Source organism: Trifolium pratense, linkage group LG3, assembly GCF_020283565.1.
Source record: "Trifolium pratense cultivar HEN17-A07 linkage group LG3, ARS_RC_1.1, whole genome shotgun sequence".
Lineage (NCBI taxonomy): Eukaryota > Viridiplantae > Streptophyta > Magnoliopsida > Fabales > Fabaceae > Trifolium > Trifolium pratense.
The window spans coordinates 49,226,704-49,366,886 of NC_060061.1; the positions used below are offsets into that span (position 1 = coordinate 49,226,704).

A 140,183-nucleotide genomic window follows, 5' to 3' on the forward strand; every position below is an offset into this window, starting at 1 on the left:
TTTTTTATTCTAGTCAAATTATTGGCAAACAAAAAGGAATTATGTCGAAATACAAAGATTAGGGATGGACTTGGGCAGGGGCAAACAGGGGCTTGGGCCCCTCCCTCCCTCTTGTTCATTGCCTTACAATACTAATAGTATATGTGTAGTCATATTGAATAAATAGTGTTTAAGTTCATGCTAAATAGTATTTTTATGGCAATGATTAAGGAAATAAAAATGGAATGCACTACTTTTAAAATTATACTATCAATTTTTTGAAGGAAATTTTTTTTGTCAGACTTCACTTAATCATCTTTCTACTGAATTCACTTATAAAAAAAAAAAAAAATCTTTCTACTGAATTCAGACTTTACTTATTTAACATTTAATATTACATTTTTCGGCCCCCCGTCTCATCAATTTCATGTCCCTAAAAGATGACACAAGTAACACAGTGTATTGGCAAATAAAAATTAGTTAGACCCGACGAGCCAACCCCACTACTTGGTCATGTCGAAATCCTCCGTCCATTTGGGTCTGCTCCTGATGCGTTTGGCTTTTCCCATCGGCTCCTCATTGTTTGTTCGATCATCAGGATCCATGACAACCTTTCTCCCTTTGGTCTCAAGTTGAGATGAAAGTGTGATTCGATGTTCCTTTGGCATGATGGTGTTGAATAACAAAATTAAATTTGTATGCCCTTTAAGCAACTCCTTCATTCTTTTTGTTCAGGAACCTCTAGCCTTGAAATCTCATTATGATTTTCCTTCTTATCTTTAAAAGTAACTTGTATTGCCTTAAGAAACGCCAATGCATATGGATCGTAGCGAACAACTCTACAAGAAGATTTGTTGTTTCGTCGGGGGATCTTCATCTTTGTTCAGATTAAGAGTGTGAACCCTAATAACTAATTCACAGTTGAAAGAGGAATTAAGAAGAAGACAATGGTTGAAAGAGTATATGTCTCCACTCCACCAATTGAACAATCTCCCTATGCAGCAAGCAATAACAAGGGAGGGTTTGTATATATTTATACATACCTCTTGGTTGAAAGTTGAAACAACACAATAATATCTATTGCGGCGTGTGATTATTTGTATGAATTTTATTTTAAAATCAAATCATTTTCGTTTGACAAGAAAATCAAATTTTATGCATTAAATATTATAACTTGAGTTATCAAATCTTATTTATCAAGTTTTTTTTTTGGTCAAGATCTTATCTATCAAGCTACCTATTGATATACTTATCTACTAATAATATAATTTCTTTTTGCTGGATAACAACTAACAAATATTGTACCAAAAAAAAAAACTAACAAATATTTTGTCAAAAAAAAAACTAACAAATATATTAAAAGTAATATTTGTTCTCATCAATTTTAATAATATTTTAAATTTTCTACCCTTAGATATAATTTTAACTCTAAAGATATGAAAATAACATATAACAACGTTATAAAAAGTAATACGCACTATGGCTAACAAAAGAAGTAATACGCATAAAAATAGGAATAAAAAACAGTAAAAAACATGCAAAAATAAAAATAAGAAGAATAGCATAAAAATTAGAACAAAATGATAAAAGATACGGAACTCATTCTAACTTTCAACAACTTTTTCTTTCCTATAAAATTGGATAAATATTTTTCATTTATTTTAAAAATAGGCTTAATTGCATATTTAATCTTTATGTTTATTTTATGTTTTAATTTAGTCTCTTACGTTTAAGAATCATGGAGCATTTGATGTATGAGAAAATCATCTTTAAAGGAGTTCTAGCCAATTTATCTACTTTTTTGAATCAAATTATTTTCATCTTGGTTTATAGGTTGAATTGGATGTAATCCTTTAAATTACTTCTATTAACATCTAAGGTGTATTCTTGAATGGTAAGAATTGAATAAACATTGTATTTGTTATGAATAATAAGCCTTAGTGGATGTTCATCCTTATCTGTTCGTTGTCCTATAATTCTCACTAGTAAAGTGGACCTTAATTGTCTTTGGTCTTTCACTTCCTTCTATGTATCCTATAAATAGGACTCTTGTTATGATGTAAATACATACATATGATGAAGAGAATAATAGAAAGCTTTTCTATCTCTACTCTCTATATCTATTACTATAATATATTAAAATCGATTATCACATCCTTATTATTTTTAACTACATTGCAAGTTTTATATCCTTCATTGTAATTTCACTAATATATATATATATATATATATATATATATATATATAAAAGATAAATTAAAAAAATACCAAAAAATATAGAAAAAAAAAATATATATATATATATATATATATATAAAAGATAAATTAAAAAAATACCAAAAAATATAGAAAAAATAAGATGAGTAGAAAACACATTGTATTCTTGAATTTATAAAGGTGTTTTGGAAGTATCTATTTTTACTTTTGAACTTTAATTCCTTAATATAATGGTGCTATTGTCAGTTTCGGAAACTTTTGGAAGAAAGTCTGTTATTATTATTCTCATCACTTTTTTGTCGTTTTGCTCCCTCAAAAATCAACCCTCCCTGGGCTTTCCATTCAGGAATACGATTCTCCAAGGAAGATACACGCATTTACATCATTCCAAAACCTTTCATAAAGCACTCTTATAGTACATCACTGATCACGTTATTTTTTTCTACTGCAGAAAATTAATCAAAATGGAAATATCCTCTAATTCATATGAATTCTCCTATGTTTTTTTTTGGTAATGGTGAACACTATGTTACATAAGAGTTTTGTTGGATACATATCTATTATTCAATCATTTACAGTATGTTATTTTTTATATTTAATTATTTTTTTATAATTTTAAATTTTAAAATAATTTGGTGAATAAATGTAGTTTTCAAAAAGATTAATTTTTACCAATCGTTAGTTGGTTCAGTGGTGATTGGTGTTGAACTTGGTAGGAAGGACCGCGGTTCGATCCCTACAACTACGATCGGGAGAGGGCTGAAATCACTTGATGCCAGAACTGACCCCCGAACCAGATTCAACTGGTGGTGAAAGCCAACAAAAGGATTGGTTTTTAAAACTATATCGATAGACCTAATTCTACTTCTTCCTTCTTTTTCAATTGAAAAAAACCGTTATAAGTTAAATGTTGAATTTGGATGTCAATTTATATTTGAATAATTTTTTAAGTGTTCTTTAATCTTTAAAAAATTTCAATTTTGTCCATAAATTATAGCGCAGCCAGTAGAAATGTTAAAATATAATTACTAGGCTGTGCGTTATGATTGGAGTTCAAACATCGGTCTAATACTTTGTGTGCGTAAGTTTCTTAAAACAAAAATCCTATTTTTAACTCAAGCAATTAGATGAGATGACGCGAGTCACTTCTAGCATAATCAATGTCCTGTGTTCGATCCCTGACTTGGGCATGCAACAATATGTAAAAACTCTTAAGGAAAGTTCTGGCATAACCAAAATTCTACGTTCGGTCCTTGACTTAGGCATGCGGCAATGTTGAAACTCTTAAGGAGAATTTGCCGCTAGTATATATGAGTCCCACAAGTTCCTATCACAAATTGGGTATTATTTTCACACTATAATGTTTATTTTTTCATTAATGAAAAACTTATCTACAAATTAATGTTTTACGTGTAATAGTAACTTTCCACCGTAACCAACTTAGATTATCATAATTACATGCATAGAATTTAGACACAGTATTTATTTTGTTAAGTAAGAACAATTTAAAAGGATAAAATGATGATAAAACACTAATTTTACATTTGTGGGCAATAAACAACCAACAAAGTTATCTTTTATCACACGTTTCTTTCACTCCAAAAACATCAATATTTTTAGTCTTTTTCTCTCTTCTTTTTTTCCACTTATTAACATTCCACTCTCACAATTACCACCATTTTTCTCATCACTTTCACATATCTTTATTCATCTTCAATTTTTCACTTCAATCCTTACCTTTTCTCTCTCACTTTATAGATTCTTCTCAATTCAATTTTTTTGTGAAAAAATTTAGTCTTTTAATAACCCTTTAAGGTTTTAAGCTTATAGAGGTGTTTTATTTTTTTTTTTGTTGATATTTCAAAACTAGAGTGACGTCCCTTTTGATTTTTCTCTATAAAGATTGAAATTTTAATGGAAAATGTTTCAGTTATGTGTAAGGAAGAGGATCAAATGGATTTGCCACCAGGGTTTAGGTTTCATCCAACTGATGAAGAGCTTATTAGCCATTATCTTCTAAGAAAAGTAACTGACACAAACTTTTCTGCTAAGGCCATTGGAGAGGTTGATTTAAACAAATCTGAACCTTGGGATTTGCCATGTAAGTTATTTTAAATTTAATTTATATGCACCGACGGTGTAAATCAGTTAATTATAATTGTTCGATCACTAAAAAAAACATACAAAATGATGGTTTTTCTGATAGGTTGATGATGGTAGTATAAAAAGTTTTACGCTGACAGTGAATCAAAATTATTTTCTTTTATATTAATTTTGGGATTTTGTGAGCATGTTTTGATTAATTTGGTTGTAGGGAAAGCAAAAATGGGTGAGAAAGAATGGTATTTTTTTTGTGTGAGAGATAGAAAGTATCCAACTGGTTTAAGGACTAATAGAGCAACTGAAGCTGGATATTGGAAAGCAACAGGAAAAGATAAGGAAATTTATAGAGGAAAATCTCTTGTTGGAATGAAGAAAACTCTTGTTTTCTATAAAGGAAGAGCACCTAAAGGAGAGAAAACTAATTGGGTGATGCATGAATATAGACTTGATGGTAAATTGTCTATTCATAATCTCCCTAAAACTGCAAAGGTAAATTCTCTATTACAAAAGTGTATACATTTTTTCTTCCTAAATAAAGGTATGCGATCGTAAACAAATGCATTTGAGGTCGCAAGTTTCTCCAATATTAGTGATCACGATACGATTCTTACTATGACTACTATAAAACATTCGTCGTGAAGTTTTATTCATTGATAGTCTCTATAGCATAGACACCTTCGATCGAAGGTGTTTCTGGTCTCTGACCTCTATAGCATAGACACATTCAATCAAAGGTGTTTCTGGTATCTGACATGTGTCTGTGTCTAAAACCAACACAACACTGCCACAAGTGATTACATTTAATTTATTTATTAGTTCAAATTATCATTAGTGTGTCGACATGCAGGGTCAGTGTCGTGTCTGTGTCAGTGCTTCATTGTTACTAATTGGTTTTGGTCTTTTGTAGCAGAATGAGTGGGTGATTTGCAGGGTATATCAGAAGAGTTTATCAAGCAAAAAGACATGTTTTTCTGGTGGGATAATGAGGTTAAACTCTTTTGGAAATGAACTTGGTTCTTCTATTCTTCCACCACTCACAGAATCCTCACCTTATTCCATTGACAAAATCAAATCACCTTACGTGTCCTGCTTCTCCAATCCAATTGAAAGAAACCAAGTTGGAATCTTTAATACCTTTAGCAACAACCCTTTTGAGGTTCATTCAAATCATTCAATTAATCTTCCAAAAAACACACTTTCTATTGGTTCGTTTTACTCTAATCAAGAGGTTCAAACCACACCAAATTTGCCATTATCTGGTTCTGTTTATAACAATGGATCAAACTTTGAGAATCAGCAGCACCTACCTGTTTCAACTGCACCAATAGATATATCTACCTTGTGGAATTATTAATCTCAAATCAACTAGAATTTGGAAGAAAAAAGACAAAATTTTCAGCTGTAAAAGTTGAGGCAAAAGAGGAGTTACATCATCATATATAATTTATTAGTGTTCTATGTGTTTGTTATGTTATTTTTGTTTGTCTCTATGGAATTTAACCAAAAGATGCATTGAATAATAGTGAAGCGTACAGGTATCTTCTGCGCATAACTGCAAAGACTAATCTCTCAAGCCTTTTTGCTTTATTATATTTTGTACTATAAGAATTATGATTATGGTGTTGTAATATATTGTTTGTTTACATGAGAATTATTATTGAATACTATAAGTTTGGATTTCATAAGAATGTGACATGGTTGATTATATTTTTGTGGATTCTGTTGACAACTATATAGAGAGTGACATTTTATATATTCTGGTAATATATGAATTGCATATTAAAGTATTTGATTGTGGGGTCTGAATGAATGAATGAATCAATCAATCAAGTACGGTAAGCATTGAAAATCTAACAAAATTTTCTCTCTCCCTTCTTTTGTACTATAACATATGTGTGTGTACTGTCATTCTTTGACAGAGACCAAAACTAACTTATCTTCCTCTTACTTGGGTAAGACAGTATCTTCATGTACGCGTGATATGGATATGGTAAGACAGCACTTCTATGTTTGTTTCATTGTCCAACACATAAATCCAAATGATTTTAACAAATCAATCATCTTTGTAAATTAAAAAGTGTTTATAGCATTTCGTTTATAACTATATATATTGGGTACAAATAGGAATATCAATCTTCTATTTGGATTGGAATTTCACAATGTTCTCGTATTTATATCTTTGAAATTTCACAATTGTGTTGAAATGTAATTCAAAGATGTTGATTAGTTAATGCTTTACTTGGTGATCAAGTAATATGTTATTTTTTTTTTCTTTTTAAAACTTGGTATCCGGCCCTAGGACCGACTAATCTAAGGGGACCAATCCCACCACCCACTTGCGGGGGGTTCATTTAAAGCCAGAGTTTTTTTTTTGCTCTGTATGGACTTAACCCACCGAAATTGCCATAAGGAGGAATCGAACCTAAGATCTTGATAGGAGCATACTCCAAGGACCCAAGTCAACACCACTAGACCAACCCCAAGTGGGCCAAGTGAGTTGTAATATGTTTGTTAAGATTGGTTATGGGGCCTTACCTGTTGATCAAGTAACATTACTAACCGTTATGGTTATGATAATTGGGACTTAGTTTGTTGATCCATAAGCCCAATATGAGTATAGATATTTGGGGAATTGCTCTTCAACCCTCCTCCCCCCGGGTGTTAAAACCCGGGTGGCACCTTACCGGGAGATAAAATTCGGTAGGCTATAAAATGCACACTCTCAATTACTTATTTAAACACCTATCAAATTATATCTCACAGTAGGCCTGAAACCACTATTTTTTTTTGCTATTGTTGTTTGGAGATCAATTTTCAAGTTTCAAAATCCATTGCTGCAGCTCATTGATTAAAGATCTAGTTCATTGGGGAATCTTGTAAATAACTTTGTTGGCAAGCTTCCAAATATTGACAACTCATCCAATATTGCAATAGATGGCACAAACAAATGAAAGTTATTTTTGGATTCCAAATGTTAAAGAAGTGGTACAAACTGGTGTAGAACCTCTCTCAAATGATGCAATAAATAGATGCACAAAGGGCAGCTCATAAAGAATTAAAGATTTGAAAGTCATATTCTTTATCCATCACTGTGTTGATTAATTGTTATGTCATGAGAGGCAGCCTAATGAATCATTCATATTTGATTAGTTGTACACTATATCTTTACCCAAAACTTTATCCACACTCAACGGGACACGCCGCCTGACCACCTTTGTCAGGAAGATTTTCGATACAAGAAGCCGGTTGAACCCTTAATCAAACCATCAACTATTTTGCAAATCTAAAGTATTGGGTTCCATGAGAACTATCAATACCAAAAGGATAAATGAGCAAAGGATGATGATCCAAAAAACCAATCCTTGCAAGAACTTTAAAAACTGCATGAGGAAAAGCCAAATGCCAATTATCATTCGCCAGTGTTTAAATTTTTTAATTCTATGTTGCATGTCAGATGGCTTATGTGAAGGTGATTCAATGAAGAAATGAGATCCCCAAACCAAATATATTGTACATTTGAGATGAATGAGATTGAACGTTATATAACCCAACTCTTGTTTTTCCCTGTTTAAACAAACATATCAAGAATTTAAGTCCCTATTTCATGCCTAACAAGATTACTTTACAATCAAGTCATGAATGAAAGTGTCTTGTCTCATACTATTCTATTTACGATTGAGGTGTCAACATTATTGAAATGTCAATCTTATCATATGTTTTTGCACCCTAGTTTTGTTTAAAAAGAAAAAACTAGAACCACAATAAAACAATTGAAACGAGAATCCATTTTTTATTAACAAATATCACATGTTAAAAAAGAAGATACTACTGTTAAAATTAGATTGTCACCTCATCTGATTAAAAAATGGCCGGTGAACAATAACTTCAAAAAGATCAAGCAAAACATTCAAGTTGATTGAGTTAAAAAGATTTTGTCCAATTTGAACATAAAGCTGCATAAATGGCAAAAGAAAACAAGTGGTACGTTGAATAAAATTGTCAGCGAGTATTGAAGAAAAAAAATTATATAAAGCAATACAATGATTGATGGAATACAAATTACAACCAACCTAACGAAAATTACCTCAACCGAAGAGATGATATCAGATTGGGCCCGAGTAAGTCACAACAAAATTTCTGTTGGGTATGAGCTAAATTACTCTCCCAACATGCCTTAACAGAGTAGGTGGTGATTTTTCTATCAAAATCTCCTCAAATATCTTCGATATGTTATTTGCATCATCCTCTGACAAATTTCCACGGACAAGTCCCTCGATGAATATTTGAGTTCTCGCTTTATATCCACATCCTCACCACCATTCCACACAAGTTTTAATAGCAATTGAAGCCTAGAAGCATGTAAACACCTGAAAAAAATGAAGTTACTTGGCCCAGAAGCAAGAAAAGTGGAAAAAAACATAAAAAAATGGCAAAAACGTAATAAACAGCGCAACCATCGTACCCACTATGAATATCAACGTGGCGCGATGAGAAGACGGATAAAATTGAAAAAAATCTGCTGAAATCTTTACCATCGTGGCACGATGACGACTTGAAAAGCACGCAGAAAATCTGAGGAAATCTTCCATCGCACCACGATAGGATCCATCGTGGCCACGATGAGGCAAAATTACACGCCATCGTGGCCACGATGGTTGCGATGGATGCGCAGAAAAAGTCCAAACCCAACTGAAAAACTATAAATAGAGCTCTTCTCCTTCACAATTAGTCATTCATAAATATTGAGAACAATTCAATATTCACAAGAGAGTTAGGAGAACTCTAAGGAGGAGGCAAGGAGGGCTCAGGTGCTCCGAGGGCATAAGGGTAATCTTTATGCTTACTTTTCTTTATTGTTTTGTTATGGTGTTTAGTAACTAAACCCCATCAGGGTTAGGTCAAGTAGATAAACTCCTCTATGAATGCTTGAGACATGGTATTTTCCAAAGTCTATATATAGATTGCTATTCATTTATTATCCGTTAGTATTTTGTATTTATCGTTTTATACACTAAGCATATATGATAGGCCACATATGTTGTTAGTAACTAAGGTCGAAGTGGATATCGTGACACATCTAAGACTTCGGAAACAAAGGGATACTATAACCTACCCAAATGAGACCAATAAATTCAGTATCTGCGGTTCGGTTTGAGATTAAGAATTGTAGATAGTTAAATTCTGTACTGATATTAAGGAACCAGTTACGCTAGAGAACTTGTTAAATTAGGAACCTCTAAAGGTAAGGATGCCCTCTAAAGGCTGAACTCGTTAAGGTAAGGACAAATAACGAAGACTAAACCTAGTTTAACTTAGTTACCCTAAGCAGATTACAATAGAAGCAAGGGTAGTCTACTAGCCCTGCTTTAATAGAAATTAATCTCCAGATGATAGGTCGATAGTAAGCAGATATAGCGTCAGTTACCAAGCAGGACTAGGGGAGGAATTCGAAAAGTACTTAACCACTTGCTCTCATCTGAAACACAACTCTTTATTACAACTGCTCTTACTTTAACTACCATATATTATTACTTGTCAAAACCATTCTTCAATCAAACAAAGCGAATACAAAGCCTTTTACTTTAAATTACTTTCAAAAGCATAAATTCCTCAATAAAGCTGATAACCTTGGCACAATCCCTGTGGAGACAATAACTTACTACTTTATTACTTGATAGCGATTCTGTACACTTGCAGAACCTCCGTCAACCGACAAAAAAACAACTATTAAAACTTCAAAAAAAAAATTAAAAAAATAAATAATAAATAAAAAATAAAAAATCATCCAATAAACAACTACTACTATTATTTTGCCAAATCGTGTCAAGAAAGCGAGATGAAGTTGGATGACGTGGCGGTAAACAAAATTATTTTTAAAAAACTAATTTAAAGACCCGTGCATTCTATTACTTTTATTTGATATCTAAATTTGTCATTATATTAAGGTAGAAAATTCATTTAGAATTAAATATTTAAAAAATTATTATATAATATTGTTAAAATATAAGTGGAATTATTGTGTTTTTTCTTGTAAATTTATTTATTCATTTTTTTATGTTTTCGTGATAAATAATGGTCCTGTGTATATTTTTAATAAAAATTATAAATTTTATTAGAAATATTTAGGGTAATTTAATAATTTTGATACTACTTAACTTTATTTAGTGGTTAATATTGTTTATGTTTCTTTTTTTTTCTGATGAAAAATATTGTTTATGTTTTTTTTATAAAGTATTGTTTTTTATTAATTATTTCTATATTCTTATTTTTATGCGGTGTATTCTTATTTTTTCTATCTTTAATCTATAATTTTTTTTATTGACTAAACTTTTTATAATGTTTTTATTGTGGTTTTTCCTATTTTTATGCGTATAGATTGTTCTATTTTGTTCCTATTTTTAATCATATCATCTTTTTTTTTTATATTTATCTTATATTTTTTCTGTATATTTGTTTTTTTGTATTTATTTTATATTCTTTCTATATATTTTTTTTTACTTAATAGATTAGATTAGTATAATAGATTAAGTAATAGAAGAAACGGAAAACCTGATTGATATATATAATATATAATGGTTGACAAAACAACTTTGAACTCTCATAAAAAAAAAAAACAACTTTGAACTCTCCGAGGAATTTGAGGTTGCTCTTAAAACACACTACTACTATCTACTACTAGTACTTACGATGATTGCTCCTAAGATATAGCCACTAAGTAACATAATACTAAATCCATCCAAACACGATCCCTTTCATCTGAATCACCACCGCTGTTTCCGTTACAATGTCTAGGGTTCCTTCTTCTTCTACTCTTCCATCATCTTCAATGGCTTCCATCATCAAAGCCTATTCACTTCCTTTTATTCTCTTCTCCGCAGCCATGTTCTATCAGCTCTTTATTATTCCCAATGCTTTCCCTCCTTCTCATTATGACGGTTATTATTCCCTTTCTATTTTTCTTTTTCTTTTTTTGTTGAATGGTTTTGTTTTGTTATTTTTTTGAATTCTATGTTTTGATGATTTCAGTTCTGCAAATTGAGAGATATAGTTCTATTGATAAGGTCAAGGAAGCTTATGTCAATCTTCAAACTAAATGGTAATTTAATTTGTCTGTTTGAATTTGGTTAATGAATAATGGTTTTATTGTTTTTTGCATTTGACAATTACTTAGGGTCTGTTTGGATTGACTTATTTGAACTTATTTAGTGACATAAGTTTTGTGAAACTGTTTGGAAGAACTTATGAAAACAGCTTATGACAATTTTCATAAGTTCTCCAATATAGCTTATGAAAACAGATCATAGCATATATAAAAAAATTATCTTTATTTTATTTTTTGCTATAAAAATAGCTTGTGTAAGCTTATACATAAGCGCATATCATGATAAGACTAGTTTCATGATCTTTCAGGAATTCGGATGCGGAAGCATTTGACGTTCATGAGTTTTTAAAGGTTAGCATCATTTTTGAGCTATCTGGTCTATAATTTGAAGTGGGATTGTTAAATATGGTGCAAACACTATGATCAGGATAACTCTAATCAGTTTTAACTTCAACTTTGTCTGATCCTTGTTATGTTTTTGTGTTGCCTTTCTGATTTAATTTATTTTCTAATGACCAGTTTGATTTATGTGGAATAAAATTGTATTTTATTGCTCAAAGACTAGAATCTGTTGATTATTTATCATTGTAGAAAGACAGCTTTTGAAGTATATATCAATGATGTCATTATAGTTCTTAGGCATTGATTCTGCAATAGTCAGAAACCTACAGTTACAGTCTTGACTTTTTGAACTGTTCTACATTAGAAAAGTTGGTGAATCTAGCCCCTAGTATGAAATACTATATGAGAAGCGATATGAGAAGAGAAGTGAAGTTCCTTGTTTATGTAGGAGAGGTTCAAATTTAAAGTTGAAATAATGCCTTTGCTAGTGAATCTAGCCCCTAGTATGAAACAGTCTATTTACAAAACCCATTAATTTCAGCAAGATGAAACGAATGGTAGTATTTAAGTATATGCAAGTGAGAATAAAGGAGTGATCTCAAACTTTTATAATTGTGATTGATTACACTGAAGAAGTACAACATCAAAATGTGTATGTTTATGTGAGATTGTGTCTGTGTGTGTAAATATGTTTTACAGACCAGGTATTTATAACAGTCCTAACAACTTCACTACCTGTTATAAAAGTATCTAGGCTACTGTACGTCTATTGGATAACCTACTTTGATAGGTCCTTGCTGGAAAATGATGGTGTGAATCTGTTTGAAAGCAAATACGGTTCAGGTCAATGAAGTGCAATAATTGGACATCTTATCGTAACTTGAATTTGTCTGTTAAAATAATAATAAAAAAAAATCAAGTCCACTCTGGGGGGTTGTGAAGGTGGAACCCTACAATGCAATGTAACTCCTTTGCAAATGAATTGATGAAACTGTTTAGGATATAACCCAGAATATCTTCTAGTACACATTGAATTGGACTTGTATTTTATTTGTAATTTAGTATTATTGTCTCTTTCCTACCATATGTTCATGTACTACAATATGGTTTCATATGTTGTGTATATTCTTTATTTGGAAGCTGTCCATTATGACACAAGTGTTGTCGATTTACTATGGTTTTTTGTACTTATTTTGCTCTGAAAGCTTACAGATTCGATATGCCTATGAATTGCTGACAAATCCTTTATGGAAAAGAGACTATGACTTATTTGGAATTGATGAACAACTTGTGAGTACTTTCTTTTGCATTCTTTAAAACTCATGTCTGTTTTATATGACTTGTTCCAAGAGTGTGTCTCTTGTCCTTGATATATTGTGGTCTCCATTATTTCTTCATCTAAATGATATGTTTTTTTTTTATGCTAGCATATCATTGAGAGTGCCAACAAGCGTTATGCAGGGAATAATATTTCAGAACTGGACTTCCCTTTACTACATGCCCCTTCCTCTGGTTAGTCAAGCCATTCCTCATAAATGACAGGAATTGTTTGTTGAATACTTTGTAGGATTTATGACATGGAAATATTTTCAATAATGTATGCATCGTTTCTTACATCTCAGAGTCTATTGATCATTCTGATAAAGTCATTACTGCTAGTGATTTCAAGTCTATACTTCCAGATGTAAAGCCATGGCTAATTCAGGTACGTAAAATGTAGAATATACTGGTATATTGTAAGTAATAATCTCCATTTGTGAAATTGAGTTGATTGTCTTCAAATTCGGGTTAGGCCTAACTATACTCCAAAAGCTAGATCATGTGGGTTAGGGCTTCCCACCACTTATAACCACTATTTTTGTCATAGCTAGCTCAATAGGCTCTGGTAATATCCATAGGATTTAGACCGAGTTTAACTCAATCCCAAATGCTAGCTCATGGGGACAAGGCTTGCCCACCATCTATAACCAATATGATATAAATTTGTACTAGTGATTCTTGTTCAGTTTTTAGGTATGTTTTTGGGATAAGAAAAGAAGCTAAATGTTCAGTATAAAATATATTGTTTTCGTGAACATATAAGCTAATATATGTTATGTGCTGTTGTTTCCCGAATGCAGCATTTTATCATTTTAGAAGCATGCGTAACTGGTGTAAGATCTTAAGAACATGTTCAACCTGCTGAATAGTTATTCATTTAAGGGATATTAGAGTTGTTATTTTGCATATCACTTTATTCTAAGGACTATAACAGGGATGCCTTATTTTAATAGAGTTAAAAAGTTTTTTAATGAAAATTACAGTCTTACCTTCATAGAGGCATTTCCACCGCATGGGATCCACTGTAATCCTACTTAGTCAATGGCTAAAGGTCTCACTAATGCACAAGGGGGTTTTAATGGCTTTGAGGCAAGAGGCACCAAAATGTGAATGCCTCGTTGAAGAAAGTTGTGAACGTTAACAAAAGAAGATTAGAATAGTGAACTATCAATTAATATGCATCAATTTTCTTTCTACATAACATAACTACTCAAGTATAACCTTAACGTAAATATTGAGATGTTCAATTTACTAAATATCTTACTGCCCTGACTATTAGTCAAAAGCAGTCTGACATTGTGACTTTTTACTCTTTTAGCATCTCGGTTTGCAAGTTAGATGCATGAGGCTTTGTATAATTGTATTCCTTATGCTTATTTATAAGGAATTCCTAAAATGCAAGAGGCGTGTGCCTCAATTTTGTAGCTGTGCCTCAACTAGCATTAGAGGTGCTGAACCCTTCTAGTGCAGTACCTTTTCACCTGGGGAAACCTTTTAACCCCTTTTAATACACTGCTTCAAATTTGGAAAATGGGGAAAGGCAGATCAAGTTTCCACCGAGTGCATTTGATTTTTTGCAATGTCAATGTTCTTTCAGTAAAAGAAATGTCAAAATATCTGAGAATGTTACTCTGTTGGCTATTGATTTGTTTTTTTTACATTTGTAATCTGGAAGACATCGTCAAGTTCACTTTTCGGTGTCGTGCTGTCCTTCAAAAGATGGATTTGTTTGGCCTTTCTGGAAAAGGCTCTTTATCACCATTCTTGCCTGATTCTATATATAGTCTTTTAACTATTTTGTATTTATTTTTTAAATGTTTCTGAGTAAACATACATGTATGTATCAGCTGTATTCATCGGGGAGCAATCGTTGTGCTGAGTTCTCGAAGTCCTGGAATAAAATAGGTAGGCCATTTGATCACAAACTTCTGGTTGGGTACTATGTTTTTTCTTGTGCAATGTAGTTTCCTTATTGTGAACATTGCATTTATGAATGAATGCACTAATATATAGTTTGTAACATAGACTCAATCTAAATGACATCCAAACACTTTGTCATATCAGTCATCACACCAGTTTAAGGATAAGATAATTCTGATTGATTTCCTTGCTTCTAGGTTCTTTATTGGATTCATTTGCAAATACTGGTATGGTGGAACTTGGTGAGAAGGAGGTCTCTATTTACTTTGCTGATAAAAGATCAACAGGAAAACCCTTTTTCAGAAATGGTATGTGCTCAGTAAAGTTTTTTGTTTTCTGCCTTTTGTCAAAACATCCATTGCCCAGGTTTAAATAGTTGTTTTGTTTTGCACTCCTGTGATATTTGTAAATACACATTCTAGTATGAAGGCCCAGACCGAACATAAGAAGCAGTTTCATTTGCAGAACTTACGGTTCTAAATTCGTTGTAAAGATTGTTTCATTTTGCATAAATCAGACTAGTTGCAGACGTGCTGTTAATTCTGACAATGTTAGGATCTGTATATGCCATTGTTGTATGTATGTATTAGTAATGGTAATAGAAATGATTCTTAAGTGGGTGGGGCCATGTGCCCCAGACCCACCAATATGAGTCCATCGATGGTACTCAAATATATGTTCATCTGAACATTATTGCTGGATATACATTATTTGATGTGGCGAAGTTTTTGAAATTTCTGAGTTATTGTACCTCGATTTACAAATACATGTTTTCACCTATTAAAATTATTTATCCAGGAATTCCATCTCTTTTTGCCATTCCTGCTGGATGTCATACTGCAAAATGTTTTAGAAGGTGAGTTTTATAATAAGGCAATGGTTTGATTTGAGGACAGGCAATTGCAGTTTTGAAAAATCATTTTTAACTTAACTCACTAAGGGTTATTCACATTTAACATTGGTTATATAGTTACCATAACTATATGGTGTACATAGGGTACTAGCATTAGTCATATACTACAGCATGGAATCACCATACATGATTTATGTGTTAGGTTTGATGGTGAGCTTACTATTGACAAGGTTACAAATTGGTTTGCAACAACTGTATTGGCTTTACCTCAAATTAACTACTACACAAAGGAGTCACTGGTAATTTTTCTAAACTCTAAAATACCATGCTCTTTTCTATAATTATACGTGGCAATGGTCTCTTTTATCTATACCATTCCTTGTACAAGTGAACACATGCATTCTGCAGTGTTCACGGGTAGCAGTTAATATATAGTATAATACTCAATACAAAAAACAAAATGTAGAGAAAACAAGCAGAATGTTTTGTTTTATACACCTTACCAAATTGTTTAGCTCTTTATTTAACTATAGCAGAATGTTCTTTTTGTTGACTGAAGGACGCTGTCACTTGGCACCGAATTTTGTTTTACTTAATTATTATACAAAAATAGCCTTTGGATCATAAGATCTCTACAAAATTATGATTATAAGCTTTTCTTGGTATCAACAAGATTCAGGTTTCTCATTGTAAACATTTTTGAAAGATTTTTATGGCCTTTCCTGTCTTTCATACAACATACGATCTAGTGTCTGTTCTAAGGGTTGAACAGAATCTTCATGTCGGATCTCCTTTGTAGACTGCATAATGTACAGATATTATATAATGTACACAATCTGCTTGATTGCCTGTTTAAATTTCCATAGTTACTGATTGAAATGTTTCTGGAACTCAAAATTTCAGGTGCCAAGTTTTTTTGGAAAGAGCAGTCATCATAAGGTACAATTACTTTTCTCTTTTGTTATTTCTGTAAATTGATTTCTGTATTAGCCTAATTTCATTCCCCCTGCTAGGTATCTCCTTATTTATTCTCCTTGTTAGCATATTTGTTGATGTGAAGTTCCAACATCTTAATTAAGTTAGGATGCAAATTCTTTTTGGGTAGTTGCATTTTCGTAGTTTTCTTGTCATCTTTCGCCAAGGTGATTAGATGGTCTATATAACAAGGGGATTCACCTTAACCCATTAATAGTTTCCATATCTTTTATTTATTGTCATAATTTGTTTCCTTATTTGGTTAGAGTTATGAGTCCGGGATTAGTATAAATAAGGGTTGGTGCTCGGTCTTTTGTATATCATCCTCCTCCTCATAATATTTAACCACAGTATTAATTCAGTTTTTATTCTCTTCTGGTCTTCCTTGTTTAAAACTCTATAACGTAATCAACCAAAAAAAAAAACTCTATAATGTCTACAAACAACAAATAAGCTTTTTACCACTAGGCGAGTTAGTTTAACTGTGGAATTCTTATAGATGAATAGGTAGGTGGTCTATGTCGTGCTTATATATCATTAGTCATTACTATAATTTGTTGCTGGTATTTTTTTGTTGATTATAAAAAAAAATTGTGAAAGGCTCATGATGTCGTAATCTTGTTTTTATGCTGTATGGTTCAGCACATATTTGAATTTACCTGTTTTAATTAGGGGTTGAATTTTTGTGAATCGTGGCTTATAGGTGAAAGTGATACTTTTCTCAAAATCTGGGGAACGTGCTTCTCCTTTTATACGACAAGTAGCAAAAGACTATTGGGCTTATGCTTCATTTGCATTAATTCTCTGGCGCGAAGAGGAATCATCCTATTGGTTGGATGCGTAAGTGAAATTTTTAACTAAACCTAAACTGGAGGACATTTTTCTGTGTTACTTTTCCCGTATAGAAGATGGTGCTGTGAATATTTTAAATATTCACCAGCTTGTCAATTCACAATTTTATATATTATTTTATTGAACTTGTTTTGTTTCAATTTCTTCAATGTCAGATTTGAGGTGGAATCTGCACCTGCTATAGTATTTCTTAAAGGCCCAGGTGTTAAACCTGTTGTGCGCCATGGTACATTGCTTCTTAGCCATTCTACCAGAGATCCAACTGAATACACTTTGGTCTTCTTTTAATTGACTACTTGTGCATTGTGTTGCAGGTCCAGTTAACAATTCATTGTTTTTGAGTATGATGGAAAATAATAAAGAGCAAGGTAAATACAAATATATATAGTTTAAATTGCCCGTTTTAAAATAAAAATGTTGTTTAGGACATTGGGTTGGGAGGTGATGCAACCACAAATTCTTTAAATGGTATATTGGAATAAAGAGAGTTGGAAAAGGATGGAAAATTAACTAAGGGAGTAGGGAAAAAGGCGGATTGGGTAGCTAAACTTGTTTGAGCTAAGGGTTAAAGGAGTTGAAAAGGTTAACGATTGGGTTCAAACACTGGTGAAAGAGGGAAATCTTAAAGTTGATCTAACATAATAAATCTTAAAGTTGACAGCCTATGCCTAGAATATATGGAATCAGCTTTCTGTTTTATTGTAATAAACCAAAGATTTTTGGAGAATATTGTACTCCATTCCTGCGTCGAAAGTACATTCTAAAACTGTAGGCTGCAAAAATTTTGGTATCCAGTTAAACTAAGGAAACAATGGAGTACAGTAATGGACTCCATACAACCTGTTGGACGTGGTATCAAACTAATAATCAATTAGTTTTAAGTCTTTGATGTCATTATCAAATTCTAGTTTAACTCATCTGTTTTCCTGAACTCATCTGATCAATATTAGATCCACGATCTTATACTATCGTCCTTTTAATTTTGTGAAGTAGTATTTCATGGTATAATTTTATTTAATGGAAAATGTTAGTTATTTTGTTAATGAGGGGAGTTAAACCCATAACCTCCTCATCATCACTCCAACCCCTATGTCCCAACCTGCCTCCCCAGCCACTGTATCACTCCTAATATTTCATTGTTTAATGTCTCCAAGTGATTATCATTGTGACTTTTATTCGTGCGTTAGGCTATAATTCAGTAGATTGTGGGTTGAACTTATTTTGATCCGTAATTAATCTGCCTAATTTTTGTCTCCTCCCTTTTTGTGTTTACAGAACTACCACAGCTAAGGAGTGTGACATCAATGGAGCTAGGCTGTGATCCCCGTGGTTATTCTCGTGCTGGATATGATACAATTATTTGGTATTGTGCTATTGCAGTGGGAAGGCTAAGTATGGAATTGAACGGAATGCGTGAAGTATGTATTTTGTATTGTTTTAAACATAACTTGCATGATATATTTTCCACGAATTAGGTGCTAATTCATTATTTTCATTATGACCTATCTTTGCTTGGTTTCGTTGCAAATATCAAATCTGTGGGCTCCTGATTCAGTTTTTGTTGGTCAAAATGTCACAGGATTTTGAAACTATTTCATGTTAATCATCCTTTTTGTTATCAGTTATTATTTTTCATAATAGATGCACAATTTTATGAAATTGGTTATTATTTTTTATACACAGTTTTTTCATAGTTAATTTTCAGTCGTTATACCTTGTAGAGATGCAGTGCAAGGCAAAATTAGAAATGAAAACATTAGAGAGAAAGTTTGGGTAACACCTATTCTGAAAAGATGGTAGAATTTTGCATTAGGTAGTTTAGGCATGTGGCGTTGTTTGATCCATGTATCTAACCCTACATAGTCGGATTGTCCTTGGTTGTTGTTGTCATTAGAAATGATTTATGATAGGACTTTATAGTGTCATTTGGCCGATGTACTTAACTCCAGCTAGTAAGAAAAGACTTCTGTTGTTGTTTATACTCTGTAAGAGTATATATTGTCTTATATTAAACAAGCATGTATTTTTTTCAGATTTGTCAGATGTTGTAATGTAGGCCCATAGACTATTTGCAGGGTTCAGGACACATTGTCTAAGCAAAGTGAGGTAGATGCATCATCTGAAAATCAACCCTTGGCTCCAGTTGTGGATGCATTTAAAAGAAAGCGTTTGACATTTGCTTGGCTTGACGGTGAAAAGCAGAAGGTAATTCTTTTCTTTCATTGTTTTGATATATACTTAATTTTTCTTTTTGTCATAACGCGTTACACAGAGTTGATACTAAACTTTAGTGAATGAATTTAATATGTATTCAGAATATGTTTTTACTGATGCCAATCCAATATTATTTGACAATGACCCGTGATAATGATGGAAACTTTATTCTAAATCTGATGTCAATTTCCAATCTCCCCGGTGATGGTTGTCTATAACAATTAACACATCAGTTTGAATTTGTCACTTGATTTTACTTCTAAACTGTTTTATTAGAATATGATTTTATCACAATACAATGCTCAGTGTTAGATTGTCCTCTTTAACCAGACTTTTTAGGATGATATACTTGTGAATTGTAAAATGTATCATTTCTGTGCTATTGTACATTAGATGGTTTTGCTGATTAGCCTATAGATCCTTGCTGGAATGGTATTAGTATTACCCTTCATAGCCTAGAGGCATTTGAAAATAAAATCTTTCTCACATTACAATTGAGAACTTACACATGTTTTATAGCAGAGAAAACACCAAATTAGTAAAAATTATCTTCAGCATCAAACTCTAACTCAATGTGCATATTGCTGGATTTTACTCTTGATGTCCTTTGAAAAAAATAAAACTTTCTTGTCCGTGTGTTCTTCACTCCATATAGTTTAATATTTTTATTTTTGCGAAATTTAGAATGTATTTACAGAGCATCGGGTTAAATTCTTGGATGCTCGTTTTCTGTCTTTCAATTTTTTTATTTGAAACTATTGCATTTAAATGACGGTTTTTAAATGTAAATGGAAAAATGTGGTTTTTTACACTTTTACTTGTGGTAGTAAATGAATATGGAAGGCCTAATTCCTATAACCTTATTTCATTCTTTGAGTGAGGGCTAACTAAAATTGTTTTGGTGTGTGTGAAATAAAAATATATTTCTAGCCATGGCTATTAACAGAACTTATTATTCAGGACTATTGTCAATTTTACCTTGGTGAGGGGGCAAGCGAAGGCACTTGTGGACAACGGAAGGGTATGAATGATATTCCTCGGTTGCTTGTTATTCGTTACCTAAGGAATAGTAGTGCTGTTGACGCAAGGACACAGGAACTTTCAAAGTTCAAATCATTACTGGTCCAAGATATAATTGATGATTCCGATCAGGCAGGCCAATTTGTAGCTGGGTACAAGGGCGCAGCTGATGTTTCAGAGGTTTGCCATTTTACAGTTAAATTTTCACATAGAGAAATGGTGCTTCTAAATGGTCTCTCATTCTCGGCATTGCTACATGAGTAATGCACAATTCTCTTGCAATATTTTTAAATTTTATTTTTTTTAACCAGATAACCCAGTGGCTTGCAAATATAATAAAAGATGGTGACTCCAGAGATTTGCCTTTCTTTGTAAGTATTTTTAACTTCGTAAGTTTTGTTTTGCTACTAACTGCCAACTAAGCCTTGTTAGAATATTTGTAAATATTATATGATATCCTGATATTATTGTATGAGTATTTTCATTTATTTCGTAGGATTTTTTTTTAATCTTATTCAATCTTTGATTATCTGATAAAATTAGTTTCTATATTTCTTAGTTATTATTATGATTTGTTTTTCAATTTATTTAATTAGGATTTTGAGTCTTGTATCAGTCATACTATACCTTAACTTAGTGTTTAGTCTTTGTCAAATTATTATCAATCATACTATACCATAATTTTGTGTCAAATCATACTATAGTCATAGCTAGGGTCCACATTCAATGTTAAAATCAGTAATCTAGGTTACTCCTCTATCTCCTTAGAGCAAGTATATGTCTCATGATTTCCAATATTACATTTTATAATGCGCAAGTTGATGCTTTAAATTAAGAAATAGTGGTTTGATCAAATAACTTCTGTATAGTTTTCTTATTATGCAACGCCTTGTTCTCTTTGCAGACACTACGAACTCCTAAGCTTGTTCCAGATGACACGGAACCTATTTGGTCTAAAACTGCACAACAGATTCCATTAAAAAATATTTTGCAGCAGATTCTTGGCGTTGTTGGTGGACTTTCTGTGTACCTTGATGATCCAAGAATCGGTCCTTTTCTGCTTTTGGCAGCCTTAATTTCTCTGGGCACCGTATGTCTGAGAAGAAGCCAACAAGTTAATCTATCCGAGTCAAAACAACCAACTCAACCTAGTTCCACGGTAAAGTTTTGTTTCAATATGGTTGTCTTGTCTTTCATATATTCATAATGAGGAAATAAATAATTGTATATTTTCACTGACAGGAGCCGCCCTCCCATGATGAAAGAAAACCGAAACCAAATGAGCGGGTCCGGAGACGGTCCGGTAAAAATGCGCCCCCTTCCATGACAGATTCAGAACCACCGAATGCTTACCAGATGCCACTTTCAGACTCTGAATCTGATTAGTTTCTTTTCGGTTTCTACATACAGGAAATTAGTTTTCATGACATACATAATGTTACATAGTCTGAAGTTCAATGAAACTCTAGCATTTTGTTCTTGATTTGTAGGCATATTTATATGATACAAAGATTGAAATTTGAAAGTATGTTAACAAGTGATTAGAAGATTGAAACTTTGTTTTAATTTGTGTATAAAAATTATGAGATGGAGTTTGACTGTTCCAAACTTAGTTATTTGATTCTAACCAAAATTATGTAAAAAGTTTGCCGTAAATTCACTCAAAGTATCATGCTATAGTTTAAGTACTTGATTGATCCACTCAAACAAAAGAGGAATATGTTGTATATAGTACCCTCCAACAATGGTGCCTCAATGGTGCTGCTTGTGTGATCGTACTAATGAAACAATTTTTCTCAGATTCAATGGCTGTGAATGGACCAAAACAGTGCTAGGAGATCAGTGACTTTATTTCATAAGATTTTCTTTTGTTGCCCTACCTATTTCTATTTCTCGTAAGTCCTACGCGTAACCATTTTTACTTTTTCGCTATTAAGTAGCGAACGTAAAAAAAAAAAATGAAATTTTGATTATACTATCTGCTACTTATAAGTAGCAGATGTTATAAGAAAATTGATAGAATGTCTTTGGGGGTATTTGCTACTTAAATAGTGAACAAGGATATTTTGATAAATTCAAAGGAATACATATGGCATCTAAAACAAAATAATTTTGAAGAGGGAGTCCAAAGGCAATAAAACTTTCCATTAATATATTAAATAATTTTTAATATAAGAAAATTACATTAAAAGATATTGAACTTTTGAGAAAATAACCTAAGTAAAAACAAAAGTAAAAACAAAAACTTACATATCATGACATAATTGTTTTAATATAAACCGTGCATAACAAAAGTTTGAAATCTGAACAAATGTACTTTAGTCAAAACAAAAGTAAAAACAAAAACTTACGTATCATGATATAGTTGTTTTAATATAAACCGTGCATAACAAATACCATCAAAATTTGTTGGAATACTTTATTTTATATATATAATAAAAAAATTAAATGAATTGAGCTTTGAAACTCATCATTGTTGGAACAAATATCAATATTCAAAGAGCGTTTAAAAGTATTTCACACAGATATAGCAAAAAACTCACGTTCTTATAAAATGTAAGTCAACTTCTTATTAACGGAACAAATTCTCATTGAATCGTAGGAATACATTAACAAAGAAATTATTTGCACTTGTTGATAAGAGAAATGGGCACCCCTATTTTCTTGGACTCCATAACGAAAGCACACTCCATCTTCTTGTAGAACTTGTTTGTCACTAACCTCCCCATAACATGAGCCTTTGACCTCACTACCACACTCAATTGCAAGGGTACCGGTTTGGCCGGTAGCCCACTTCTTTTGTCTGAGGTCATTATGTTTGATCCTACTCCGTACAGTGGAATTTGTTTTGCTTTCACCATTCCCTTAATAGATCTTTTACTATTTTTTGATTGATAAAACGTAGGTATCTGCAAAAATATTATAATGTATATTGAAAACAAAAACAGCACAATACAATAAGTATGTTCTTTTACATTAAAAATTATCAAAAATTGACCAAATGTTAGTTGGTTCAGTGGTGATTGGCGTTGAACTTGGTAGGGAGGACTACGGTTCGATCCCCGCAACTGCATTTGGGAGGGGACTGAAACCACTTAATGTCAGAACTCGCTCCGAATTCTAGACTACTAAGACTTCCTTCTCCTAGGAACCAGAAGGTGAAAGCCAAAAAAAAAAATTATCAAAATTGTCTAAAATATTTTCTCCTATTTTTAAGGATGTGTAATTAAAAGCACAATAGCTACGGTGTACCAAAGTGTGATCTTTATAATAGTGGCTCATATTAGAATTTTCATTCTTCCTATATGAAATTGCAACATTTCTAATTTAGTCCCTTAGTAAACTGTGTGAACTTATAAAATACAACATTTCTAAAAATACAATTTTCACTTGTGTGAACTTATAAAATAGCATAAAACCTAATTTATATTGCATAAACTCAAAAATAAACTAATCCAAACAGAACCTTAACACTAATATACATATATAGTGAACATATTATGAAAGATTTATTTAGACTTACATTTCCAGTGGCTAGTGGAAATTCATAGTAATGGAGATCCAATGGAGTTGATGTAACATGGACCCCAAAAAATGTTCCAGTATTTCTAAAATTGAGTTTCACAGAGGAATTAATGGACAATGTGGTAGTCAAAAATCCTCTTGCATCAACACCGTTTGCTTGAACATAAAATTCATTGAATCTTATACTCTGCAAAAATTAACACAAAAAAATTATAAGAAATAAAAATTAGAATCTAAAATTAAGAACAAGGTTTAAAATTGTGGTAGTGAATGCATCACAATCTACTCACAAATTTGAAATCGTTATACTTATATTATGTGTTACATTTATTCGTTAATTCTTTTTTCCTTAAAAAACAGTAATTCCGAAAGGATAGTTAAATATTGAGTGCTAGCAATTCACATCAACACAATTTTAATACCGGTAGATAAAACCCTAAACCTCGAATCCTAAAATTTAAATAGCAATACAGCATCACATAACACGAGTCGAAAAAAGTAGCATCGCAATATTAAACGTTACATCTAAATCATAATCAATATATATTTCAAACTAAAAGAGAGAAATAGTTGAATACCTTAAGAACAACGATAGGTTTTTGATGACAACTTACAATCCAGAGAATGAGTGAGAACATAGAGAATAGAACGACAAATCCAACAACAAAAGCAAAGAAATAAGTGCAATTAGAGTATCCACGATTATGTGAATCATGATCATCGTGACCATAAAGAAAGCCTTTTTCTTCATTGTCAAGAAACTCATTCTTTGAAGGACGTCGAGAATGTCCTTGACGAAGGTTGTTCAATGATCGAAGGTTGTTCAATGATTCAAAGAATCGCGAGAAGGAAGAAGGACGAGCCGCCCTAAAAGAGTCGGAATGATCAGAATGAGGAGGAGAAGCTAATGGGCTTTGAAGTGGGTTTAAATCCTTTGTTTTTTTCTCATTGTCATCCGAGGAGGAGGAAGATCGTGATGGAGTACAAACTATGTAGAATGCGCTTGGACGAGGACTTTGACGATCCAATTCAGCCTCCGATAAAGTACTATTGTTTAGGTTGATTTCATTGAAGTTTGTTTCAGATTGTACTATAATGTGGTTAGAGTTTTCACGTCTCATTGTTGATTGAAGTTTGAGATTTTAGTGTATGATTTAGAAAATTGAGAAAAGTAGTAAACAAAGAAAAAGATTATTACTTGAATCTCTAAATAGCTTTTTTATCGGTATATTTATTTTGTTTCCTTTTATCCAATATTTTGAACTACCTAGACATTCTCATCCAGCCTAAATAAATACTATTATGAAGATTTCGAAAGAATATTTTGTTTCCTTTTATGCTGCTTTTTAATATTAAAGGAAAGGATGCACTAATTCTGCTACTTTTTTTTATGTTAATAATTGATTTCAAGAATTTCTCTTATGTTAATTTTTTATTTTTTGAAAGAATTTCTCTTGATTTCATTTCATTGATATTAATTTTGGAATGATGTCACAATTTTTTTAAAAAAAAATCAATAGAATTTTATCAAAAAAGAAAATTCAATAGAAACTAAAAACAAAAATTTGTTAATAAGTTTTGGAGACAACGCGATTCTTGGACACGTTCTTCAAAGTTCAAATTATCACAAATGTTTTGAGCAAAATTAATTAAAATTGATAAATTTACGGTGCCAACTATTACAAAACAAATCTTCAATAAAAATCACAAAATCCAATTGTCTTTTTTATCGTAATAAATGTACTTTCGCACTAATCCGGTAATCCCCATTGCACAAACAATAATCAATCATCACTAATCCCAAAAAAAAAAATCAATCATCACTAACCTTCTTCGAGCTATCCTGACCAAAGTTTTTTCTACCAAATGATATGCATTAATGAGAGTCAAAAAGATTTTATGTACAATAATATATGAGTTTCTTTGTACTATTGTGCCAAAAAAAAACTTATTATTTATACTACTAGAGCAAAAGTTTGTCTAACATGTGCAATACTACACATGTTAAAGTAATATTGTAAAAAAAAAAAGTAATCAAAAGTAGTAATTTTTTAAAAAAACAACAATTATTTATTAAAAAATTATACATTTAGTATAAAATGCACAAATTCTGATACAAACTTACTATTTTAAACTATTTATCGTATGCAAATTCGCACATGATAGAAAACCCCTTAGAGCAAAACTCTTTGAAACCTTCGATTTTTTGAGAGGGTGGAGAAGAGTTGCATTGCTCCGCATAACAAAACTCTTGATTTTGATGAAATCTTTTTAGAGCAAAACTTTAATGTGTTTTTTTGACAAAGATATGAAACAAAAACCGAAAAAAATGAGATTTTTTTTACATGGCTAAGGAAAAAAAAGGCAAATAATAAAAGAAAAGGACTATTCTCTAAAAAAAAATTAGCTCCAACCGTGTCACTTCTTCAAAGATTAAAAATGTTTTTCGGAGGAGAAGCGTGAATAGACAAATTAGCATATGAGAAAACTCCAAATTTTGCGAAGAAATTTACACATTGATTTCATTCTTTAAGGTTGTGACAAAGAGGAACATTGTTGTGAGTAAGCAACTCCTTTATATCTTGGATCAACACAACGTGACATGATACTTGATATTGGGACCTGTGATGAGGTTGATACAATGTAAAGAGTTTGAGTAGCAAACAAGCTATTCGATTTTCATGTCTATAGCGAATGAGAGGCCTTGGTGGATAGAATAAAGATCAACAAGCATAATATCATACGACCCTTGAATTAAGCCATAGAAGCCTGAGTGATAGAAGCCGAAATCGTTTCTAAAGATTCCCTTAAATCCAGATCAAATAAGAAAATCAAGACAACTTCCGTCAACATTAAGCTTGATAAAAAAAATACTTGATGTTAAAAAATATTAATGCGAAAAAATGAATATATACTTTTGGCGCAAATAAATAAATAACTATAACTATAACTATAAAAAAATTAAAAATGTGACTTATTTATGAGTTGCTCAACTATGCACCAATATAATGAGTTGTGTAAAAATGATGTGATACAGTGGAGCTCACTGTATCTGAGATAAACTATCAAAAGTGAGTAAGATAAATTATGCTCATTGTAGGTAAATATAGCTTTCAAAAGTATAATATTTTTTGGTAAATTAAGTACAATTTTTTTGTTGTTAAACTATAGGATATCTTCTGTAGGTAACGGTATAGATTAATTCTTCAAGATAATTAAATTCATTTATAAAATTGACCTCTTTTCATAAATATTTTTTCATATGCATCAGTCAGAGATCAAAATCTCGAAGAGAGTGTTTTTTCAAATAGCTTTTGAAAGTATAATTTCATCGAGGAACATTTTAATACAAAATATAAAGTAGGTGTGTTAGCATAAGTAGGGGTTTGAATAACAGCACCTCTAAGAAAATGCAATGTTTCCAACTGGGCCCAATGGATCTATTGCTAACAGACAAAAACGTAAGATTCCACAAAAAAAAAAAAAGACAACAACGTAAGTAAATCCGAAAGAAACAAATAGAATATGATTCTGAGTCTCAACTGTTGTGACTGAGTTGCGTAATTGTGCTTTCTGGATTTCTAAAGTCTGCAACTTTTCTATTGATTTGTGCTTTAAAGGTAAAAAAGCATAGATTTTTACTATTTTTTTTTGTTCCAATTCATCATTTTCCATTGATTTTTATTTTTTTTATTTGTTTTTTGGGGTTTTTCAGCAACACTCTGTTGTAAAAATTTACCTGTTCCTGAAACCCTATTTGAATTTCAATCTATAGGTTCATATTATTGCTCTTTATTTGATTGATTAGTTGGTTTATACTTATGGGTTGTGATTGCATTTTCTTTTTCATTTTTACTTTGAATACTATTATTAGTTTTTTTTTAACCTTATTGTCTTGTATAGATTAATGATAGTAATTGGTTTTGTCTTAGTTGGTTAGCAATTACTATGATAATGTTCTTGTGTTGTGTTGTGTTTCTTCTGTTTGTTTTAATTTTGCTTCTATGTAGTCAATAGCGGCCCATATAGCGATGTAGTGTAGCCTAGCTGTCCCTAGGCACTACGGGGGACATCATTGGATTGTGATTTTGAGTAGCGGCTGTAGCACTGCCAATAGTGATCATATTGCGGCCAATTAGTGGCTGCTATGGCAAAATCCTTGCAAAATTTGCTTTTAAAAATATGGGTTCAATATGTTATTTCAGTCCTTATAAAATCATGAGCTTTGAAGTTTAGTCTCTGTCCTAAAGGGACTAAAGCGCCCATTGTTTGTAAAATGTTTTCAAAATATAGATTAAAATCGAGTAAAATTTATGTAGACTAAACTTGAAATGGGTGTGATATTGTAGGTACTTAAAACCTATTTCACCCTTAAATTATTGTAAGCAACTAACTAACTTTTCACTTAGTGGTGCCTATGACTGCATTTTCATTATACAAAAGTCTATGAGGCCTTAGTTAAACACCTTGACTGAAATTGAGTTGTGAAACTTACTGATTTCGCATTCTCCAAAAGCGTAACTTGTGTGCAACTCAGTATGTGTACGAAAGGTTGATAGAAATTGCTTGTCATTCACTAGTCATTCATTTTGGAACTCATGAATCAATTTCCGTCAATGAGTCCATGAACTTGTTTTGTTGAGTTATGATCTCTATGAATATCGGAAGGTCAATGTCTTGTTATAGGGATCAAAATGGAACGAGGATGAGAGCAAAAACTAACCAACTGATTCTAACAGCAATTTACAATGAACAAGAAACTAACTCTAGCAAAAGCTTAACAGAAACTGATCCTAAAACAATCCCCCTTAACATGATGTGTGATACGATAGTTCTCCACCTTGGCACAGAAGATTATGAAAGTGTAGTTTGTAATTATGTCAGAAATCTTTAATATCTGTTTTCCATAACTTCTATCGTGTGACTTTAGTAATCTAATAATTGTTGTTGATTTGTTGGGTTGAAATCATGAAGAGTTGTTGGAACGATGGGAAAAGACGCTTCCAAGGGAGGAGGGAAGGGTAAAGGAAAGCAGGCTGCAAGTGGAAGTGACGAGAATGCTTCCAAGGGAAAAGGAAAAGCTGGGAAAGCTGCAGATGGGCTCGGTACTTGCACCTATGTCAAAGGTAGACAATTTTCCCCATTCACAAGCATCTTAGGACCCGTTTGTTTTCCCATGTTTTCTGTTTTCATTTTCACTTCAACTAATAAACATTAAGAGCATATATATATATATATATATATATATATATATATATATATATATATATATATATATATATATATATATATATATATATCCAAGATTTTCGTCACCATTTCCTTTTACAATTTTCGAAAATAAATTGAAATTTTGAAAAATGTCCAAACATTTTTTTCATTGTTTCTGAAAAATGCATTCTTGAACATGTGTTTTACAGAATGAAAACTAATTTTATTTTCAGAAAGTAAAGGGACCTTTTTAAGTTTTAACCATATATGATTAGTTTCCATCATTGTTTTTCTTTTAGAATTACATTCATTTATGGCTTTTTACTTTGCACAGCAAGACATATCTTATGTGAGAAACAAGGTAAGATTAATGAAGCCTACAAGAAGCTGCAGGATGGTTGGCTTAGCAATGGAGATAAGGTCCCTCCAGCAGAGTTTGCGAAGGTATTTTTTCTTCTTTTCGAGATTATACACAAGGATAAAACTTAGGTATAGTGCTATATATAAAGTGGACTGAGAAACTTACTTTGTGTTAAATGCCATAGTTATTTTATCCCCCTCCCCTCAAAAATGGATTCAATGCAGTTGATACTTCCAGCAGTCGTGAATTCAGCTGTTGGATGAAGATTAGACGACTAAGATTTTGAATTTTGTATTGAATCTGGTCTTCATCCATTGACTGACATTTACTGACTGTGGGAATTCCTAGTCCCCCCTCCCCCAAAGAAAAAGTATGTCAATTGCTTATGACTTATGAGCAATATTATTTCACCGATTTCACAGGTAGCCCAAGAGTATTCTGAATGTCCATCAGGAAAGAAGGGTGGAGACCTTGGATGGTTTCCACGAGGAAAGATGGCTGGCCCATTTCAGGAAGTTGCCTTCAACACACCTGTTGGAGTTACTAGTGCTCCTTTCAAATCAACGTATTGATCTTGCACCCTTCAAATCGTTATATATGCATTCTTGATCTCATGTTTCTACTTGTGTTCTACTTCTATCTCTTCTCTCCTTATCTAGGCTTTTTCGATTGATTTATTTGAGCTTATTTATGATACAAACACTTGTGAAACTGCTAGAAGAGCTTACATAAACAACTTACAACATGTCCATAAGCTATTTTCAGCTTGTTTTCTTAAATTTTCCAGGATAGTTTATAAAAACAGCTTATACCTTATATAGAAACAATTTGACTATTTTATCTTGTCATAGAAATAGCTTATACATAAACACTATATAATTAGTTCTCTATCCAAATAGGACCCCATTAACGTTCGGTTTGATGATAATGCAGGCATGGCTACCATATTATCTTATCTGAAGGAAGAAAGAACTGATTCCTGAATAAGAACAAAGCTGAGTTTCAATGGCATTAGAGCACTTAAGTGTTGTATGGTTAAATGATCAGATGTTGCTTTCTTTCATTATGTGACTGTGGTTGATAATATAAACCAACACTTTACCATGTCTATACTGATCTTGCTTTCTGATACTTGGATAATTGACAGCATAATATATGAGAATGTGGATGGTTTTTAATTGCATTTGTTGTGACCAATGTAGTCAGGGTCTCGCACCAGAGCGTAGGATCTGACGATCTTGCCTGCTCATGCAGGCCAAACAAGTCATGTGTGACTTGTGACGTTTATTATTTGCTTTGGTCCTGTTGAATAATAATCCACGTAGCTAGATCTTTTTATAATTTTGTTCTACCTAAAATGAGTGAATTTTTATTTTGATCCCTCTAAATCTTTTTCTTTGGATTTCATTCCAACAAAACTTGAAATTATAAATTTTGGTTTCTAATTGTATCACACTTGTGGCATTACTTGAAATTATGTCTAATGGAAGATAACAAAATGGTAGCCTAAATATGTGGTGTATGTCATCTTGAGACCTAACAGGAATTCTATTGAGCTGAATTAACTATCTGAATTCAACGTCTGAAATTGTTTATAATTGATTTTATTAGTGTGTAATCTAAACTGTCCGATTATAAAACAGCGTAGAATTGTGTACTAAAAAAAATACTAACAAATTCACCACTAACATTTTTGTCCATATTTTTGTCTATTTTTCATTTTCAGTGTCTTAATAGTCTTGAAATAAAAATTCTATATTATCCACTATAGAATTCAAGCAATAAAAAAAAAATCTTGAAATAAAATTTCTATTATCCACTATAGAATTCAAACAAAAAGCTGAGACTTCTTTCTACCTCAACTCCACCAATCGAACAATAGGTAACTCCCAACATGGGCAACAGCAGTATCAAAACAGTTTGAAACAAAGCTAACTCCATATATAAATTGTGATTGCAATGATATCTTATGGTTTCTGTAGAGAAGAGAACTATATAAATTTGAAATAAAAAATAACTAATGTTATCATACAACAAAACAACTATTGGTATTCAATTCATGACTAAAATAACTAGCTAACCCTAATTGTCTACAAGCTTAAGACCCCAACTCATATCCTCACAATGTCTTACATGCGGAACAAGTGCACCTGTATCAGTTCCTCTCTTTGCCTTACAATCATAGAAGGGAGGAGCATGAAAACAAGGCTCCATCGACGTCACACGACGACAAGAAGGATCAGGCGCTGTTTCATTCTCTGGTTTGTATAGTATCCAAGGTTTCAGACCTCCGAGCCCCTGCGCCACGTAGCCGAAAGTAGACCACGAGCTAGTTACCAACACATCGGTTAAACTCAGTAGATACATTTCTGCCCAAGCTTTTTGGTTGTGTATTTGCTTCTCAGTTTGTTGATGTCCCTCATGGCTTGGTTGCGAAACACTGATAACTTCTCCTGTCACCGTTGGATATTCCCAATACATGTCTCTTATTTTTTCAAAATAACCAGAATTTAAGGATGTCATTAGCACCGCTTTCGACTTCGAATTTCCTAATGAACTGATAATATCATGCTTCTTGTCAACATTAGGCAAGATATTCTCCTTCATAGTACAAGCTAAGATTTGATCTAGTACATATTGAAATGGACCGGTTCTCGTATCGAAGACCCTAATCTGGATGCCGACTCTTTCATCAGCATTAGCTAAATAAGCTTGATAGTATCTAGTAACAAATCCCCATACATTGTTTGTAGGGTGAAACAAATACCTGCCTAAGAAATGGAAAACTTTTTCCTTGTTTGGAAAGAGATTACCGAGCTCCTGATCAAAAGACGGCATCAAGAATAGTGATGGAATAAAGTAATTATCTGTTTTCATCATTAACCAAGGTACTTTCTGCAGAAACTTTTGTTCTTCATCGCAGAAGAAAAGCTTATCCTCGTCATCATAATCATGCACCAAATGAAGGTAGACAGAAGAAGGCACTTTTGAATTTGTGACTGCTTTATTTTTCAGCATTTTTCCATGACAGTGATCAGATTTCTGATTGAAACTATGAAATTGACCGGTTAGAGGGAAATCAGGAGGGAGAAACCAGGAAACATCTGGAATCGGTTCACAAAAGAGATCGACCATATCAACTCCAGGATCAACCAAAAGAACACGGTTTGTGAGGAGCGCATAAAGAAATGCAGAAGCTAAGGTCAATATCCTGTTCCCTAAACCACTAAATGAAATCCAAACTACGTATTTACAATCTAGGGACTCACTTAAATGACCAGAACCAAGATCTTTCACCGTCTTATTGTAGGATTCTGTATATGGTCCGCATTTTTTGTGGAGAGCTTCATATTTTCGTAATCTAGAAATGAGGTAAGGAGATGGATTTCCTGATAGGCCTTTAACTGAATGATACCTGCTGAGACAGGATTTATCGTCAAATCCAGCTGCTAGAAGTCCACCAAGTAGTTTATCTTTTATGAACTCACCAGAATCAGAAGCATCACTGCTCAAACCTAAGAACCAAAAAATACGAAATTCCATCATTATAAGACCAGAAATATACAAATTACGTAAAGAGCTTATTTACACAAGTGCCAAAAATGCTTGCAAGGAAGAGAACCAAATGCCAAAATTGAAATCCTCATGAAAAGCCTAAACTAGCCATTTGTTCTGTGAGTTTTAGCTTTTACCTAATGTTAAATCTTCTTTGTAATATCCAATAGTTTATGCAATGCAGATATATTATATATACTCAATCATACATAATTCCTCCCCATGTATATTTTCTTAAGAAGAATTTTATTAGTGTCATTTTCAAAATGAAGGTTCCATTAACTATTTTTTCTCAATTACTGCTCAAGCGAAGCAATACATCACATGGGCGAGCTAGGCAGAATGTCTGTTCTTGTTGCACTTGCACTAGAGAAATGAAATATCAAAGGTATAACAAAAGAAGACTAATCATTTCATCAACAACAACAAAATTGACTTATTACCTAGTTCAATGTAAGGTGACCAAGTGGTTGGACTCAAACAGTTAATGAGTTTATCGAATAAATCAGAAAAACCCGAGTTCAATCCCTCATTAACTATCAATGACTAGACTACCGGTTACCGGAGCAAATTTCAGCGCATTACATTTCCATAAATCTACACATAGATCCAAAAGTATACTTCCAGAAAGCATAATTTGTGAACTTCTGGACAGCACAAAAGTGGTGTTTTCTTCCAAATGTATTAATCTAAATTGATTTTGAGCTTGTTAAAATTTTCTTCCTTTACTCATCTCTAACTCTAGATTACCAAAAATTTTGTCAAAAAAAAAAAAAAAACTCTAGATTACCAAATTTGATGGAGGGATAAATGATTTTTTTTTTTGGTATAGTTTCCGTGGGGAATGGGCCCGGTAATCTAGAGTTCGGCTACAGGTAAGTAAATCCCGGCTAAGAATTGTTCTCACTAGAAATCGAACTCGGGTTCTCCCAGACGATCCATTTTATAAAGAGTTCATTAATCACCTGAGCTCAATGTATTTGTTTTAAACGCATTTAAGACAAATAAAAGTGTGAATCAAATTGAAAGATACGTTATGTTAATTTTATTTTATTTTTGGTCATAGATACGTTATGTTAATTAAAACCAATCAATCACAAATCCAAAAAGAAAGAGAAAAAACAGCAATCAGAACATGTAACCAAAAAACAACATCCTAATCAAACAAATCAAATAATCATACGATCTAACCTTAATGAACTATTATATACCAAAAATTCAAAGGTGCATTATGATAATAAAGACCAAATCAGAAGAAAAACAAACCTTGTTGTTGAGTTTGTTTGAGATTGAGAGTAGTAGTAGCAGTAGTTGTTGATGGAGAAGATGGAAGAATGAAGGAGAGAGAGCAGAGAAAGAGAGTGATAACAAAGAGAGAAGCGAAGAAACGAGTTGAAGTGAAAAGAGAACATTTTCTATTGGAAATTGAGGAAGAACGAGTGTGAGAATCAGAAAGAACTTCATCATGGTCATCATGATTCTTAGTATGGAACCTCTTCATGTTTGTTGTTGGATTAAGTGATTCTTGCATTTGATGATGATAATTCAACCAACCAAACACGGTCTTAGTGTTGCAGCAGCTGCATCACTGAATGAATCTGATTATGATTATGTTTTTAGATTTTTTAGAACATTTTGGGATTCATTGAATTTAGTTAGATCCGTGGAACAGCACACAGAGTCATAGTAAGAAAATATAAAAGGAAAAAATTTAGAATTTAATTTATATGAGTAAAGTTATTTTAGACATGCGTGTAATAATATATCGATACCATGTATGATAATTAAAAATACATGATGTGTCATATATTAAATGATGTGACAACTCGTCATTGAATATATGTTTAAAAAATCTTTACACTGACGGTGCACAACAATTAAACTAAAAAATTTAAGAATTTTACTTTTTTTTTTTATTTTTGTTTGACTAAGAACATTATCGTTATTAAAGCTGCATTTAATAAATAAAGGACCCAGTTCAAATAAGTTGTGTATTATGTTTGATTGTAAAATTGTTTTTTTGGGATGGAGCAAATTAAGGGTGGTTTGATTGAGCGGAAATAAAGAGGTAAGAAAAAAAAAAGGAAATCGATGAATGAATTTGTACTACTAATATGCATTTGAAAATATTAAATGTGAATATTTGTCAAAAACAATTATTGAATGGATTAAATTAATTTGATTAAAAAAGAGTTTAAAGACTACGCCATGTTAATGTAAATTAATTTTACACTGACAAATGACAACCAATAAGAATGAAAGTGGGGTTTAGTAGGGTGATGTGGCGGAAAACATGGTTGATATTGATTGACAGTATAAAATTATTTTACACTGTCAGTGCATATTCTTTTTTCTCTTAAAAAAACGGATTTAATTAATGTTAATCCCTAAAAGGAAACAACATATTAATTATTTAAACAAATTTGACTCATTTCCTCTTAAAAAGATATTTTAACTAAATTGCCCTAATAAAGTATTTTAACTAAATATGTACCCTTAGTAAAAAAAAAAACTAAATATGTACCAAAAAAAAGTATTTTAACTAAATTGTCCTAATAAAGTATTGATGTTTTGATTAGTATTATTATTATTATTATAAATATAAAGTTAAAATATTATTATAAAGTTAAAATATTGACTAGCGAGTATGAAAATAATATAATTTAATGGTACAATTTGGAAACAAATAACCAATATTATATTTTAAAAAAACGAAAGAAACGAGTTCCCGTGAGCTTAACTCAATTGGTAGGGACATCACATTTTTATTGGCAAGTAGTTTATTAGTCAAAATTTCACTTTTTAAGGTGGATAAGTGAAATATCAGATATTTTACAATGTTCGGTTGGTGGAAACATTGTAATAGCTAGGTGAGATTCAAACTCGAGATTCTCGATTATTTATCTTAAAGGATAAAATTTTGCCACTAAATTACTTAAAATAAAAAAGAATTTGGTTTGTGTAATGCACTTTATATTACGGTATATTTTTTAAAATTTAAGACAAGAGATTAATAAACACCACAATCCAAGATAAACCTATATTTTCTGATAGATTTTATGAAACTTGTCAAGTCCACCCGTTTAACTCGCTATTTTTTGTGGATTGAATTGAAGTTTTGAACTCGAATAAGTGATGATGTAATGACCCGTGAGTTTTATAAAGTATAGCAATATTTTATTTATTTTTTCTTAGTGATTATATTATGGCAAGTTCAAAAAATAGTTGTGTTGAACTAAAAATATGATCAAGTTGTGCAAATTACATATATTATATTAATTAATGCATTATTGTTTATTTTTCTAGTTTCATTATATTTTGTAGTATTATTCTTTGCAATATATTTTTGTAATAATATCATAGTAAAAAGATATGAATAAAAAAATGTTTTATAACTGATGTATAAGAAGTTGAAGTTCCAAACCAATGAATAGGTGAATAGAGAATAATGATTATGATATGTCAAAAGAAATGTGCATCTACCTCTATTGAACTTGAGATTCATTTACAAGTTTTTGGTATCCAAGATTCTTTGCCAAAGCTCAAACATCCACAGCATGAAATTCAAAGAAAATATAGCACAAGACTGAATAAATCTATCACTAAGCGTGTGTTTGGTTCTGCGGCGGAGAGAATTGATTTTGGCAGAATTGATTCTGTAAAATTGATTCTGGCCAAAATTGATTTTAAGCTTAAGTGGTTTATGTTTGGATATATTCATGAAAAAGTGAGTTGAACAAAAAATTTGAGTGTAAAAATCAATTCTAGAATCAGAAGCTACGATTTCTAACTTCAAGTAGAATCAATTCTGGAGGCAGAATCAATTCTACTTTTGAGAAACCAAACAAGTCAGAATCAATTCTACACGTCCAGAATCAATTCTGAATGCTCCAGAATTGAAACCAAACATACACTAAGTTCAGATGATTAATATCATGAAGTATAAACCTTTAAAGTAAATAAAATAACAAAAATCACTAGCCCCTTATATTGCCTACAATGCAAAAGCAATTATGACATATCTAGTCATCCATAGGAAACATTCAATATTGAGCTTATTCTATGAGTAAATAATTAATCAAAACATCTTCATTTTCTGCCAATTTTTACCCCCCTTAGTATAAAACATCAACAAAAATTGGAAATTCTTCTTTAAACTGAGTGCAAGGAGATTGAACTTTACTGGTTTACATTTGAAAAAGGTTACAACTTACAACTGATTTTTGAGACATAAGTTGGTACAACTTTTGTTGATGGAATCTTTTAGTTGGTTTCTAGTCTGGTTTTGTTTACAAATAACGATGCGATTGGACAGAACGGGTTGAAAGGGAGAAAAGAAAAAACAAATACTCAAGGTCATGGGAAATAACCATAACCTTTCATACTTCTGATAAAACACAACATCATATATCTGTAGTTAAAGGAAGATTATCATTTTAAGTTAAAAATTGACTAACCACACTTCCCACCTCAATTAAGCTGTAGCCACGAGCTTTTGGTTGTTTAATCTGATTCCTACAAATAATCTTTTTGTTCCACATGTCTTTATCTGCATAAATATTCAACATAGCAACACAGTCACCAACATAGCCAGGGTCTAAGTTGAGCAATTTATGCTGAACTTCTGTAGCTAGCTCTAAATCCGCATGTAGGCTAGAGTAATATGGAACAATCAATTCTGCTTTAAACTGAAAGCTAGCTAACTGAATTTCATCGATTTACAGTTAAAGAAGGTAACAACTGAACTTTGAGAAATAATATGGTACCACTTTTGTTGTTGGAATTCCTTTGAATTGGTTTCTATTCTGATTTTGTTTACAACTAAAGATGGGATGGACAAGAAAAGAAAAACCAAACTAAACAGCTTTTCTGAATTTCCATGTACATATAAACAGCCCTTTTAGGCTACAAGGACAATGGAAGTAACCACATAAATTCTCACACTTTTCATCAAATGTTGAAGAACATCATATATCTGTGATTCAAGGAAGATTATTATTTGAAGTTACAAATTGACTAACCACACTTCCCACCTCAACTGAACTGAAGCCAGGAGGTCTTGATTTTGTAATTTGATTCCTAACAATAAACTTTTTATTCCACATGTCTTTATCTGCATAAATATTCGACATAGCAACACTATCACCAACATAGCCAGGGTCCAAGTTGAGAAGCTTACGTCGAACTTCTGTACCTAGCTCTAAATCGCCATGGAGGCTGCACGCCCCCAGCAAGGTTCGCCATATTACTGCATTCGGAGGCACCGTCATCTCCATAATGAAGTTATAGGCATCTCTCAGATTCCCGTTTCTACATAAGAGATCCACCATGCAGCCAAAGTGAGGCTCTCTAGGTTGTATGCCATACTCTTCTGTCATACTTCTGAAATGGCATTTCCCTTCCTCAACCAACCCCGCATGGCTGCAAGCCATTAAAACTCCAATGAACGTTACATCATTCGGTGATACAATAAAGTTAGAGGAACTCGAATTTTTCTTGTCCCTCCCTGTGTTCATTTGCGAGAAAAGTTGTAGAGCTTCATGTGCTTGTCCATGTAGTGCATGCCCTACAATCATAGAAGTCCAAGTTGTGACATCTTTGTTTCTTGTACTATCAAACAACTTCCTTGCATTTACAATATCACCACATTTAGCATACATATTTATGAGAGCATTATTGAAACACAGATCTATCTTCATCCCTTGTTTACGCCGAACAAAATCATGAATCCATTCACCCATTTCAAGTCCCCCAGTATCAGCACAAGCCGATAGAGCAACCGTCACAACGACTTGATCAGGTTCCACATTGTTCATAAGCATCAATCTAAACAATTCCAAACCTTCGTTTGGTCTATGATTTTCAACATAAGCAGAAATCAAAGATGTCCAACATATAATATTCTTTTCAGGTATTCCCTCAAACACTTGGTGTGCATCAAATAAGTTTCCCCCTTCAGCATATACTTTCAAAAGGGATGTTTGGAGTTGAATTATGGATTCATATCCAAATTTTATGATAAGGGCATGCATTTGTTTTCCATGGATAAAAGAATGTTTCTTATTGATGCAGGCTTTAAGAGCATACAAGAAAGAAAAGCTATCAATGGAGTTGAAAGTTGATGTTTTTTTTCTTAATAAGGTTCTAAAGAGTAGAAGCACTTTGGTGTGATTGTTGCATTCAAGGTAATTCTTAAGGATTTGGTTTGGTTTTGGTTGTTTAAGGTTGTTATTGTGAAACTGAGCTTTGCTATGACACAATGATATTGGGACATAAACAAATTTGTTCTCACTTCTTTGAAACAAATTGTTGAACCATTTCAAATGTGTCATGAATGTCATAATTCAAAGTTCAGCAATGTTATTATGTCGTTGGTTAAATAACAAGTTAATACAACTAACATGGCTTAGGATTATTGGCAATCTAAACCAAAGTATTTCATTAACATTGAGTGGAATCAGAACCTATAATGGAGCATAATTTAATTTTATATATGGAAAAAGTTCCAACTCTTTTTTGTTGTTCTAAAATAAATTTCAAAAGATTGAAGTTGAACTAATCAAATGCGGTGTAACTTATAAACTTGTTGAGATAAAAATTAAAAATAAAGATTTTGGGAGAGCCCATGTAGAGTTACTTTCATGATTTTTTTGCTGTAAAAAGTGATAGTTAGTACATAGGAGAGATTACTAGTTATAAATTCGGCTACAATTTCAAAATTAGTTATTTCTCAAACAACTTATTTAGTACAATGAATAACTTATTCGAAATGCAAGAAAGTATAGTGCAATGAATAACTTATTCCCTTTTCTGTTTTTAGTTTTCAGTTAGGATAGTTATTAGTTTTCTTTGGCCTTTCTCATATATATATATATTTGTTAGTTTGCATAAAAAAATAATAATTATTGGTTAGCTTCTGTTTCAAGAGCTAGAACAATTCATTCTGAAATTTTTAGATTCATCTATGAGGAATTTCAGTTACATGCTCTCTGCAAAATTCATATGAAAATTCAACTAGAAGTTCCTAAAGTAACATAGGAGGCCCCTATCCATTGGACGTAGGACTGTTGTGCTACCGAAAATGACACAACTCATATTAGAGCTATCAACAGAGGTCCAATTCAAATGTGTGATTTTTGCCCTACATGCTCATAGTCTCATACCACAAGTAATGTCAGACAGTTGCAGTCTTGCAGACATCAACTTCCTTCATGGCTCATAGTCTCATACAACAAGCTGGTTGTTTATACAAATCATCGGAAATTATTCCCATGAGAGATCACTTCGAGTTTACTTAAGTATGGGTTTAGTTCAAAGAAAACTGAGATGGTGTTCCTCGTATACTCTTGTCGGAATATGTCAGCTCCCCAGTGTCCTCGCTTTTCAAGTTGATGACAATGAAGCCTAAAAAATCCAATGCCAGTATAATCTTCCCATGTCTCAAGCTGAAAAAGAAGGAAACTAAACCACCTTCAATGATTAATAAGCCTGTGTATGATTGTTTTGTAGTGATGCTATGTGCATGACCATGGATTTATAAAACAAACTGTCCATGACTGCAATTGTGGCCCAAGTCGTGGATCGACGTTAAAGTATTTGATGTCTCTGCGACTGCAACTGTGGCCCCATCAACCATGTAGGAGACGGCAATGTTCTTCAATATATCCAAAAAATGCAATGTGGCCGTGATTTAAATCTTGGCATGATCAGGACAGGTTTTTGTTTTTTAATGTCACTAAATGCTCAATTACCAATTATCAATGGCTTGTTAAAAATTCCATTGCGATATATCATGCACCAGTAGCATTCGCAATGCACCAGTAGCATTCGCGATTTAATCAACTTGTCATTGTATTCTAACTCAAGCAGCATACCTAGTAAAGGGGTTCAAATTTGCATCCATTGCAAGGAATCAGAACATGCACCTTCATGATTCATGATACTGAATGTCATATTCCATTAAATGTTCAAAACACATTTGAGCTGGTTTAGGATCTCCATTCTCTTTATAGCCCCTAGACAATACACGATATATAGAACTATTTCTCATAACACCCATCTTCAGCATGTCTGCATGCAACATCATTACATCAATAATGTGCTTGGATCGAAAATGTGCCTCCAACATGATAACATAAAGCCCCATGTCTGGTTTGAAACCACTACCTCTCATTTCTGCAAAAAACTTAGTGGCCTTAAATACGTGCCCATATTTACATAAACCTTGAATTAAAGCGGCATACATAACATCATTACGAGAACACAACCCACTATGATCCATTTTACTTCCAAGGCAACCAACTCCAGTTTTCTCCAAGAAAAGTTTGATTGCACGGTAAGTCCTTCCATCTTTCAAAAGGCCATCAATCAAACAAGTAACTGTCAATGCATTCGGCGTTAGTCCCGCATCCAGCATCTCCTTATGCAGTTCAAAAGCCTCTTTGTTGTTTCCAACCTTGCAATGGCCATCGATTAAAGCTGTGTAAGTCACCACATCAGGCACAAGACCTTTGATAACCATTTCTGTATATAACCCCATAGCAGCTTTTATGTTCCCTTTCTTGCAAAACCCATCAATCAATGTAGAAAAAGTGATCACATTGGGTTCTATCTTCCTTTCAGTCAATTGTGAACACACCTCGATAGCCTTCTCCATATCACCCATTTTGCAGTATCCATCAATAACCACATTGCAAGTCACAACATTAGCAAAAACCCCTGCTTTTCCCATCTCCTCCATCAAATCCTTAGCTTCCTCAAACCTACCAAAGTCACATAAACCCTTAACAAGAATACTGCATGTAAAAACATCACCGGAAACTCCATTCCGTTCCATTTCAACTCGCAATCGCATTGCTTCAACCAAATCCCCCGCCTTACAATAACCATCAATCAAACAATTATAAACATATGAATTAGGAAATACACCAAATTTATCCATATAAACAAAGCAATTTCGTGCAGCCTTCAAATCACCCACCTTACACAAAACATCAACCAAATTCGCAAATGTCACAACATCAGGATGCAAACCATTCCATAGCAAATCACTATATAATTCAAAAACACGTCTAACATTACCCATTTTGCAATACCCATCAATGAGAGTAACATAAGTATACAAATTCGGATCAACCCCATTTTCCCTCATCAATTTAAAAACCCTCTCAGCTTCTACCATTTCACCCTCATTACAATAAACACGAATAAGAATAGTGTAAACCACCACATTAGCTTCAATTCTTCTTTGCAACATTTCATCAAACACCTTCCGGGCATTACTAAAATCACCCTGATTACAACAACAGTTCAATAAAATTCCATATGTGATTACAGTAGGCGAAAACCCGCGTGACACCATGTTATTATAGACCTCCCACATGGAATCAAACCTTGAATTTCTTACTAACGAATGAAGAAGCGCATTGCAGGCGCGTAATGTAGGTAAAATAGGGTTTAGGTTATTGAAAACCCAAATGGCTTCATCCATGAGTGATAGTTGACAGAGTGCGAGAATGAGAACTTCGAATGCGTGGGGCGTGGTAGTGAGGTTGGAATTGAGCGCGTGGAAGAGGGAAAAACATGTGTTGTTTGGTTTGTTTGAGTTTTGGATGTATTGTTTTGTGAGTGATGTAGCTTTTTTGATGTTGTTGTTGTTGTTTGTTAGGATTTGGAGAATGGTGATTGTGTTTGTGTTTTTGAAAGAGTTTGAAGAGAAAGAATGCGATGAGAAAGTGGAAGTGATGGGAATGTTTTTGCGACGGAGGAGTTTCAACATTGCGATGAAGAAAGAGTGTTGTGTTGTGGCTATCTGATGAATGATGATGATAGAGGAACTCATGAGCGTGGAAATTTAGATTTAAAATTAGCTACATAAATAAAATTATAGGTTTTAAGAAAGAAAAAAAAAAAAGACTACATGTCAATTTCTTATTTGGGGATTATTTTTCATTAGTTGTTGAACAAATTATCCGTACTTGTTTAAGGTAGTTTATTGCCTCACTTTTTTATATTAACTCTGGGTGGAACAATCATTCCAATATTATGAAACGGTAGGGAACAAAATAAAGTTGTGTATAGCTTTACTCAGTTGATAAATATATATTACATTATATATATCGCAGTTCGAACCTCGATCATTTGCAGGGGTCGGGATTCGAGCTTCAGTCATCTCAATTATTTAAAATTTTTAGCCACTAAATCACTTGATAAAAAAATAACAAAAAAGTTGTGTATGGGATAGCGGTGATCTCTTGAGTATCAACACCATATTGTTGGCAGAAACTTGGATTTGCCGAATTGCTGTCAGTCACCCGATTTATATTAATGAATGTATTTATTATTGTTTGGAACTGACCAAAAGTCCAATAGCAGTTTACATTGGTCATACCAAGACATAGCACTTCATAATATCACACCTACAACGTATAAATTATCCCTTCACTGATTTACTCCTTATGTTGCACTATTCATTCCACATTCCACTCACATATCGGAACTCATGAAACAGTTATTTATTTCATTGTTCACATTCATCTTGAATGTGTACACATTTCGTCCATTTGATACACTCTCATCTTAATAAGTTATTGACTTTAGATGCCCTTAAAAATAAAGTTATTGACTTTAGTGTCACGTAACACCATTTTCCCTTGGACTTGAGCTCAAAACTCATCATCTTGAACAGTTATTAATTTGATATTTCTTTCTCAAGTAAAGTAATGGGATATTTTGGAGGTATACCCTACACACAGTTGTGAATGAGAGATGCACTTGCTTGCTTTGCTTGAGTAAATAAAGATCTACAACTGACGTGTCCTCTCCTCTATCTCAACCCAACTATCCCCCAACTTCCCTTTTTTTTTTTATTGCACTTTTTCCTTCTCTTTTCCACGTCCCTTCTTCCACTATCCTACTCCCTCCCTATTCACACAGCGCATTTTAGTTACTCACCACCATTTCCAAGATCATCCAAACACACCCGTTTCATCTTTGTCAGTTTATTTCTTCTGACAACGTTGTCAATCATTCTGGTTTTGTCGGATTTAGATAGTTACTTGAGCAACTTGGCCAATCATGGGTTTTGAATTTTATGGCTTATAAAGCTATAATCAATGGTTTTGCATAGTGGGGTTGTGGAAAAATTATTAAATTTTTAATCTTTTTGTGTGGAAGTTTTAGTCTTTTGCTGTTTTAGAAGGTAAAGGGTTTTTTTGTTTTGTTTGTTATAGTGTTTTGTAGAGAGGTTTTTTATTTTAGGTATGGAGAGAGAGGGATTTGATTTGAATAGAGGAACAAGTGGTGGGAATAATGGTAAGATTGGTGACGATTTTGTTGATAGAAGTAAAGTAAGGATTTTGCTTTGTGATACCGATTCAAATAGCTCTCAAGAGGTTTTTACACTTCTGTTAAGATGCTGTTATCAGGGTATGTATGTATGTATGTATGAATCAATCAATCAACTCAATTTTATTTTACTTTTAAAATTTATTTATGCCCTTTTTCATTTGGCCTATTTATGTTGATCATGTAGTTTGTAAGTGTCATCTTTTGAAGTTGAAAACAAAAGAAATGTTTTATTGTTTTGCTTTTGCTCATGTGTGTCAAATGATTCTATTTGAATTTGTAAGCTTTGTTTGTATGTTGGACAGTTTTAGGAAAAAGTTTGTGACCGTTGTGTTGTGACATCAAGGTTTTTGATGTCTATTCGGCCTCAATGAGATTATGGCTATATGAAGGATTGTGATGAGAAAGTGATTTGAAACCTCGATGGCCACTGTATGAAAGGATAGTTTTATAGTCAGTAAAATTTCATTCTTTAATTCTAGTATTAGGTTTGAATTGGTGATTGACATTATTATTTTCTGCTTTCACTTTTGACGTTCATTTGTTGAATATGTAACGTCTAGACTCTAGATATCTAGATATATATAAACAATCTAGGTTCTCATCAGTTGGTTTTAGTTTTGAAGTCTAAACATTGTTGATAAATGTCTGCTAGCGTTATGGCATGTTGGATTTTATGCCAGCCGCCATAGACCGCAACACAACACCTATTATACCCGTCACCGTAGGCCACTTTGCCATATTTATGTGATGTATTTTTGGCCGGCAGCCATAATCTTCCATCCACCATTGATAGCACTAGGTCTAAGATTTTTAAAAAAAATCATAGTATGAATGAACATATGGAGAAGTTTTTTCTTAGGGTGTGAGTGTGAAGAGGTTGGCTTGTATAATTTAAAGTTTATGCAATTTATGTTTATGATTATTTCTAAAACTGTTGATTTTTCATGCATGACAGTTATTTCAGTGAAATCAGCAAGACAAGTAATTGATGCACTGAATGCAGAGGGGGAACATATAGATCTCATACTAGCTGAAGTCGGTCTTCCGAAGAAGAAGGGTATGAAGATGTTGAAGTACATAGCACGGGACAAAGAATTGCGCAGAATTCCTGTGATAAGTAAGATTTGGTTATTTACTTTGGTCTGACAAACCAATAAAACTCTTGAATTTAAGCTAATTATGTTCTGCACCTCATCAATGTTTTGAATATCTTGTTTTGATAAGTGATGTCCGCGCAAGATGAGGTATCCGTTGTTGTTAAGTGCTTGAGACTTGGAGCAGCGGACTATCTAGTAAAGCCTTTACGCACAAACGAACTATTAAATTTGTGGACGCACATGTGGAGAAGGAGGCGCATGGTTTGTATTGTCCAACTTCATATCTATGGATATTCACAATTTTGTGGTTCATTTATCCTATTAATAATTTTCCACCAACTTACTGTAAAATTTGGGCAATATAAAATGGATGCCAAAGACTAACTTATGTGGATTTACACCTTTTTGTTGTGTTGTCAGATTTCACGATCACAACCATTGTATTTAGAAGATTGCACGTGTGCTTTCCATTTCCATTTTTATTTTCGCTTCTTGTTTTTACTTTTAATTAAAGAAATGTTACCTTGTTTTCACTTTGTTTTTCCAGAGTTTTGGATTGTTCTCACTGTTTCCTCTATAAATCTTTGAAAACAGGAAAGTGAGTTGTTACTTTTGTAAATAATAGTAAAACAAATTCAAAAAATGAAACTGAACATGCCTGCAGATTGTCAAAATTTAAACCTTATTGAAAGCTCTTGTTTTACAAGTATAGGATATATATTACACATACTTTTATATGTACATAAACAAGTAAAATACTATATGTTAGCATATTTATTATGCTTCTGTTGAGAAGCTGTTATCAGATTTCTGGATTTCTGATCGGGCCAGGCGAGTCAGTTTGCATTATGTTTTCTTTAACATATCACAACAGTTTGGCTAATCTTGTATGGAAAAATGGAGTCATGGGATATGGTTAACATGTTGTGGGAGCCATGTTGCAAATCGAATCAAAATCAGGCTAACTCATGTGCTACAGTGTAGAGTTGAAACCAAAAACTATTAGCTAAGCTATCAAATAAAAAATTGTTCAAGAGCGTATTAAATTCATGTTTATTAAAATCAAACTGACATCATTCATATTTAGGAGTTTTATTTTGCATTCAATTATGTTACACACTTTTGTCACATGGTAAGAGTTGGATTTTTGAAAGAGATAATCATCCTTCGACTTGCCAGGAAATTTTCTTATGGACTTTATAGGGATCAGCGATACAATATGTATGAAATGTAGAATGTTATAGTGGCCTCTCAACCATAGTCTAGCTTGATTATGCTCTTTACATGTCGACACACACAACACTGTTTTCTGGATTTTCCATTTTCAAATTGAAATAGTTTATATGTTTATGATGCAGCTTGGACTTTCAGAGAAGAACATGTTAAATTATGACTTTGATCTGGTAGCATCAGAGCCTAGTGATGCCAATACAAATAGTACCACTTTGTTCTCTGATGACACTGATGATAGGTCCAAAAGAAACACTATTCCAGAGACAGAAATATCAGTCCAACAAGAGCAAGAGGTGAGCGCTAAAGGATTTAAATAATGCAAAAATTTAATCAAACATTTTTATCTCGATAAACCTTGAAATAGATTAATCTATGCTCAGGCGATTTTTTAAATTCAGCTTTGAAGTCACTTTGCAACTCATTCAATGTAAATGAGATATTATCGAGTATTCGAGTCTGGTGTTGCTATAGAGATTGAATTGTAAGCTATAGAAATTGAATTGTAAGCCCGAAAAATTATTTATACAATAAATTGTTGATTACTGAGTGTATATAAAAGAACAGATGTAACTATTCAGATTGAAGGCCTAAATACCCTTAAATTAATTTTAAGCTGCACGGCCATGAAGTTTATGAAGTAATACTTTGAAAAGAATTATAGCATCATAAATTGAAGATATAAAAAGTCATAGCATTAATTACGAAAAAAGAAGAAGGTTCAAAATTACTAGTATCATTGAGTTACATGTGAATGAGTGTAGGAAAGTGGCACTGTGTCCCTGCACAGATCCAGAGGTAATCCAATCGTGTAGAAACTAGAAATAGATATAAGTTTTTTGCATGTATAAATGGGTGCTGATGTCGAATTACTCCAATGGTATTTAAGTTATTATGAGCAGATATTGTGTTAGGAGTTAGAATAGGGAGAATATTCTAGGAATTTCGTTAGTTCGTCAGTTATTTGTTTAGTTAGAGATGTATTTGTATAAATAGGGAAATTATGGAGTTAGAGATTCTTATTTGTTTAGGTATCATTTTGAATATTGTAAACATTGTGAATAGAGTAGTGACTCTATTGTGAGATTATCTCCTATTCATTCTTATTTTATTAATTCAATTGTTCTTTCTATTTCATTCAATTCTTGGGTTCATAACATATTGTTATATAGCTGCTTGAAACTTCAAGTCAGGGAAGCTGTCGTATGTAGCTATTTCATGTATATAATTTACCTTTACAGTCTACTATTGCAAATGCTGTTGCTGTCGAGGTACCTCCAGATGACCATGCATCAGAATGTCAGCCGGATGTCCATGGAATATATGATCAGCGAAAAGGTCTGTTTCTCTTCTCCATTCGTCTCTTGCATTAGCTTTGAAGTTATATTGTGTAACGGCCAACTAGTTATTCAAAAATAATGTTAGAATAACCCATTCTGGCTATTGAGTTCCATAAAATGACACAAATAATGATCAAATTTGGTTTTCTCGTCTTTCTTCACCTTCTTTTAGCCAATATTCATTTGTAAGTGTGTATTTGTTGATTATTGCAGTCAAGTGCAGAAGAACATGAACTAATAGATAAATTGGAGAATAAGTCAGACTTCACTAACCAAGTAGTTAACTAGTTACAGTAGTTACAAGTAGTTAAAGGAGTTTCTATATGCTATAAACCAATGTACAATAGTTACAGTGCTCCCTCCTTTGTATATAAATACTTGATGTACCTATCATTTTAATCAATAAATTACTCCTCCATGGAGTTAGTTACAATCCAAAGTTTATTACGATTCCGTTGCTCATTTTCCTTCATTTTCTTGCATTTTCCATCACTTTCTTAGTGATTTCCTCACCTTTTTCATCAATTTCTTACGATTTGCTTGATTCTTCGTCTTCTCAACCATGCCTCCTCGTGTTGCACCGATCAACAGCTCCGCCAGTTTCTTTCCAAGCCAACAACCACTCATTTCACTGCTGCTATTCGTGTTCTTAAGTACCTAAAGAACATCCCCGGTCGTGGTTTATTTTTTCCATTCCACCCTCAACATTCTAGGATTCTCTGATGCCGATTGGGCAGGCTGTGTCGATACAAGGCGAGCTGTTTCAGGCCAAATCCCTCATCACTTGGAGAACTAAGAAATAATTAACTGTGTCTAGGTCTTCATCAGAGGCTGAATACTGTGCCTTAGCTGCTGCGACTTGTGAATTGCAATGGCTCCTATATTTGATCAAATATTTACAGGTTCAATGCGTCAAACTCCCGGTCATTTATTGTGATAACCAAAGTGCATTGCACATAGCAGCTAATCCTGTTTTTCATGAGCGCACTAAGCACTCGGAGATTGACTGCCATCTAGTGCGAGAGAACTTACAAGCAGGTGTGATGAAACTGCTTCCAGTCACTTCTCAGAATCAAGTTGCTGATTTTTTTTACCAAACCTCTGTTACCTCAGCCTTTCCATCTTCTTATGTCCAAGATGAACCTGATCAATATCTATCAGCCTCCATCTTGTGGGGGGATATTGCAGTCAAGTGCAGAAGAACATGAACTAATAGATAAATTGGAGAATATGTTAGACTCACTAACAAAATAGCTAACTAGTTACAGTAGTTACAAGTAGTTAAAGGAGTTTCTATATGCTATAAGCCAATGTACAATAGTTACAGTGCTCCCTCCTTTGTATATAAATACTTGATGTACCTAGCAGTTTAATCAATAATGAGAATTATCACTTCATTTTCTGTTCTTTCCTTATATTGTTCATGTAACTGGGTTACTTCTGATAACTTGCCTTTTATATCCATAGTTTCTAATCTGAATTGGCTTTGATATAGAAAATAGAGTGGATTTTTGAGTTCCCAAGGCTGAAAAAAAATATATATTACTTGCATGAATATGCTGTTCCTATTTTATTGTTTTCTCTCTGATGATTCTGTAATTTTGCAGCACACTTTTCATCTGGTCCAAAGAAGAGTGAACTAAGGATTGGGGTTGGGGAGTCATCAGCCTTCTTCACATATGTTAAATCATCAATGCTTAAGGGAAACCTTGAAGGGATTGTTCATGTTGATAACAATGCTCGCGAACATTTGAGGATGGAAGTTATGCATCAAGCATGTGCTCAACAAGGGGTTAGTAGTGACCTTGAAATACGTGAAAATGAAGACATGTGTGAAAGTCAATCGCAAGAAGACTTGCCTAGTAGCAATAGTATACCTGATTCTTTATCTATTGAGAGATCTTGTACTCCACCTGCATCCATGGAAGCTTCACGGCGAAACTGTTACAATGAAGAAAATTTGCATCACAACAATCTGATGCATCCAAGTAATGAGACTCGTTCTGAGCTTGAAATATCTGGCATGGCTGCACAACATGCATATCCATATTATATGCCAGGAGTTGTTAATCATGTTATGATGCCTTCATCGGCACAAATGTATCAAAAGAATGTCCAGGACTTGCAGAATCATGCTGCTACATCCATGATTGCCCACTACAATCATGTTCCACAAGTCGATCCTCATGGCACTGGTATGATGTTCCACCCGTATTACCCATCAAACATGTGCTTACAACCTGGTCAGATTCCTTCAGGTCATTCATGGCCATCCTTCGGAGGCTCAAGTTCATCCGAATCAAAATTAAGTAAAGTTGATAGGAGAGAGGCAGCGTTGATCAAATTCAGACAGAAAAGGAAAGAGCGCTGCTTTGATAAGAAAATTAGGTATGTTAATCGAAAACAACTTGCTGAAAGACGGCCTCGAGTGAGGGGACAGTTTGTCAGAAAGTTGAATGGTGCTAATGTGGATCTTAATGGAGAGCCTCCTTCCATTGAATATGATCAAGATGGTGAAGAAGATGACCTATGACCTGGGAGCTTGAGATTCATCTCACGTGGATGCGTGAATATCTCAAATTGCTATGTCGTTCGAATGATGAAGGGCCAATCAACTCCTATTTGATGCCTCAGCATTAATTGGTCATCACTTGCTTTCATATGTGAAGGGATGCAGATCCGGTGTGCACCATCGTCAGTTACAGTCGGGTCATTTTTTGAATATCACGTGCTCAAATGATCAGTCTGACTAGGATATCTTTTGGAAGGTATACCTCGGTATACCTCCTGCCGGCTATGCTTATGTTCAATGCAGTTGGAAGTATCATACCATGTTTTTTTTTTTTTTTGAACTGATAATAGCAAACTGCTTTCATATTGTATTGTCACGACACCTTAAAATTGTCTTGGGGAATGAATTATCTTTCTAAAGTTCTACTTTCAATCAAAATTTTACACGAGTAACACTGTTTTGCAATCAAATTTCTTTCTTCTGGGTTTGTATAGTAACAGTTCGATTCAGTACAAAGTTCAGAACCGATTCACGGAACCATTTATCCGGTTCGTGAGAAAGCATAACAATTCGGTTATGTTCTTTTAAACTGTTTTTGTGGTTCGGTTCAGTTTTCTAACATAACTGAACCACGAACAGTAATCAACCATGTGTACCTTGGGAATTTTATTGGCATCACATATATACTCTATTCGACCTCTTAATCATCGATAGTTTTGATCGATTGTAAATAATATATGACTGTTGCTGATATTAAATATTGAATTTAAAATTATAAGCGTGTATCTTCAACGAAGCTCCTTAACATTTCAGTATTCTCATAGACGTGCTCATGGAGAAGAATTTCAAAAAAATTGTCATTGTTGGTTAAATCTCTTTCCAAGTCTTTTATTATATGTGAAAATAAGCATCAATTAGAACATAAAGTGTTCAAACTTGAAATAGAAAGAGAATCAAAGGGAAAGCAAGGTTAACAATAAAATTAAAAAAAATAATCCACACAAGCATGTCATTTATCTTATACGGACTATTCTTGTTGGTATATAAAAGAACTAATTTCCAATAAAAACTTTAGACAAGAGACTATAAAACATCATATTGAAGCCAAAGACCTTTAGCTGATCATCCATAAAAAGTATACTTCACACATTGTCATTTTAGCCTACTAATGAGTCATGACTCAGTTTATGTGATGTATTAGTCCTTTGTTACTTGGATTATTATCCGCCAATACGATGATCTATTATTGTTGTGAGTCATTTTATGTGTTTTTTAGTCTAGTGATGTATTTAGGACTTCATGTATTTTCTATGAAAGAAAGTTAGTTCTAGTGACAACTGGAGCTAAGACAGACCACTGAGCCACAATGAAAAAGCCCTCATAGCTCGATATTGATAATTAGAGTCAAGACATCAGTTCTTCGTACAACCAAGAATGACGGTTAGTCGGAGGCATGGTCAAAGTGTCCACGTATGTGAGGAAAGAAGGACGCGCTGCTTAGTAGAGATAAGACAACTGGCAATTTCCATGAGCAGTACTATACTAAGATAGTATTGGCTAATTGAGAGAATATGCTTGATTATATTGGGTTGTACTTATTCAATTAAAGGACAAGGACGGTGCTGACGGAAGTCATACACCACAAGACAAGCTTGCTCATGAACACCTTATCCGCCGTTTTACACTTAACGTTATAGACATACACCACAAGACAAGCTTACTCACAGAAGTCATACCCGCACTTATCACTCACATTAAACGGAGTTAAATGATCATGATTCCAACTACTTTCCACAACTTGTTATCAAACCTTTTTAATCAATTTTCTTTACAGTTGTTGAAACTCTAAAATGATATTTGGTTTTGCTCATAAGCTAAACACTAATTGTATGATGAATGAAATGATGTTCCCTTAGACAATCCATGTGGGAAAGATACTTTTTTTTTTTTTGGTACATGAAGAGGGCAAAAGCCCAAAAGAAAAAGTAATTAAGGAACTAAACACACATTCCTAGGCATGCAAGCCCAGGAAAAATCATCAAATAGGATACTCTGAAGCTCTCTAGGAGGATTCTCCAAAGATATTACATCAAAAAAACTATATGCTAAACTATGATTAGCTAGCCAATCAGCGCTTATGTTGCCTTCTCGCCACGTATGCTTAAACTGGATGTGCCAATCTAAGTTTATGAGCTCCTGGATTCTACGGATCAATATGGGGGTGGCCCCATTAAGATTGCATCTCCGCGGCGGGTCTGTGTAGCAGCCACATGCCCACGTAGACAAACAAACAATACACCGCTAAGTTAGATCATGACTTTATTAACCGTCTATCTTTGTTGCTTTAAAATCTGCCTCATGTTTTTGTTTTAATCTATTTACAGATATGTCTTAGATAGGCCCAGAGATCCGGCAAAGTGGAGTGGAATTGCCGATGTTGTGTCAACACTATCTATTCCAGTTATAGCAAATGGTGATGTCTTTGAGTATGACGATTTCCAACGCATTAAATCTGCTACAGGTATCTGATTTTTTTTCTCTTCAAGATTTTAGCAATTTTCAGTTATTTATTAAATTGTAGAGACTATTCCATGAAACAAACTTGTCTGAGTATTTTTTTAACATAAATTTCAGAAGTATGAGTTGTCTTTTCCTTACTTCATGTTCTGTTGCAACCTAATATCTGTCCTTGTTAATGAGTTCTTCAATGAAGGTGGGTTCGGAAGCAAAACCCCAAGATCAGGAGTTGTTTATACCATATGAGAATTGAGCTTTTGAAAATTATTTGATAATCTGGATTACAAGCTTGAATCATGATATATGAGCTAAGCCAAAAATATGCTAATCGGGAACTAAGGAAATACAATATACTCTAATAGTTATATATTTTATTTTCCTAATAATTGAAGACACCATTCTATCCTTAGAGAAATCTGCATATTTACAACAATATATGTGCTTATTTTTCATCATGATAGTGACTGGAAACTCACTTTTCATAATCTTTTTTACTTAAACCCATCCCAGGTACATAATCTTTTTTACTTAAACCCATCCCAGGTAATACGCACAGAAGCTTCATTTTGTAGTTGATTTTTTCTTGGACGACTCATGAGAACTATCTTGTAACCTAGTGTTCTCAAATAACGCAATAGGCATTTGTTAATCTTGTCCTCAGAAAATAGGGCCACATAACTGCCGGGACTTGCTCTGGTTTCAACTAGATTTTGCACATCAACCCAAAGTTCCTCAAATACTTCTTCATCTGAAACCATGTCTTTTATCATATTAACCAACATGGTTTTTTGTACCCTCTTTATCATCACTCTTATTGCCCATGACATTAAAATTTGGCATAACGTACATCTTTCATCATTCCATTTCACTTTCAGGCGCCAAAATATTATATCCTTTAAGATTTCATAATCAGCCTCATTGTTCCCCTTTGGAGTTGGGTTGTAGTTAAAACATTCACTCCACTTGTCTAAAAATCTCTTGCAGTACTTAGGGTTTGAATAAACCTCAATCGGAGGCAAGTCTTCCCAAACTTTGATAACATTTTTGTCTTCCAATTTTGCTTTTAACACTTGCTTCATCTTTTCAAGTGTTACATCTTTGTCCAGCCCTAAATTTTCAAAATCCCACCAGATGCCTCCAAGGTGTGACATTTCCTTTCCACCATATTTAGAGCTTAACATGCTTGAAATATAAATCAATATTTCAATGTCATAGGGAATCATCTTCCTGTCATTGATATGAAGTTCTATAGCTGCTGCCCTTAAAAAAATTGCAGTCATATCCTCAAACAGCCAATCTACTTTGTAACGAATCCTTTTGTTAAAAGTATATGCGTGTCTGATCTCTTCTTTTCGCTCTTCAATAGGAGAAGAGATAACACCTATACATTACAAAAACTATCAGTTTATGTCACATGATGTTAACCAAAGTAAACATGTTTCAATACTTACTAATTTTTGTTGTCTGTTTTTCTTCTTCTTCAATTACTTTGCTACCCTCTTTCTTTTCCCTTGGGTGGAAATTCACTACCAAATACAATCAAAATAAGTTAATATGTATCGTAAATAATAAATAAATAAACATTGATTTGGTAGTGCTCACTTTTGTGACGAAGACATTTTATTCCGTAAGGTTCAATTGTAGCTTCATTAATCGAAGCCTGAAACAAATTTGTTTACAATTATTATTTACATTTGAAATAAAGTGATACAATTTTTTTTTTTTGCTGATAGAGAGCTAACTTACCATGATTTTCTTACTAAGCTCGCTGATATTTCCTTCTACCTTCATTGAATCTGAATGACAGTCTGCTACTTCAGTTTCAAGATTTTTTCTTGAAATGTCGATCAATTTTGCTACGACATCGCTCACATTGTACGATGACTTCTTGGCATCAAAGACCTGTTTAGGACAACATTATTAAAAAGCTGAAAGACACGATGACGATAAAGCAAAGCTGCAGGTTTATTACAGAATTGACCTCTATTGGGGTAGACAACAATCATAATATAATGTTAATACTATTATATAATATGAATTTTAAGGACATGATTTTACACTGACATTCAATAATAGTCAACTACTATGCATTTAAGTACATTGACAAAGTGGTGAGTTTTTATTTTTTGTCAGTGTAAAGTATATTTACACAGACGGTGCATATAGTAGGCGGCCTGACAGTTCAATCTATATCCGCTGCCTAATGGGATCTTTCCCAAGAAAGGGTTTAGATCTAAACATATTATAGATCAATTCTGTAATAATATGATTATGTAATAAACCTTCAGGTGGGTGCTTCCAACCAATGAAAATTGTGTCCTTTTTTCGCTGCCCTCTAATAATATGATTATGCTTGAAACTATCAATATCTCTAACCATCGTGAGGATCACATGAATATGATTTGATGGTCGTTGAAAGTTTTCATCGAAAATTGAAAAAGACAAAGAAATAAATAGGACAATACACAATTTTTGGTTGTATTATTTGTCCATGAAGTTTATCCGAATTTATTACGAAGAAAGCTAAGAAAATAACTTTCGAGGTTCATTGAATAAAGTATTTGACCATAAAATTGATGTATTTGTTGTTAAAAATTGAAAAGAAAATCAAAATGGATAAAAAAGAATAAATACAAATTAAAAACGAATCCAATTAACCATATTCAATTGTATGAAGCGATTATAACATAAAGTGTACAAGGAGAGCTTCTAAACCACTTTGCAGTCTTATAATCTTATAAACAGACTTGATAACATTTGAAAAAACCATAATAACCTTGTTGATTGTTTTGCTCTTTCAACTACTCTAACGGAAATGAGTCTAATGCAAATTGTTTTTCATACAATGATATTGGACTTAAAGTTAAAGTATACTGACGACAAAAATTAATGTTAAACTTCAATTTTTTACAAAATAATATTTAAACTAAAGAATATGTGCATACTTCGAGTAATAAAATGTGATTAAACTTGAAATAATATTTAAACAATAAAGTTGATAATAAGTTAGTTTGACTTGTTTCAATAAAGTTGTTGTTATGCACACACCGCGTGCGGTGGAATTTGAGTATGCGAAACGAACAGGAGAGCGGATTGTATTATCCCCTCAAGATGTTTACCAAAATTTGGTAAAATGTCAAAAGGAAGATGACAATGGGAGATCGCTTACAAATGCATTTGCCTGGATGAAATACGGCGGTTGTGTTAGCGAGAAGTCATGTCCTTATAGACAAACATGACAACCTCTGGACGACTCGCCCTGCACGAAGTAAGATATTTTATTTTATAATTTTATTTCATTTTTGACAAATGTTTTACAAAATAATATTTAAACTAAAGAATATGTGCATACTTCGAGTAATAAAATGTGATTAAACTTGAAATAATATTTAAACAATGTTGAAATTATGTGCATACACTAAGAAATTTTAACAAAAGGCCCTGACGGAGTAAAAAAATAGGTAGGAACTCATAAATCATAATTAAATTAAATGACACTGGCGTCAGCTGACACTTTTTGAAATAGCAAGTGCTATCGGGACTCCACTGTCGTTAGATGAATCGACAAAAAAGCGCACTTTTGGGCATTACGCTCGAATTCTGGTTGACATCGATCTCTCGATGCGAATGTTTGATGAAATCACTGTTCAAAGGGATGGCTATGATTTTCATTTGGGGGTGGTTTACGAGAGGTTGCCGGATTTTTGCACCCATTGCAATATTCTAGGGCATGACATCACTGCTTGCAAATGGTTGCACCCTGACAAAGAAAGAGATCACAGCAAACAGATCATCAAGGTGAAGAAGGAAGCAGCGCAGGTGCTGCAATATGTTGCTAAGCCACAACCTAAACCCCAGCAGAAGAATGGTTCTACAACATTGCCACAAATGGATGCGCCCCAGCATCGGGAAAGCTTACCAGTCCCGGTTGCAAGCGCCAAACCGCGAACACATACGCAGGAAAACGCAACTAAAGACAACATTCCAGTTATGTACACCGAAGCAAAGGGAGAAAAAGCGACGAGTACCAGTTACAGCATGCCTTTGCAAGGCGTGACAGATGAAATTGTCCAAGGCAAGTTGCCAGTGACGGGTCCAATTTTAGAAGAGGTAGTAGTACAGTCACTAGATGTGGTCCGAAATAACAATAGTGGAGAGGAGGAGGTAATCTTTGTTCCGGAAACTCAACTCACAAGAGTAGTTGCGGATGACGATTTTGATGATGTCGTGCAAAAAGATTTACATGCCGCAAAGAAGCTATGGGCAGATATGGTTGAGATGGAACAACCTTTCACGCCCGTTGTCTCTAAGAGTAAATTGAAGAAAGAGAGACAGAAACTGAGAAGCGCCTGACAGCTGTATAACACCCGTTCGAGGGGTGCACCTTCTCACAGGTCTTTATGAAGATTCTTTTCTGGAATCTTCGCGGATTTGGTAATCCGGAAACTAGAATAGCTTTGAAAAACTATTATGTTTCTCATAATCCGGACATTATATTCTTAGCTGAACCCATGATTGAGTTTGTGAAGGTACCAGCTTGGTGTTGAAAGGAACTGAAAATGGATCAATATTGTGTGAAAACTACAGAACGAAACATTCCAAATTTATGGGGGCTGTGGAGAAAGGATGTTGCTTTTGTGCCCTTCTTTATTTCGGTACAGTGCATGGTTTTTGAATATTCTTATAACAATGTGAAAGGTTATGTGGCAGATATTTAGGCGCATACATCCTACCTTGTACGTCTTCAGCTGTGGGCAGATCTCACCATGCTCCAGTCACAATATAGAGGTCCCTGGTTGTTTGTTGGAGATTTTAACGCGGTTCTTGGGGCACATGAAAAACGGGGTAAGAGGCTTCCTCCTAAACTCTCCTGCAAAGACTTTCTTTTGTGGACTAATGCAAATCACCTTTTGTATCTCAACACTATTGGTGTACACTTTACTTGGGCGAACGGAAGAGCCGGTAATGAATTTGTGACTTTACAGTTGGACCATAGTATCTGTAATCAAGCGTGGCAGTCAGGATCACCATCCCTTGCTGGTCAGTCAGGATTTTTCCAGCACCAAGCATGCAGCGCCTTTTCGCTTTTACAAAGCTTGGGTTTCGCATGAAGACTGTGCTCGGGTCGTCAAAGAGGTTTGGGCGAAACCTGTTCATGGCTCTCTGATGCTTTGCTTACAAGCCAAACTGAAGAGACTTAAGGCGGCACTCAAGGAATGGAATTTAGCGGTGTTTGGAAATGTTGATCACAATGTTAATTCTGCCATAGAAGTCAATCGAGTGCAGGTGCTGATAGATGAGAACGGGGTAACTGATGAACTGCAAAAGCGCGAATTCGAGGCACAATTGTTACTGTCCAAGGTGCTAATGGAGCAGGATAATTTTTGGCGCGAAAAAGCTCGCGTTAATAATTTTTCTTTTGGTGATTGCAATACCGCTTATTTTCACAGGTTAGCCAAAATCAGAACAGCTTCTAAACCGATTGCTTTCCTCCAGCATGACTATGGTATTATTACTATGGAAGATGAATTGGAAAGCCATATTGTCAATTATTTCAAGACCATTTTTTGTGAAACTAATAATTGTATAGCAAACTCTATGGTCCAAGACTGTATTCCATCTTTAGTGTCTCCGGAAGATAATGTTTCTTTGACCACTCTCCCATCTGAGTTGGATATAAAAACAGCAGTGTTCGACATGAATGGAGACGGCGCGCTGAAAATTATAACAAAGATTTTGGCTGGCAGACTTTCGTTGATAGCAACTAAGATAATCTCTCCACAACGTGGTTTTATTCCTGAGAGACACATCTCCGACTGTGTGATCATTACTTCAGAAGCGATCAATGTCCTATCCAAGAAGAGTTATGCAGGAAATATTGCTCTCAAAATTGACATCAGAAAAGCCTTCGATACGCTGGACTGGAATTTTCTATTATCTGTCCTCAAGCATTTTGGCTTCTGCGCTACCTTTTGTGCTTGGATAGAGGAGATTCTGCTTTCCGCTAGACTGTCTGTACTTGTGAATGGTAAGCTAGCCGGTTTCTTTAACTGTACGAGGGGTGTCAGACAGGGGGATCCACTGTCACCTCTACTCTTTTGCATTGCTGAAGAAGTGCTGAGTCGAAGCATCTCTAACGCTTTACTCAATGGAGAGCTCAGTCTGATGACGCATTGCCGTAATACGCCAATTCCCTTTCATGTTCTTTATGCAGACGACATTATGGTATTTTGCAAAGGTTCAAAGAAAAATATCCGCTGCCTGATGCGTATATTTCATGCTTATGGACAAATCTCCGGTCAAGTAATCAACACGCAGAAGAGTAAATTCTACTCCGGTGCTATTTCTAATTCACGATTATTGATGCTCACAAATTTACTCGGGTTCTGCGTAGGAAGCATTCCTTTCAATTACCTCGGGTGCCCGATTTTTGTTGGAAATCCAAAGGTTATTCATTTCAAAGCTTGCCTCATGGAAGGGTGCGCTGCTGTCAATTATGGGGAGAGTCCAATTGGTTAGAGCCATTATTCATGGGATGCTGATATATTCCTTTCACATTTATGCCTGGCCACAAATGCTTTTGAAAAAGATAGATAGATGGATCCGTAACTTTATTTGGAGCGGCGATATCAATACGAAAAAAGTTTGTACCGTAGCTTGGAGTAAAGTATGCAGACCGTTTGCTGAAGGAGGGCTGAATATTCGCTCGCTTCGTCGCATTAATGATTCTTTGATGCTTCATTTGTGTTGGAAATTTCTCTCTTGCAATGATCAATGGGCGGTTATGTGTCGAGCACGATTTTTAAAATGGGGCCAGCCATTGAATACCTTCTTGAAGTCTTCGGTTTGGCATGGTATCAAGCGGCATGTGACATCAGTCAAGAATAATTCACGGGGACTCATTGGCACTGGTAACGACATTGCATTTTGGTTGGACACTTGGCTCCATACTCCATGGGCTGAACTGTTCCATTTTCCCCCATCGTCCTATTACTTATTCAACGCAAAGGCGTCGTCTTTTATTGAAAACGGAACATGGAATATACCAGAAAGCATTATGCAGCAGGATGCTTCGATTAGAGCACTCATAGACCAAGTAATTTTGCCCCGTCGAGAACTTGAGGACCGACTGGTATGGTGTCCCTCCGAGGATGGCTCTTTGAGTGCCAAGCAAGCCTATGATTTTTTATATGCGGCGCAACAACCAGAGGAGTGGACAGATTGGGTTTGGCACATGTTTGTTCCTCCATCAACATCATTTATTGCTTGGAGATGTTTTCAAAATAAAATGCCAACTGACGAAAATCTCATGAAACAAGGTTGCATCGTGGTTTCCGCTTGTGACCTTTGCCTCACTCACTTTGAATCAACCTCACATTTGTTCCTCTCATGTACTTTTGCAACACGCCTTTGGAGTTGGCTGGGTTCCTTATTGAGAACTGTGTTCAATGCTACTAGTTTCTTCACAATATTTGAGAGCTTTGAACCAACTTGGAGTGCATCACTTACTAAGATTGCAACTGCTGCTGTGCTGCATGTTTTACACTAGATTTGGTTGGCTCGAAATGGTATTAGATTCAACAATGCAAAGATCACAACACATGCGGCAAAGATGAAGGTTTTGTTGTCAATTAAATTGAGCGCGACATTGATGACGGAGCTGCCATCTGCGGCAGAACAGCAGCTGCTGCACAGTCTGTCTGTCACGATCAGACCTGTTACACGCGCCATAACAGAGGTTTTGGTGCTTTGGAAAACCCCGATCATTGGCTGGTTGAAAGCTAACACGGACGGGTCAGTTACAAGCGTTTCCGCGGTAAGTGGGGGGCTGTTTCGGGATTATATGGCGAATTTCCGCGGTGGTTTTGCGCAGAAAATTACCGGACTATCCGTACTCCATGCTGAGCTCATGGCTTTAATTCTTGCTATGGAGAGTGGCATTATCTATGGTTGGAGAGTGACTCATTGACGGCTCTGCATGCTTTTGACGATGTGAATGTGGTTCCTTGGGACTTGCGGAACCGGTGGATGAATTGTCTAGACTTGGGGCTTACTTTAAAGCAGTTTCATATTTATAGAGAGGGAAACGAGTATGCAGATAAATTGGCAAACTCTGGTCATGTCTTATTTTCCACTTTTTTAATCTAATGAGATATAGATAGAGGAAAGGGAGGAATATGAATGCCAACATAGTTGGGATGTCTATCCCTACCTCCATATCTAGACACTCTTAATTTATCAACAAAAATAAATAAAAATTTGAAGGGGTTAATGGTTGAGTTATTATATCCTCTAGATTGAGAATTCACTTTTGAAGGGTGAAATCCTAAATATTGATTGGCAACAAACTATTGTTCCATTGTTTAATTTGCCAACTTTTTTTTTGGCATACTGGCGATTTTTCTGCTGTTTTTTTGTTTTTTTGCATATGCTAGATCAAAGTATCATAAAATTAATTGAACAATGAAGCATAAACAGAACGTTCTCATTTGCTTGAATGAATAATTTTACATGTAATAAGAGAAACATGTGAGAACTATTTCCCACGTAACTCTTGAAACAGCCACATTGATGGGCAGCATACACTTGAGTCTGATACAACTATATAACAAAGATAGCAGGCTAACGTGTCAACTTAAAATATAGAATTAGTATGATTGCAAAGACCAGAGCTGCCATCAAGGAGCCAACAATCCATTTGTTCCTGTTCATCCTTTTCGACATTGCTGCCAAAATCTTCTTGCTCTTGCTAATGTTATCATCCACTCCATGGAGCTGGATGAGAAGAAGAAAGAAAAAGAAAAAAAATCAGCTTTTAGGGAAAATCAGATAAGCCCTGAAATCTGATTGATTCAGCGCAGGAAAAACCATTTTAAATAGCGAAGTTCCTTATATAAGAATATCTATTAATTGAGCTGGAGTATCAATTGCTAAATCATTTGGCCAGAGGCAGATACAGTACAAAGTGGAAATCTAAGTGGTAGTACTTACCGATTTATGAGCATGGAGTAGAGATTGGCGTTGTTGATGCAAATCTTGGAGGATAGAGGCACCGATCTCCTCTGTCTCCAGCAATGTTTTTCTGCTGTTTGTTATCTTATCAGTGGATTGGTTTAATCTCTCAGTAGACATCAAAAGTCTTCCCTTTTGATCATTTGATACCTGTTCAAGCACCCATAAGTAGCAATGAGAATGCATAATAAATGAAGAGAGGCTAAAATGTTGCTGTGAGTGAGAAGCATAGTATTGAGATACACAAGTGAAAATGACACTTAAAAAGGAACGGAGGGAGTAGTATATTAGTTATGTTGGTATTTTTATCCTTCACCAGAATTTGAACCCCAATGTTTTAATACCTTCAACTCTTTTAACCCTTAGGTCAAACTAGTTGAGCTATCCAACCCCCCACTACGAAAAAAGGTCTTTACCAAAATACAAATTTATGAGTATCCTGATCTCAGAGATTTACAGGGAAAGAATAAAATTGACACTTATTAATATAAACTCGGTTCAAAAAGAATAAAATTGACACTTATTAATATCTAAGGAAGGATTGTACCAAAAAAAATATCTAAGGAAGGATGGATAAAAGATATACCGCCAATGAGTCAACCCTTCCTAACTCCAACAACTCATCTCGAGCAGTGACGCTGACATTAGCTGATTTGATTCTTTTAACTTCACTTTTCAAATTATTCAAATCAGATTTATATTCTCTTAATTTGGCAAGAAGAGTTGCCTTCATACTTGGCTGCAAGCTCCTAGCTTCAAGGTCCATTTTCCGAATCTGAAAGTTTTAAATTGAGAATTATTAGAGTCAAACATCAGGGGGAGGAGGATGAGAGAGGTTTAACTGTACCAACGTATCAGCATCCTCTAATCCACCATTTATTTCAGAAAGTTTCTGCTTCTTCTGTTCTACAACACAAAATGGAAACTGGCAAATCATTAAGAGGAAAAATATAATTCTTTGGGTGTGTGGGGGAGGGGAACAATAGAAACTGGCATCCTTAACAAATTAGCTTAAGCCTAGACAACAGAAACAAATGAATATTAATAAATTGTAACAAGGAAATGCTCTTCAGCTAGCACTTCACCCAAAACAAGCTTTAGATGTATGTTCATGTTTCACATGACATATTTTTAATTGCATCAGCTGAGACTAGGAAAACATAAATTTTAAGATCATATAAAATATCATGTCCACCAATTGCAATATGCAAAACACCAACTTCAAAAGTATAGCATTTAGCATTCTAGAGCAAAGTAGTGAGTGACCATAGAAGATAAAAGTTTCACGCTGCCCTGCCTTCCCAAGTCTGAGATCTCAATCAAGCAAGTTCAGGCACATGATTTTAGCAAAGAAGGCTCATTACACGTAAAAGAAAATCAACACTCATAAAGAACAATTGAGGATACACTTCAATGCCACAGCAACATCGTTAGGAACTTAAACCGATCAAAATTACAACTACGCTTTCTATAAGAACATTCAACTAATCGATTTTGCAATAGAAGTTGACTCTACGCAACTTAGCAAACTAACTGTCAATAGAAACTGAATAAAAAGCTAAGTACTTATCTAGTACCGGCAGGGAAGGATTAGAGTGTAGTATTGACTTTGGATATGAGCAAGATTAACTACAAGAAACAACATTCTTTGCACCGTAGTAATTTAATTAATGTCTATGTCTATCCATACCACCGAATCATTCAAGTCCTCACTACCACTTGCTTGGAGCAAACAAATTGGCAGGCCAATTATATAAACGAGGAAAGATGTGAGGTGAGTATTCTGTCCCTTTTTCTGACAAAAAAACAACAACGGAAGTTGGACGGAACTAACAGTAGGGGTAGTTTGTGTTTAATAAGAGAATAGAGGGGGTGTATGTTACATTTACATAGAGCTTAAGGGAGGTGAGTGTATTGTCACCTTATTTTAATACAGTGTCTTATCCAAATATTTGAAAACATGAAATGTGACAAATATTGTAACTAAAAATATATCTTCTAGACAGGCCTAAATTCACAATTCAACATGGTTATCAGTATATTACGAAACATGTGAGTCCTATCTAGATTAGATACAAAACCAAATCAAATCATTATGAATCTCTAGTGTGTATCTATTTTAAACACGAATCTCATCTTGAGTCTTGATACATTATCATGAATTCCGATTCATATGCAATTCATTTTAAAGAATCACTACCTAAATTTAGCGTAGCTAATCAATTTTTCTGTCATTTTATAAAGCCAAACAATTTTCTTTTGTCATTTAATTTATGACACAAATCTTGAATTAGGTTGAGGTTATTAGATGATATACTAGCTTATAATTTTTCTATTTCACTTACTTGTATTGAATATTGATAATAAGATTCTATTCACGATTCGGAAAGTAGATTTCCGATTCATTACTTGAATCTCGATTTCATTACCAAACATTTAAATATCTTGTCAATCTTATTTACATTTGATCATTAGCTTTACAATGCAAAACTACATTTTTTTTTCTTCTTTTCTCCTAGTCTTTTTTACAATCACAATAACCTCGAAAAAGAGAGTCCGTTACCTCCATCAAGAGCAGAAGCTGCAGTGCACTGGTGCGAAAGATTCGCCGATAGCTCACAGTAATGACGCTCGTATCCATCAAATACCTCACTCATCGTTCCCGATTTCTCTACACCCACCTTTCCAATTCAAAATTCAACAAATCAAATTCAATTCAATACCAGAACGAATAATCTCAATTGCTTACATATCAATCATTAATTTCATCCCAAACAAACAAAAAGGAACAAGCAAATTAAATAATTGAAGAAATTGAAGAATCATAGAAAATTACGATTAAAGTGAAAATTTTAAGCAGAAAAAGAAGAAGGTTTATGCGTATTGATGAAGACTGTTAAGAGCTGATAAGGGAAAATTATACCGTAAATTGATCGGAGGGATCGCCGGAGATTGATCGGAGGAGAGATGGTGGTGAGAACCCAAACGGAGGTCGCTCATATGTTTTTAGGAAAGGAACGAAATTCGGTTGGATTTCAACAAACTTGGCGGTAATTTACGTATGTGCCATCCAATTATTGGGTATAATATATTTCTGTTTTTTGTTTTGTAGTAGAGAGAGGGATTGGGTGTACATTTCTAACCTTCACCTTAGTCAAAAATAAATAAATAAATAAATAAATTTCTAACATTTACCAATAAAGTTTTTTATTTATTTTAACACTCAAGTTCGTGCAGCAAGAGTTTGGTAATTGAGAATTTCACCGTAAAGTAAATAAAATATATTCAAAAAATATTTTTATTAGAAATTGGAGAGTTAATATTTTCTGATCAAATTTTATTTTATTTATTTTGTCTAATTCTAAATTAATAGGTCTTTTTCTAAAAATATGAGAGTTAATATAAAAAATAGGATTTAAAGTATATGTATTATGTAAAGTCAGTGTGAAACAGTTAATATATTCACCAATTTGCCACATCACCTCACTCTTGTATGGTTATTTTAAAACTACTTATATGACATTGAAGAATGGTGATTTCTTATTGGATGTCAGTGTAAAACTATTTTACATTGATGAAGTATGTCCATTAAACTCAAAATAAAAGTGATATTTTCTTATTTTACATCAACTCAAATTTAGGATAAAAAGTTTAATTAGAAAGAAAATATTAAATTTTAAAACTAACTTATCGTATCCTATCTGCTAACGAATATTGAATTTGTCTTTTATTGTGACCATCAAACAAGTTCTAAGAATCTGTTTTTTTTTATAACATGTTCCGTTGATTAAAAATTCACCTTTTAAAATAAACAAATATGAAATTACATATTTGAACCCTGACTCATTTATATTTAGTTGACCATAAATCGATACTCAAAATCTCATCTTATATATCGACAATAAATTGATCCAAGTGGTAGAAATCTTCTCCTTAAACATGTTATCAGATATTCGATTTCTATCTCACGTATGTGAAGAAAAAAAAATTAATTGAAAAGAGAGAACCTAATTTACGTACCTCACAAACTACATCCTACAACAGCAGTAGAAACTTCTTACAAATATCCTCATTAAAAAAAAAAATAACACACACACATCTCAAATTAATAAAGTAGGATTTAGCTTTGACCAAAAATAGAGAAAAACCAAAAGCAATAGTAGTTAGTTTTTGGTTTGGAGCTGTGTAGTTATTGGTTTTGTTCTTACCAGCCGGCGGCACAAGGAAACAAAACACACACGCACAAAAAAAGAAAAAAAAAATGAATACTACTAGAAAGTCGGTGTTTGTACAAATGTGTTCGTAATTTACCTGATCCATCCATCATCACTTTTCTCTTCTCTTTTCTTTTGTTTACACACACACACACACACACACACACACACACACATGCTCCTTTCTCTCAATTCATATCATCATCATCAACCCTAAATCAAACCTTTAACACCACCACCACAACATAAAAACACAACACACATACACATATTCTTACACACAAACAAAAAACAAAGAAAACAAACATAGTGTTTTTAAAATGGGGCAAGAAAACAACTTAGCACAAAAGAGAACAACAAGCACAGGAGGATTACCAACAACAACAATAACATCATCATCAAGAAACCGAACACTGCCACGTGGACGTCAGATCCAGAAAACATTCAACAACATAAAGATCACAATTCTCTGCGGTTTCGTAACTATTCTCGTCCTACGTGGCACTATCGGTGTCAATCTCGGTTCATCTCAAAACGACGCCGTTAATCAGAACGTAATCGAAGAAACTAACCGTATTCTCGCTGAGATCCGATCCGATTCCGATCCCAGTGATCGGAATCAAACCGAAACGTTTCTTAGTTTGAATGAAACTTATGCGCTTGGTCCTAAGATCCGTAATTGGGATACGGAGAGAAAAAAATGGTTAACTGATAATCCTGAATATCCTAATTTTGTTAGGGGAAAACCTAGAATTTTGCTTCTTACTGGTTCTCCTCCTAAACCGTGTGATAATCCTATTGGTGATCATTATCTTTTGAAATCTATCAAGAATAAGATTGATTATTGCAGGTTAGTTTGTTTTCTATCTGCTTTCAATTTTTATTTTTTTTAACAATGGAATTGAAATTTTCAATTTTTTTTTTATTTCGTTTATCTGTCTATTGTAAGTTTTTGCTTGAATTGAATGTATCGATGTATTCAGCAAGGTTTTAAATAGTAGTGGCGTTAAGGATTTTGAGATTTCGGCTGTTACTATGTTGCATCGCGAATTGTGATCGTTGCGGTGTGAATTAATCACAAAATGGCACAAATCTTATTAGAATTATTGTAACTATCATATATGAAAACAATAACTTAAATTAGAGATAGATTTGAAGTTATAAGCTGGGGAAAAGCTATTTATGTTCAGATTTGTACTAAAAGGAGATAGATTTAGGCTGTTACTGCCGCAGGCCGATACTGTTTCGTTGCGGCCTTTATCTAAGTAACAGACTGTTTTTTAAAAATTTGGTATTCAGTTATGTTTTACAGAAATAGTGTGTGTTTAGCTTCTATTATTTCATTTGGTTTTTGCTTTAGAAACAGGTGAATTTGGTTAATATTAAATACAAATGTTTGGTTGCTGTGAGATAAATTAGAATTTTCCTTTGAATCTTGTTTTTTTTAAAGACAAATGTTAGTAGATTAGTTTAGTGGTTATGTTAGTTTTCAGGATTTGGATCCTAGACCTCATGATTAAAACTCCTTCAGGATGTGCGGTCCCTAAGCTTGCAAATCGAGTTGCCTGTTTGCCTGGTAAAATAGCTTATGCGTTAGCTTGAAAAAATAACACTAAGTTTTACATGCTTTTAGATTAAAACATAAAGTAAATTACTTCACTTAAAACTCGATCAGTTTTGTAGATCAAGCTCCGTCAAGATTGAGTTTACAAATGCTCACTCAAACTTTGATTTAACTTTTTGTTTAGTGCAGTTAAATCCTACTACTTTTTCATCTTATGCTTTCATCTGTTATTTTAATCTGTACTACTAAGAGCAGTTTGTATGCATCTATGGAAAATGAAATAATTATGAATTTTTTAATTAAAAGCTCTTCATTTAAGTTAAATAGCTTTCAGAAGCTCTTGTTAAATTTCTCCATAAATAGCTCTTAGTTTACAGAAACTTTGCCTGAAATGAAGAAACTTATATGTTTTTATTTTTGTGGTTGATTTGAACTGATATTGGAACGTATCTTCATTAACTATATAATAAAGCTTGTGTATTATATTCTGATCTGTCATATGCTATTGCAGATTGCATGGAATTGAAATTGTGTACAACATGGCTCACTTGGACATGGAGCTTGCAGGTTACTGGGCCAAACTGCCCATGATTCGGAGGCTCATGTTATCACACCCTGAGGTGGAATGGATTTGGTGGATGGACAGTGACGCATTCTTCACTGACATGGTGTTTGAGCTTCCCATGAGTAAATATAATGATTATAATCTGGTTCTTCATGGGTATCCTGATTTGTTGTTCGAGCAGAATTCTTGGATTGCAGTGAACACAGGGAGCTTTTTGTTTCACAATTGCCAGTGGTCCTTGGATTTACTCGATGCTTGGGCCCCTATGGGACCCAAAGGCCCGATTCGGGAGGAGGCTGGGAAGATTTTGACAGCAAATCTCAAAGGAAGGCCGGCGTTCGAGGCTGATGATCAGTCGGCGTTGATATATCTATTGTTGTCTAAGAAGGACAAATGGATGGAAAAGGTGTTTCTTGAGAATTCTTTTTATTTGCACGGTTATTGGGCTGGGTTGGTTGATCGGTACGAAGAGATGATGGAGAAGTATCATCCAGGATTAGGGGATGAGAGGTGGCCTTTTGTGACACATTTTGTGGGGTGTAAGCCTTGTGGGAGTTATGGAGATTATCCAGTGGAAAGATGCCTTAGTAGCATGGAGAGGGCTTTCAATTTTGCAGATAATCAAGTGCTTAAGCTCTACGGCTTTAGGCACCGTGGATTGTTAAGCCCTAAAATCAAGCGGATCAGGAATGAGACGGTAACTCCTTTGGAGTTTGTAGACCAGTTTGATATACGAAGGCAACATACAAGCAGCGTGGAATCAAGAAATTAGAGCAAGGTTTCAAATTGCAATTGCAATTTTTGATATTATGATTGTTAATTGCAGTCAATACAGCCTCAATTGCTGTCACGACACTAGAGAAACATTGATATTTGATTACAACTGAAACATTCATGATGCGGGGGTTATAGAATGTAATTTAAAACCACGAGGAAAGTAACATGTTTGGGATGGTGATGCTATAGGCAATAATTATAAGTGAGATATGATATGGAGACGGTGGACATGTAACTTTTTCTTTTTTGTTATGTTGTCTTGGTAAGTTAAATCAGAACGTCGTATAGGATAAAATTCTTTCATACAAGTCATTATTTTTCTGTGTCGTGCATGTTTGAGTAGTCGGTAATTTTTTTATCGATCTACTGTATACTGAGCATATTTGTTGTGTTTTTTCGCTTCTCTTCTTGGGCATGGATTTATTCCATGTCCTGTTAAATTCAGGACTTTTTGTAACATAAGTGACCACTAGTTCTGTTTCTGCTCTTACCAGCAGTAGCACAATTGAAATGTTACTGTTTCACTTAATGTTTCACGATAGAAGGCTAAGAAAAGTAGAAAACAAATGTATTTTTCAACTTGGTTAATGTGATTGTGAGGTAGCTTATAGTTTAGCTATTTGGAAGTTAATTCTTTCAATAGTCATTGCTTTAATGATTGGGTGCTTGCTATGTGATGGATATTCATTTAATGTACTATTTCCTCTAATATATACTCTAAGTAGAATTTGACTCAAATATTAGGAAAAATGATATAGGTTTGTTGAACTAAATTATAAGGAAAGGATAGCACACACAGACACAACAGTGTAAAAGGTCACTTATGACGAGGGTGTAAAATATGGACGGGTGAGATCTAATATTGCGTGAAAAGCTTACAGCAGGGAATCTACATCTATAAAATATCAGTATTAAATTTATAATTTTTTTTGGTTTCTTCAAGATCTAATGGTTTTGTTTTGTGGTTTATGGTATGTTTTGTCTAATGTGAATGTGATGCTATAAGTAATTACTTTGGATTGGTTTTACTTTTGTGTGTTAGATTAGAGTTGTGGAAGTAGAGAGTTCAATTTGGTACTTTGTTGTTGCTAGCTAATTTTTGCTGATATTATGCTATTGGCCATTTTACAGCTTACAGCATTCATGTTTAGAATATTTTTGCTGATGATATTTTTCTTAATGTAATTTTTTATAATCAACAGTGACTTTTATAGTTACCTAACTATTACACAGATATGAACATTTTCAAAATATCAAAAGCAAATATATATATATATACGTGCATGGCACAAAGACTTGCACTAGTTTTAAACACAAATGTGACATGAACAAAAATATTATTATATATTGTAATTTGTAACCGACACCATAGGTTCATTAGTTAGTCAAACCATCCATCTATTTCAGATACTCCTCCAGTCACAAATATAAGTAAAAGTGTATTTTTTAGATTAATTGAATTAATGATGTATCTCGACTCTAATACAAACCAAGTACATCTGTTATTCAATGAATTTAAAAAATGCATTTTTTGTTATATTTATGGTCCAAGAGAGTATATCTTTTCTCTGTCTCTATTTGTATCTAAGGTGGGCAGTTCCAGCAAGTGGCAGGCAGACAACCAGCTCAAAAATCGATGGCGGTTGTTTGAGCCGTGAATTTCTAAAAATGATGACAAACGAGTAAAACTTAAATGTGTCTAGAATTTGGAAAAATATACGGTTCACTTGCCAAGAGTACAAATTTATAGGGTGTAAAATTTGGAAGACACAATTCGTTATTTAAAATGCGAACTAAGTAAACTTGTTTGACAAGATTCACAGGAGAGAGCAAATAAGAAATTTCAAACAATAATTTGACAATGTTACTTCAAAGTTTAAATTTTCTTAATTTAATTAAAAATGTAATAAATATATCAATAAAATCTCTTCAATTTTTTAAATTTTATAAGCATTTAGTATCAAAGTAAGAAATTTACTTTGATTTGATGCATTTTATTTTTTACTCTCCAAAACAATCACTTATGTAAGCTCTATCTCCCATTTTCAACTACAAACTGTTGCTATATATACATCATTTACATTTTAAACATGTCAAAATTACATATATTCACAAAAGTTAGTAATTGTTGTGGAGGAAATAATTTTCTATTCAGGTTCATTAGTCTTCTTATTGCTCTCATACCTCATCCATTGTATCCTTTCATGATGCATAGGAAACAACCACATTTTAATCGTGGAGCATGAAAAGTACGGTATAAGCGAAGAAACCGCCACGAATAATGTGACAATCCAAAAGGAAGGAGATGGAGCAAGAGTCTCAACAAAGACTTTGTAAGCATTTGTTGAAAAGCTTGAAGGCAATGATCCATAAACAAACATGAAGAAATGCCAAAGAGCAATAGAACCCCAAATAGCAATATGTTGTATCAAGGTGAAGTATTGCACGGCAAGCGCCATTTGTAGGTTTACAACCCAAACAACGCAAGTATACATAGTTGCTCCTAGCATGTCTTTTCCGGCGGTTTTTCCATTCTCGTCGAAGGCTTTAAGGCCTATCGCTTTTGTGCAGAAGAAGAAAATTGTTATGGCACTGATGAATCCGTTGAGCATCCAGCTTAGAATTCGGCGCCAGCTAAATAGGACATTTTGTACGCCTTCTTGGTATAAGATAGGAAACTGCAACATTAAATGGAAATAACATGGAATCATTGTCACTCACCGCTCATACGAGGAAATAAAACGAGTGTATTTTACTTTGTAAGTGTTTGGCTTTTGGTTGTGAGTTCTTTCTTCTCTTTCATAAACCAGAATACTATTTTATATCAGAACAGTGAAAATTTCAGTTTCTCAAATTATTGCACATGTGGTAACATTCAATTATTTCATTTTCTCAAATTATTACTAGTGTTGACGTGTCAGTGTCGTTTCTGGTATCTCTGTATGTGCCGGTGCTTCATAGATGACAATATATTAGACGGTGAAAAGTAAGCTTACCTTCTGGCAGTACCTGGCAGATACATCTTGGTCAAAGACCCCAAGTGCAATGACAGGAAGTGAAGAAAACATGACACTATAGAAAGATAAAAACCAGTCGTTGTATGCAGGCTGTCCAGAGAACGACGCATACACTTCATATAAGAATATAGTGAAACCAAATGTAATGTTCTTGTAGAAAAAGAAACATATCTGCCACAAGAATAAACATGATATTAGATAAACTTTCAGGACCTCAACTTGTTTGGATAAATAGATTATTTAAGCACTTATCATAAAAGTACGTATGTGAAAGCTATTTCCATACAAAAGTCAAACTATTTTCATGTAAAGTATAAGTTGTTTTCATAAACTATTCTTGAGAGCTTATGAAAATAAGCTTTAAAACAACTTATGAACATGTCATAAACTGTTTTTATAAACTCTCCTAAATAGTCTCATACTTATATCTGTAGATAAATTCAAATAAGTCAATCCAAATAGGCTCAAATCTATTCAATATTAAGATTCAGTTTGAATGGTCTTACCATTGAGGACATCCTCCGGTAACACCAATGTCCGTGCACAAGAAGCAGTCTTTCCAAATACCGGAATTGCGCAATTGCAATATCGCTAGACATGACAGCCTAGGGAGGAGAGAGGATATAAAACAAAAGGATTTTTAATAAAACAGGATATTATAAATAAATTAAAAAAAAGTTTTTAATAAAACAGGATATGGAAATGAAATTCAGTAATAGAAAAGTACCTGCATTCCTTCAACGCCACTAATTCCAACACCTACATCAGCCTCTTGAATCATTCCTACATCATTAGCTCCATCACCAATAGCTAATGTTGTTTTACCAGTTCCTTCTTTGACCAGTCTAGTAACCTTTATGAGAAGTACCAATAAACATTTATTTAAAAAGCTAACCAGAACCATTATCATTACTAGCACCGTCACAAACGTGACCGTATGTCCGCTTTTCTTAATCTATCATTAGTAATTTATAAAAAAAATAATGGCAGTTACACAATTTTATGCGGTTATTTAGAAAAATTCAGTTATTTAATTGATTAAAAAAATTGTAAATTAATTAAATAATTTAAGTAAAGGGTAAAATCGAAAGAAAAAAGCTACACCAAAAGTTTGATATCCTCTAATAATAATAATAGTAATAACACTGACAAATTGTCATGTAGAGGGGAGAAACAAAGAAAAAGTGGCTTAAACATACCAGTGCCTTCTGCTTTGGGGATGAGCGACAGCAGATAACAGATGCACAGCGAGTTGCAAGCTCTAAAAATTTGTTCTTTATATCATCCTCCAGAGCATAAACTAGTGATTTTCCATCAATTATCAGAGCAAATGCTTGCTGAGAGGTCCCTTTAGATGCAGAAAGCAGTTTAGAACCTTCAGATATCTGTTGATATACACTTTCCCTTGATACCTAGAACATGAATCCACAGAAGAATATTAGCATTCCAAAGTCCAATTCATATGTCCTTCCCACAAAAATCCAAGTCACTTTATCACTCCGCTTTATTCAGAAAACTGGAATATAGGAATCCATGAAATATATGCTAACATTATCAGCATTGTAAAGCAATTCAAACTAATGTCACCTCCATGTAAGATCTTATGCAGGTATTGAAGAGAATCATTATGTTAACATCTTCACTAAAATGAGTGTTGCTAGTCACAGAAGATAGTGGTTTGTTCGGAGTCATCTATCCTACAGTTTCTATAATCTTGCTATAACCATTATTTGACAACACTTTGTACTAATCGCATATTACGGAACAATAACAGTATGTTAAAATTCTATTGCGCTATAGCGCCACTATAGCCGCCATTTTGACAACACTAACTGAAAAGACAAAGGTACTCAACGTGCAATTTATTATACCTTGATGATAGCCATCTTGTCTTCATGCTTCTCCAATGCTTGAATTTCTGGAATCTCCAAATGAATTATAATCTGTTTCATTCCTTGTCGAAGCAAGCGACAAGAGAAACTGCATTCGTATATTTATGTCAAACATCTTGAAAAGTAGTTCTCATGACAAAGCCAATGTAAAGAAAAATGCATAATTGAAGTATAATATTATACCCAATGTTGATGGCAGTTTCCATTTTATCCCCAGTCAAAACCCATATCTTAATTCTAGCTTGCGCAAGCTTTTCAATACACTCAGGAACCTAGCAAAATAATATAGTTAGGCATAATTTCGAGTCCTAATTCAACCGATAAATCTTCATAAATGAAACTTTTTTTTCTTACCCCATCTTGGAGCTTGTCTTCAACAGCAGTGGCACCGAGAAGGACTAGATTCCTCTCAATCTTATCTGATAGTTCTTCAATCAGTGATTCACGATCTACAGTGACTGAATTTTTCACTTCCATAAATTTATTGTCAAACTCGTTATATTCTTCTTCATCAAGTTCACGATAGGCTAGTATCAGGGTTCTTAGACCTGCATCAGCATATTCACCCACATGTTCCATAGTTTTCTCCTGAAATTCTCTTCCATTCAGCGCAAGCCTTTCAAACATGACACTGCATGAAAGTTATGAATCAAGGTAAGTTTAATAGGTTAAATGGAAAGGTAAAACTCAAAACTACTGAAAAGCTACAAAGCTACATGATAGTTAGTCGCAAACCTGTCAGCGCCTTTGCAGAGTAGTAAAATTCTCCCTTCTTCATCTTTAACTATCACCGACATTCGCTTCCTTGAACTATTGAATTCTAAAACATGGAGAATCTTGTATGTCCTGCAAAATGAAATTAGTTACTGCATATATGATTCGTTCAATATTACTTGACATGAATAAGATAAATTTAAATGCATAGTGGCTATAAACAATAACTATATTAATGTATTTTTTAAATAATCGCAGAAGTGAACAGACAAAATAATTGGCAAAAGAGAAAAAACAAAAATTCACCTTTCAACTTCATTGCCAGAAACAGGGTCCAACTCTCTCATTGATAAACTATTCTGACTCCTTTTATAGAATGTGAAACCAACTTCTCTTGCAGCAATCACAAATGCTGCTTCATCGGGAGATTCAGCTTCATACGTGACTCTTCCGGTATCGTCATCCACTTCTGGTATGGCAGTATGACAAACAGCCAATAATCGGAAAAACTTCTGTATAACATCTGCGCGAGGCTCATTAACCCAATTTCCGTTCATTATCCTTTCATCTATAAAGTTAAAACCTTTGATTGGTTCTTTACGATCATGAGATTCACTGGAATCAACTGTCCGTTCCAACCTATTAACATGTTCATGAATCATAGGTGAACTATTACTTATACTGCCAATGGCTTGTTCAACCTCTGTAACAACACGGCCATAAGCTACCCCAGCAACAGAACATTTGATGAACTCCATCGAGTTGCAAGTCAAAGTTCCAGTTTTATCAGAAAGGATCGTGTCAATTTGGCCGAGTTCTTCATTCAAGTTTGAAGTACGTGCAAGAGCTGGTTTGTCCAGTTCTTCATAGTACATATTGATATCTTGATTAATGAAGATGCTTTGAAGGATTTTGACCAATTCAATCGAGAAATACAAGGAGATGGGAATGAAAAAGTTATATAGCATTAAAGCCGTCAAGAAATGATATACAGAAGCTGCGACAACTCTTTTAGGATCAAAGAAAATAGTGGAATCATCTGGTCTCAGATACCATCTTTTCATAAATCCGTTGTGCAAGTCGCGTTTGGTTACGATTCCAAAGATAATAGATCCAACGAAAGCAATTAAAAACAGCACACCAAATAAGAAGTAGATAATCTTATCCATCTTCTTCTCGATTTTGCTTCTTTTGGAAGGAGGGTCAGTACTGTTTTGAATAACCTTCGTGTCGTGGCCGGTAAAAATGACAGCTCCAAATACGTAGTCTGTATTACGAAGTTTTGAGTCTCTGAGAAGAAGCTGCTGAGGAGAAAGTGGATATTTTTGCCCTTCAAATTCCATGCTCCCGACAAATGAGTACAAATTTGCATTTGGATCTTCACATTTGACAGTAGCTTTGAAATCATGGAGTTTAACTTCCTCATTTAACGAAGAAGTTACTTCCAAACCTTGTTTTAGCTTCAAATTTGTCTCACCATCCAAGTTCATGGTTTCAACATAGCAGACTGCATCTTCGTAACTGGACGAAAGCAGTAGGAGGTCGGCAGGGAAGAATTCATCCTTCTTTATCTTCACTATATTTCCTACCTTGAGATTCTTCCACTCCGTATATTCGAAATTGCCATCACCTTTATGAAATATAACTTTTCTATTGTTCACCTCGATATCCTGCAGAACTAACCAGTTAGTTTTTCGTTTTTTTATAATCAACTAATCAGTTAGCTAAGTTATATATTCTGAATTGTTTTCTGTTTTGGCTCTTCCTTCTGCTAAAAATAATGTAAATATTATGAACAGAGAAAAAGGGAATGAAAAATCATTCTTTCATTGATTTGGGAATGAATACAATGCTAGTATATATACAGTAGCTAGGGTCTATACTAAGTATTGAATACACACAAGTATATAATCCTGTACACTAAGGCCTTATATTTATTCGTTTTGTATTACTGTGTAATTAGAGTTACTGTAAATCCTTATATTTATGACTCTTTGTATACATACTATCCTCTGATGTGTAATTTAGACACACGAATTCACACATGTGCTCTATTATTTAGCTGTTCCCTCTGTCTCAACACTTTTGTATAATTTACATGATCTATTTATTTTAAATCCATATAAATATTGCATAACATAGGAAAAAATTGAATGTCTAACAATGTACACAGAAGTTAAAATGTAGGAAATATTGTAGTAAATAATATATATCCGAAACCGAAACTACTTTGCACTTTTATGGTCTTTCCCAGACTGTCATATTTTAAAATATTTAGAATCTTCAAGTCCAGTAAGAAATTGATTTAGGAATCTAAGGACTGCGATTTTATTTTAACAAATGCTCAAATTTGCAAGGAAATTACCGAGAAACAGAATCCTTTACCTAACAATTTCATAACCTAATAGATTTCATAGACACTTAGTTCCAAAAAAAAATCTAAATATAAAAACAACAGAACACTAAAAATCAAATTCAAGACCGGTCTAATTAAGTTCAAATCTACGAAGCATCGACACAGACACAACACTGACATGTAGATGCCGGTAATAATTCATGAAAATCGAAGTGAGTGATTCAATGTAACCAAACCACATACATCAGTGTCTGGTGTCGGACACCAGACACACTTTCAATCTAAACTGTCAGTTCTACATTCAAATCTACACACTTTTAATCTGAAGTGTCGGTTCTACATTCAAATCTACATACTTATGACATTACAACAACAAAATTCACAATAGGATAAAGTTCTAGTTATCAGAATATACTAGTACCTATTGATCAAAAAAAGAATATACTAGTACCTGTTTTTTCCGACGCAAATCTTCAATACCTTCTTTCACCATGGTCGCTCCAACGATAATACATAAAGGAAGAATAGCACTAACAGCAGTATAAGGAGCAAGTTTTGTGAAAGCTAAGATACCAACAACAAGGAAATAGAAATTAGCTATTCTCCTAAACTGCTCAAACAATGACTTTGGGAAGAAACTCGCAACAGTATATTTAGTTGACCTAACAGAATTATCAGCATAATTCCTAATCAAATCTGATTCAAAACTATCTTGTAATTCATTGCATAAAACAACTCTAGAATACCCTTGTCTTCCAATTTGTGAATGCTCTCTCCTAAACTTTGTTTTCTTACCAAATTTAAATGAATAGATCTTGCTGAAATGAATCTTCTTCATCTTCATTTCAATTCAACAAATGAAATTAATCCCTAAAAATTAGCAAAAAAGAACCACCACTAAGATTGTAAATTTCCTATAACTAGCAGACAAATTTGTAAATTTCCTCAAAGTCTCAAAAAGGTACCCCACTTAGAAAAAGAAAAAACTTGACTTTCAAATCAACAACAACAAACAAAATTATCACAATCACAATAATTAAGAACCCCTTTGTTCTAATTTATCACTAAGCATTGTACACACAAAGACACAAACTTTATAGCAACACAGTTGAATCTCAAAATTTTCTCACTTCCCACCTCAAAAAAAATCCAAAGGGTATTTTTTTAAGAAGAAATTAAAACAAAATAATGAATAGAAACAAATGGGTCAGAAAAGAAAAGTGGCTGGAGAATACTAAAAAACACAAAGAATATGCAGAATATATATATATATAGGAAACCAAAAACAATGTATAAATCAGAGATATTATCTAGAAACTGAAAAAGATAATTTGTGTAATGAGGAAGATGAAGAAAAGTATAAACATGGCATTTTGAATTTGACTCTGAAAAAGTATATAATGGTTGGTTGGTGACAGGTGTTGTTCATTTTTTTCCTTTTTCAAATCATGTTATTTGTGTTGTTCCTAGAAATTGTTGAGCAGAAACAAACACTAGTTGTGTGTGAACAAGGTAAAATATAAATGTTGGAATTAATCAAACGTAATACTAGTTTGATTTGAAAGAAATCAGAAAAAACATGGGTTTGAAGATAGAATCTAGGACTAGATTCATGTCATAGACCTTTGTTGAATAAAATGCACACATGCTAGTATTTTTGTTTTGGCTTAATGGTAATATTGCTCCTAGAATTTTTATTATTATTTCTGCGTCAAAAAAAATAAAGAATTACGCGTAATCTATGTAATTGTGGTGTAAAATTATTATTGTTTTCTCCAATCCTTTTGTCATGCTTCAGGCCTTAAAGTGAACATTCAAATCTAGATTCATGACATCTCACAACATTTCAAGGGTCAAGGTGGCTAAGTTTGAATCTATTGTACATTTTAACCACAATTCGCAGCTTTGAAAATATCTTGCCTTCCCTATGCTTTCAGGAAGAATTAAGAATTCTGACTTTTCTTTTATCATGGATAAAATTAATGGTAGACTTGATGGTTGGAAGAGTAAACTTCTCAGTAGAGCAGGCAGGGTTACTTTAGCTCAATCTGTCTTAACTTCTATTCCCATTTATACAATGCAAAACCTTTGGCTTCCTCAGGGAGTGTGTGACAAAATTGATGCCTCAGTTAGAAATTTTATTTGGGGCAGCAAACATTGTCATTGGGTGAATTGGAATACTATTAGTCAGCCAAAATCTAAGGGAGGTCTTGGTATTCGTTTAGCTAGACATTCCAATACTAGTCTTCTTGGCAAACTTATTTGGGATCTCTTACACCAGTCAGATAAGTTGTGGGTGAAGCTACTTACTGGAAAATACTTACATCAAGACCACATACTTAGTGTCCCTAAACGTCAAGGAGCCTCTTGCATTTGGAATTCTATAATCAAAGCAGTGGAAGTTTTGAAGCCGGGTTTTAAGTTTAGAATTGGCAAAGGTGCAGTGTCGCTTTGGTATGACAACTAGCTTGACGATGGTTGTCTTTGTAATTTGGTGCCTTATGTTCATATTAGTGAGTCTACTATGCTGCTTCAAGATATATATATCATCAGGGTTCCAGGATGATTAATTCTTTAACAACTGATATTCCCATTCATATTCAATTGAAAATTCAAAGCCTTTTTATCGATACAGAATCCTCTGACATCATCATTTGGGGTCATTCTAATTCTGGTACTTATTCAGCTAAGTCGGGATATCATTGGATTTCTCAAATTTCTAACTTGTCTTCAGCCTCCTCTTCTACTTATAGTTGGACTTGGCTTTGGAAATCTAAGCTTCCAGAAAATATTAAGCACTTTTGTTGGTTGGTTCTCCACAATTGCCTTCCCACTAATGCCTTCAGGTTTATGCGGCACATGACCACAGATTCTTCATGTAAAAGGTGTCATTCATCTGATGAGAATCTTTTACATTTATTCAGGGATTGTCCCGATTCTACTTCTATTTGGGTTGCTCTTCTTTTCTCTTCACCATCTTTTTATTCAACAACTGAATTTACGAATTGGTTTACCATACATGCCACTTCTTCCAATGGGGTTCTATTTATGGTAACTTGTTGGTTTATTTAGAAGTCTAGGAATGACTTTGTGTTTAATAATAACAGGTGGATCAAGTGGCATTGTCTTAGCCAAATCCACTGCTCTGTTGACACTTTTTTGCAGGTTTTTGAATCATCGCATTTGCAGAAGCCGTTACGTCATGTATCTTGGATTTCTCCCTTAGGAAACACTATCAAAGTCAATGTGGATGGCAGCTCCCTCAACAATCCTGGTAGAGCCGGCTTCGGAGGTATCATGCGCAATAGTATGGGTAATTGGCTACTCGGATTTTCTGGATTTATTGGGATTGCTACTAGCTTACAAGCCGAGCTTCATGCCATTTACAACGGTCTTTGCTTAGCAATGGACCGAGGTTTCAACAATGTGATTATTGAATCAGATTCTACAATTGCAATTGGTTTGGTGGAACATGATATCTCTCCTCTTCATCCTTATGCTCCTCTCATCAAGAAAATTAGACAATTCCAAAACATGGATTGGACTATTGCTTTCCATCATACTCTTAGAGAAGGCAACGAGTGTGCAGATTGGCTTGCCAAGAAGGGCGCTACCTCAGATGTCTCCCTAAAGATTTGGCATAGCTGTCCTCCTCAGCTTAGTAATGTTTTGATAGCTGATGCTTCAGGTGTTGCTCGCCTGCGAGCCTAGTTTGCTTTCTGTTTTTTGCTTTTTATTTTCTGATGTATGAAAAAATTATTGTTTTCGGTTGCATAGCGTAAAATTAATCTAGGCATGTATTTCGAATGACAAATATATATTAAAGGTAACTTAATTATATAAATTACAATATATTTACCGACCGAGCTAAGTTTCCTAAGGGTCCGTTTGGTGCACAGGATAAAGAGACAGGATATGATAAAACTATCATATCCTAATTAAATTTGTTGTTTGGTGCACCAATAGGAAAAGATAAATTTAACCTGTTTCTAACCCTATCCTATTCATCCTTTGTTATTCTAATCCTTAATTTTTGGTGGGTTAGCAACCTGATATGATTTACTTATCCTGTTCAATTTTCGCTCCACCCCTCCTTTCGAATCCCATCAAAAGCACTTGAAACAATTTTTTATTCTATTTGTTATTCACCATCGTTTTGCTGTGTCTACACCTAGCTTGCTTCTGACAATTTGCTATTTTGACATTTGGTATGCTATCTCAATTTGATCTAACCTGATGATCAGAAAGGTTGAGGCCGGTCCGTTGAGCAAGCTTCCACACCGAAGGGGGGGGTTTGTACCTGCAGGTGCTCCGATGCCTAAGTCAGCAAAGAGAACAAGGGAGATACAAAAGAAGAGAGAGAAAGTAAGGTATAGAATGATTTAGAATACCTGGCTCTCCTGTCTAGGAGAGCTTATATAGTGCCCCCAGCGCTGGGCCAAAGGTTGGTCTATTGGGCCGGGATAACCGGCCCAATAGACTCAACTGCCAAGATAGTCCTCGTATCGTAGGGGAAGGCCGTTATTTGCCTCTATCTTGGTTGGAGCCATTCCGCTATTCGCGGGTAAGGGATAGGCTCCGTAACAGCTGTGGCTGGATAAAGGAGCATGTGCTAAACGTGCTGCTTAGCTGTTAAGCTACGATGGAATGGATCAATATGCATGGATATACGAGCACGTGTTTAACGTGCTGCTTACCCATTATGTCGAGCAGGGCACGTCATTGGCTGACGTGTCGGGGAAGTCTCCCCTTATTGGGCTGTGCCCCAAATGTCGGGCAGAAGTGATTGGGCCAGCCCTTGGCTCAGTCCAGAACAGGAGCCCCCCAAGTCGTTGCTCCTAGGCATAGGAGTAATGACTTAAGATTCAGGCCCGCATGTCGAGGAGATGTTTTTCCCGGCAATCCTAGGAGGGGTTCATAATTCATTGATTATGATTATTGCTCGTTTATGCGAGGAGTGCATTTGTATGTTGCTCGTAAATTCCTCCTTGGCGCGACGAGGAGAATTACCCAAGGAGGAAGCTTCCCTTTGCTCGTGACGCGTGCTAGGATGTTCGTGGAGGAAATTACGGGGAAGGGATTTAGCCTTTCTATGTCATTTGCTTTTACGTTCCTCGACGGGTTGTCGAGGAGGTGTTGTGTTAAGTGCATCTTGTTGATGCTGCTTGTTTTTGCGGGCACATTGACTTATGTTTGTTTGGCTTGCCCGTAATTTGCGCTTGTTCGCAACGTCAGGTATTCCACTGCATTACTCTTGGAATATTTTAACATAAAAGACTCCTAACAGGAACATTTTCCCTCCATCATTAGCAGCAAAAGGCAGCTATGCTTTTCTCTTATACACCCCAAACTTTCAACTAAAAAAAAGAGATAAGAATACTACTTTAGAGAACCTTTTAGGGTCAATGTCAAATATATTTTACTTTGGCCAATGCTAATAATGAATATCCCCTGGCACTCTTTAAAATCTTAAATAGTACTTCCTCCGTCCCAAAATAATTGTCACAATTTGACTGTATGCACTATTCATACAAGCTACTTTGACCATATTTTTTTACTAATGTATAAAGATAAATATTAGCATATGGGATCTTGTTAGATTTGTCTCGATGAGTACCATCAAAATATCAAATTTTCATAATTTTTAACAATACACAACTTAGGATATTAATGATCAAAATTGTGCATCGGCAAGTGTGCAGTAGTAAAATTTGACAATTATTTTGGGATAGAGGAGTAAGTTTTTCATATTTTTATGAAAATAGTAAACTCAATGCATTGTAAAATGTAGCGTTTAATTTTTTGAATAATTTTTTTTTAAATGATATGCTTAATTAATAGTCCGGGGCACACATTAGCAATCCTCTATTATTTTTAGTTATATATGTTTGCTTTTACAAAGTGTTTAGATGTTGGGTTCTATGATAATTAAGTTCTTGAATTTAATTAACCGTAAAAAAAATTTCTTAAATTTATTTATAGTAAACAATTGATTTTTTTTTTTTTGCTTATAACTAACGTGGAACCCGTGTCAAGTACGTGTAATTATTATTCCCTTATACCATATTATATGTTACTTTGACACTTTTACCCATATTAAAAAAATGGAAAAAAGAAATTATGAAGCCACAATTGTTGTTGTGGTTTTAGTAAACTGTATGAATCAAATCAAATCAAATGTGTTAGAACATTTGTTGGGGGTCCGCTGCAAATTCTTGAACAAAAGAAGTTGATGAAGAACATGACGAACATTGCACATAAATTCCAAAGCGTGTGTATTACACTAAGCTTTAGGTTCGATTCGCCCCCACCAGTTTATGTAAACCGAATGCAAATGGGTTAACCGGCGAATCCCCTTCAGGATACTTTGGAAACCTTGACATGGATTGCATACACACATCAAGCATATCGATCAATGATAGTTTACAGAATAAAGTTCTTTCGATTCCTCTCGTGCACTAGAGAAATGAAGAAATGATTTAGATAATTTAGGCAGAAATTCTGATTCAAGAAACTCATGATTTTCTCATTATTATTATTATTATTATTATTATATGCCTCCTAAGTGTCTCTATTTATAGAGAAACTTATGCCAAATGGTGGAGGGACACAACCCTTGAAAGGTTTTCAAAATTCAAATTTGAATTTCAAATTAATCATTGCAACCTTTCAAATATATTTTGGAAATTCTCCAACAATCCCCCACCATTTTCAAAATATATCTAAATCCATTATTCCGGAAATCTCATGGTTTCAGATAAAGGTATCTCACGATTTGAACCATTACTTAGTAAGTTAAGTTTCCACTCATCCCCGAATAGATTGGTAGACAAGCTTTGAACCAACTATTCATCAGAACAAGTGTGCATAACTCACACATGAAATCTCGGTACCATTGATCGAATTATAAATATGACACATTTGTTAAGGCGTTGTGTCTCATATCCTTTTCATGAGAATTTAAGAGTCAAGCCCTTGAACTCTATGAAGCGGCCCCACTTCATTCTCATATAGGTAGACTATATCATAAATGCACCCATAATTATGCATTCAAGCAAATATATGTTTTTTTTTTTTTGGTATCACAAGCAAATATATGCTATATGTCTATTAAGAGGAAAACCTCATCCTACCACTTTGTTCTTATGGTCCAAGTACTTTTACTCCTTGGGATGTAATAATTATTGTCAAGTACTTCAATCACTCTAATAGTGTACTTTCACCATTGAACTCAAAACTTGATTTTATTCAAGTGTGAGTTGAGTTTCCACCATTGGTGATCAATTAGATATAGGCTTGTACCACATCCCAAATGATGTCTTCAATGACTTAACCATCATCTCTGAAAACATCATATCTTTGTCAATTCTTTCGTCAAAGAATTGCAAGATTCCAAACATTATTAACTTTTGAATATTCAATCAACCACGTAACTATGTCTTTTCAGAAACTTTGAATATTCCTTTATATTCTTGATAGTTTTAACCACTATCATAAAATCATGACGTTTTGTCATTTCATTATCATTGTGTCATATGCACAAACTTTATGTCATTATTCTCTTATTATAACATATTTAATAATCATTTCAATTTGAAATTCAACTTCCACTTGAATGTATCCTACATTCAATACATTAAACATGTATAACATCAACAAACATGATCATAAAGATTTGTCATAACCAACTTTTATTTCATAATTAAGATGGGTCACACATGTAAGTAAATATATCCCACCATGAACTTAAAAATAATACTTTAGAATTTATTTCCCTTTTATCATAAAAAGCCTTTTCATATTAGTTATCATATAACTAATACATGTATCATAAATTCTAAATGTCAAAATCAAGTTTCATGATAATATGTTCTATGGTAAATTCAAGTAATCATCATCATAATAGAAAGATAAACAATGATTCAAAATCATTAACATTTTCTATAACATAATTTCCTCCATGAACCAACTTACAATAATTTCAAATACTCAACAAATCTTATTATCAATATAAGCAAGAAATTAACAATAACTTTCATATTTATCATACACATATAATATGAGATCATCACTTTTAAATTTAATAACTTCTTGCACAAAATAATAATAATAACACTAAAATATGCATTTCATATTTTGACAATTCATATACCCTACTTTTATATTAAAAGAAGATCATATAAAAGCATGTCTATAAACCAAACTTATTCAAACTTGTCAAAATTCACGATTCACATACTTTAAATAATTTCTAAATCATGCATATCATAATCATGCATATATTCATACAATTTAAATGTGTACCTTTCACCATAGTCATTACTATGTGTATTAATTTCTTCTTCAATATTACTTGTTAAAATCAACACCAAATATTGTTATGAAATGCGTTCATTCAAAACCAATCACAAACCAATATAATTCTTCATCATCAACGCATAAGTACCTATTAATGATTAACAATCTTCTGCAGATAATATTTGATCAACAACATACACTTTCAAATATATAAGAAAATATACTAACATCAACCAAATGAAAAGGCACCAAAATTTGAAACCGACAATTATTATTAGATAATTGTACTTGTTAAACGATTTATTATACTATGATATAATTCAAATTAAAGTGGACACTACTGCTTTATGAAATATCATATTCATTTTCTTGCATTTCATGATCAATATTCATAGTAAAATACTTTGACATATTACGAAATTATATATGGCACATACTCATGTTCATAATCATGACAATAGTATATATAAAGAATGTATAATTCATAATTTCATGTCATGGCTATCTATTTCCAGATATATATAAGCATGAATTTAAGAAGCCGTACGTAAATAAAATGTATAGGGATACTTATCTCTTGAAGATATCTTTCGTGATCATCATCTCCATTAAAATTGCAGTCATTAATTAATCATAAACAAATTATAAATCGAACCTAAAGATTGTTAGAACATTTGTTGGGGGTCCGCTGCAAATTCTTGAACAAAAGAAGTTGATGAAGAACATGACGAACATTGCACATAAATTCCAAAGCGTGTGTATTACACTAAGCTTTAGGTTCGATTCGCCCCCACCAGTTTATGTAAACCGAATGCAAATGGGTTAACCGGCGAATCCCCTTCAGGATACTTTGGAAACCTTGACATGGATTGCATACACACATCAAGCATATCGATCAATGATAGTTTACAGAATAAAGTTCTTTCGATTCCTCTCGTGCACTAGAGAAATGAAGAAATGATTTAGATAATTTAGGCAGAAATTCTGATTCAAGAAACTCATGATTTTCTCATTATTATTATTATTATTATATGCCTCCTAAGTGTCTCTATTTATAGAGAAACTTATGCCAAATGGTGGAGGGACACAACCCTTGAAAGGTTTTCAAAATTCAAATTTGAATTTCAAATTAATCATTGCAACCTTTCAAATATATTTTGGAAATTCTCCAACAAAATGTCTATATGGAACCCGGACGAATCAAGTAAAATACAGTTCATATATTAAAAATTGTTCATCCGTCTTACGAGTCCGCCAACGACACATGTCTCTATGGGGGTTAAGGCCCTCTAATGCTAGTGTTGCAAGCTAACGAAAGGCGCACACATATCTTTTAGCTCGAATTCTGACGTAGATGGCGTTCAGTCATAATCCAACGCACTGCAGCTTCGCGCCACTGGCTTTTCAACCAAGCGCGATGACCAATTGTGCAAATCAACGGTTTCGCTCGTATTAGGTTGAATTACTGTTGTGACATTGTCACCAGTAGTGTAAAAATAATCTGGCCCACAACAGTATAAACTCAACTCATGTTCCTTATTGGTCGGTGAATAATCAACACTTGGTGAATTATGCTTCACAATGATCGGAAGAGCCGACATCGAAGGATCAAACCAGTTATCCATGTGGTAACTTTCTCTGACACCTCTAGCTTCAAATTCTGAAGGTCTAAATGATCGATAAGTCACACTCAAGCATAGTTCACTATCTTCTGGGTCCCGTCAAGTGTGCTCTTAGTCTAATCCTTCATAAATCGGGGTCAGTCAGTAGTGCAACCCACAAGAGGATCCCGTCAATCAGTTTCGTTGTACCTTACGAGTTTACTCGTCTGGTGACTCGCACACATGTTAGACTCTTTGGTCTGTGATTCAAGACGGGTCAAAACCATGCAGGCAAACGTCTGTAACACACAAGTGCCGAAATACGTCAAAATAACGCGCGCTGCCATTCACAATCGTGATGATAACGTGAGCCACAATTACTAATATTTAGTTATTAACTAGTTTGGCTTAAAGACATGTGAGTGCAAACAAAGTGGGAAAAAATATTTTGGAGAATCCAAATGTTGGACAAAACAGAATCTAATCCACGTTCTCTAAATAATAATAAAAGCTAATCCAATTAAGTAACTAGGATCTTACTATAGGTTGATTCCATGCAGCAGGCAACATGCATAAAGATCCCTTCGGCAATAAATAAGTGTTGTGGTTTTGTCTAGTCGTACACTTTTAAGTCAACCTATACAGACAAGGAAAAAGAAAAGTCAACGTAAATTAATACAGTGAGTAAGTATTTGGTTCATATCTCACGATGATTTAACTTTGTAATTTTTGAATTATGTTGTTGATATAAAAAGGATAAAATTTCCGAGTATTATTTTAGATGTAGTTTTTATTGTCTTCTAAAAAAAAGCTAAATTTTTATACTTTTAATTTTGAAAAAAAAAAGAAAGAAAACAATGCATGTAAATTTGGTCTATGTGAAAATTTGTAATACTGTAATATGTAAGTATATCTGTTAAGATTCTCTTATTTTTTGAGACTTTTCTTTAATCTTGGTGTGTTCCAAAATTCAACTTAAAAAAAAAATCATATAAATAATCGTTTTACATTATTCTAAGAAAAAAAAAGTCGGCAAAAGTAAATAATAGTGTTACTAAAGCTGTCCCATATATTATACATAGAAGTACCAAATTGACAATGATTGTAATATTTTAGTCCCTTAATTTGAAGTTTGTGATGTAAATTGTAATTCGGCGGATGCTGAGGACGGAGAGCAAATGGCCGTGAGCACCTACAATGTGCCGTTCATGTGATAAATTATACCATAGAATTAGAAATCATGGACCATAGAACTATAGCCAATGTTTATGCACAAAGACAAAAAGCTTACATCTACTCTCTTTTATTTTTACAAAATTGTCCCTTAAAATCTCAATTCAATACACCCTCCTCTCTTTATAATATATATTTTTGTTATTATTGTTAAATTATTACCCTTCAATCAATATAGATCATAATTTTTAGGCTTAAATATGCAAAAGGTCCCTGCACTTACGCGTCATTTGAGTTTTAGTCCATGCATTTTAAAATCCTTTCATTTTGCCACTGCACTTTCATTTTACTTTAAAAATGGTCCCTGAACCCATTTTTTGTTGAAGTGACACATTTTTTTATGATGTGTCAATTTTATTTTACTTTTAAAAAATTACTTATTTAAGGGTATTTTGATCGATTCACTGCAAAATTAAATTAATCATCAACTCTAAAGTCCAGTCAACAGTGACAGATCAGCAAAAATGTGTCATTTCAACAACAAAAAAAAGGTCCGGGGACCATTTTTAAAGTAAAATGAAAGTACAGTGGCAAAATGAAATGTTTTTAAAATGCAGGGATTAAAACTCAAATGACTCGTAAGTGCAGGGACCTTATGCATATTTAACCCTAATTTTTAATAACACTTATATTTTTAGGGAACTAGTTTTTATAAGTGACAGTTTAAAAATACTATCAAATGATTGCATTATGTCTAATACAGTAATAGTTGAAAAATATTTTTTCAAAATAGCTCTGAGAGGGTCAGAGGGAGAAATATACTAGTATAGTACCATATACTCTTACTCATATACGAGAAGGAGAATAATCAACTATTGAATGTTGCTACTTTATATTTGGATAAATATTTTTTATTTTTTTTTGGTACAAATATTTGGGAATGGATATTTGGATAAATTTTAATTTGTCACACGTGTTTGTCCAAACACGGTGTACTTTTCTGACTGTTTGCCGTTCCAAAGTCAAAACGAATCTTAGACGGCTTGCGTTTTCTCAATTTTTTTTTCTTTTAAAAATCACGTAAAAACCATTTACCCATAATTTAATTTAAAATATCTATAACTAAATTTATGTTAGTAAAAAATTTCAATGTTGAGATTTGAACTTGAACCTAATCTACCACTGATCTATTATTTTGAACATTAATAATTATAGGTACTCAAAATTTTGGGCCCAAAAATTTGAAGTAATTTTTTAGATTTGATGCCGTCGCACACTCGACACACATGTGTTGAGGTTGAGTCTGATGAATCCGTCACATCTCTTATTTGAATATGTATCGATACCCTATATTAAAGTGAATAATTTTAACAATGTTTAATGTATCGATACATGTTTAAATAAAACGTGTACTAATTAAGAATTTATCTTGATTTTTTTTATGCGAGAACAATTAGATTAATTAGCTCATGGAAATTATAGTGTATTGTCTTTACTATATAATACCATCTCTTATTTTGCTCTCTCATCGTATTCCATCAACAATTTGCCATGAATGTGTGGTGTTAGACCTGCATATATTGAGCGAAAACAATAAGCAGCGACTAATTTTACATGGGATTGTAATTGTAGAGTAGCAACGTACGATATATGAGTAAAAGTGAGCTCATAAAATTTATTAATTTTTATCCTTGAGAAAAAAAGGAAATAGGGAATATAATTAATTAGTTATAAAATCTGGAAAAGACTTTTGTCTTTCGATGCTTTGTGATCCTTAGGGCCCGTTTGGTGCGCAGGATAGGATAGTGATAGGATAGGATATAAAACAGGATAAGGATAGGATAGGATATCAGCAGGATAACATTTATCCTCAGTTATCCTATCTTGTGTTTGGCGCACACAAGATAACAAACATGATAACTATTATATCATGTTTTTAATACATACTTGCTCATAATAATATGATAAGATATATAAAATATTTAAATGACAAAATTACCCTTGTAAATCAATTGTTATTTTTTAAAAATTATTTTGTAATACTTTGAATTTTTTAAATAAAAAATATAAATAAGTAATCAAATAAATTTATATAATTTTAAATAAAAAAATATGAGAAAATAAAAAAGTTTAATTTTTTATATGAATCATGATCAAATAAATAACCCAATGATATATACATGTTAGATAAGCTAAATAAATATATGATATATCTCATACGTAAATAATAAAAATACCATTGCAAAATAATTATATTTAATTTCTTATAAAATTTAAATTAATATCCATATTTTACGATTTTTTAATAATTAGTTTACTTTAAAATATTGTAATTTTAGTATAATTTTGATTTTTTTAGATTATGTAAATTACAAAATTACCCTTATGAGAAAATCATATGTATATTTAAAAATTAATTATTTTATTATTAATTTACTATCAAATTATTTTATTATTTATATTTTATTAATTTTCATTTTTTTTATTTTAAAATATATTTTATAGAATAAATCAGTAAAAAAAAAAATTATCCTATCCTGCTGGTAACCCAGCTCAAATTCAGGATAAGAATTTTAACTAGAGAGACAGGATAGGATAAGCTACAGGATTAACTTATCATATCCTGCTGTGTCACCAAACACTGGAATGAAACAGGATATGATACAGTTATCCTATCATGTCTCTTATCCTGTGCACCAAACGGACCCTTAAGGTTAGATAAGAAAGATAAGGGAAATGAGATGCATGAATGAATGAATGAATAATTTTGTAAATTTGGATGAATGTCTAGTTTGCTAATAGACAAAAAGTGTAATTTTTTGTCACGAATATCGAGGTCTAACTCATTCTTACAAAATCGGCTTGTAAGGTGAGGATTGCCAAATTCCCACCGAGTGTTAGCCGCTAACACACCCCTTTACGCTTCAGCCCGGTCCAATGGGCCTGAAGCGTGAACGATGTCGGAAGCCCAACGATAGACCCGATAGGCTCTGATACCATGTCACGAATATCGAGGCTTAACTCATCCTTACAAAACCGGCTTATAAGGTGAGGATTGCCAAATTCCCACCGAGTGTTAGCCGCTAACATTTTTGGGGGAAGAAAGATCACTCTTGTTACATAGTAGTATTGTGGGGATTAGATCGATCCAAACGTAAATAATTGTGATCTACAATGGACCAATTTTTAATTGGTCTATTTTATACTGATCCTCTCATAAAAAGCCTATAGTGTTTTTTAGTGCGATACCGAAGGAAAAAAAACCAATACCCCATACGATTCAATATATATATATATATATATATATATATATATATATATATATATATATATATATATATATATATATATCATTTTGGCTTGTTAAAAAAAAAGTTTCTTAATTACTAGAGAGAAACATCACCATCTCCACCAAAACATTAGGTGTGTATATATATATATATTATAACATTTTACTCATTCATAGTCGATGTTAGATTTTGTTGATTCTAAGAAGTTTTCTAGAATGACTAATTCATGTTGTGCAAGCTGACTTGGTGTGCAAGTTGAGCAAAAATGAAAGTGTAACTAATTGCTTCTTAGCAAGTTAGTTAGTTTGTTAAGTGTAGTTTGTTAGAATCAGTTAGAGTTTGATTCACCTAGGTTGTTAGAGTGTGTTAGAGTCAGTTAGGAAGTTATTAGTTGGTTAGGGCCTAAGAGAATCATCAACTCATGTGATGATCTAGTAGTATAAATAAATGGCTCATGATTAGTGATTGTAATCCAACTACTTTTCCCCATTGAGGATGAATAAAACTGATTCTATTTTTCTCTAATCTTCTTTTTCTTCCTCTGTTAATCAAGTGCGTTTCTTTCTTTCCATTCATCCACCATTGTTGCAGCAACAAGGATAGTAGATCCTGCAGAAACTGTGCTCATTGGCGTGGCCAGAGTGACAGTGCAGCGCGCGCGTGTATCCTTGCTTGCTTGCTAGGCCTGTGCAGGCCAAAGCGATCGAATCCAGAGTGATCGAAGCCTAGCTTCCAGCTGCGCCAACATCTGGCATCAAGAGCCTGGTTCGTGCTTTAACCATGGCAACCTTTAACAATGGTCAATTCCCTGCGAATCTACCAGTTTTGGATGGAAAGAATTATGATAATTGGAGCAAGCAGATGAAAGTGCTATTCAATTATCAAGATGTGATGGAACAAGTGATTAGTGGTGTGGAACCACTCTCAGAAGGTGCTACAGAGGTTCAAAGAACACAACACAAAGAATTGAAGAAGAAAGATTACAAGGCATTGTTCATAATTCATCAAAGTGTAAGCCCTGATATCTTTGAAAAGGTTGGAGATTGTGAATCAGCCAAGCAAGCTTGGGATATTTTGGCTACAGCTTATGCTGGAGATCAGAAGGTGAAGAAAGTGAAGCTACAAACCCTAAGAAGCAAGTTCGCACAGCTACAAATGGAAGAAAAAGAAACTGTAAGTGAATTCTTTACAAAGATTGCAAAATTAGTTAATGAAATGAAAGCATGTGGTGAAATTGTGTCTGGTACAATGAGAGTTGAAAAGATACTGAGATCTTTAACTCCTAAGTTTGACTATGTGGTAGCTGCAATAGAAGAGTCTAAGGATCTTGACACTATCAAGGTTGAGGAATTGCAAGGGTCCTTAGAAGCACATGAGCAAAGGATGAATCAGAGAAATTCTGATAAATCCAATGGTGAAGTAGCATTGCAAGTTCAACAGAGTAACAAGAATAAGAAAGGAAAGGGAAAATGGCAAGGCAATAAGGGAAAAGATAGTTATCAGAATGGAAATGGAAAAGAGAATCAAGATACCAAAGGAGGTGGAAATCAGAAGAAACAGTTCAATGGTGGAAGAGGTGGTTACAATGGAGGTGGAAGAGGTGGAAGAGGTGGAAGAGGTGGCAGAGGTGGAAGAGGCAAGTTTGATAAGAAACACATACAATGCTATAATTGCCAAAATTATGGTCATTTTGCAGATGAATGTAAATTCAGAGAGGAATCGAGTGATGCTGAGGCCAAAATCGCTCGAAATGATGATGATGATGAAGGCTCAGTTATGTTTCTTGTAACTACAAAAGATGAAAGTGATCTTCAAGAGAAATGGTATCTTGACACTGGATGTACAACACACATTGTTGGATATTTGAATTGGCTTAATTTTGCTAAAACAAATATACTAACAAGATGTTGGAAAACATGTTACAACATCATATTTATTCAAGGAAATCTCGCGCATTTATGAGAGCATCTGCTATATATGGAAATCCACTTAAAGAGCACGCTCAATGGAGATTTGATCTGATCAGGAGTTTTAAAGATAAGACAGACTTAATGGTACAACGGTATGATCACAATTATCCTATAAAGTCCTTAAACACTTTTGGAAAGTTTATATACAAACTTGATGAAGATCAAAAGAGAATCAGATCACCTTTTATGAGTTACAAGGAGCGTCCTACGAATAATGAAGAAAGAGGAGCGTGCTAAATCATTATATATACGAAGACCAAGCTCAAGAATAGTCATCTCATTGAAAATTATCAATTACACATATTGAGTCTTTATTGAGTCTTTGTTGAGTGTTTATTGTTTGATTGTAATTCTTGCTTGTGGATTCTATAACACGAGTTAAGAAGTAAGTTTGTTATTTTAAGGTTACTCCTAAGCTTTGAAGTACGGAGTTTACCATGTGTGATTCACTTGAAGCTTTTAAGCAAAAGTGAAGTGTTGTCTTGACAAGTTGTCGCCACATCATTCTTAACATTGTATAATCAACACAGGTTGTGTTGTGTGAGTGGAAGTGAGATGGGATCTCATGTCTAGGAAGTTCCTAGGCAGAAGTTGCATAAGTAGTGTCGAGGTTATAAGGCGTAAACCAGGGTTTGCTGGAGGTCTTAGTGTAAGGCGTAAATCCTAGGGTTTGCTGGAGGTCTTAGTAACTAGAGCTATTAGTGGATTTCCTTCCTGGATTGGTATCCCCCAGAGTAGGCAGTTGGCTGAACTGGGTTAACAATTACTTGTGTCATTTATTTATTTTCTGTCAGTTTTTATATGTTACATAAGATGTGCCAACAATAGAAAACAATATTATACACAAAGTAGTTGTTGGGACATCTTAGGCAACATCATTCTAGTGATACCAGAATTTCAATTGGTATCAGAGCAGGCACCCTGTTCTGTTATTTTGGGTGAGCTCCAGGGAGAGTACTTTCTGGTACAATGGATAAAGAAGGAGGGTCAGTGTCTAAACCCCCCTTACTGACAGGTCCTGAGAACTATGATTATTGGAAAGCTAAAATGGAGGCTTTCATAAAATCAATTGACAGCAGGACATGGAAGGCTGTGTTACGCGGATGGGAACCACCAATGGTTCTTGACAAAGATGGCAATAAAACTGATGTCAAGAAGCCAAATGATGAATGGACTAAAGATGAAGATGATCTGGCACTTGGCAACTCCAAAGCCTTGTATGCAATTTTTAATGGTGTGGATGCAAATATGTTCAGGCTTGTTAAGAGATGTATTACTGCTAAGCATGCCTGGGAAATTCTGAGAAAAGCTCATGAAGGAACATCAAAAGTTAAGCTATCTAAACTTCAGATGCTCAAAACAAATTTTGAGAATCTCAGAATGAAGGAGGAAGAAACCATTCATGACTTTCAGATGAATGTGCTTGACTTTGCAAATTCGTTTGATGCACTTGGAAAACCTATCTCAGATGAGGAGCTAGTTGGAAAAATACTCAGATCTTTGCCTAAAAGATTTGATATGAAAGTAACAGCTATTGAGGAGGCTCATGACCTTTCAAGTCTAAATTTAGATGAACTCATAGGATCTCTTCAGACCTATGAAATTGGTCTAAACAGGAGAAATGAAAAGAAAGATAAGAATCTAGCCTTTGCTTCGAAAAGTGCTGCTGATGATTTACAAATTGAATCTGAAGGTGAAGAAAGCTTAGCTGAGTCTATGGCTATGCTTGGAAGACAGTTCAACAAGTTGATGAAGAAAGTGGATCAAAGGCACAAGCCAAATGGTCGACTCAACAACAACAAACAGTCCAGCTTTCAGAAAAAGGCAAATGAAGATGAAAGAGGAGTGAAATGCCACGAATGTGAAGGTTTTGGCCATATCAGACCTGAATGTCCAACCTTTCTAAAAAGGCAAAAGAAAAGTCTTGTTGTTTCATGGTCTGATACAGATTCAGAGGAGGAAGAATCTGCCAAATATGTTAATGCTTTAACAGGAGTCTGTGAATCTGATTCAGAGTCATGTGATGAGGAGGTAACCTATGAGGAACTAGCTGCTACTTATAAAGATCTTCATACTAGAAGTATAGAAGTTTGCAAAGCATTAGAGAAACAAAAGAAGATCAATGGTAAACTACAAGCTGAGAAAAATGACTTACTCATAAACATTGATAATCTCAATGCTAAGGTTGAAGATCAGAGTAGTCAAATTCAACAGCTGGAAATGGAGAAGTCTAACCTCCTGTGTAAAGTTGCTGAACAGAATGTAGAAGTAACCAAATTAAATGCAGATTTAGATCAAGTCACAAAAGTGGCTAAAATGATGACCAAAGGTACTGATGCTTTTGAGGAAATGTTACAGAGACAAAACTATGGGAAACCTAAGCCCATTGGTTTTGAACATGAAAGAGTAAAGCAGCAGATGAAGTTCAACAATGCTACTATACATACTCCAATCAGTAGCACATTTGTGTCAGGAGGATTGTCGCGACATCTGATGGAACATCCTATGCCCAGGTTCTATAACTGGATATGCCATCATTGTGGTAGGAAAGGACACATTAGGCCTTTTTGCTATAGGCTGCACGGATATCCAAGGAGAGTTCATCAAGAATTCTATACTCCTGTCTTTCCTAATGTTACAACAAGACAGGAATGGAGAGAAAAGAAGAAGACCACAGGTCTAATAGCTCATACATCCTTGAGAGCTTCTTCAAGAGAAACCTGGTACTTTGATAGTGGCTGTTCTAGACACATGACAGGTGTTGAACACTATCTTGAAGACCTGAAGTCATATGCTACCAGTTTTGTAACCTTTGGAGATGGAGCCAAAGGAGAGATCAAGGGAGTTGGTAAACTTGCAAACCATGGCTTACCAAAGCTAGATAATGTGCTGCTTGTAAAAGGGCTGAAAGCAAATCTAATCAGCATAAGCCAACTTTGTGATCAAGGCATGAAAGTAAACTTCACAAAAGCTGAATGCCTAGTTACAAACGAGCAAGGAGAGCTGTTGATGAAAGGAGTAAGGTCAAGAGACAACTGCTATCTCTGGATTCCTAAAGAAGAAGAGGTACCAACATGTCTTATTAGTAAAGAAGATGAGGTAAAGTTGTGGCACCAAAAGCTTGGCCACCTGCACCTTAAAGGCATGAAGAAGGCAATAGCTAAAGAGGCTATCAGAGGACTTCCAAAGCTCAAAATAGAAGAAGGAAGTATATGTGGAGAATGTCAAATAGGGAAGCAGACAAAGATGTCGCATCCAAAGTTGCAACATCTGACCACAACAAGGGTTCTAGAATTACTGCACATAGACCTGATGGGGCCAATGCAAGTAGAGAGTCTTGGAGGAAAAAGGTATGCATTTGTCATGGTAGATGATTTTTCAAGGTTCACATGGATTGAATTTCTAAAAGACAAATCTGAAAGTTTTGATGCATTCAAAGAACTTTGTCTTCAACTCCAAAGAGAAAAGAACTCTGCTATTGTTAGGATACGTAGTGACCATGGTAAAGAGTTTGAGAATGCAAGCTTTCTTGAATTCTGCATCACTGAAGGAATCAAGCATGAATTCTCAGCTCCAATCACACCTCAACAAAATGGTGTTGTTGAGAGGAAGAACAGGACAATACAAGAGTCAGCCAGAGTGATGTTGCATGCAAAACATCTTCCATATCAATTCTGGGCTGAGGCTATGCATACTGCTTGTTATATTCACAATCGTGTCACACTCAGAACTGGAACTTCTACTACACTGTATGAACTGTGGAAAGGCAGAAAACCAACTGTCAAACACTTCCATGTGTTTGGAAGTAAGTGTTATATCCTATCTGATAGAGAGCACAGAAGAAAAATGGATCCTAAAAGTGAAGAAGGATTGTTTCTTGGATACTCAACAAACAGCAGGGCTTACAGAGTTTACAACCAGAGAACTAAGGTAATAGTAGAATCTATCAATGTTGTGATAGATGATTTAACACCTGCTAAAACATCTGATACTGAAGATGATGTTGCAACAACTTTGCCAACATCTGAAGAAGCTGTAGCAGAAAAAGAATCAGATTCAGATGATGAATCAACCATTTCTACACCTCGTCCTGTAAGTAAAGTTCCTTCAATAAGAATCCAGAAGAACCATCCCAAGGATCTCATCATAGGAAATCCTAACCAAGGAATTGCTACAAGAAGGACTAATGAAGTGGTTACTAATTCATGTTTTGTTTCAAAAATTGAGCCCAAAAATGTAAAAGAGGCTCTCACTGATGAGTTCTGGATAGAAGCCATGCAAGATGAATTAACTCAGTTTAGGAGAAGTGATGTGTGGGACCTTGTTCCTAGACCCAATGGTGTTAATGTTATAGGCACAAAATGGGTGTTCAAGAACAAGTCAGATGAAAATGGTGTTGTAACAAGAAACAAGGCAAGGTTAGTGGCTCAAGGGTACACTCAGGTTGAAGGACTTGACTTTGATGAAACATTTGCGCCAGTTGCAAGGCTGGAATCTATTAGACTACTTCTTGGTATAGCATGCATCTTCAAATTTAAGCTGTACCAAATGGATGTCAAGAGTGCCTTCCTTAATGGGTACCTACATGAAGAGGTTTATGTGGAGCAGCCAAAAGGTTTTGTAGATCCTGCTAATCCTGATCATGTGTACAAGCTGAAGAAGGCTCTTTATGGACTGAAACAGGCTCCAAGGGCTTGGTACGAAAGGCTGACAAATTTCCTTGTTAGTCAAGGATACAGAAAAGGAGGCCATGACAAAACCTTGTTTGTTAAAGAACAAGAAGAGAAGCTGATGATTGCCCAGATTTATGTTGATGACATAGTATTTGGTGGAATGTCTGAAAAGATGGTGCAACATTTTGAACAACAAATGCAATCAGAGTTTGAAATGAGTTTGGTAGGTGAGCTGACATATTTCCTTGGTCTGCAAGTTAAACAAATGGAAGACACCATATTTGTTTCTCAAAGCAAGTATGCGAAAAATATGATCAAGAAGTTTGGAATGGACACTGCAGCACATAAGAGAACTCCAGCTGCTACTCACCTGAAGCTAACCAAAGATGAGAATGGCATAGATGTTGACCAAAGCCTATACAGGAGCATGATTGGCAGTCTCTTGTATCTTACAGCTAGTAGACCAGACATCACCTTTGCTGTTGGTGTTTGTGCAAGATATCAAGCCAAGCCAAAGATGAGCCATCTTGTGCAAGTCAAAAGGATTCTGAAGTATATAAAGGGTACTAGTGATTATGGGATTCTGTATTCCCAGACCAAGAACTCAACTTTGATAGGGTACTGTGATGCAGATTGGGCTGGAAGTGCTGATGATAGGAAGAGTACCTCAGGAGGATGCTTCTTTTTGGGTGACAACTTAATCTCATGGTTCAGCAAGAAGCAGAATTGTGTGTCTCTGTCTACTGCAGAGGCTGAATATATAGCTGCAGGAAGCAGTTGTTCCCAGCTGATGTGGATGAAACAGATGCTGAAAGAATATAATGTCGACCAAGATGTCATGACATTGTATTGTGACAACTTGAGTGCAATCAATATATCAAAGAATCCAGTTCAACACTCAAGAACCAAACACATAGACATCAGGCATCATTTTATCAGAGACCTTGTTGAAGAAAATTGTGTGGAACTCAAGCACATTGGTACAAGTGAACAGCTAGCTGACATTTTTACAAAGGCGCTTGATGCTAATCAGTTTGAATTTTTAAGGGGCAAATTGGGAATTTGCCTGCATGAAGATGCATAGCAGTTACAGCAGTTGAGGCGTGCAAAAGGAAACCGTTTTCTCTCCCATCAATCAATGCACGCTAATTTAGGGAAATCATTACACACTTCCCTTAAATATGTCTTTACACGCAATCAATACACTTTCTCCCAAATCCTAATTTTTGATCGTGAACCCTATTCAACTGCTTCTCACTACAATCCTCATCCATTCAACTTCTCAAACTTCAAAAACCTTCATCCAAACATGTCTGAATCTTCCCAAACTACAAAGTCTGGTCGTTCTACTCGATCAAAGGCGAAGATCGATTCCTCGAAGATCATCAAGGACGCCGTCCCTGTTACGACTGTTCGTGCTTCCAAATCCAAAGCTCAAACAAATGTCGCTGAGAAGAAAGGAAAAGAAAAATCTGTTGAGAAAGAACCTGTGAAAGTTGCTGCTGAAAAAGATGTTGAGACAACTATCACAACATCTGAAACCTCAGATGAAGAGACTGAAATTGCTGATGAAGGAGTTTCTGCTGATGAAGAGGAAACTCAATCTGAAGAGAGCAACCAGTCCATCCCTACAGATGAGCAAGAGGTTGAAGCTGACAAGCCTGCAGAAGCTGAGAAAGAGAAAGATGTTGTTGATGTTGATGATTATGTCACCACCAAGACTGCTGAAAGATCAACTGGTGGTATAACAAAGAGATTGAGAAGCTGTACAGGGAAGGCTGTGCCCACTGCAACCAAGACTCCTACACCAAGAATCAAAACAAAAGGTGTTGGACCAGTCAAAGGTTGGAGCAAAGTTCTCTCCCCTCCGAGTAAGAAGAAGGAAACACTGAAGAGAAAGAAGGAGTCATCTAGTGACTCAGACTATGATGTTGCTGAAGATGCTGTTAACATCTCCTCTGCCAATCCTAAGAAGACTACTGTGAAGAAGGCTCCACAAGGTGTTGAAGAAGCCCCATGTGATAACATCTCCTTCCATCGTGCTGCCTTTGCACTGAGATGGGACTATATTTACCAAAGAAGATTAGCTGTTGAAAGGGAACTGAACAAAGATGCTCTAAAATGTCAAGACATCTTTGACTACATCAAAGAAGCTGGTCTGATGAAGACAGTCTGTGACTTCAGTCCCTGCTATGAGCTGCTGGTGAAAGAATTTCTGGTGAACATCCCTGAGGAATGTGATAACCCACTGAGCAAGGACTACCACAAAGTTTTTGTCAGAGGTAAATGTGTCAATTTTTCTCCTGTTGTGATAAATAATTACTTAGGTAGGTCTGTAGAACCTAAGGCTGAATTAGAGGTTGCTAATGATGTTGTGAGTGCTGAGATAACTGGTGGTAAGGTTAAGGTCTGGCCTACAAAGAAGCTGATACCCACGAGTAAATTGAATGTCAAATATGCCATCCTCAATAGGATAGGGTCAACCAATTGGGTACCAACCAAGCATGCAACCAATGTTGCAACCAACCTGGGTAGATTTATATATGCTGTAGGAACCAAGTTTGACTATGACTATGGAACCTTTATTTTTGATCAAACCATTAAGCATATTAGATCAACTGCTGTGAAGATGCCAATAGCATTTCCATCTTTGTTATGTGGAATCATTTTGGCCCAATATCCAGACATTAAGACTGTGACTGACACTCCCAAGAAAAGGGAATCTGGTTTTACTTTTCATCATAAGCTCTTTGGTAATCACAATGTTACTGATCATGTTGGGACATCTACTGCTGGAGCTGGTGTTATGACCAAAAAGGAGATTATTGCTGGCTTAAAGGTTCAATGTCAGGACATTGATAAACAGCAGGCTGAGCTTGAGGAGAGGAAGAATGTGTTCTTGAAAATGATTGAAGGATTGGAAACTGATGAGATACCTGTCAAAGCTAGTGCAAATGTGGCTGCTACAGGTGATCAGAACAATGCAGATGAGGAAGAAGGTTATGCTACTGCTACAGATGAGGATGAAGCCTCTGACAGTAGTGATGATGAATGATTTTGTAATCTGTTTAATATTTTACTGAACTTTGTTATTTGTTTTTTGTGGGTTGTTTGTGCCCTGGACTTTAGCACCTTCTGAGTGCATGGTCTGTACTTTTAATTCTGCACTTTGGATACTTTACTTTCCTGTTTTGGCACATTTTGTGGCTAAAAAGGGGGAGTAGCATTTAGGTTTGTTTGTTTCTGCTACATGTTGTTGTGTCTTTTGTTATGACATGTGTTTAAGTAGCAGTAAGCAAGTATTCAGGGGGAGTAATTTTTTTCCTGAGATGATGCATAAGCTGATGAAGTCAGGGGGAGTTTGCTGCTGAAATGGATGCTGCCCTGATTGGACGAACATGCGCTAGAAGATGTGCTCCCATATGTCACAACATCTTTGATGTCATATGATATATATTTTGCTCTGATACCACGTTTTATTTTGCTCGAGGCTAATTGATGATAACTCCGCTGCTGCTGCCTCTGATGCATATATTTTCACCTATGTGAAATTTTGTTTAAATGATGCTCTAACATTCCTTCTTTTGTGTGACCATGGTGATTTGAAGGATTGCGCTCTTTATATCTCTCAAAGGTAATGGCCTGAAATTGTTTTAGCCAAAAATTGCCAAAGGGGGAGATTGTTGGATATTTGAATTGGCTTAATTTTGCTAAAACAAATATACTAACAAGATGTTGGAAAACATGTTACAACATCATATTTATTCAAGGAAATCTCGCGCATTTATGAGAGCATCTGCTATATATGGAAATCCACTTAAAGAGCACGCTCAATGGAGATTTGATCTGATCAGGAGTTTTAAAGATAAGACAGACTTAATGGTACAACGGTATGATCACAATTATCCTATAAAGTCCTTAAACACTTTTGGAAAGTTTATATACAAACTTGATGAAGATCAAAAGAGAATCAGATCACCTTTTATGAGTTACAAGGAGCGTCCTACGAATAATGAAGAAAGAGGAGCGTGCTAAATCATTATATATACGAAGACCAAGCTCAAGAATAGTCATCTCATTGAAAATTATCAATTACACATATTGAGTCTTTATTGAGTCTTTGTTGAGTGTTTATTGTTTGATTGTAATTCTTGCTTGTGGATTCTATAACACGAGTTAAGAAGTAAGTTTGTTATTTTAAGGTTACTCCTAAGCTTTGAAGTACGGAGTTTACCATGTGTGATTCACTTGAAGCTTTTAAGCAAAAGTGAAGTGTTGTCTTGACAAGTTGTCGCCACATCATTCTTAACATTGTATAATCAACACAGGTTGTGTTGTGTGAGTGGAAGTGAGATGGGATCTCATGTCTAGGAAGTTCCTAGGCAGAAGTTGCATAAGTAGTGTCGAGGTTATAAGGCGTAAACCAGGGTTTGCTGGAGGTCTTAGTGTAAGGCGTAAATCCTAGGGTTTGCTGGAGGTCTTAGTAACTAGAGCTATTAGTGGATTTCCTTCCTGGATTGGTATCCCCCAGAGTAGGCAGTTGGCTGAACTGGGTTAACAATTACTTGTGTCATTTATTTATTTTCTGTCAGTTTTTATATGTTACATAAGATGTGCCAACAATAGAAAACAATATTATACACAAAGTAGTTGTTGGGACATCTTAGGCAACATCATTCTAGTGATACCAGAATTTCACACATGACAGGGAGGAAAGATTGGTTCACAAGCCTAAAGGCTACTCAGAATCACAATGTCAAGTTTGCAGACAATAGCAGTCTTGCAGTACAAGCCATTGGTGATGTAACAATCAAAAGAAAGGATGGCAAGTGTTCAGTGATTTCTGGTGTATTGTACATACCAGGTATGAAATGTAATCTACTCAGTATAGGCCAATTACTAGAGAAAGATTACAGAATTGTAATGGAGAATAGGTTGCTGAAAGTGTACAACACTAAAGGTAACTTGATGTTGAAAACTGAAATGTCAAAGAATAGGACATTCAAGATTGAGCTCAATGTTCTGAATCACAAGTGCTTGATGACTGCATCAAGCAGAGAAGAGTGGAGATGGCACTATAGAATGGGGCACTTGAATTTCAAGGACCTCAGCTTGCTGCAAAAATCAAAGATGGTGACAGGCTTGCCAAGCCTGCAAGTGCCTGAAGAGATTTGTGAAGAGTGTGTACAGTCGAAGCAACACAGAGGGAGCTTCAGCAAGAATGCAGCAAGTAAAACCAATAGTGTACTTGAAGTGGTGTATTCAGATGTATGTGGTCCAATGCAAGTGAACTCAATTGGAGGTAACAGGTACTTTGTAAGTTTCATAGATGACTTTAGCAGAAAACTATGGACTTACTCAATAAGTAAGAAAAGTGATGTGTTTGAAATTTTTAAGAAATTTAAAGCTACAGTCGAAAGACAAAGTGGTAAGAGGCTCAAAACCCTAAGAACAGATGGGGGTGGAGAGTATGTATCACATGAATTTGCAAAATTCTGTGACAATGAAGGCATTGTGCATGACATAGTCCCACCATATACTCCACAGCAAAATGGGACTGCTGAAAGAAAAAATAGAACAATAATGGATATGGTGAGGTGTATGTTGAAGGGAAAGCATTTACCTAAGGAGTTATGGGGTGAAGCAGTTTCCACTGCTACTTATACATTGAACAGATGCCCTACAAAGAGATTGAAGGGTATCACACCAGAAGAATGTTGGTCAGGACACAAGCCAAATGTGAATCATATGAGAGTGTTTGGTTCACTAGTTTTCAAACACACACCAGATCAATTAAGGAAGAAGTTGGATGATAAGTCAACAATGATGATATTGGTTGGTTATCACTCAACTGGAGGTTACAAACTCTATGATCCAATCAACAACAATGTGGTGATCAGTAGAGATGTAATAATTGATGAACTCAAAGAATGGGACTGGAACACTAATGACAGAAAGAAGTCAACTAGTGTGATGATTGAAGAAGTTAGTGAAGAACAAGTAAATCAGCCAGTGCCTGAGGTGAGAAGATCGAATAGGCCTAGAGTTCTACCAGCAAGATTACAAGAGTGTGAAATGAACTCAGATGGTCAAGTGAACAATGATGGTGAGTTGATCCATTTAGCATTCATGGCTGAATCTGAACCAATTGATGTGCATAGTGCTCTACAAAGTGAAAAGTGGAGAGGTGCTATGAAAGAAGAATTGGATTCGATTGAAAGCAATCAAACATGGGAGCTGGTGGATCTTCCACAGAGAAAGAAAGCAATAGATGTGAAGTGGGTTTACAAGCTGAAAGTGAACTCAAAGGGTGAGGTAACCAGATACAAAGCAAGGCTAGTGGCAAAGGGATTTCTTCAGAAAGAAGGTATTGACTATGATGAAGTGTTTGCACCTGTTACTAGAATGGAAACAATTAGGTTAGTAACTGCTCTTGCTAACCTAAATGATTGGCCAATGTATCAAATGGATGTGAAGTCAGCTTTTCTGAATGGTCCTATAGAAGAGGAAGTGTATGTTGCCCAGCCACCTGGTTATGAAGTGAAAGGTCAAGAGCTTAAGGTGTATAAGCTTAAGAAGGCACTCTATGGTCTGAAACAAGCTCCAAGAGCCTGGAACAAAAGGATTGACAAGTTCTTAAATGAAATAGGGTTTAAGAAGTGTGTCACAGAACATGGAGTGTGAAGGTGTGAAAACACAAGAAGGGGGGGTTGAATTGTGTTTTAGCTAAGTTAAAACTTTTCCAAGTTCTTAACTCAGCTACGTTCGCAGCGGATAAATAACACAACAAATAATAAGATAGAGAGAGAGAAATCACACAAGCAATTTATACTGGTTCCTCTCACAAAACGAGAGTAGTCCAGTCCCCTTGCACTTCCAAGGGAGTTCACTATAATCACACAAGATTACACTTGCTCAAGCACACAAGCAAGAGACTTCACAACTATGCTCAAGCACACAAGCTTAAGACTTCACACTTAAACACACAAGTTTAAGTCTCACACTTAAGCACACAAGCTTAAGTTACACACGTAACAAAAAGTATATAAAAATATACAAGTGCTCTTAGATGAACCTAAAGAGAGCAAATACAAATAGTACAGAGTATTTGGCTAAAGTGCAAAAACACTTGAGAAAGGTTCAGAGCTTGTATATCACAGAGTTCAGAGTTTGTTCAGCGCACGTTCAAATCTTGATAATTGTATATTTTTGTTGTAGCTGAATCTTCTAGTATATATACTACTAGAAAGAGTCGTTGCAAAAGGAGCCGTTGGAGTTGATAACCTTTTGTCTTCAAGCAGTCTGTCTTGATGCAGTTTGGTTGTATCCAAAACTAAGAAAGAGTTTCAGGTACTTTGACTACTGCAGAGTGGACTTTCCTTATTCAGCTAACAAAACTGAAGACCCACGTTCTCAAGTTAGGACAGACAGAGCAGAGGTAGCTGAACTGATCAGGCTTGAAAGGTCCTTTTCTCCATTGGTAGAAGAGTTGACTAACAAAGGAATCTTCACAGCTTTCAAAGAGAACTTCAGAGTTTGATGAAGCTTGTAGACAGACATGAAGTTCTGAAGTCTTCATCCTCTGAACGTTGTAACCTCTGAAGTCCAACATCTTCTGAGCGCTTGTGAACTTCTGAGTTCACATCTTCTGAACTTTATTCAGGACTTATATGATGCTTATATCTGCGCACTTAAAATAAATTTTTAGTCCTTCCAATTGTTTATTAATACTTTGTTATCATCAAAACCTTTATAGATTTAGGGGCAAACATTTTTAAATCAATTTTGTTCCAACAATCTCCCCCTTTTTGATGATGACAAACATAAGTATTAATTGACAATTGTTATTAAATTAACTTATCATGTTTCTCTTAGGTTTATGAGGTTTGCAAGCTCCCCCTAAGATTGATACTCCATAAAGTCTGAACTTTATGTTTTATCCATGATATTTTAATTTAGTATAAGATTAAGATGTTTGAAATAAAACAAATTTCATATCTTTCTTCAGAGTGAGAGGTTTGCAAGCTCTCCCCCTAAGTCTCATAAGGCTAAGTTAAAATTGCACTCTTAACTTATCCTTACTTATGAAATTTATTTCAGTTTCAACTAACTTAGTCTCCACCTTGAAATACGTAAAACAACTTAAAAGTAACAACTTTTAATTTAACAGATAAAAGCGAGATAAAAGGCGTGGTTTCAGTTTTGGACCTTATCAATTAATGCGTAACTACTCCCCCTTTTGTCATTATCAAAAAGTAAAACAAAGTTATAAGACCAAGACAGTCAAAGAAGAAAGAGTGGTTGTTACAAAGGTGAATTAATTTCAAAAACAAAAACCAACGCGCTCAAGGGTTTATAAAAAGGTAAACGAAGAACATGCCTTCTTCACGCAAAAACAAGAACAAACAAGTGAAGCAAGAGAAGGTAGGAATAATGAAAAGATTCAGTTTACGCATCGCAGAGTTTAAGAGAAAGAAAAACGAGGAAAAACGCGAAGACGAAGAGAAGGATAAAGAAGACAAAAAGATACCACAAGATGCTGAGATAATAATCATCTCATCAGACTCTGAAGCTGAAGAGAATGAAGATGATGCTGACTATGTGGAGTTCTTGGCTGGCTATGTTCCAGAAGAGGAACAAGAAGAAGAAGAACAAGAGCAAAACCCAGATCCCATTGAAATTTCATCAGAGGATGCTGAGGAGAAATCAGAGATTTCTTCTGAGTTTTATCCATCTGATTAGGATTAGGTTGTCTTTTTCTTTTTCTTTTTACCAATGTACTCTACATTATCAGATCATTAATAAAAATTTTCGTTTTTAGAAAGCATCTTGTGTTCTTATGTTCTATTTTAACAAAGAAAGTACTCACAAGCAAAACACACAGAATATAAAACAAACCACATAATTAATAAAACAAACATAGTTTAAAAAGAAAATTGTTCAGAGGATAAACAGAAAGCAAAAAAAAAATGTGCAGAGAATCCTAAGGTTTCTTAAGAAGGGCTAAGAGTTGGTCGAATTTGTCATTCAAAGATCCCACATTGGAAACTAAACCATCCACCTTGGTTTCCAATGTCTCTTGAGCAGCTCTTTGACGTTCTAGACCTTCTTGCTGTTCCCTCAGTGCTTCTTGAAATATTCTCAACTGATCCGCCATAGCAGGAGCTTGATCTTCAATCACAGGTTCTGGTTCTTCAACTAAAGGTGCCTTGCCTTTATCAGAGGGTTCACCTTCCTCTGGATAGTCTATCATCAGCACATCCTCTTGATCCTGAGAAGCAAGCACATCATCTGCTGAAAGATCTTCTTGTTGCAACTCATTTGCCAACTGGGCAACTCTTGCAGCAGCTTCTTCTAACCTTGCAGACTCAGATCTTTGAGCTTCAAGACTCTGAAATAGCTGGGAGTCTATCCAGATGACTCCAGACTCTGAATTCTTGAAAGCATGCAGACGATGTTCAACAGCAGCAATTTCTTCCAGCTTAGCAAGTTCAAATCCAGCATGATGAAACATGGTTAACCTTTTCAATTCAGCCCTAGCCAGACTTTTCTTTAAGAGGTCTATCACATCCAAATCTCTTCTTCCAACTACAGCCTTAACCTTTGCAGCAGCAACATCCAAAGCATTGCAAATCCTTGCCTTAATGCTTGATACTTCGAGATCCACATCAGAAGGACAAACTAAGAACCTGTCCTTTATTGTAGATAATCTAAGCAAGTCTTCATGAAATTGAGTGGATAGATTTCTAAAAATGTTGGATGATGATGGTGAAGGATTGGGAATAGTAGAGAGATTAGGTATTTCAGGAGTAGGGTTGTCAATAGTCACAACTTCTACCTCTGAAGGCTTGGGAGCACAAGTGTGAATACGCTCAGGAGAAGCATGTTCAGCACTTGGGTTAGGATGGGGTTCAGGGGTTGGTTCAGATGATGAGATGTCAGAAGTGGATTCAGGGTGAACATGTTCAGGGGATGGTTCAGGAGATTTATGTTCAGGGGATGGTTCAGGAGCAGTTTGTTCAGGGGTTGGTTCAGGAGATTTGTGTGGAGAAGGTTGTTTTGTAGGAGAGGTTGGTTTAATGACAGAAATATCTGGTTGAGGTTCAGATGGTGAAATGTCAGGTTGAGGTTCAGGTTGAGGTGATGAAGGTTTTGGAGGTGAGCTAGATTTGTGTTGAGTTTCATGAGAAAAAGGGTGATTATTAAGAGGGTCAGGGCTCAGATGTTTTTCTAGTTCAGAAAGAGGATTATCAGAGGTTGAAATATCAGAGGTTGGTAAGATGGTTTTGAGTGGTTTGGTGTAACCTAATCCAATCTCATTTTCATTAAAGACATACTCAGAAGACTTACCTTTATCTTTGGAAATAGGAGCAGGTCTTCTACGAAGGCTTTCAGCAATTGTTTCTTCATCAGACTCAGTTTCATCTGCAGAGTCAGATTCCTCAGATGAACTTTCAACTTCAACAACCATAGGCTTTTTAGAAGCTCCTTCAGCAGCCTTAGTAGCAGAGTCTTCATGCTTCCTCTTAGTCCTTTGCTCAACCATAGCTTTTTCTACCTTAATCTTCTTCTGAACCAGAAGATCTGGCTTAGGAAGATCAGCTTGAGCTTCAGCTTTTCTCTTTGGTTTCCTCTTAGGGTTATACAGATTGACAGGAGCAGGAGGAACCATACTTCTATCAACAACAAAACCTTCTTGTCTGAGCACTTCCAAGTAGCCTTGAATTACATGCTCAGCATCAGCTTCAGATATAAGTGGGTAGCCGTCGACATACAGACGATCCTCAAGCCTAACAGTGAACTCTTGTGGGGGAGCAACAGGCTTAGATGCAATCAAACGCATCTTGGACAGAAAATTAGCGTTCAGAATTTCTGGATAGAACCTCTTCTCAACCAATTCAGGATGGAACTTCCTCAAGTTCTGAACAACATGACCTTGATGCAGAAGGTCAGACAACAGCCTAGGATAAACTATAGTAGTTTTCCTCTGAGATTTACTTGCAAAAATAGCTTCACAAATACGTTCAAAGAAATAATCTCCAAGATTAACCTTCTTTTCAGTCAGAAGAAAGTACAGCAGATGACGATGAGTCCAGGAGATTGTATCAGTCCCACCAACCCTTGGACTGATAGCTGCTAGGATGATCTTGAAGAGAACTCTACATTCATCAGTCAAACCCTTTACTTTCCCTTTTAAAGAGAAATCTGTGCAAATGAGATGCAGAAGATCATCCCTGTATCTTGTATCCTTTTCAAACACATCTAACTCTATCCCAGAGTTAGGTAGACCAAGAAGAGCATTGAGATGGATAGGCGAGATTGCCATGTTCATCCCACAGATATTTGACCTAATCTGTACACCTGTGTAATCCAGCAAACCCATTTCCTTCCTAGTTTTACCCTTCAGACTAGGATCCCTCTCAATAGCAGCAAGCTCTTCCTTCTTAGCTTCATGCTTATCAAAAACCTTTGCTTTCATCCAAAATTTCTTCAACAAATCTGGATAAATAGGACCATTAAGCATGTCGAAGTACTTATCCCATCCCTGAGCGATAAAGTACTTTTTAACATCAAACCCATTAGCTTGTAGACCATCAAAATCAACCATCTTCTCTGAAAGAAAAATAAGTTCAGATTCTGGGAATTCCATCTCGTTCCCAACAATCTGAAGGTTCTTGAATATGAACGGTGGAATCCTTTTTGAAGAAGAAGACGAAGCACCAGCCATTGTTGGAGATTAGGGTAAGGTTTGGAAGACTAACGAGAGAGAAAGAAAGTTTGTGTTGGAGGTTTAGAGAGAATATGAAAGTGTAGGTTGTGAAAGTGAATAGTGTGCGAGTGTATTGTGTAAGTTTTATTTAAATGAGTACAGTTAACACGAAAATAGCAAATTTGGGAAGTTACGCTAATTGACAGAAAATTGAATACCAAAAATCATCATTAACCACCCACTACCTGACACACGTAGACCACGTGCAGAAATTTACTCGGTAACTGCTATTTTAGTGGACAACTGTTCAGCAGTGAATACTAAACGTTCCCACTTAAATAGTTCAGAGCCTCTGAGTTATTTAAAATTCTCTATCAGAGTTAAGTACTTCAGAGCTTGTGTTTCAGATGTTCTGAATCATAAGTTCTGATATACATAACCTCTTACACTTTAAGTGCCAAAAAAAAATTTTCATTCAGAGATTGAAAACATGTTCAGATGTTTCTTTATAAAATCAAATCTTTCAACAGATAAGGCTTTTGTAAATATGTCAGCCCATTGATTTTCAGTATCAACAAACTTAATATCTATAATGCCTCTCTGAACATAATCTCTGATAAAATGGTGTTTAATTTCAATATGTTTGGCTCTAGAGTGTAGGATAGGATTTTTAGATAAATGAATGGCTGCAGTATTATCACAATATAAAGGAATATTGTTACTGCTTACCTGATAATCTTCTAACTGATATTTTAGCCAGAGTAGTTGTGTGCAACACTTAGCTGCTGAAATGTATTTTGCTTCTGCTGTAGACAAAGCTATAGTAGTTTGTCTCTTACTAGCCCAGGAGATAAGGTTTTCACCAACAAATTGACAATTGCCACTTGTGGATTTTCTTTCAATTTTATCTCCAGCATAGTCAGCATCACAGAATCCATTTAGCACATAATCATTGGATTTCTTATAGAGAAGTCCAAGATTAGTTGTTCCTTTCAGATACCTAAAGATTCTCTTTACAGCAGTAAGATGAGATTCTCTGGGATCTGACTGGAATCTTGCACATAAGCAAACACTGAATAAAATATCTGGTCTAGAGGCTGTCAGATAGAGTAAGGAACCAATCATACCTCTGTAGACCTTTTGATCTACCTTTCCTTCATCATCTGACTTGCCCATGTTGGTAGTTGGATGCATAGGAGTATTCATAATCTTGCAGTCATCTAGATTGAATTTCTTCAGAAGTTCTTTAGTGTATTTTGATTGATGAACATAAGTTCCTTCCTTCTTCTGATTGATTTGAATTCCAAGAAAGAACTTCAACTCTCCCATCATGCTCATTTCAAATTCATCCTGCATTATCTTAGAAAAACTCTTGCACAAAGCAGCATTAGTTGAACCAAAAATAATATCATCAACATAAATTTGAATGATTAAGATGTCTTCTTTGGTTGTTTTTCTAAAGAGTGTGCAGTCAACCTTTCCTTTTTCAAAACCTTTTTCAAGAAGGAAATTACTGAGTCTATCATACCAAGCTCTGGGAGCTTGTTTCAGACCATACAGTGATTTCTTCAGTTTAAAAACATGTTCTGGGTTTGAGATATCTTCAAAACCAGGAGGTTGCTTAACATACACTTCTTCAGAAATAAAACCATTTAAGAAAGCGCTTTTAACATCCATCTGATATAAGGTTATTCCATGATTAACAGCATAAGATAGAAGTAACCTGATTGCTTCAAGTCTAGCAACTGGTGCAAAGGTTTCAGTATAGTCAATCCCCTCTTGTTGACTATAACCTTGTGCAACCAATCTAGCCTTGTTTCTTACCACTTCACCTTGTTCATTCAGCTTGTTTCTGAATACCCATTTTGTTCCAATAATGTTCTTGTGTGAAGGTTTAGGCACTAGAGTCCATACATCATTCCTTTGGAATTGATTCAGCTCTTCTTGCATTGCTACAATCCAAGCATCATCCTTCAGAGCTTCATCAATCTTTGAGGGTTCCATCATTGAGATAAGACCAACTAATGATTCCTCATTTCTCAGTTGAGATCTTGTTTTTCTTGGACTATCCTTGTTGCCTAAGATCAGTTCCTCTGGATGTGATGACTTGTATTTGAAAGTATTTCTTGGGGGCTCATCATCTTCAGACTCATCAACATCAGGTTCAGCAGATGCTTCTGTTCTTGGTTGTTCAGAGTCTGTAGGAACTACTATGTTCAGAGGTACTTCAGAGAATGGATGTTCTGAGTAGTTTGGAATATCTGAATATTGATCCTCTGATACCTGAAATCTAGACAAACCTTCCACAAGCTCTGACACTTGGTCAGGCTCTTTGTCATCAAATTTGACATGCATACTTTCTTCCACAGTGTGTGTTTCAGAAATATACAGTCTGTATGCTTTTGAGCGTTCAGAGTATCCTATAAAGATACCCTTATAACCTCTAGCATCAAATTTCTTTAGATGGACTTTGTTGTTTAAGATGTAACACGTACATCCAAACTGATGAAAATAAGAAATATCAGGTTTTCTTCCTTTGAACAATTCATAAGCAGTTTTGTTCAACTTAGATCTGATATAGATTCTATTTTGAACATAACATGCTGTGTTTACAGCTTCTGCCCATAAAAACTTTGCTACATTTGTTTCATGCATCATGGTTCTGGCCATTTCTTGCAGAGTTCTATTCTTCCTTTCTACAACCCCATTTTGTTGAGGAGTTCTAGGAGAAGAGAATTCATGCAAAATGCCATATTTTTCACAAAAGTTTTCAAAAGGTTCATTTTCAAATTCTCCACCATGATCACTTCTAACTTTTAAAATAGTGTAGCCTTTTTCATTTTGAATTTGTTTGCAGAAGATGCTAAACTCATCATACGCTTCATCTTTTGTTCTTAGGAATTTTACCCAAGTCCATCTACTGTAGTCATCAACAATCACTAATCCATACTTCTTTCCATTGATAGAGGCAGTTTGAACTGGCCCAAAAAGATCAATGTGAAGTAGTTCCAATGGTCTTGAGGTAGAGACAATGTTCTTAGGTTTAAAAGAAGATTTTGTAATCTTTCCTTTTTGACATGAACCACAAAGTGTGTTTGAGTGATATTTGATTTTAGGTAAACCTCTGACAAGGTCAAGCTTACTAAGCTTAGAGATTAACCTCCAGTTAGCATGGCCTAACCTCTTATGCCAGATCCATTTTTCTTCACTCAAGGTCAAAAGACACATCACTTTTTGTTCATTCAAATCAGAAAGATTAATTTTATAAACATTGTTCTTTCTCAGACCTTTGAATATAATGGAATTATCAGATTGTTTGGTTACAGTACATGATTCCTTATTAAAAATGACTACATAACCATTGTCGCAAAATTGACTTATGCTCAATAGATTATGTTTAAGTCCATCAACTAACCAAACATCATTAATAGATAGGGAAGAATTACCTACTGTACCTGTACCTATTATCTTTCCTTTCTGATTACCTCCAAAGCCAACAGAACCTCCTTCTTTCATGATTAGCTTGGAGAACAGTTGCTTGTCACCAGTCATGTGCCTTGAACACCCACTATCCAAATACCATGAATGATTCATGATACTTCTTTGAGTGATAGGCTGTATGAGAAACAACTTTAATCACTACGGTGGAACTCTTTATCACAGTTAATGATAAAGTCATCCCAATATTCTTCCTCTTCATTGATCAAGTTCTGATTGTTCACTTGAGAACTTGTCAGCCATTGGTCAAGGACATAAGCCCTTCTTCCTTTGCATAGAACTTGTTTCCAAACTCTAGGTAGGACATATCCTTTCCTAGTTGGTAAATCTGAATGATACATAATTTCAGCTTTTGGTACCCATCTTCTGGGTCCACGCTTGTTAGTCCACAAATGTTTACTGTGTTGTTGAGTGTGAGAGAAAGATTTTGGTTTGGAATAATAACTCTTTTGAAAATGTTTCTTAGTTTGAGTTCTGTTATTATTCCAGGACTTGGATTGTTTATGCTCCCAGAGTTTGTATTTATCACCAGTCCATTGATTTGACTGGTTATATTTACTGACTCTAGAATCATAAATAACCTTAGTCCTATGTTGCCTCTGAGGTTTGAGGTTTGACTTTCTTTTAAAAACCTCTGAGCTTTTAGGTTGACTTTTCTCATGAACTAGAATTCCTCTGGTTCCAGAAGTTGAAGCATCAGATTTTGAAGCTTTCAGAACATCTGAACTAATACTGTCAAGTTCTGAACAGCTTTTATCTTCTGAGCTTTTCTTCCCAGATCCTGAGGAACTTGGTTCCTCTGAGTTGTCATTTCCCAAATCTCTCAGATTATTATCCTCATCTTCCAGAGTACCAAAATTCTTTCCTTCTTCACTCTGAGGTACAACATAGTAAACCCAAGATTTTCCAACCTTTTTGGGATAGGTCTTTAGCTTTGAATATGTTCTACCATATTCATAGCCAACTCCCTCTCCTCTATGTCTCATGACATTATAAACAAGATTAGCAGCTTTGCTCTTACCAAGGTTGAGATGCACAAACTGTTGAAGAGCCATTTATTGCTCATCAGTAGGTTTGTGACACACAGCACAACCTTTTTCAAGATCATTTACTCTATTCAGAGTTTCTTGATATAGACCTTGAAAATGTTCTGCTTGTTCAGTCAGAGTGTTAAGGTTATCTTGTAAAACTTTTTGTTTACTTAACACTCTGAGATGTTTCTCAATGACCTTGTTAAGTGCAGTTATAAGTTGAGATTTAGAACAGTCAGAAAATACCTCATCAGTTACTTCTGAATCTGATTCTGATTCATCGTCTGAGTCTACATCTGAGTCAGTTGAAGCCATCAGGGCTAGATTTGCTTCTTCTTCTTCCTCAACTTCTTCCTCAGATGATAGCTCTTCAAAAGTAGCCATCAGACTCTTTCTCAATTTACTCTTGAATTGTTGCTTCTTTGAGCTGTATCTTTTGCTTTTGTCTTTAGCAGACATTTCTGGACAATCAGCAATAAAGTGTCCAGGCTTCTTACAGTTGAAGCAATTCTTCTGATCATCCTTTTTGCTGACAAAATTTCTGGAGCTGTTACCTCCTCTGAAATTTCTTTTGTTAAATCTGTTCCATTGCTGAAACTTGGTGAATAAGGCAAACTCATCCTCATTCATCTCATCCTCTTGACCATCAGCAGAAGATTCTTCTTCAATATCAAGAAGCTGAGTCTTAAGAGCCTTAGAAGTAGTCTTAGTTGACTGTAAAGCCACTGACTTAGACTTCTTCTTAGTTTCTGAGTCAGCATCCAGAACCATCTCATGGCTTCTGAGATTGCTTATCAGAGCTTCAAGACTCAGAGTCTTGAGATTTTGAGCTTCCTCTATTGCAGTGACCTTAGGTCTCCAAGCAATAGGAAGACTTCTCAGAATCTTCTGAACATGGTCATAGGTTGAATAACTTCTCTTAAGAGCTTTAAGACCAGATACAAGGATTTGAAACCTTGTAAACATAGTCTCAATGTTTTCATCTTGTTGCATAGTGAAAAGTTCATATTGCCTTATCAAAAGACTAGCTTTAGCCTCTTGAACCTTTTCATTACCATCATAGGTAGCACACATAGAATCAAAGATAGATTTAGCAGTAGACTTGTTCTCTATTCTGACATAATCCTCATGTCTAATAGCACCAACAACAATGTCCTTTACTCTATGATGTTTTGTGTAGATTTTTAGGTTAGCTGGTGTGAGTAACTTTCTATTCTCCATGGACAACCTACCATGTTCATTCAAGTTTTCAAAAGTTACTCCCAACTCAACCAAATCCCACAACTCATGATCAATAGCAGTAATATTGCTATACAGTCTCTCTTTCCACCACTCAAATAATGAAGCATCACCATTGAATATAGGGGCTTTTCTGTTGCCACTATGTTCATGTGATTCATTACTTAAGTAGTCATAACCAAAAGCATTTCTAGGACCACCACCAGCACCACTGGCCTCTTCACCAGTAGTTCTAGTACTACTATCATCTCCTCCAGACATAGTGTTCTCACAAGATCTTTACTGTCTCACTGTTAAGTGAAAGTAACAGACCAGGTGCTCTGATGCCAATTGAAGGTGTGAAAACACAAGAAGGGGGGGGTTGAATTGTGTTTTAGCTAAGTTAAAACTTTTCCAAGTTCTTAACTCAGCTACGTTCGCAGCGGATAAATAACACAACAAATAATAAGATAGAGAGAGAGAAATCACACAAGCAATTTATACTGGTTCCTCTCACAAAACGAGAGTAGTCCAGTCCCCTTGCACTTCCAAGGGAGTTCACTATAATCACACAAGATTACACTTGCTCAAGCACACAAGCAAGAGACTTCACAACTATGCTCAAGCACACAAGCTTAAGACTTCACACTTAAACACACAAGTTTAAGTCTCACACTTAAGCACACAAGCTTAAGTTACACACGTAACAAAAAGTATATAAAAATATACAAGTGCTCTTAGATGAACCTAAAGAGAGCAAATACAAATAGTACAGAGTATTTGGCTAAAGTGCAAAAACACTTGAGAAAGGTTCAGAGCTTGTATATCACAGAGTTCAGAGTTTGTTCAGCGCACGTTCAAATCTTGATAATTGTATATTTTTGTTGTAGCTGAATCTTCTAGTATATATACTACTAGAAAGAGTCGTTGCAAAAGGAGCCGTTGGAGTTGATAACCTTTTGTCTTCAAGCAGTCTGTCTTGATGCAGTTTGGTTGTATCCAAAACTAAGAAAGAGTTTCAGGTACTTTGACTACTGCAGAGTGGACTTTCCTTATTCAGCTAACAAAACTGAAGACCCACGTTCTCAAGTTAGGACAGACAGAGCAGAGGTAGCTGAACTGATCAGGCTTGAAAGGTCCTTTTCTCCATTGGTAGAAGAGTTGACTAACAAAGGAATCTTCACAGCTTTCAAAGAGAACTTCAGAGTTTGATGAAGCTTGTAGACAGACATGAAGTTCTGAAGTCTTCATCCTCTGAACGTTGTAACCTCTGAAGTCCAACATCTTCTGAGCGCTTGTGAACTTCTGAGTTCACATCTTCTGAACTTTATTCAGGACTTATATGATGCTTATATCTGCGCACTTAAAATAAATTTTTAGTCCTTCCAATTGTTTATTAATACTTTGTTATCATCAAAACCTTTATAGATTTAGGGGCAAACATTTTTAAATCAATTTTGTTCCAACAGAGTGTATGTCAAGAAAGATGCTGCAAAGGGAGTCATTATAATTTGTCTATATGTAGATGATTTGCTTATCACAGGAAGCAATGAATCTTATATTAGTGAGTTCAAGGGTGACTTGAAGGAAGAGTTTGAAATGACAGATTTAGGCCTCATGACATATTTTCTAGGCATTGAGTTTCTGAGGAATGAGCAAGGAATCTTAATGCACCAGACTAGATATGCATCAGAGATTTTGAAGAAGTTTGAGATGGACAAATGCAATGTTGCATTGTCACCTGCTGAGCCAAGGTCACAGCTAACTAAGTGTGCAGAAGAAGAGGATGTAGACCCTACATTCTATAGAAAGCTGATTGGTTCTCTGAGGTACTTGTGCAATACAAGGCCAGACTTGGCTTACAGTGTAGGGATTGCTAGCAGGTTTATGGAAAGGCCTAAAGGTTCACACTTGATTGCAGTAAAAAGGATACTGAGATATGTGAAAGGGACCATAAACTATGGTATTATGTTCCCTGCAAGTGATAGAGGCAAAGAATGTAAGCTGATAGGCTACACAGATTCGAATTGGTGTGGTGATCATGAAGATAGAAAATCTACTGCTGGTTATATGTTTTTCTATGGTGGATCACCAATATCATGGTGTTCAAAGAAGGAACCTGTAGTGGCCTTATCCTCATGTGAAGCTGAATACATAGCAGCATCACTCAGCACTTGTCAAGCTATTTGGTTGAAAAACCTAATCGAAGAGATCAGTCAAGACAAGTGTGAGACAGTGACTTTGAAGATTGATAATGTGTCTGCTATCAATCTTGCAAAGAACCCTATTGCTCATGGAAGAAGCAAGCATATAGAGCTAAGGTTCCATTACTTAAGAGAGCAGGTAAGCAATGGTAACTTGGCCCTAATGCACTGCAGAAGTGATGAGCAAGTTGCAGACTTGTTAACCAAGGCTGTAACAGTGCAGGTGTTTGAAAAATTGAGAAGTGAAATGGGAATTGAGACAGTGGACAACATGAATTAAGGGGGTGTGTTGATTCTAAGAAGTTTTCTAGAATGACTAATTCATGTTGTGCAAGCTGACTTGGTGTGCAAGTTGAGCAAAAATGAAAGTGTAACTAATTGCTTCTTAGCAAGTTAGTTAGTTTGTTAAGTGTAGTTTGTTAGAATCAGTTAGAGTTTGATTCACCTAGGTTGTTAGAGTGTGTTAGAGTCAGTTAGGAAGTTATTAGTTGGTTAGGGCCTAAGAGAATCATCAACTCATGTGATGATCTAGTAGTATAAATAAATGGCTCATGATTAGTGATTGTAATCCAACTACTTTTCCCCATTGAGGATGAATAAAACTGATTCTATTTTTCTCTAATCTTCTTCTTCTTCCTCTGTTAATCAAGTGCGTTTCTTTCTTTCCATTCATCCACCATTGTTGCAGCAACAAGGATAGTAGATCCTGCAGAAACTGTGCTCATTGGCGTGGCCAGAGTGACAGTGCAGCGCGCGCGTGTATCCTTGCTTGCTTGCTAGGCCTGTGCAGGCCAAAGCGATCGAATCCAGAGTGATCGAAGCCTAGCTTCCAGCTGCGCCAACAGATTTAACTACTTACATTTGAAATCCAACAATCTCCCCTACGTGTGAGTTTCCACATCATACCGTAGATCAAATACCAAGATTAACTCCTGCTCTCCCATCAAGCCTAACCACATTTATGATACCACTTATTGGGATATTCAAAGGGAACTTCGGAAGTAACAACAAATCAATATTCCAAGACCACAACAAAGACATCTCCAATTAAAATGTAAGAAGTAGGAATTCACACTTGAGTTCTCATATTTGAGAAAACTTATGTTTGATTGTTTGCTTACAACTTACAATAGTCCCCCATTCAATTGTTTATAGTGACATATGGTCTGACTGACATATAAATATAATCATTTTTTTTTTGTGTTAACCTGCAAGCTTACAATAGGTAGGCATATTGATATACAAACAAGGAATAGCCGTAAATAATGCATTGTACAAAGATGTTTTAGCGTCTCATCGAATGGATTGTATAAAGATATTTTAGCGTCTCATCGAATATACTACAACCGGTAGTAGTAGATAGGGCTGAGCATTAATTCGAGATTCGACTCGAAACCGATATACTCAACAACATTATTTTTTATTTCGTTTAGTTTTCACATTGTTATAAATTTTATCATTTAATTTTTGGCGATGATAATGAAAAATATTGAAGCATTCGTTCGGATGCGGGTCGGGTCTCGAGTCAATAATTGCAAAAAATGCGGGTCGGATTTCTAAAATTCTATCTCGCCATAACTGAAATCGACCGAACAATCATTAAAATGCAAATTAATTTTCTTCCTTCTCTCCCTCTCAATCTCGTATACTCTTCTCTTTGTTTTTTTTTTTGGAAGATCATACTATTCTCTTTGTTGTTTTTATCAATCTTTGATATAAGAGAGAAATGTTATATTTTACAAAACTTACAAGTCGTTGATGAAGAAGGTGCGAAAAATATTATAATATATTATTCTAGATCTATTTTAGTTTCTACTTCTCTTCTACTTGATCTTTTATTTTCTTTAGATCTACAGTATATATTTGAAACAAAGTAACTGCATCTCACTCTCTTTGTCTCTTTGTTTTTTAATTTAGTTTGTCTATCTTTTATTGCATTGTGTACGAGTTATTATTCAAAAATTAGAAATTTTTGGATAATAAAGGAGTTTTAGATATAAACAAAGTTTCAATCTAACTCATGATAACCGATCCGTTCAACCCGCCAATGTACGACCCGACACCTGAACAAACCAAAAATATAGACGGTCAAAATTAAATCCAAATTAATTAAATAATTACGATTTTTATTTGTTTAGTGATTTTCAGCCTGAAACCAATAAATCGATCAATGCTACCTACTAGTACTAGGAGTAAGATCTTGAATGACCAGCAAGGAGCCTCGAGTAAAAACAAATTATGAAAATTGAAACGTGTAGACGCGTGAAGTCAAAGCACCAATGACAATAAGAATGCAAAATTGACCAGCCTAGCCTAGCCACACAAACCAATGAACCATCCAAAGGCAAACACAAAGGGTCCACCACTCCCATCTCTATTCCCCACACGCCTACCACAAAACACAAGGGATATATACTTCCACGTACAAAACATAACTGCAGATTTTGGATTTGCATCACCTTCAATTTATTGTCTCATGTTTTTTATTCTGCATAATTTTAATTTTTTAATTGATTTATCTGTCATTGAATAAATTGGAGAAGAAGAAGAATGAATGACAGGAAATGATCTCATCCTACTATTTCAACAAACCAAAATCTTCTTTACTGTACTACTCGCATATCATGTAACACATTATTTAAAGGGTGCTAACCGGTGCCTTCAGGAAATTTAGAAAAGGAAATTTTAAACTTAAAAATAACATTGTTTACACATGAATTCAAGACTATTAGAATTCAATAAATCGGAATTTGAATTCAAGACCTTTTACACATGAATTCTTTAAACTATTAGCTCAAACAAGTTGGCCTACCCACCCCTCTCGCCATTTTATATAACATTTATTCTAATAAGATGATTAAATTGCAAGAGTTGCAGAAAACATGTTGGAATAATAATGTACTCCATCTATCTCAAAATGAGTGAGTCATTTTGATTATATACACTATTTACATATCTTATTTTGACCCTATTTTTCTACTAATATACAAACAAATATTAGCATATAAGATGTTGTTGGATTCATCTTGATGATTATTTTCAAAATATCATATTTTTATTATTATACAATTAAAAATATTAATTGTCAAAGTTATGCATTGACATGCGTGACGCAGTCAACTGACTTACTCATTATGGAACGGAGCGAGTATTTGCATTGGACACATCTAAAATTGGTTTTTTTTTAAAGAGTCTACTCTAGTGAGTAGTGACGAGTTTCATTTGAAGTTGAATCTCTTCTCTTTTTCCTTTTACTCTCTCCGTCCCAAAATAAATGATCTAATTTTGACTTGGTGTACCATTCATACGATCTTTTTGACTTTATATTTCTATTAATATATATATGCAAATATTATCATATGAGATGTTGTTTGATTTGTCTCGATGACTATTTTCAAAATATACAACTTTTATAATTTTTAATAATACACAACTAAAGATAAAGAGAATAACTATGGTCAAACAAATCATTTATTTTGGGACAAAGAGAGTATTTTATAGAGTCTAATGACAAAAGGTAAATATATTAAGAACTAAAAAGTGAAAAATTACAAATTTAAAACCGCGTTCCAATATATCAAATGTTTATACTACTTTTTGCCATTTAAACTATACGAGCCAAGATTTATTTTTTTAAACTCGCACATACAATAAAATCTCTGATTCAAATTCGATAAATAACATTGAACCTAACAATATTAATATTATGATTAAGATCAGCAAAATATTAACGAGTGTCCTAGAACACTTTTTAAGTATTTTAAATAATAAATTTTCATGAAATTTTTATAGAAACATAACATATTAAAAATTAAAATATAATGTTTAAATAGTAGCTCGGGCCACGGTAAAAAAAAAAAAACCATAAGAGGGGGAATTTGTGTTCTAGAAATAAATAAATACGTAGTTGAATTTGGTCCGTGTATGAAATGAAGGAGCCAGGGGCGAACACGATGCCCCTAATTACAACTTTCTTCTTCTTCTTCTTCTTCTTCTTCTTCTTCTTCTTCTTCTCTTCATCTTAACCTTCTTCAAATATTTTACACACACTCTTTTCTTTAATTCCCATTCTATCCTCAATGGCCACTCAAACCCCTTCTGATTCTCTCGATCATTCCCTTCTCGACGTCGACGACTACGTTTTGGTAAGTTCTATTCTTCTTCTCTTCACTGTTTCGTTGCTCACAAAATGAATGTGCTGCTATTTACTTCAATTGTTTCTGCTTCTTTATTTCGTTTTTTCAGTTCAGAGACTGTTTTCGATTCTGTTTTATCTTATTTGTTTGCGATGATTCTTGTTATTTTGAAAAATTGCTTTTGAAAATCGATGATTCTGATGTAATTGCAAACCTTTACTTCCACAATTGCAGTTGTGAACATTTTTCTAAAACCTTGATTCTGATGCGTGTTTAGTTATTTTCTTATTATATTTGATTTTTTTAGAAGTTGTATAGAATTGATTTTTACATGTTTGAGTGATATTCTCATAGTATTATTTCATTATTATGTTTCTGCAATTGATTTTTGACCTTAAATTTATTGATCAATAAAGTTAGTGATCAAGTTCAAGTGGTTAACGAGCTCATTCCCGGGACAAATCGGAATCCGTGTTCGGTTACTGGGAAGAACAATTCTTGACCAGACTTTATTTACTTCTCAGCCGAACTCCTGATTATCGGGGTTTCTTCCTCGGGGAACAGAGGGTCCACACAAAAAAAATAAAATAAAAAAATAGATCACTTTTATAAAATTAATATATTCAAAATCAATTTTTGCCAGGGTAGGAAAGCATACACACGCGTTTTAGGATATATGGTCATTGGAAAAACTAAATTAACTGAAATCTTTGTTCTTACTATGCAGCTGTGCACAGCTATTTTTTCAAAGTTGTTTCTTGTGTTTCCGTTTTTTTTCCCTCTTTCTTTTTGTGTCTGGTTTCAAAGATGGATATGGGAAAAGACAAGTCGTCTTGTTACTTACCTTTCCCTTTGACTCAAGTAATTGCTAGGTGAGAAATCCAAGAAGAGAAAATGACAGTCTAGATGTGATTCAATGTTTCATTTTTCTTATTATTTTTTATATTTGTCTTTTGTTTTTCTGAGCTGTGGCTTTTCAGGTATGCTCTGCTGTTAGTTTGCAAAAGAATGTATAGGTTTCTTATTGTCATTGTCAATGTCTTAGTGGTTTCCTCTGTCCAATTTGATACATGATTTTTGTAAAATCTAAGTGTGTGTGATTCTGTAATGACAATAATTGATTTCATAAAATTGATTTTGGCTTAACATGAGCTGAATCTAAAGTGATTTATATTCGAATAGGTTAATGTAAAAGTGAGTTGAACACTAAAATTGAGTGTATAAATCAATTATAGAATCAAAAGCTCCAATTTCTAGCTTCAAGTTGGAATTAGTTCTGGAGGCAAACTCAATTCTAGTCGATAGCAACCAAACATGTTAAAATCAAGTCTACAACTCTAGAACAATTTTAGCTCATCCAAAATGGAACCAAACATACAATGGTAGTTTAGTTACTTTGAATCAAATTTGATTTCACTTATAAACCTTGTGTGACTAGATGTGGTAAAAGCCTAATGGTAGTTTTTTCATAATAATGAAAAAATTACACTAAGTTTTACATAATGTTTGCTGTTAGAGTAAAAACATCCAAATATAATCACTTTACTTCAATGAAACTTAACTTTAAAACCAAATAAAGTTTCAAAGTCAATTTCATTCAGAATCACCCTGTCGTATGCTTCCTTTAAAACCTTTGTCCTACGCTCACTCAATAAAACATACTTAAATTTGTGATTCAATAACATTGGTTCCTCACAACCCTCAATGTCTGTTTACTTTTCTTATAAAACTACCATAGTAACAAAGTGTGGATAATGAAAGGCTCTTCTCTTTTATTTGTTTGAGTCCTGAATTGTGAGCATTATTAGGCAATACAGATGATAGAATTCAGTCATCCAGACCCATTATGTTTGAAACATTCAAAAGGAATGGTGAAAAGTTATAAAACAAATCAATATTGTGTTTGGAAATCTAACATAGAAATATGAACATTGATATCTGGTTCTGTTGCAGGAAAATGGACCAGAAGGATTGGCATGGGACACATTTCATTATGTTTACGAGCTTGTACAAAAGGGAAATTTGGCCTTTCGAGAGAACAGAATGGAAGAGGTGATGAAAAAAGTGTGCTTGTTGGTTATTCTGTTAATTGTTCTTCTCAATGCAGTCTATTTATATATGATCATTGCTTCCAACATTTTTTATTCGTTTTTCTCTACATAATTTACATTAGAGTAATGATACATCTTCATTATCAATCTAGTACTTATAGTTTGTCTGATTAAAACACAAGTATTAATCCAGAGTAATCATGTATCCTCCCAATACTTCATAATGAAAAGATACATGCATTTGATGTTATGTAAACATAAACGAACAGATTATGAGGATGTAGAATTGTTCTTTTCATTCTACTAGTTTTTCTTGTACGATTAAGATTCATTAACTTATGAAATGCAAATGGGAATATATTGATTTGTCGTAGCTTTATGTCAAGAATTTGGGAAAAGGGATCTTGTGTGACAACAGTATTGTTCTGGGGATGAAGCCAGGTGCAGTGGAATTTTTTTACTTATTCCTTCATTGATGGCTTTATTTAATTATTCTATTCAAAATACAGTTCTTTATCATTTGTTTATTTGTATTTCCCTGTTATGTCTATCGTTTTTGTAGTTACCAAGTTTACTAAGAAATCATGCTGTTGCAGTCCAGTATTATGTAGAATGTGTTTTTTGTGTTTTAAGTTTTAACTATAATCATGATATGATTGCTTTACTTTTTTTTTTTTAATTTTTATAATTAGTAAAATTTAGAGTTTGATTCACACGACTTTTCTTGGTCTGTTTGATGGATCTAATAAATGAATTGGTGTTGGCCATAAACAATACATATATAGTCCATTATCTTGACAAACGATTGAGTTGCTGCTTCAATCATTTGTTTAAGCAATATGATCATACTTCAGTCTGTTCACTTTTTTTTTTTGGGATGTTGCAATGCTTTTTGACTTAATACACGCTTCATTTTCGAAAAACACTTTCCAATTTTGGATGAGGGATGGGATTCTCATGCTTTACTAGCCTACTTGCAGAAATTTAAAAAGAGATATCAAAGAATTATTTCATATGCAGGGAAATTTGATGTTTATACTTTGTCTTTTTCAATGTTGATCTTTGTGATTATTTATTCAGGCAGTCAACTTTTACTCAAGAGCCAATAGCATCAAATCTAGTGATCCAATCATCCTCGGCAATAGAAGTGCAGCTTATATTAGGTTAGGCATATTCAGTATTTTTCTTTTACATTAGTCATTACAATCTGTTTTTTTAATCTTGTTCCAAATAGTTTTTCTTCAGATCTGTTAAGTTTCTTGTTCTCATGCCAATGATAATATTTTTCCAATCAGGATTAGTCAATATTTAATGCATAGATCATCATCATCCTCAGAACATAGGCCATTGAGTGGGCTTGATCCCACAACACTTGCCGAAGTATGTTCTAATGGATACTTTTTATCATGCTGAAATACTATCATATTTCTAAATTGATCTGCACATACTAAGTTGATTCATGACAACCATTTCAGCTGGGATTGAAAGATGCTGCAAAGCTTGTGGAACTCCAAAGTAATTCAGTAAAACCATACCTTTTGAAGGCCAACGCGCTTCTTCTAGTAAGAGACTTCTCTCTCTCTCTCTCTCTCTCTCTCTCTCTCTCTGTTGTAGTTTATTGGGTAGCCCCAGATATTTTTCTTTTAGCAAATGTATTTTTTGTTCTAGGTGGGGGTTTGATATACATTTAGCTAGGTGATTCAAATGCCTTCTCCTTTGAAGGCTCCTTAAAATTTTAATTCTGTGTTACCTTAACCCATGTCACTAGTTGAGGGGAATTCTCCCACCTCGGGTCTGTACCTACTTTATGGGGAATTGAATGAAGGCCAAGTGTGGAGTTGGATATGGCCTATGTTATAGTGATTCAAGAGAATAATAAGGGGCAGCGTAAAAAATGTTGTAAGATAGCATATATTTAACACGTGGTTCATATAAAAATAGTAGCTGCTAGCAATTAGGGACATAGTTACACAAATTAAGGATTTAATCGGATCATCTGTAATTATAAGATGATTCCTTCTGTGATTTTATAAATACAACCCACATATGGTATAAGACACAATGTTCACATATCTCATTCGTACAAATACTTTAGCTGTTGCTGGTGATCCTTGGAAATACTTTTGAATAGGAAGCACCTTTACAGTGATTCTTGAGTTTTAATTCTACTAATCAACCAAACAAATGGTTACAACCATGATTGTCAAACTCAGGATCCCATCAAAGATCAATTGGGTATCGTAAGATCATAACACGGATTGTGAGATCCCACCAAATAGACAAAATTATGAAATAACCAAGAAAAATTAACCTTAACATAATTTTTATATTAATTTAATGAAAAATCACACACTCTCATAATCTTAAACAACATCTAAAAAGTAACAAAGAAAAACATCGAAAATGTTAATTTAACAGTAATAAATGAACACATGATTAAAATTGGGAGGCAGCAAGAGGAATTGCAAAGATGAGAGAGTTGCAGAGATGAGAAGAGTTCCTGAGATGAGAAGAATTTATAGAAAAATGGAATACCTTGAATGATTCGAACCATTAAAGGATGAGAAATTCCCATGTTGGGAAGTAATTTCTCAATTAAAACCCACTGAGTCCCAAATGTTCAGTGTATCCCTCCTTTGCAATGAACCACAGGTTGAATTCTGAGTCAAAAACATGCAAAACCAGGTTGAAAAGGTGCAAGTTCCCTGGGTCAAAATCAGGTCAAAATAAGTGAAACCAGGTAAAAAATGTGTGCAACCGGCCCGAGAGGGAGCAACAAATTCCTCTGCGTGCTCATCGCTCCAGCACAGTGGAGGGAGAAAAATGCGTGAGATCTTACAATCTAGATTGCGTGCTTAACAACCATGGTTACAGCTGTGATTATGAAGAAGCCTCTTCACATTTGTACCTATAATGTGATTTTGATTTGTTCTCTATCTTCAATGTTTGATAAAAATATAAAATTGTTTAATGCTGAGTGCCCTACTTAATAGAATATATTAAATAATTTTATCAAATGCCTGTGTATGAGCTTGGCCTTGATGTATTTTGTACGACACTTTTGACTGTAATAATACATATACAATGGGTGACTGCTATATAATTCATCCCATTAAGTATACTTTTTGCTGTTCTGATCCATACTTGTTACTTTCTTTGCATGGTTCTCTGATCCAAAAACGTGGCTCACCTTGTTTTTCGCCACTGTCCATGGCACATCCTTATCTTTACTCTTGTTTCTCAAGCCTTATATTATGATGATGGTGTCTTTATTGAATGTAACTTGATATGATATTGTATTTAAATGGCAGTTAGAGAAATATGATGTGGCTCAGGATGTTATTCTTTCAGGACTTCAAGTTGATCCTTTCAGGTATTGCACATTTACAAGTCTTGTCTTATTTTTATTTTATTATAATTCACATTTTACCCCTATTGGAATATAGGTGGAATGACTGACTCTGAATGTAGAGCTTTTGCTAGTTCATTTACTGTGCTATTTCTGAGTGCTGTTTCATTGCATTTGATATCATGTAGTAATTCCCTTCGGGAATGTCTTCAAAAAGTGGAAAGAGTATCATCTAGTTCAACAGGGAGAAGTGCACACGGACAACCAGAGCGCAATGATGACTTTGATTGCACTCTGTGCCTGAAGTTACTGTATGAACCTGTCACAACCCCCTGTGGACATTCTTTTTGCCGCTCATGTCTATTTCAGTCAATGGATCGTGGTTAGTGATAGTTAATGTTGATTATATTTTCCCTAGGAAAACATATGTCCTACATTAGGTTTGATTATTGTTCTCATTTGTTAGGAAACAGATGCCCATTGTGCAGGACAGTTCTGCTCATTAGCCCCAAAACATGTTCAATTAGGTGAGTTGTCTATCAGATGTCACGATAAACAACCACATCAAAGTTCTGAATTAATTTCTTTGTTTTTCTTGTTATAGTTTATAGTGGGATGGTTATTCACTAATTTGAACTATAATAGGTTGAAAGATTGTCTGCTAAATACACTGCAGCGGCAAGTTACGTTATTGTGACATTGTCGTGACTCAAATTGCTAAAAGAAATGCATGTTTCAATATCCTTATTGGCATATGTGTCTTGTGTACCTCAACTCAGTTTAGTCTCATTGTCAGACGATGTGATCACATAAAAATCTCTATTAGATTTGATTCATTATTTCTTCTTCTTTTTTTTTCTTTCTAATTTATGTTCCTATTAACTGCTGCTAGTGTGACATTGAAGAGCATCATACAAAAGAACTTTCCAGAGGAATATGCTGAAAGGAAGCAAGAGCATGACAGTTTAGTTAATATTGGTGTAGATATGCTCCCTCTTTTTGTCATGGATGTTGTCTTACCATGTCAAAGGATTCCCCTAAATATATTTGAACCTCGTTATAGACTTATGGTGAGTTGGTCAATGGTTCTGATGCTCACTGGAATTTTTAATTTAATATTATATATATTAAATGTCTTTAATGTTAAAGTTGGTGATTAGTTTTCTGTTTGGTACATATCTTTGACTTATCAAGTATACTTAATCTGATTCCTTTCTTTTCTAAAATCTTCCATAGCGCTTCTTTAGGCATTCTATCATATGCATGCAAGTCAGTTAATATCACATGTAGGTATTTTTGTTGATCCCTCCAACATATCTCAATCTTCTTGGCAAGTATATAACTTCCATGTGTTAGGAACCCAAGAAATTCTATATACTAACTCCATGATCAGTCTCGACATAACCCTTTTGTCTGAATCTCTGCACAACCACTCCCAAAGTTTCATAGTATGACTCATTCATCAGTTTAAATCTCCTTATAATATGGGTCATTTTCTATGTCATCTTAAAGATGCAAGTATAATGTGCTTCATCTCCATTTATTCAGAATGCTATTACCTCAATGGCTCAATATCTCATTGAATAGCTTTGTGATTCGTCTTTAACCTTTCTTTCCTTGCCTCTTCCACACTCTGACAGGTATATTGTATCCTCATTAATGTTTCTTTGAAGTTTTACCCCATATCCTCTTATTCTTTGGTAGTATGAGTTTTTTTTAATCATCCTATCTAGTATCAAAGTCTTTCCGAATTCAAAGAATATTTATTTCCTTCATTAAAGAGAACACAAGTTTACTTATTAATATAGGGAAAAAGGACAAAGATCCCGTCAATTGTGTTTTCCACTGCAGAGAGAGCAGTGATAATCTTTACCTTCAAAACTTTATTTCTCAATTTTTTTTGAATTTTCCAATTTTCAATCGAACGGCCACAATTTCACTGCATGGTCATGTGAAGGGAAAGAATCCACTCCCAAGGAAAAATGACATAGTTTTAAATGACTTGTATTAAGTGGGAGCAGTTAAATTTCAATCAGTGAGAATGCTGATGCAAATGTAGACTATACTGTTTATTCGTAGTTTTTCTATGGTAAGCCGGAGAAAAAATATATTCTGGCTTTGTTCCTGAGTTTAAATAGTTGTTACATGGCAGAGGACAATTTTTGTGTTCTTTATATTACAATCCACGTACTCTTCCGACAAAAATTGCAAGACCAGGTAGGATTCTGGAAAAATATTTTGAATGGCTCTGGTTAAGCTAACGGACCATTTATTTATAGCTCACAATTACAACATTTGGAGAGGATTGAGAGGACTGGTGAATATGGATTGTGTATGAACTTTGAACATTGTTTTGAAATATACATAAAGGCTGTCAATAAATACTAATTTGGCAATTGTTTGGCCTATTTAATTTGTCAAATATTCCATTGACTTGGTGATAAAAGGATTTTATATTCAAATGGTCTGAAACTCTGAATGTTATCATATCTCTTATTGAATTTTTTTTCTTATGGGAAAAAACAGGTAAGAAGAATAATGGAAGGCAATCGTCGGATGGGAATGGTAGATTATTTTGCTCATCCTTTTCTTTCCTCTTTTTCGCTTAAGTTATATAATCACACTTACCATATGCATCTGTTATTCTGTGTGATTTGTCTATTGATCTTCTAGGTTATAATAGATTCTTCAACGGGTTCATTAGCAGAGTTTGGGTGTGAAGTAGAAATCACAGAGTAGGTGCTTGGCTTTTATATCACCTGAAAAAAATAGTCTCAAATATTTATCCCCCCCTCCTCACATGAAATATCTTCTCATCTATGCCATTTGCTTTAAAAAATTTCTATTCCATGGTGTAGGTGTGAGCCACTTCCAGATGGCCGTTTTTATATAGAGGTAAAAAAATAACTTATTTCTTTGCGCTATTTATGATAATTAGTGTAGATGAGGTTTGAGAGTTAAATTTTTTGGTTTTGCTTTCCACTTTCGAGCCCTTCTTTCCTTGGTTGGGAGTTCAAATGCGATTTTGACAACCTTGGTAATAAATATGACCAGTATATAAGACTTAGCAATATGAAATCTACCAAATAAAGTCTTACATAAACTATACAAATTTTCATTTGTTTTTTGACGCACTATACAAATCTTCATGTAAAGCTAAGAATCTGTATTTTGTCGTGTTACTGATTATGTGCACTTTTCTCATATGGTTTGGAAAAATTCATTCACATTGGTTTATGTAATTATATGTTGAGTTGTTCTAATTAAGAGTCAGGGTTCATGGTTCCTAACAATGGTTTTTCTCATTTTACGTTTGGTCACAGTCGGATTGGTTTTAATTGTCCAAGGATATTTCTAAAGCTCCGAAGAACTTTCTATCAAAATAAACTCTCCTTTCTTCATTTTTAACATTTCAATTTGTAACAAATTTTGGTTTGATTATTACTTCAAAAACAATTATGATTATGTGCAGATTGAAGGTCGTAGGAGATTTCGCAACCTCCGTTCTTGGGATCAAGATGGGTGAGTTGTCTCCGGGTTTATGTTGAATAAAATCTCTTGCTGTTTTGCATGTGGAATTTTGCCTTTATATCTTAATGTTTCATGTAGGTATCGTGTTGCAGAAGTTGAATGGATACAGGATATTATGCCGCCAGAAGGGACAAAAGAAAAAGAGGATGTAAGTTCACTTTAATTCTGGCATTCATTTCTTTGTAAGCTGTGCTTGGATAGCATTCTTATTTCTATGACCTTAGATTTATAAAGCTTGAAGCCATGTAGGCGATATAGATTGTGGTGGGCTTAAGTAAAGAATACTACCTCTATCCTTATATATAATCACCCTTTTTAGAAAACAATTGGGCCCTGAATATAAGCTCCATTTCAAATTACTAGATACATTTATTATTGTTTTTTTTCCAAATTAACACCCCTACTAATATTATTAAATGTCTTGGAAGATGATAAGTCAAAGTTGAACACATTTCTATAGAAAAGAGTACCATATTTTAGGAACATATGTACACAAAATGGACACAAGAGACTATCTACTTTTTCTAATATAGATGAAAATAGTAAAAAAGGCTTATAATATCAATAGGGACGAAGTTAGTACTATCATATGATATTGACTGGTAGTTTTAAGCAACGAATGCCATCATATAATGACTGCAATGTTTAAGTTTCATTCGGGTATTGGCATTTACTTTAATAATATTCCTTTGCTTGTAAATTAAAATGTTTTGATTGGCCATGGTTTAGCAGTAATTGGTAGCTATTTAGTCCTTAGCACCAATATGTAAAAACAATTCTTTTGCATTTTTACTGTTTTAAAAGAATGCACACAATTGTTCACTTTAGAGTCTATTATTTATTTGTTAACAAATAAAAGTAACAAATTTTAAAAAATAAAAACAGAATTTGTTTTCACAAAGTAAATGGGACCTTAGATCTTTGAATGTTCCCAAAATTGAATATCCTCAATGCTTTAATTTTAATGCTAAGCTTTACCTACAAGTCACGTGACCCTTTATGTTGAATGCGTTATTATTGTAACAAATTTTCATCTTTTTAACTTACAAGTAATGACATATTTATACATTATTATAGTTACAGGAATTGACATATAATGCCGCAGAAAGTGCTCGATCATGGATAGGAAGAGCTAAAGAATTAGCAAGACAAGGTAAACATTAAACCTCACCTAGATTTGTTTGTACACGTCGTTGAGTTATTGTTTGTTTTATCCCATTTTACTGAACTGGGAAAACCTTACCTTTTTTCTTATCACCTTTACAAATGAAAATACTTCTGCTGTACTAAACTATAGAGATATATCATTTACAGATCAAAGATTAGAGAAACTCGTGAATGTTGAAGGAATGATGCCCTCATTAAGAGACCCCGAGCGCTTTAGTTTTTGGGTGATTATTACATTTGTGACTTTAAGTTTTTACTTTGTTCATAAAAACAACAGCATTTGCTGTATTTATTGCTATGTACTAATGTAATTTTAATTACAGCTGGCTACCCTCTCCAATCGGAGGCCTTCAGAAAGATTGGATCTCCTACGGATTAGAGACACTACAGAGGTATTTAATTTTTAATTAAGTTGAACTTTAGTCGCATTGAAATTACATTCATTTTTAGTCCTTTTATTTAATTTGATAAAAGTAGTATATTTGAATTTAATATACCTACTACTACTACTAGGGACTAAAACAGTAGTATATTTGAAGGACTATTTATCAAATTAAATATACTACTTTTATCAAATTAAATACAAGGACTATTTTTGTTAAATACATAAAAATTAATACATCTTCAGTTGAACTGTTGAGATACTTATTTTTAGAGATTTAAAGTATATTTAAGAATCAACATGTTTGTTTGGGTTGTTAAATTCCATCTTCTGACAGCATTTTACTCTATAACTTCATTGTGTGGATATGTACAGCCATAGCTACATTTTGCATCAACACAACTTATATTTGAGACCGAAAGAAGTAAATTATGAAAAATATCAAAACAATATTAAGAATTTTTCCTTGATTTCTTTTAGAGAATTAGACGAGCCCTGATATTTCTTCGAGCGGATGAACAAGGCTGCAGAATTCAGTAAAGATTAGCTGAGGAGCATTACCATTATTATTGCAATTTAAATATTTGTTGTAAATTCATTTACAAGCCTGTCAAATATTCTTTGGCTTCATAAATGACCGTTCATGAGGCAATTTTTGTTGTAACATAATGTTGAACTCATTTGTTCTAATATACAGTATATAACCACAACTCATTTTATTCACAATCTGATTAATACAAATGTTTGTTGGTTTAAAGTTTTGAATGATTATGCAGACGTGAGGATTTTTTTTACTATACATAGCATATGTTAACATTTGATTAAACCCACATCTCTCTCTCATCCAATAGAAACTTGATATTAGTTCAAAAGTTTCATTTACTTTGACTACACTCACTCACTCTTTCTTTCTCACTAAAAACAAACACACCCTACTCCCCCTTTATCATTCATCATTTGAATAGAAGAAAGAAACAAATCAACCAGCCCAATTTTCATTATTTTCTAATCTTCTATACTTTTATTCTTCTCTCTTGTTGTTGTTGGTGCTGCTGTAGATTTTTCAACATGGTTTTACCTTTGTTGTTGGTTTTTTTTTTAGTTTTGTGTAATGTATTAGTCTTTCCTCAATTTTATTTTCTCTCAATTTCTTTGGTATTATTGCTTATTAAATGTGGTATTTTTATTTTATTTCTACCAATACTCAATAGAAATTATATTCAAAATATAGTCAAGTCCAGAGCAATCATCAAACTACTAATCATTATACATTTGATGAATATAAAAATATAAAATTGGGCACATCTCTGAAAAAAAAAATTCTTCGAATTTGATTTAGAAAAGCTTCCTAATGGGTTAATGCAAAGAATATGACAATAGTACAGAACAATTAAGATGTATATTTATACTCTAAAAAAATATACTCAGCATAGTCAGCATACTCAGCATAGATAGGCCCAACTAGCCCAATGACTTGTTGACTTTTACTTTTTGCGCCCCCTAAAATTATCAAAATAACTCCTTATTTTATAGAAGAGCGTTGTTCGCATTTTAAAACGTGAGTATGTTAAAGATGTGTGACTGTTACACCACCCTCAGAATGTATCTACCCCCTTAAAATAAAAATATGGAAAAACACAATTTTCTGATTCATAAATTATATAATTTAGTCTATGATTCTTTTTATAACTTCACTCTCTAATTCATCAATATCAACCACCAAATTATTATCTTTATATCTCCCTTAAGAAAATTTTATAATTGGTTAAGATTAAGAAATACTAATATTTTAATGTTATTTTGTGTTGATGTGACTTATGTAGTTTTGACAACTTTTTAAATATTTTCATTTGTGTGAGCTTAATTTATATATACTATTAAAACAAAAATAAAAACAAATATTAAGATGAAGATATCCACGTGTTTATATATGTATTTCTTTTTCTTTTACCACTAGTTTAATCTGGTTCGGAAGTCATGAGTTTATATTTTTTTCTTTCAAAAGAAATAATACCAATGACAAAAGTCAACAGTGTTTATATTGTTTTATTGAGACACAATGCATGCAGTATGTTGATTGTTAAAATAGTGTCATGTGAGCTGGTTGTATATACTATTTGTTTTGAACTCTTCCTGTTGTCCTCTAATAGGATATATCATATCATGAAAAGATAGAAAATATTTGTTTCATTCTTTATTATAAGAAAATACCTAGTGCTTCAAAACATAGTAGTTTGAATGAAGGGAATATCAATTTCTCTATAAAACAAATGCATAATTAAACTAATTTAATTTGAGTTAAGGGTTAAAAAAATTTAAAAATTATTAAAGTACCAGAGTTTATGTCCTAATGAAGGTGAATAGATACTAATTTTAATAACTATTTACTAATTTTGACTATTTAAAAAGAGAAAGAAAAAAAAAGACTTTTTTCTACTTTCATTATTATAGATTGAATACATCCACAATAAATCTAAAAAATGATTTTGTTTTCTTCTTATAATAAAGATCGGACGAAATGTTTTTTTCAAATATGTAAGAAACTCTTGTGTGGTTTTGGTCAAAAAAATTATATATAATCTCACAAAGGAAAATGTTAAATAGTATCTATTTTTTTTGGTACAATAAGGGAGAAAAAAGAAAAGAAAAACAAAACATGAAGGGAAACTATCTAGTAAACCAAGTCCCACTAGCATCAGCTAGAAGGAACAGGTTTATGCCAACAAGTGGAGTAGCTAATAGCGAGAACGTTAAATAGTATTTATGTGACACTAGTTAAAGAACTAAATATGATAAAATTATCTTAAAATTTGTATAGTCAACTATTTAAAAATATAAATAATGTTATTTTCAATACATTTTTTCGAGAGGGATTTTTTTTTATATCAAGTAGTTTAATGACTAGAATTTCACACCTTAAGGTGAATATATAATTGGGGTGTTCAGAGTTCGAACTCCATCACCTGCATAGTGCAATGTCCCTACTAATTGAACTATATTTCAGGTGGCAAATAAATTTTTATGTTTTCTTTGTCACATAGCCTAGTGGCTAAAATTCAACTCTTAAGGTGATTAAGTGAAGTGTCCGAAATTTGAATATCGACTTCTACATATAGGATGTGATGTCCATACGAACTGAGTTATGCTCAGAGGTTGAGATGTTTTTTATTGAGATTGAAAATGAAAAAATGATTCAATATTCCCTAAATATGGCAATAGAGAACATTTGAAATGTATATTTATTTATGCTCGAAATATATATTTAATACTACAAATTATATATATATATATATATATATAGGGGTTTTCTAACTTAGACCCTAGTTAGGTCTAAGTTAGCAAGGTGCACCTTTTCAATTGGACCAAAATACCATTCTTTTAATTTTTGAAAAATAGAGCAACAGGGGCATTTCTGTAATTTTACATTAAAAAAAAAATAATGACACGCGCCCCCACCTTCTTAAAAATTAATAGACGTGGATCCAGTGTCGCGCGCGTACGGAAGGACCATGGTTACAGACCGTTGATTTCCATCAGACAGCCAAGATGTGATCTCATTAAGGCTGTCTGATTGATCAGACAGCCCATATCATCCTACCATCCTGTCTGCGCCACACTAGATTATAAGCTGGAGAGAGAAAATTTTACTTTTGAAAAAGGCAGCCACGTGTCAGCATATGACTGGGTCTGCCTGATTTTTTCCATTTTATGCTTTAAACTCGATTATTTCGTCGTAAATTAATTTTTTATTTTTTAATTTTTATACCAAAATTCATAATTTTTTTTTCTCTACAAATAGAGACTTGGTTTGTTTGATTTGGACACCGAAAAAAAAAACGCAATTTTTCACTACTTTAAACTCGATTATTTCGTCGTAAATTAATTTTTTATTTTTTATTTTTTATACCAAAATTCATAATTTTTTTTTTCCTACAAATAGAGATTTGGTTCGTTCGATTTGGACACCGAAAAAAAAAACGCAATTTTTCACTACCTTAATCTCATTTTATTGTTTACTAAATACGTTACGTGTGTGTTCTAAACTCAACCAACCCACTGAAACCATTATATCAGGAAAATAGTAGATAATATTCTGGAACTTTTGGTATATTTTATGAAATTTTTGGAGACCTGAAACTATTTTTAGTTAATTAAATGAGATAAAACGATAATTAAAAACTAATGTTTGCTTCTGAAACCATTTATCTGGTACAATGGTTTCAGAGAGTTGTAATCTGAAACCATTTTGCTGGTAGAATGGTTTCAGTAAGTTGATTATTAGTTATTTGCTTCTGAAACCATTTAGCTTGTAGAATGGTTGCACATAGTTGTATTCTGAAACCATTTTACTGGTAGAATGGTTTCAGTGAGTAATTTATTAATTGTGTTTGCTTCTGAAACCATTTATCTGGTACAATGGTTTCAGAGAGTTGTAATCTGAAACCATTTTGCTGGTAGAATGGTTTCAGTAAGTAGATTATTAGTTATTTGCTTCTGAAACCATTTACCTTGTAGAATGGTTGCACATAGTTGTATTCTGAAACCATTTTACTGGTAGAATGGTTTCAGTGAGTAATTATTTAATTGTGTTTGCTTCTGAAACCATTTATCTGGTAGAATGATTTCAGAGAGTTGTAAACTGAAACCATTTTGCTGGTAAAATGGTTTCAGTAAGTTGATTATTAGTTATTTGATGAGATTAAGGTAGTGAAAAATTGAGTTTTTTGTTTCTGTGTCCAAATCAAACGAACCAAGTCTCTATTTGAAGAGAAAAAAAAATTATGAATTTTGGTATAAAAAATAAAAAATAAAAAATTAATTTACGACGAAATAATCGAGTTTAAAGTAGTGAAAAATTGTGTTTTTTTTTCGGTGTCCAAATCAAACAAACCAAGTCTCTATTTGTAGAGAAAAAAAAATTATGAATTTTGGTATAAAAATTAAAAAATAAAAAATTAATTTACGACGAAATAATCGAGTTTAAAGTATAAAATGGAAAAAAATAGGCGAGCCACCAGGAAGTGACACGTGTCCCATGCAATGCAAAAAAATTTCTCACTCCCCCCGCGCGTGTGTTGCACGCGCCTGTTTTTTGTGGCTTACAGCTTGCCACGTGTCCTGGGGGTGGGAAAAGAAATGGGGGTGCGTGTGAAATAGAGGAAAATTACAGAAGTGCCCCTTTTGCTTTATTGTTTCAAAAATTAAAAAAATGGATATTTTTGTCCAACTCAAAAGGTGCACCTTGCTAATTTAGACCCAACTGGGTCTAAATTAGCAGCCCCCATATATATATATATATATATATATATATATATATATATATATATTTATTTAATCGAATCTTATGTAGGCATCTCACCAAGAGAAACAAGTAGAACTTAAACTGAAGATAAGTCTTTGTCTCCTTTGTATTATTCATTTTTATATTATTATACCATAACAATAACCAAATCAATTCAAATTAATATAAAGTAGATAAGATTAAGAACTCATCCCTAATTGAAAACTCCCTAACTAACCAACTAACTAGGTCAACATACGCAAGCACATAGCTCACCAACTGAATGATACATTTGCAGTTATTATTATACCATTTTCCATAAATACTCATTTTTATACTTTCTCCTTATTAGCCACCAAGACTTCTAAGTGATATTAGAACACATTTTCTACCCAACCCACAATCATTCACAAGGCATGGAATTTTATTTTCAATTTACGGTCAGGATTTAATGCATTCACAATATTACAATCTCCCTTTTTCTTATAATTGTTGATAGATCATGTATTAGCTAAATAATTTATTTTTTTGGTACAGACCTAAACTATTTTTATATCACTTATTTTTGTCCTATTTGCTATATAATGTGTTTGGGAATGTATATGGTGACTGACTGGTGAGATAATATTTTTATGTGAAAACAAAGTTGGTAAAATTTAATCTTAAAACAAAATATGGATATTTAATTTAAGATTAAAAACATATACGTACACATTGTCGCCAAAACCAACAACTCACGTGAAATTTTTAAAATAATCATGATAAAAGTTAAACGTTTTGAATGAAGTGAGACATCTCTACCTTTTTTTTTATTTATAAATTATTAGTATATTACAATGTTATGTTAATTTTTCTCTTTGAAAAATGACTTGAATCCTGAACCTCCAACTTCTTAGCCCTTAACTCAACTAGATTAAACAGCTACCAATCTCACCCTAACTTGTAACCATCTTTAATTTCATATTCATATAGTTTGTTCTCATTGGTTGATGAGTAAATACTCTAAATTATCACGGGTGAATTAGAAAAAAAAATCGGCATACTCTACTCTTTGATAATTTGAGGGTATTTACCTAATAACCAATGAGAACAAACTACATAATTAGATTTGTACGTGATACCCACAACTAATTTAATTATAACCAAATTTTAATTCACAAAGCATATATGAATTGAAAAAACCATAAAATTACCCAATAAAAATTTGATAGCTTGATAATATAATTTTTTTTACGAAATATATGAATTGAATTCATAAAATGTATATATAGTTAGATTTAATATTTAAAACGGTTGCCCCTAATTCGGTTTATGAGTTGGGGACACCAAGAGGATACATATTTTGCTTTTAAAAAAGGTGAGATCTCTTGAAATTTCAAAGAGTAACTCTATAAAATGACATATTTGGCTTATGAAAGAAATGGGAAATCGTTGATTTTTTTTTTTTTTTCCTGATGCAAGAGAAATCGTTGATTTCAAGATTAATTAATTTTATATAATTAACTTTATAACTATTTGGTACTAATTTTCAAATGAATGTATAATAAACTTTTAAAAATAATTAAATATTTGGTTAGATAACTTAGCTACAAATTTCAAATTTATAGTATAAAATTTGTGTTTTTTATGACATAAAATTGTGTGTTTGATCATTAATATATGATAGCAACAATAATCAACGTTTGAATTAGTGAAATATGTTGTTTATAATGAATTTTTAAATGGAGTAATTCATTTTAGAATTATTCTTGGAGTCAACTGATCTTTGCGCAAAAAAATAAAAATAGTTAAATATTTTTTGTCAAAAAAGAAAATAATAGTCCAAAATTTACTCTTCTATTTTTCAGGTAAAAAAGGCATGAATCTACCTTGCAAGCTAAGTTCACTCATTGTATATACCACATGAAAAGTAAAG

General features: G+C 34.1%; 14 protein-coding genes across 18 annotated transcripts; 8 read left to right on the forward strand and 6 right to left on the reverse strand.

Annotated features, from left to right (window-relative positions):
- The first annotated feature begins 3,785 nt into the window (after nucleotides 1–3,785).
- On the forward strand, nucleotides 3,786–5,941 carry LOC123918826 (NAC domain-containing protein 100-like). Of its 2 annotated transcripts, none has more exons than XM_045970981.1 (3): nucleotides 3,786–4,297; nucleotides 4,511–4,788; nucleotides 5,207–5,941. In XM_045970981.1, the coding sequence occupies exons 1-3, from the start codon at nucleotides 4,111–4,113 to the stop codon at nucleotides 5,651–5,653; spliced, it is 912 nt and encodes a 303-aa protein (XP_045826937.1). In that variant the 5' UTR covers nucleotides 3,786–4,110; the 3' UTR covers nucleotides 5,654–5,941. The 2 variants fall into 2 exon arrangements, with proteins under 2 accessions (XP_045826937.1, XP_045826938.1); XM_045970982.1 differs by having other exon boundaries at nucleotides 5,210–5,941.
- A 4,898-nt stretch (nucleotides 5,942–10,839) lies between these two features.
- Nucleotides 10,840–22,553, forward strand: LOC123913872. Its single transcript, XM_045964769.1, has 20 exons — nucleotides 10,840–11,234; nucleotides 11,326–11,395; nucleotides 11,710–11,752; nucleotides 12,956–13,033; nucleotides 13,171–13,255; nucleotides 13,366–13,448; nucleotides 14,911–14,968; nucleotides 15,181–15,291; nucleotides 15,782–15,839; nucleotides 16,039–16,135; nucleotides 16,740–16,775; nucleotides 17,515–17,651; nucleotides 17,819–17,889; nucleotides 17,978–18,031; nucleotides 18,939–19,081; nucleotides 19,728–19,868; nucleotides 20,838–21,077; nucleotides 21,209–21,268; nucleotides 21,802–22,056; nucleotides 22,140–22,553. Exons 1-20 carry the CDS (start codon nucleotides 11,084–11,086, stop codon nucleotides 22,281–22,283), a joined length of 2,115 nt encoding a protein of 704 aa, XP_045820725.1. The 5' UTR covers nucleotides 10,840–11,083; the 3' UTR covers nucleotides 22,284–22,553.
- A 965-nt stretch (nucleotides 22,554–23,518) lies between these two features.
- LOC123915302 lies at nucleotides 23,519–25,543 on the reverse strand. Its single transcript, XM_045966439.1, has 3 exons — nucleotides 25,001–25,543; nucleotides 24,421–24,609; nucleotides 23,519–23,806 (listed from the first exon to the last, which is right to left on the reverse strand). Exons 1-3 carry the CDS (start codon nucleotides 25,541–25,543, stop codon nucleotides 23,519–23,521), a joined length of 1,020 nt encoding a protein of 339 aa, XP_045822395.1.
- Nucleotides 25,544–27,904: 2,361 nt separating this feature from the next.
- On the forward strand, nucleotides 27,905–31,172 carry LOC123918360 (peptidyl-prolyl cis-trans isomerase NIMA-interacting 4). Its single transcript, XM_045970384.1, has 5 exons — nucleotides 27,905–28,042; nucleotides 29,397–29,548; nucleotides 29,968–30,077; nucleotides 30,417–30,559; nucleotides 30,928–31,172. The coding sequence occupies exons 2-5, from the start codon at nucleotides 29,410–29,412 to the stop codon at nucleotides 30,968–30,970; spliced, it is 435 nt and encodes a 144-aa protein (XP_045826340.1). The 5' UTR covers nucleotides 27,905–28,042; nucleotides 29,397–29,409; the 3' UTR covers nucleotides 30,971–31,172.
- A 741-nt stretch (nucleotides 31,173–31,913) lies between these two features.
- LOC123917084 (galactoside 2-alpha-L-fucosyltransferase-like) lies at nucleotides 31,914–35,234 on the reverse strand. Its single transcript, XM_045968706.1, has 2 exons — nucleotides 34,816–35,234; nucleotides 31,914–33,509 (listed from the first exon to the last, which is right to left on the reverse strand). The coding sequence occupies exons 1-2, from the start codon at nucleotides 35,078–35,080 to the stop codon at nucleotides 32,077–32,079; spliced, it is 1,698 nt and encodes a 565-aa protein (XP_045824662.1). The 5' UTR covers nucleotides 35,081–35,234; the 3' UTR covers nucleotides 31,914–32,076.
- A 2,407-nt stretch (nucleotides 35,235–37,641) lies between these two features.
- On the reverse strand, nucleotides 37,642–39,890 carry LOC123913535 (putative pentatricopeptide repeat-containing protein At1g74400). The gene has a single exon (XM_045964308.1). The coding sequence runs from the start codon at nucleotides 39,888–39,890 to the stop codon at nucleotides 38,532–38,534; it is 1,359 nt and encodes a 452-aa protein (XP_045820264.1). The 3' UTR covers nucleotides 37,642–38,531.
- A 1,586-nt stretch (nucleotides 39,891–41,476) lies between these two features.
- Nucleotides 41,477–43,039, reverse strand: LOC123915303 (pentatricopeptide repeat-containing protein At5g61400-like). Its single transcript, XM_045966440.1, has one exon. It carries the CDS (start codon nucleotides 43,037–43,039, stop codon nucleotides 41,477–41,479), a length of 1,563 nt encoding a protein of 520 aa, XP_045822396.1.
- Nucleotides 43,040–44,254: 1,215 nt separating this feature from the next.
- LOC123913537 (two-component response regulator-like APRR1) lies at nucleotides 44,255–51,515 on the forward strand. Of its 3 annotated transcripts, XM_045964311.1 has the most exons (7): nucleotides 44,857–44,976; nucleotides 45,201–45,327; nucleotides 45,854–46,015; nucleotides 46,123–46,256; nucleotides 47,354–47,521; nucleotides 48,467–48,563; nucleotides 50,173–51,515. In XM_045964311.1, the coding sequence occupies exons 3-7, from the start codon at nucleotides 45,958–45,960 to the stop codon at nucleotides 51,096–51,098; spliced, it is 1,383 nt and encodes a 460-aa protein (XP_045820267.1). In that variant the 5' UTR covers nucleotides 44,857–44,976; nucleotides 45,201–45,327; nucleotides 45,854–45,957; the 3' UTR covers nucleotides 51,099–51,515. The 3 variants fall into 3 exon arrangements, with proteins under 3 accessions (XP_045820266.1, XP_045820265.1, XP_045820267.1); XM_045964310.1 differs by lacking the exon at nucleotides 45,201–45,327 and having other exon boundaries at nucleotides 44,255–44,976; XM_045964309.1 differs by lacking the exon at nucleotides 45,201–45,327 and having other exon boundaries at nucleotides 44,324–44,988.
- Nucleotides 51,516–56,829: 5,314 nt separating this feature from the next.
- LOC123915304 lies at nucleotides 56,830–57,947 on the forward strand. Its single transcript, XM_045966441.1, has 2 exons — nucleotides 56,830–56,862; nucleotides 57,102–57,947. The coding sequence occupies exons 1-2, from the start codon at nucleotides 56,830–56,832 to the stop codon at nucleotides 57,945–57,947; spliced, it is 879 nt and encodes a 292-aa protein (XP_045822397.1).
- A 47-nt stretch (nucleotides 57,948–57,994) lies between these two features.
- On the forward strand, nucleotides 57,995–61,143 carry LOC123915305. Its single transcript, XM_045966442.1, has 4 exons — nucleotides 57,995–58,123; nucleotides 58,343–58,439; nucleotides 58,591–59,897; nucleotides 59,989–61,143. Exons 1-4 carry the CDS (start codon nucleotides 57,995–57,997, stop codon nucleotides 61,141–61,143), a joined length of 2,688 nt encoding a protein of 895 aa, XP_045822398.1.
- Nucleotides 61,144–62,058: 915 nt separating this feature from the next.
- LOC123917072 (vesicle transport v-SNARE 13-like) lies at nucleotides 62,059–65,693 on the reverse strand. Of its 2 annotated transcripts, XM_045968691.1 has the most exons (6): nucleotides 65,530–65,690; nucleotides 65,170–65,287; nucleotides 63,454–63,512; nucleotides 63,193–63,381; nucleotides 62,586–62,756; nucleotides 62,059–62,369 (listed from the first exon to the last, which is right to left on the reverse strand). In XM_045968691.1, exons 2-6 carry the CDS (start codon nucleotides 65,261–65,263, stop codon nucleotides 62,217–62,219), a joined length of 666 nt encoding a protein of 221 aa, XP_045824647.1. In that variant the 5' UTR covers nucleotides 65,264–65,287; nucleotides 65,530–65,690; the 3' UTR covers nucleotides 62,059–62,216. The 2 variants fall into 2 exon arrangements, with proteins under 2 accessions (XP_045824647.1, XP_045824648.1); XM_045968692.1 differs by lacking the exon at nucleotides 63,454–63,512 and having other exon boundaries at nucleotides 65,530–65,693.
- A 1,004-nt stretch (nucleotides 65,694–66,697) lies between these two features.
- On the forward strand, nucleotides 66,698–70,001 carry LOC123915766 (probable xyloglucan 6-xylosyltransferase 3). The gene is made up of 2 exons (XM_045966998.1): nucleotides 66,698–67,670; nucleotides 68,896–70,001. Exons 1-2 carry the CDS (start codon nucleotides 67,141–67,143, stop codon nucleotides 69,719–69,721), a joined length of 1,356 nt encoding a protein of 451 aa, XP_045822954.1. The 5' UTR covers nucleotides 66,698–67,140; the 3' UTR covers nucleotides 69,722–70,001.
- A 1,638-nt stretch (nucleotides 70,002–71,639) lies between these two features.
- On the reverse strand, nucleotides 71,640–79,461 carry LOC123913319 (putative phospholipid-transporting ATPase 9). Its single transcript, XM_045964027.1, has 11 exons — nucleotides 78,157–79,461; nucleotides 75,656–77,019; nucleotides 75,371–75,481; nucleotides 74,990–75,266; nucleotides 74,819–74,907; nucleotides 74,615–74,723; nucleotides 73,943–74,155; nucleotides 73,471–73,596; nucleotides 73,250–73,348; nucleotides 72,723–72,914; nucleotides 71,640–72,404 (listed from the first exon to the last, which is right to left on the reverse strand). The coding sequence occupies exons 1-11, from the start codon at nucleotides 78,547–78,549 to the stop codon at nucleotides 71,874–71,876; spliced, it is 3,504 nt and encodes a 1,167-aa protein (XP_045819983.1). The 5' UTR covers nucleotides 78,550–79,461; the 3' UTR covers nucleotides 71,640–71,873.
- A 42,774-nt stretch (nucleotides 79,462–122,235) lies between these two features.
- Nucleotides 122,236–133,744, forward strand: LOC123913952 (LON peptidase N-terminal domain and RING finger protein 3). The gene is made up of 18 exons (XM_045964892.1): nucleotides 122,236–122,516; nucleotides 124,461–124,559; nucleotides 125,639–125,721; nucleotides 125,854–125,938; nucleotides 126,034–126,120; nucleotides 127,870–127,931; nucleotides 128,096–128,289; nucleotides 128,374–128,434; nucleotides 128,800–128,977; nucleotides 130,434–130,472; nucleotides 130,581–130,642; nucleotides 130,766–130,802; nucleotides 131,380–131,429; nucleotides 131,517–131,586; nucleotides 132,516–132,591; nucleotides 132,753–132,829; nucleotides 132,929–132,997; nucleotides 133,468–133,744. Exons 1-18 carry the CDS (start codon nucleotides 122,451–122,453, stop codon nucleotides 133,525–133,527), a joined length of 1,455 nt encoding a protein of 484 aa, XP_045820848.1. The 5' UTR covers nucleotides 122,236–122,450; the 3' UTR covers nucleotides 133,528–133,744.
- Nucleotides 133,745–140,183: the final 6,439 nt, after the last annotated feature.

Coding starts and splice junctions, on each gene's coding strand:
- LOC123917084 (XM_045968706.1), bottom strand. CDS start 35,080: ATGCAAGAATCACTTAATCCAACAACAAACATGAAGAGGTTCCATACT. Junction 33,510..34,815: donor CAAACAAACTCAACAACAAG/GTTTGTTTTTCT, acceptor TTTGGTTCTTAG/GTTTGAGCAGTGATGCTTCT.
- LOC123913537 (XM_045964309.1), top strand. CDS start 44,811: ATGGAGAGAGAGGGATTTGATTTGAATAGAGGAACAAGTGGTGGGAAT. Junction 44,989..45,853: donor TTATCAGGGTATGTATGTAT/GTATGTATGAAT, acceptor CATGCATGACAG/TTATTTCAGTGAAATCAGCA. Junction 46,016..46,122: donor GCGCAGAATTCCTGTGATAA/GTAAGATTTGGT, acceptor TGTTTTGATAAG/TGATGTCCGCGCAAGATGAG.
- LOC123913535 (XM_045964308.1), bottom strand. CDS start 39,890: ATGACATTCATGACACATTTGAAATGGTTCAACAATTTGTTTCAAAGA.
- LOC123913319 (XM_045964027.1), bottom strand. CDS start 78,549: ATGAAGATGAAGAAGATTCATTTCAGCAAGATCTATTCATTTAAATTT. Junction 74,908..74,989: donor AAGACAAGCTCCAAGATGGG/GTAAGAAAAAAA, acceptor TTATTTTGCTAG/GTTCCTGAGTGTATTGAAAA. Junction 72,915..73,249: donor ACCGGAGGATGTCCTCAATG/GTAAGACCATTC, acceptor TTCTTGTGGCAG/ATATGTTTCTTTTTCTACAA.
- LOC123915305 (XM_045966442.1), top strand. CDS start 57,995: ATGAAGATTCTTTTCTGGAATCTTCGCGGATTTGGTAATCCGGAAACT. Junction 58,440..58,590: donor TGGGGCACATGAAAAACGGG/GTAAGAGGCTTC, acceptor GTTGGACCATAG/TATCTGTAATCAAGCGTGGC. Junction 59,898..59,988: donor ATGGACAAATCTCCGGTCAA/GTAATCAACACG, acceptor GGTTCTGCGTAG/GAAGCATTCCTTTCAATTAC.
- LOC123913952 (XM_045964892.1), top strand. CDS start 122,451: ATGGCCACTCAAACCCCTTCTGATTCTCTCGATCATTCCCTTCTCGAC. Junction 130,473..130,580: donor GCAATCGTCGGATGGGAATG/GTAGATTATTTT, acceptor TTGATCTTCTAG/GTTATAATAGATTCTTCAAC. Junction 131,587..132,515: donor GGACAAAAGAAAAAGAGGAT/GTAAGTTCACTT, acceptor ACATTATTATAG/TTACAGGAATTGACATATAA.
- LOC123915766 (XM_045966998.1), top strand. CDS start 67,141: ATGGGGCAAGAAAACAACTTAGCACAAAAGAGAACAACAAGCACAGGA. Junction 67,671..68,895: donor AATAAGATTGATTATTGCAG/GTTAGTTTGTTT, acceptor ATGCTATTGCAG/ATTGCATGGAATTGAAATTG.
- LOC123913872 (XM_045964769.1), top strand. CDS start 11,084: ATGTCTAGGGTTCCTTCTTCTTCTACTCTTCCATCATCTTCAATGGCT. Junction 11,396..11,709: donor GTCAATCTTCAAACTAAATG/GTAATTTAATTT, acceptor ATGATCTTTCAG/GAATTCGGATGCGGAAGCAT. Junction 14,969..15,180: donor GAAGTCCTGGAATAAAATAG/GTAGGCCATTTG, acceptor CCTTGCTTCTAG/GTTCTTTATTGGATTCATTT.
- LOC123918826 (XM_045970981.1), top strand. CDS start 4,111: ATGGAAAATGTTTCAGTTATGTGTAAGGAAGAGGATCAAATGGATTTG. Junction 4,298..4,510: donor TGAACCTTGGGATTTGCCAT/GTAAGTTATTTT, acceptor ATTTGGTTGTAG/GGAAAGCAAAAATGGGTGAG. Junction 4,789..5,206: donor ATCTCCCTAAAACTGCAAAG/GTAAATTCTCTA, acceptor GGTCTTTTGTAG/CAGAATGAGTGGGTGATTTG.
- LOC123918360 (XM_045970384.1), top strand. CDS start 29,410: ATGGGAAAAGACGCTTCCAAGGGAGGAGGGAAGGGTAAAGGAAAGCAG. Junction 30,078..30,416: donor CTCCAGCAGAGTTTGCGAAG/GTATTTTTTCTT, acceptor CCGATTTCACAG/GTAGCCCAAGAGTATTCTGA. Junction 30,560..30,927: donor AGTGCTCCTTTCAAATCAAC/GTATTGATCTTG, acceptor ATGATAATGCAG/GCATGGCTACCATATTATCT.
- LOC123917072 (XM_045968691.1), bottom strand. CDS start 65,263: ATGAGTGAGGTATTTGATGGATACGAGCGTCATTACTGTGAGCTATCG. Junction 63,513..65,169: donor AGCTTCTGCTCTTGATGGAG/GTAACGGACTCT, acceptor TTTGTGTTGTAG/AACAGAAGAAGCAGAAACTT. Junction 62,370..62,585: donor TACTCCATGCTCATAAATCG/GTAAGTACTACC, acceptor CTTCTCATCCAG/CTCCATGGAGTGGATGATAA.
- LOC123915303 (XM_045966440.1), bottom strand. CDS start 43,039: ATGGATGAAGCCATTTGGGTTTTCAATAACCTAAACCCTATTTTACCT.
- LOC123915302 (XM_045966439.1), bottom strand. CDS start 25,543: ATGAGACGTGAAAACTCTAACCACATTATAGTACAATCTGAAACAAAC. Junction 24,610..25,000: donor AACCTATCGTTGTTCTTAAG/GTATTCAACTAT, acceptor TAATTTTTGCAG/AGTATAAGATTCAATGAATT. Junction 23,807..24,420: donor TTCCACTAGCCACTGGAAAT/GTAAGTCTAAAT, acceptor ATATTTTTGCAG/ATACCTACGTTTTATCAATC.
- LOC123915304 (XM_045966441.1), top strand. CDS start 56,830: ATGACAACCTCTGGACGACTCGCCCTGCACGAA. Junction 56,863..57,101: donor GACGACTCGCCCTGCACGAA/GTAAGATATTTT, acceptor CACTGGCGTCAG/CTGACACTTTTTGAAATAGC.